The sequence below is a fragment of the Saccostrea cucullata genome, unplaced genomic scaffold, assembly GCF_032062105.1.
Source record: "Saccostrea cucullata isolate Sc308-1 unplaced genomic scaffold, CSIRO_AGI_Scuc_v1 ctg2984, whole genome shotgun sequence".
Taxonomy (NCBI): Eukaryota; Metazoa; Mollusca; class Bivalvia; order Ostreida; family Ostreidae; genus Saccostrea; species Saccostrea cuccullata.
The window spans coordinates 1-131,225 of NW_026941167.1; the positions used below are offsets into that span (position 1 = coordinate 1).

General features: G+C 33.1%; 2 protein-coding genes across 2 annotated transcripts; both read right to left on the reverse strand.

Annotated features, from left to right (window-relative positions):
- Positions 1-1,115: 1,115 nt before the first annotated feature.
- Positions 1,116-105,498, reverse strand: LOC134257337 (uncharacterized; the record flags this gene model as incomplete). Its single annotated transcript, XM_062739964.1, has 7 exons — positions 105,423-105,498; positions 103,913-104,125; positions 102,299-102,460; positions 85,934-86,208; positions 85,748-85,834; positions 1,313-1,738; positions 1,116-1,198 (listed from the first exon to the last, which is right to left on the reverse strand). Coding segments are annotated over exons 1-7 (1,322 nt in total), but the record flags the coding sequence as incomplete, so codon positions are not given.
- A 7,396-nt stretch (positions 105,499-112,894) lies between these two features.
- Positions 112,895-128,496, reverse strand: LOC134257336 (oncoprotein-induced transcript 3 protein-like; the record flags this gene model as incomplete). Its single annotated transcript, XM_062739963.1, has 6 exons — positions 112,895-113,391; positions 113,488-113,586; positions 113,958-114,031; positions 114,128-114,292; positions 127,275-127,460; positions 128,470-128,496. Coding segments are annotated over 5 exons (524 nt in total), but the record flags the coding sequence as incomplete, so codon positions are not given.
- Positions 128,497-131,225: the final 2,729 nt, after the last annotated feature.

Below are 131,225 nucleotides of genomic sequence, written 5' to 3' on the forward strand. Positions count from 1 at the left end.
GACGGACCCCTAAATAAAGGGCCCAGAGGAGCCAAAAGAATTTCATCTATAACTCATTAATGATATCATCTAAATCAAAAGAATTTGATCAAAAGAGAGAAAGCATGATATCATTATGTTTTTACAAAGATCGTAGTCAAAATCATATCTCATCTTATCGAAAATTCGGACGGAAGACCTACTCGTTGTTCGCAACGAGATCGTTTCTAGTAACTTCTATTTTTATGTTTTATCTTTTAACCCTATGAATCTGTTCAGATTGAGAATTATTCAGAGTGCTGTACTGTATATATTCATCTTGAAGGAAAGAATAATAAAAAACAATATGTTATGATATTATATTTCATGTGATGAATGAATGATTACGTTTGTAATTACTTGCTTTGCAGATTTAAATGTATTTAATTTATATTTTAGACTCAATCAATCAAGATGCAATTAACATGTGAACTCTCATATTGTCTTTATTCTTATTTGACATGTAGGAGTAACAATCTGTTTCAAGATCCGATATTTACATGTTTTGGCCACTCGAGCTCATAGTCTCACAATGGAGACGATATTTGGAATTCCACACTCATAATTATTATATCATTTATATTGCGTTGTAAACGCGCTCTTAAAGGTTCCAACTTTTCAACATACAGACAGGTAAAATGTAAATAATAAATTAAAGATTTTTCACCTGTTAGTAATTAATTTAAAATATTTGTGTACTCTGAACATTGTAAATGACGTGAAGGTTTCCAATGCAGCATACGGCGAGTGAAAAATAAAAAGGTAACAATTTTTGGTGTGATAGAACCATTATCAAAGAATTTTGTATCCTGGAAACGGTGATTTTCACTAAATCCACGAAAAGTGATGCTCATCAATATTGATGAAGCCACAGTATATATTCATTACAAATTGTTGAATATAGTATACACCCAGATTGATGACTATGGAATACGTATGGAAGAGATCGAATGTTGTTACTAAAAGACTTAAGCACCTTTACGTCGATAAAAAAATAAATATATATTGCAACAATGGTTTTCTTAAAATTTTATCTAAATGTCATAACTTCTAAAGGTTTGCAGAGAACAATTCAAATAATTTAAGTTTTTACTTACACTTGGTCAAAAGACTTCATATGGGGATCAGTGAGAGAGGTGCAGGAAGGTAGAGTATTTGACTTTTCATCGATGCCTTTTACCTTTTATAATCCAATTACATACAATGATAATACTAATGGTGTAAGGACTGTCAAAAACTGCGCATCTCTTTTGAACATTAAATTCATTGTATATTCTATTTTTTGATATCTTACCGTAACGTCTTGCAGATATACTTCGTTAAAGAACTGGCTTCCATTGCCATTGACATTTCCAGTTTTTAGACGAAGAATGACTTCACTTGGTGGAAAACTGTATTGGATACTTTTCTTAACTACGACTTCAAACTCGACAGTTTTATTCCAGTCATTGTGCTTCCCATCATTATCAAAACGTTGGGTAAAATCTAAGCTTGGAATTCTTTGCTCACATTTATAATAATTTTTAGACTTTCCTTGGCACTCACATGAAGACTCCTCAGTGCAATTAATAGCAGGATCTGACAAATATATACTTAGATATCTGCCTAAATTCACCCCGCCCCTTACATGTACGAGGAAGTTATCAGCAAAGGGAATGTTTGGTTTAAGCTTTATTGTTGTACCATTTTCTGTGGATATACTGACGTCTGGAGTAAGAACCTATCAATGATAAAAAAAAAGAGTTTCAGTGGCTCAAAATCTTATTTGATTATGTTTTCTTGATATTTTTTAAGTTATAATTTTTCAAATAACTGATTTATAATTAATTATACACTACACGATGCCATATACACATAAATTCGAAAATCTTGCCTTATTCTATCTGGCTTTACAATCTTAATAATAATAATAATAATACTTTATTTAGAGAAGGTAACCCGATTAGTGCGAGCACTAGTCTTCCTTGGGGCCTTCTTTAAAACACATATATACAATGCATATATACAATAAATAGAATTACAATTATGAGACAATAAAAGTCAAGTGTATGTTACAAAGTAATAAAACATCAACATTTCAATATAGAGAGAGAGAAGAGCAAAAAATCATATAGAATCATTGCGTTTCATCAGCATTTCTTTTAAATATTGCCAGGGATTGGGACTTCCTCAATATAATTGGTAACTCATTCCAGATAATAACCCCTGAATATTGTAAAGAATTTTTAAATAAGTTAGTTTTATATTTTGGTAATCTAAGTTCTGAATTTGTTTCTGAGCGTAACGTGTATGATCCAGAACTTTGAAATTCAAAAAGATTATGCATATAATCGGGAGACATACCATTAAATATTTTGAACATTAGAATGCTTTTCTGTAAATATAAAAGTTCATAAACAGTTAGCCAACCTAAAGTGTTAAATAAAGACATTGAAGGTGTATCGAATTTTTCATTTAAAATAATCCTGGCTGCTCGTTTTTGTAATCTGTAGATTCTATCCATATGCGTTTGAGGACAATTGCCCCAAATGGATAGTCAATATAAAATTGATGGTTTAATAAAAGCATTATAAAATAGTTTTCTAGTATGCACTGGAAGAAACCTTTTCATTTTTCGTAAAGTAAATAACTTGTATGTAAGAGTTTTGCAAACTGCATCTACATGACAAGTATATGGAAGATTATGATCACCTAATAATTTTTGCATCTCGATGTTTTATAGGGGCTGGCCGGAAAGTTGCAGATGAAAATTAACGTTTTCTAATTATGTTCCCCAAACGAAGTTGGGGAACATATTGTTTGTACTCTGTTTCTTATTATGTCGCCCCGAACGAAGTCGGGGACAAGGACGATCACTTGTTGTAGTTGTGCAGTGAGGTCGTTCAGTTCCAATTTGTCTACCGTTGCCATGGAAACCTGTAAAAAGCGACGAATTTTGTCCGCGAGTGTTCTCTCTGGTCAAAAAAAGGTTAAGATGTACACCTGTGTTCTCCAAGGTCTAGGTCAAAGGGTCAAATTTCTTCGTGTCCAATAAAAGTTCTTTTCACAAGGATTACATATTTGAAATACGAAAGCCCTAGCCCTTCCCGTTCAAACGTAAGGTACCATGTTCAAGACGACCCCCCCCCTTTTTGAAGCGCACTGCCAGGTAGAATACACAGATATAACATATACAACTTACAAGTAACGTTTTAAAAGTTTCATTCCTAAAATTAAGTTCTCCTGATGTGATTTGATAGTTTGCCAACATTCATTCTTCTTCTGTCTTGTCTCTAGATTTTATAATTATTTTATTTTATCTATATAAAAAAATAACGATTGTCAGCTGCATTTATTAGCATTTCGCGTTTTTTTTTTTGTATATCTATTACTTGTATATATTTTTAATTTCATTAGATAGTGCAAGTATAAATTAGAAAATTGGTACGTTATTTCCATAGTTTTTATTCATTCATAAATACTGGGATCCGCTCCTACAGGTGCGCGAAGCCTTGATCACTACTGTAAACAAACCATTCATCTCGCCGAAAATGTTCATGATTCCGCTAAACTGAGAAAGTTTACACATGATTTATCATCTCATAAGAAACATCAGCCCTGTGCAATGCAGAAATGCTCGAATTGAAGGGGAAAATTCAGGAGTTATTAATAGGAAAAAGTAGGAGTTATTATGTCGCCCCGAACGAAGTCGGGACGACATTATTGATATTGTACGCATGTTTTTTTTATCCAGGCTGTTTCTCGGAGATGGCTGGGTCAAGCTTCCTGAATCTTTCCTCAAAGGACGATCGCTGGTTGTAGTTGTGCAGTGAGGTCGTTCAGTTCCAATATGTCTACCGTTGCCATGGAAACCTGTAAAAAGCGACGAATTTTGTCCGCGAGTGTTCTCTCTGGTCCCTTAAACGTTCGTCATGAAACTTTTTTTATTTTAATGAATAGTATCTGTAGTTGTGCGATTTGCATTTAAAATTTTCAAATAATCGATTAGTGCCATGGAAACCAGGGGAATGTTAAAATTCTTTAATTTCGATTTTCTCAATAACTACTCAAGCAATCGTTTTGAAACTTTCAATCTTAATTCCTTGCAATGTGTCAAAGTGATTTCTACTTTTAAAATAATTGTAACGAGTCGCTCACAGTTGTCATAGAAACGAAACAGAAAAAAAGGTTAAATATGTACACTGATCTTTGTGTTCTGCGCGCGCGCGCGCGCGCGCGCGCGCGCGCGCGCGCGCGCGCGCGCGCGCGCGCGCGCGCGCGCGCGCGCGCGCGCGCGCGCGCGCGCGCGCGCGCGCGCGCGCGCGCGCGCGCGCGCGCGCGCGCGCGCGCGCGCGCGCGCGCGCGCGCGCGCGCGCGCGCGCGCGCGCGCGCGCGCGCGCCGCGCGCGCGCGCGCGCGCGCGCGCGCGCGCGCGCGCGCGCGCGCGCGCGCGCGCGCGCGCGCGCGCGCGAAATACGAAAGCCCTAGCCCTTACCGTTCAAACGTAGGTATGCCATGTTCAAAACGACCCCCCCCCCCCTTTTGAAGCGCACTGCCAGGTAGAATACACAGATATAACATATACAACTTACAAGTAACGTTTTAAAAGTTTCATTCATAAAATTAAGTTCTCCTGATGTGATTTGATAGTTTGCCAACATTCATTCTTCTTCTGTCTTGTCTCTAGATTTTATAATTATTTTATTTTATCTATATCACAAAAAAATAACGATTGTCAGCTGCATTTATTAGCATTTCGCGTTTTTTTGTATATCTATTGCTTGTATATTATTAATTTCATTAGATAGTGCAAGTATAAATTAGAAAATTGGTACGTTATTTCCATAGTTTTTATTCATTCATAAATACTGGGATCCGCTCCTACAGGTGCGCAAAGCCTTGATCACTACTGTAAACAAAACATTCATCTCGCCGAAAATGTTCATGATTCCGCTAAACTGAGAAAGTTTACACATGATTTATCATCTCTTAAGAAACATCAGCCCGTGCAATGCAGAAATGCTCGAATTGAAGGTGGCATGTCAGATTCTTTTTCCTGCAGAACCTCTAAAAATGAAAGTGAAAGTAGGGAAATTTCAGAGTTCTCACTAGCGTTATAATACACAAAATAATTCGGCTGATCTTCTTAATAAATTACATTTGCCAAGCCTTTTTGGTAGGAAAGATACTGCCAATTAACAAGTATGAGGCTCAGTTCAGTACATCTGCCCAATTTCTTTTATGCAAGTCTGCAAATTTAGGAACTTGTAATTTTTTCCTATATGACTTTCTTCTCCTACCCATTCTAAAAGTAATTAGTGCGTTACCCAATTAAAGGTCTTCCGTTTCCAACGGAAAGGACTGATACGACTCGATGGTTGTCCAAGCTTAGCTAATGGACCATTCTTTTAGTGATGATAAAAATGAAAGCCTTATCCAGTACGGGGCGACATATGCTATTGCTTGCAATAGCAGACTTTCTAGTTATTAAAGGTCTTCCGTCTTCAGCGGAAGACCTTCTTGTTATTCTAAGGTTTCTTTATAAGGTCTTCCGTCTTCAGCGGAAAGACCTTCTTGTTATTCTTAGGTTTCTTTTTCCACTTTTATTTTAAGGTCTTCCGTCTTCAGCGGAAGACCTTCTTGTTATTCTTAGGTTTCTTTTTCACTTTTATTATTATTATTATTATCTTTTTTTTCTTACCGATTTTGTGCAAGCGATTTCTCGGAAACGGCTCGATGGATTTCCCTGAAACTTTCAGGACTAATGTAACATTACTTGAACCTTATGCATTTTTTTTCGATTTGATGACGTCACTTCCGGTTTGGAGATATTGTCGATTTTGCGATTTTTGAAGGGTCAGGTTGTCCGCGAACGTTCTCAGAAATGGCTATAGATAGAAACGTGAAATTTTCAGGTATGATAGTCTTAAATCTGTAGATATGTGAAAATGATTTCATTTTTTTGGAAGTGCCGCACGTCGGCGCTGGCTATGGCTCAAAAATTGTCCTTTTGCAAATTTCAAAATTTTTGACACCTTTTCTACGATATCTTTTTACCTGGAAATATTTTGTTAAAACATATAGAACAAAAGAAGTGTAGAATCCCAAGATCTTTTAAATGATACCTCGAAAAAAGGGCTGGCCCCTAAAATTAAGGGCCTAGAGGGGTCGAACGTTTTTCCTTTCTATATCAAAAAGCATAGAGAATTTGTAATACATCAAAGAAGCAAAGTTGTTCATAATGTCAAGCTCAATTTACTGAGGGAGTCAAAATACGTCCGGCGTCGTCACTTCCGGCCAAACCGGAAGTAGTCATAAAACACGTTTTTTTGCCGTTCTCGACAAGTTTTTGGGTCACATATGTCTCTGGGAGCATAAAAAGTATTTTTTCCGTCCGTCGTCGTCACTTCCGGTCAAACCGGAAGTAGCAAAAATGGCTTATTTTTAAGGTTTTGATGCAAAATTGAAATTATAGAGTCACTGAAGACTTCTTATCTCATTGCTTTCTTTTGTTCCGTCACTTCCGGCACTTCCGGTCAAAACCGGACGGAAGACCTACTCGTTGCTTTGCAACGAGCTTTGCTCTAGTTATTATTGTTTTTCTTTACCCATTTTTTTGCACTATTTCTCGAAATGGCTCGATGGATTTCCATGAAACTTTCAGGACTTATGTAACATCACTTGAACCTTATGCGTTTTTTTTCTGTTTTGATGACGTCACTTCCGGTCCGGAGGTATAAGCATTTTAATGAATTTTTAAGGGTCAGTTTAACGGATTATTTCTCCGAAACGGCTTTAGATAAACACATGATACTTTCAAGTATGGTAGACCTAAGTCTGTAGATTTGCGGAATGTATTTCATTTTTATCGGAAGTGCCGCACGTTGGCGCTCGGTATGGCCCCAAAATAGTCCTATCGCAAATTTCAAAATTTACAACACCTTTTCTACAATATCTTTTTACCTGGAAATATTTTGTTAAAACATATAGAACAAAAGAAGTGTAGAATTTTAAGATCTTTTAAAGCATATCTTGTAAAAAGGGCTGGCCCCTTAAATTAAGGGACAAGAGGGGCCGAAAGTTTTTTCTTTATATCTCAAAAAGTATTGAGAATTTGTAATACGTCAAAGAAGCAAAGTTGTTTAAAATGTTACGCTCAATCTATTGGGGTCGTCAAAATCCGTTCTGCGTCGTCACTTCCGGCCAAACCGTAAGTAGTCGCATATTTTTGCCGTTCTTGACAAGTTTTGGGGTAATATTTGTCTTTGGCAGCATAAAAACTAATTTTCCGTCCGTCGTCGTCACTTCCGGTCAAACCGGAAGTAGCCAAAAATAGCTTATTTTCGCATTAATTAACATAGCTTCAGAGGATTCAAACCATTTTTAGGCGTTATTTCTCTTTTTTGTTAAAAATGAAAGCTACTTCCGGTCAAACAGGACGGAAGACCTACTCGTTGCTTTGCAACGAGCTTTGCTCTAGTTCTTATTATTAAGGTCTTCCGTCTTCAGCGGAAGACCTTCTTGTTATTCTTCGGTTTCTTTTTCACTTTTTTTCTTCTATATTATTATTCTTTTTTTTTCTTACCGATTTTGTGCACGCGATTTCTCGAAAACAGCTCGATGGATTGTAATGAAACTTTCAGGACTTATGTAACATTACTTGAACCTGATACATAATTTTTTGATTTGATGACGTCGCTTCCGGTTCGGAGATATTGCCGATTTTATAATTTTTGAAGGGTCAGGTTGTCCGCAGACTTTCTAAGAAATGGTTCTAGATAGAATCATGAAACTTTCAGGTATGATAGTCCTAGCTCTGTAGATATGCGTAAGGTATTTCATTTTTATCGGAAGTGCCGCACGTCGGCGCTCGCTATGACCCGAAAAATGACACATTGCGAATTTTATAATTTTTAACACCTTTTCTACGATAGCTTTTTTCCTAGAAATATTTTGTTAAAACATATAGAACAAAAGAAGTGTAGAATTTCAAGATCTTTCAAATGATATCTCGTAAAAAGGGCTGGCTCCTAAAATAAGGGGTCTAGAGGGGCCGAAAGTTTTTTCTTAATATCTCAAAACGTATTGAGAATTTGTAATATGTCAAAGAAGCAAAGTTGTTCAAAATGTCAAGCTTAATCTATTGGGGTCGTCAAAATACCTCCGGCGTCGTCACTTCCGGCCAAACCGGAAGTAGTCGGAAAACGCGTATTTTTGCCGTTCTTGACAAGTTCTTGGGTAAAATATGTCTCTGGGAGCATAAAAATTAATTTTTCGTCCGTTGTCGTCACTTCCGGTCAAACCGGAAGTAACCAAAAATAGCTTTTTTGCATTAATTATCATAGCTTTAAAGGAGTATAACCATTTTTAGGCGTTATTTCTCAATTTTGTTAAAAATGAAAGCTACTTCCGGTAAAACAGGACGGAAGACCTACTTGTTGCTTTGCAACGAGCTTTGCTCTAGTTATTATTTTTTTTTTCTTACCGATTTTGTGCACGCGATTTCTCGAAAACGGCTCGATGGATTTCCATGAAACTTTCAGGACTTTTATAGCATTACTTGAACCTCATGCATTTTTTTTCGATTCGATGACGTCACTTCCGGTTTGGAGATATTGTCGATTTTATGATTTTTGAAGGGTCATGTTGTCTCCAGACTTTCTCAATAATGGCTTAAGATAGAAACATGAAACTTTCAGGTATGATAGACCAAAGTCTATAGATATGTATAACGTATTTCATTTTTATTGGAAGTGACGTACGTCGGCGCTCGCTATGGCCCAAAAATAGTCGTATCGCGAATTTCAAATTTTTGAACACCTTTTCTACGATATCTTTTTACCTGGAAACATTTTGTTAAAACATTTAGAACAAAAGAAGTGTAGAATTCCAAGATCTTTCAAATGATATATAGCAAAAGGGGCTGGCCCCTAAAATGAGGGGCCTAGAGGGGTCGAAAGTTTTTTCCTTATATCTCAAAAAGTATTGAGAATTTGTAATATGTCAAAGAAGCAGAGTTGTTCAAAATTTCAAGCTTTATCTACTGCAGTCGTCAAAATACATCCGGCGTCGTCACTTCCGGCCAAACTGGAAGTAGTCGGAAAACGCGTATTTTTGCCGTTCTTGACAAGTTTTTGGATAAAATATGTCTCTGGGACCATAAAAATTAATTTTTCGTCCGTCAGCGTCATTTCCGGTCAAACCGGAAGTAGCCAAAAATAGCTAATTTTGAAGGTTTTTGATGCAAAATTGAAATTATATAGTCACTGGAGACGACATTGCTCATTGCTTTCTTTTTCGATGTCACTTCCGGCACTTCCGGTCAAAAGCGGACGGAAGACCTACTCGTTGCTTTGCAACGAGCTTTGCTCTAGTTATTTTTCTTCTTCCTGGGTACTTATTTGTCCGCTAATGATCTTGTAAACTGTACATCTGATGTAGATAAAACCTTTTTAGGGTAAGTAGACATGTTATGTAGATTTGCGGAATCAAGGTCATTTTGCGCGCACGTGCTTGCAAGAGCGCGCACGTGCAACATGTAAAATGACCAATATAATTGATATAGCCGTAACTTTTCTATTTTCTGATGAAATGTGTTGAAATTCAGAATATAAAAATAAATTAGTATTATAGACAAGAGGACATGGTCAAATTATCATGAACTCATGCGCATGCACGTGCGCTTTGATTCGCTCTGATTGGCTGAAACAAAAATCTCAATATCTTATTCTTTTTTAGACGAAATACTTTGAAATTTAAAACATAGTCATGCATTAAGATATCCTACGATATGATATAAAATAATTTTCCTGAAATCACGCGCATGCACGTGCGCTGCAATCTGATTGGCTAAAATCTTAAATCGCTGTAACTCCCTTGGTTTTCAGCCAAAGAAGATGGGATTAAGAACATAGATAATCTTAATAGACCTCTACAAGAGAGTATGGTCATCAAGCATATGCACGCACGTGCGTGCACGTGCAATACGTATAATATCAAACGCACTTGATTTAGCGTATTTTCGAATACTTTTTGATTAAATGCCTTGATATTAAGTACATTTAAATCAATTAATAGTGTAGATACAATGATATGGTCATTCCGCATATGCATGCAATTGTACGCACGTGCAATGCAAAAATTTGCTATATACGTACTTGGTATATTTTAGGAAAAACGTTGTTTAAGTTTAAGATGCATAGAGTTTAATTTATTTGATGAAGCTTAGAGGGAATGAGGCACCAAAATGAAGTTGGGGAGCGTTTGGGGAACATCTGTAACGATTCCCGTTACAATTAGCACTAGTTTAGATTTCTTTTGTTGTGTTCCCATTAACATACATTTTGTTTTATCAGTATTTATAATCATCTGATTTTGTTGATACCATTTTTGTATTTGACAGCGTTCATGATTAAGAGTTGTTTCAATACGTGAAATATTATTACCATGAAAATGCATTGTAGTGTCATCAGCAAACATATCAATATTACAATGTTCAACGCACAATGGTAAATCATTAATATACAATAGAAACAACAAAGGACCTAAAATAGAGCCCTGTGGCACACCTGCTGTTACTGGCAGTGATTCAGATGTGTACGCACCAATTTTAACACTTTGAGTTCGATCATATAAGTATGATTGAAACCATTTAATTGATATTGGATCGAAGTGATAGCATATAAGTTTTCTAATGAGTATATCATGATTAACAAGATCAAATGCTTTGGTAAAATCCAGATAAGTAATGCCAATAAAATTCCCTTGATCTATTGCATGCAGCCAATTATCAGTTAGTTTTGTGAGAGCTGTCTGACACGAGTGAAGATCTCGAAATCCAGATTGTGCTTTAATTAATAAATCAAAGTGAGAAGTAAAGATACGTATATTTTCTGCTACATGCTTCTCTAAAACTTTCGATATAGTTGGTAAAATTGAGATTGGGCGATAGTTTCCTGGGTCTGATTTATCTCCCTTTTTAAACAGGGGAGATACTTTTGCGACCTTTAACTGTGAAGGAAAAGATCCCTTGATAATGCTAGAATTTATAAGGTGTGTTAGAGGTTTGGATATTATACTAGCTGAAAGTTTAAGCAATTTAGGTCCCAGAAAGTCTATACCAGCAGATTTGTTTACATCAAGTCTTTTTAACATTTCAAATACTTTTTGTTCATTAATCAAAGGAATTTCAAAAAAGTCTTGATCTCCAAGTTTGGTCTCCGTGTATCTTTTTAATTTGTCTAATTCAAATTTAGTACACGCAAGATTATCCAATAATTTTTTTGGAATTTGAACAAAATGCTCATTAAAGGCATTTATTATTAATATTAATATCCTGTAGATTATCAAGATCTAAACCGTTATATGTTATTTTGGAAGGAGACGAGTTTTTGTCTGACAGGCCAACTGATTTAAATGACCCCACATTTCCTTTGAAGTAGAACTATTTTCAATTACTTCCTTATAATACGTAGATTTTGCATTATTTATTAAAGATGTAACTTTGTTCCTCCAAAATCTAAAATTCTCCATGTCTCCCTGTTTATGAAATTGATCTCGTAAATTCCTAGCATTATTTATTTCTGGAGTTAACCATTTACTGCGAAATTCTGATTTCACACGCTTTGTTTTTACTTTTGCATGCTTATTGATTATAGCATTGAAAATATCATAAAAACAGTTCAAAATGTCATTAGGATCATGCAGTAGAATCAATTCATCAAAATTTGCATTGTTTAAATCATGCAAAAAATCTGTTTCATTAAAATCTTTGAAGTCACGATATTGTATTTCAATATGTTTGCCTTTGCGTTGCATGCTGTTAGATCGTCGTGTGGCACATATAGGATAATGATCAGATATCGCTACAGGGGGTACTGCTATTTCACATATGTTAGCAGTGTGTGTAGTGTAGAAATGGTCAATAAGTGTTTTAGAGCTATTAGTAATTCTTGTTGGGGTGTTAATTAATTGTGTTAATCCAAAATCTACAATTGCAGATGACCAACTCCGCGGGAGTTCTTTGAGGATATCAATATTGAGATCACCTGCAATAATCACTTCCTGGTCGTCACAGCAGGTAGCGCACTGAACTTCTCTAAAAAAAAATTCGTCTACCCAGCAGGAGGGGGCAGATGGTGGACGGTAAACTGAACAATAAAGTATAGGTTTAGAATTTTTAAGATTAATTTCAAGCCACATTGTCTCAATATTGCTAATTTCTAAATCCTTTCGGCGTTTATATCTCAAATCATTTGAAATATAATGTCATAATTACTCAAGAATTTTTCAATTAAAGACATTTCAAGGTCATTAAAGATAAATATCTAGGATCCCCCCAACACCAAAATTAGCCTAAAGCACATCCCAACCGATGCAATAGATGAGTCTTGGGATGCGGTTGTCTTTGGCAGATATGCCTGTTGGATTTATCTAATGCATGTTCAATGGTGGTAAAATCTGGAAATTTTGATGACTAAGGCAGGGCAGGAAGCTTTGGTTTTGCTAGAATGTACTTATCAAACTAGCCATGAATGGCTGTGTTATGTCAAATTAAAATAGGATGCTCCAAATTTAGCCAGCAAAATTCTTTGAATGTGAACCTAGAGGCAGTTTTCTGAAAAATGTTTATTACGAAGCTTATGCACTCTCTAACATCGGTTTCAATAAACCCTCTTGACAAAAAGCTTACTGAAACGGTTCATGGGTGTTGTTGTGTTTATAGTCTATTAGTCTGAAACCTTTAAAATCAATATTTGTGGTGTTGAGAGGATAGAACAATGGCAGGAATAAGTCATCCTTATATAATTCCGACGGATCGTAGTTGATTGCAAACAGTCTTGTTGTCATCTCCCTCGGGAGATGACACATTAAGATTGTATGCCGGAAGTGAAGTCCTAGTGTAAGCCTCCATTAATCTTTCGGGACTCCTCGATGTTTTACAGAGTTCCAAGTAGCCTGTAAACTGGTTTTCTTTTAAAAGAACTACCTTAGGAATGTGTAATCTACTTTCGGTTTAGGCCTATTTGAAAGCCAATGAAAATTTAGAAAAGAAGTACGATGCTTATAAATATCTATATAGTTTCGGTGTGTCGTATATATATTGATCCTCAATACTATGCCTAATTAAATTGGAAAGCCACACAAGGAGAATTGACAATGACGTGATTTCTATATATAGATTTGTTGTCGCAAAGGGAAAACTGGTTCTCCCAGAAAAGAACAAGCTTACAATTAGATTCTGCGAAAAATGAACGAAGAGTGGTCTATGGAAGGGAATTACCGCCAAAAGTCTATGTATCTTGCTTTTATTCTTATTCTGCCTACTTCTTTATGCTTTGTTATTATTGTAACTATATGTCACTTTATTGTTTTCATATTCGTCTTTATTACATTTCACTTTGACTTTTATCCTTCTTCATTTTGCCCTTACTTCTATGTTGCTTTATTCTTGTAAATTCATTTTACTTTCTTTTGATACAGTTTCTTAAATGATTATATCTATTACGAACGTTAACTCAATCATGCAAACAATGAAGCATATTCAATGAAGACGAATACAAGTTGTCCGAATTTAGTGCCACATTATAACGCTAGGTGACAGGAGTGTTCGCTAAGAGTGTTGGTAAAATTAGGTAAGCAAACCCAGGCCGGGGTTATTCCAGTTTTTTCAATTTTCTGCCTTAATACTTTATCAATCAAACTTAAACTTTTGAATGACTGAGGTATGTACCCGATACATGCCATTCTCTCGGAAGTCTCCCTAAATGGTAAAATTTCCCCTGGAAGACTGACTACATAGTGATGCTTCCTTCGGAAGACGTTTCAATATATAGCTAGTCTTCCCTGGGAAATCTCGCTATATATAGCAATTCGCCCCCATTATTAGCAACCCCTTCCCCAAATAGTTTTTTTTAATCGTAAAACAATGTTTATATATACTAACGTTTTCAGTTTTTGAAGAAGTTATCCGTTCTACATGAATAAATATTTAAATAATATCATTTTAATAGTGTTTTATAATTAAATCATTTTAACCATTTAGTTTAACATAGATAATCTTCACGAGTACATACGGATAATGACTCTTCGCCCTCCCCCCCCCCCCCCTCCCCTGGATGCAGTCGCCCGAGTTGTACTGTGGTTACGACGTCTGCTCTATCTAGAGTCACGAAGTACAGTAGTAAGGAGTCGACCAATACGTCGTGGGTTTGAATCCCACTATAGGACGTGGAGTTCGGTCCTTCGGATGAGATCTAGACCATATTATCCGAGGTCACGTGTGGCAGTAGGTGCTGGCACGAAAAATGATCCCTCACTGCTCATTGGCTATAAGTGCCGAGTATATATAGGACAAATTTGCAGCTCTCCATCGGCAAGAGGTGGCTTCTCCATTTGAGTGAAAAATTCTCGAAAAGGAAATTATACAATGTACAATCACACCACCAAAGTCTCAATATATATACTGACTTTCGGGTGGACGACCTCCTATGGGTTAAGTTTCATCGGCAGAGGGGTAGGGTGGCCACGAAACATTGTCCTAAACGTAAATCTTTATTACTGGAAAAGTTCAGCGAAAGGCTTGTTGCCCCCATCCCTTACACTTTTTGTTGCAGTAATAATAGTCAATTCATATATTAAAAGTCATGTACTTAGTGGCATATGAGTAAAATTTATTACTGAAAAATGTTGACGACCCCCCCCCCCTTTCACCACCACCAAATAGAATTTTCGAGTTTTAAGATTTTTTAGCTCTCCTGGTTGATGACAAACACGGTGCGTACTAAAGATATTTCTTTCTTTATTGAAAAGTGTTTTTTCAATATAAAATATTAACGCAGAAAAAAAGACCGGGGTGTTTCTAGTATGCCTGGATGCATGTAGTCTAATTCCGACTTCGCCTTCCATGTGAGGATCTAAAGGGGGTAGGACCCCCTGGAATTAACAAGGAAAAAAAGTTAACACCCCTCCCTACGAAATAGAATGTTGACGTTTGAGCGAGTTTAGGTTTTTTCTTCTTTTTATGCTTGTTAAGAAATTTCTGGGATTGAATTTTTTTTTGACTGGGTTGCCCCCCCCCCCCCTGAAAAAAATTTTGGATCCGCGCCTGCCTACCCATAACGCTCCTCACTCCTTTGCAAAGCCCTGTCCCTAGAATCACGCGCATCAGCAGTTACTATCTGTCGTGAAATAAAGTTCAGTTCAGTGGAAGGTTCTGAAAAACATCCCAATTTATAAGTGTTAACTAGTATCAAAATATTTAACATTTTTATATCAATTAAACTGTAATTCAAATATCCAACAAATAACTTTAGTAGAGTTATATTTTTCAGGCGAGAGAACAGTGACGTAGCATCGTTTTTTAAAGTGGGGAGGGGGGCAACAAGAGAATAAATATTCAAGCTACCCGGCTGAAAACAACTTGACAAGCGCAAAATAAACCCCAGGAAATTGTCCAAATTCCTGCGTAGGTTTAGCCCCCCCCCCCCCCCACTTTCCGTGGACACGATGCAGTAAAGGTTTAAAATGGGGAAAGTGGTCAGGGTGGTGGTATTTGGAAAAAAACTTTGGCACTGGAGTTCGAACCCTCAACCCCCCCCCCTTCAGGAAATAGGTTTTTTGTGTTTGGAAAATGGACATTTTTTTTTTGCTTGTCAGGATTTTTTTTGGAAGGTCTAAAAAAAATTCTTACACTTAGCCCCCCCCCCCCCCCCCAACTTTCAATGAAATCCTATTTCGTGGGCGGGGTGGGTTTTGAGTTAGATTCAACTTCTTCTATAGAATCAAATTTAAATTTTCTTCCTACTATACGTACTACATTAACTTATTTGACCCTTACTCTTACAAAAAGTGGGTCGGCCTTTTAATGAACTTATTCAGTATATATTAAAGTTATGTCTGAAAAAAAGAGGCAGCTATTCCTGTGTGCGCAGAGAAAATAAATATGGAGTCTCCATCATTGGATCGGGTGGTCGGATCCGACCTTCAGAAGTTCGATTGATAAAGTACTATGGCGTATTGAAGAATCTCATATAACCCGACCCGGGTTTGCTTACCTAATTTTACCAACACTCGCAGCGAACACCACACCACCTAGCGTTATAATGCCGCACTAAATTTTGACGGTTTGACAACTTCCATTCGTCTTCATTGAATATGCTTCATTGTTAGCGTGATTGAATTAACATTCGTAGTAGAGATAATGCTAATAATTTATTTAAGAAACTGTTTAAGTTTAAAAGAAAGTAGAATGAACTTAATACCGCGGAACATTAACTGGCAAAATTGGAAATATACAGCTTACGTCATTTCTATCTGTTACAATCAAAACATTCAGTGATAGACAATGAAATGGGCGGGTACAATTCAACGCGGACGTGCGGAAAACATCGGATTGAAATTGCAGATCGAAATTCATTTTCAATCCACCTCAGCTACGCTAGAAGGCACATTATTACTGATTGACCCAGAAGGCAAATAATTTCAATTTTGGTACAGTTTGAATTTTTTTTTTGTCCAGTGTTTTAAATAAATTAATATTTAAGGGGCAAATATTTCATTTCTGTTTGGTAAATATATGTATATCTTTGTGTTGGTGGTGGTGGTGGTGGTGGGGGTTGAACGATTTTTTAATGAAGTTGTCCAACAGTTTCTTCCGTGTGTTTGCATAAATAAAGTTGTCCAACAGTTTTCAGTGAGAATAAGTTTAAAACTCATGCACTCTTATAATCCTAGAAATAAAATATATTGTCATGGTAAGGTATGACCTGACTCGACAATTTTTAACCCCCCCCCCCCCTTCTAGAATCAAATATCTCCTCAAAAATAATCTTTGTCTTGTATGATCTTTCGCGTTCTCAAAATTATAAGCTGAAACTCATATTAATTTGAACTTCAAGCAATATGTATTTGGGAGTTGAAATTAGTTGATTTTTGGATCATACAATCACTCTTTGCTTTGAAAACAGCTCAGGTGGATTGAAAATGAATTTCGATCTGCAATTTCAATCCGATGTTTTCCGCACGTCCGCGTCGAATTGTACCGCCCATTTCATTGTCTATCACTGAACAGATAGAAATGACGTAAGCTGTATATTTCCAATTTTGCCAGTTAATGTTCCGCGGTCTTACAAGAATAAAGCAACATAGAAGTAAGGACAAAATGAAGAATGATAAAAGACAAAGTGAAATGTAATAAAGACGAATATGAAAACATTAAAGTGACATATAATTACAATAATAACAAAGAGTAAAGAGGTAGGCAGAATAAGAATAAAAGCAAGATACATAGACTTTTGGCGGTAATTCCCTTCCATAGTGGTCAACGCTAATTTTATGTTAATTTTTTAGTCTGTAATTGGATTTATTAAATTAATTCCTGTCAAACTTTAATGATTAGCTGCTTTTAAATGAATGATAATTATTACTGATAATTCCGTATTGTGTTAAGAAGATATAGTTCAACTTCAACGGAAGTTTTTGAATTTAAGTAAATTGTAAACACCCAGAAGCACAAAGACCGCTAGAATGAAATTTCACCAGAAATCGCCTTGGGTGCTCTCGCAGACGTCCATGCTTTCCATATACTGCGGCCAAAAGAAACTGCGTACTTTACTGTGGAGTTTGCTGAATAAGTCATTTGGGAACTTCAGGTGTAATAATCCATATTATATTCATTGCATTAAAATATTTCCCATTCTGTTTTATTTCTTTGACATTATTGATACCAAAGAGATGACATTTCAGGCTTTCTGGAAAGCCAAACTTGTTTTATATTCTGTATTTGTTTGTATGTTGTTTAAGGTCACTCTCGAAAATTTTTACTCATATAAAGACGCCACAACTTGCCGGTGGAGAGCTGCAAATTTTGTCCTATACTTGGCACTTACAGCCTTTGAGCAGTGAGGGATTTTTTTTTTTATATCAGCACCTACAGTGACACGGGACCTCGGTTTATGCGGTCTCATCCGAAGGACCGGTCTCCACGTCCCACAGTGGGATTCGAACGCGCGACGTAAGGATCAACCCCTAACTTCGCGACACTAAAGCGGACGCTCTCACCATTGCGCCACGCGGGCGACTGATATTCTGTGCAGTTCAGGGACAGCTAATGATATATTCGAGATCATTGTGGAATGTTTATCAAAATTTTGCAAACCGCTGAAGCGATCCTTTGTTCCTGACGTCACGCATGGTTTTCCACAATAACTGTATCTTGCTGTTTGGTGCTTTGTGTCATATTAAAACCTCTTGCAAAAGTAGTTTTTAGTACACGTACTTCCAGTCATCCCATTTTCTTTTTGCAATATGGATCATTCAGATCATCAAGATCACCGGCATTTGATAGACCTTTGTTACTTGAGGAATGTGGATTTATCAATAGTTTTATAGTAGCAACATATCTATTATTTATGACTTATTTCTTTATTTATTATTTTAAATTCTTAATTCACGAATAGACTGGCAAATCTTTTTAATACTTGGTATCGCAATTACCTCGCAGTTAACAAACTTAAGTCCTGTTCACACGGAGAAATTAAGCAAAATTAAACTAAAGTCACTACAATTAAATTTGAACCGCGTTCACAAGGAGAATTTAATGCAAATTAGTTTAATTTTCTGCACATTAAATAACTTCGTTTTAGCTCCGTATGAACGCTATTTAAATTTTGACACATGCGTACGGTCAAAATTAAGTCACAGGCCACAAGTCGCCAGATATAAGTGCTTAGACTACTTTTGAGTGGAAAACAAAGGGAAATTATATCATTCACTCAAATGTGTACCGACACTATGACATTATGTCCAATGAGTCTGCTCTGCCCAAGATAAGGTGATTTGAAATTGACTTAATAGCCTTACCCCTGCGAGGTGAATTTCATAATTTTAGGAACTTTTATGAATCGTTCATGAAAATTCATGATGTGTTCATGACTGGTTCATAAAGATGGTTCATGAACTTTATCCATGAATATATTCATAAAATGTAGTTCATGAACAAATGATGAATATATATGAATATTGGTAATTTTCATTTTAAAGACAGAAAAAACAGAGTTCAAGGTATTATGAATGTTTATGAATTTTCATGAAGACTAAAATAATTCACAAAAATGATTGACAGAAAACACTCAATACTCTCATAATACAACTTTTTCATGCAGATGCAATTGTTGAACAAGCCCCTGGTATAATTTATAGTTAATAACATTCTTTCACCATCTGAAAAAATAAATCATGAAATCTCTAAACATTTCGTGTTTTTATTTATTTGATTTTAATTAAACAAACAGTGCATCACCATTGACAGCATTCTTTTTTTTCAAATTCATTACTTGTGTTTTTTCATAATTAAAATTAAACAGTTATATTCATCATAATGTGCTTTAATTAATGTCGTTTTTCATCACACAACTTTGTTTGGGGCCGCCATACTTGCTATACGAAACTAAAAGTCAACACATGTATAATTTATGGCGTAAAAAAATTCGAATTCTTCATTGATAAAACTTATTTTGATATTAAAAAAATTGTATTTTCAGTGAAAAATTATTCAGACAGTGTTTGTAATTTTTTTAAACAGAAATCTTGGAAATTCGAAACTAACGTATTTCTTAGCTCTACCGTACATTTTTGAATAGGCGCAAACTTGAAAACGCGCGAGACGTTGGAAGTGGGAATTTGTAGAGTGGATGAATCTGTATTTTTGATCTATTATTTGCATAGTCACTGTGTCTTTTTCGTATTGCATAATTTTATTTCGATCGGGTTCAATATTCTGTTTATACTAATTATGGTAGCCACACGATTTGCCTGGCGTTTTGGCTGTTAAGTTTGGTGATGTTGGCCTCCCTAAGGAGTAAGTTTTATATTGTTTTACTTGAAATTATATCTAACTTGATCATCTGTATCTAACAGTATTATGCAATATATTTTATCATGTTTAAATTCTGCAACAACAATGTTTTGTAAAACCGCGCATTTCCAGCATGCGATAGGCATAGGCCAGTTCAGCTCACGTGTTAAAGTTACGCATTTAATTTTGTATGATTGCTTATGATTTTGATATTTTGTCAAATTCTTCTTATGCTTTTGTAATTTGTAGTTTTTCACCCTCTCACAAGCTGTGTCCAATAAACAGTACAGTCACTGATCTTTGTCAACTTTTTAAGAAAATAACAGAATATGAAGAAAGAAGACTATATATAGGATCGATCTACTACATAACTGGTGAGTGACAAAAAATGGAGGCAATCACTGAGTCAGAAATCTGTCTGTAAATGTTACAGTCTATTTGAAAAATAACAACTAATTAAAGCACATTATGATAAATTAATATATCTCTTTTTTTAATGCAATTTTTGTCTAACTTTGCTTTGAGTTTGGATCCAACCATATAACATACATTAATTATGGACTGAGACTCAAAACATCCGTAGGCCTGATTGATCTACAAAATGGTGGTCCAAGAAAATAGGATTAAATTCCACTCAGAATGTTTTATTTTGGAAGTGTCTCTGATGCAAAATTAAATGAAACATAAATGCAAGAAAATATAAAAAAGTCTTATGTTTTACAATCATGGATATTTTCAGAAAATCTTTCTTCTTGAGGGAAAAAGAGAAGCAGTTCACAAATGTTGATGTTGTTGTTGATGTTGACAAGAAACTCTGGCTGCCAAAAAAAATCTGAGAAAGAAAAAAGAAATGAAAATATGAATGATATTCAATCAAAGGATCCAAATGATGAAATTCTGGAAATTCCACATGAAGAGACAATAAGGATTTTGAATTGACCATCTCTGCTCAAACTGCTTGAAAGCACTGAAAACTGTTACCCTGGTGCTGAACAAACTTTTCTCCTAGACTGGAATTAAAAACTGTTCAATTTCTGACATTAAAAAACAATTTGAAACATGCTGAGGAAGGACCCCCCTCTCCTTTTGACCAAGTAAGGTTAAACATTCTGCAAAGAGTTGCATTGAATTGAATTTTTTTTTATACTTTTACCAGGAATGAACTACATTACTCATTTGCTATGGTTTAATGTGTCAGAATTGTCTATTTTAAGTTTTTTAACAAAGATTTTGTTGCCATGGTTGGAAAACAAACAACATTTCTGTGAAATCTTTCAAGATGCTGTATTATAAATCATCTGCTGTTACTTTTTTAGCATGACTTCATGCATTTTCATGAATAAACATGAATAATAATATTGCATTTTTTGTTTACAAATAAGCAAGAATATTCATGAATGCTAATGGTTCATGAATTTTATTCATTCATGAACATTCCTGAAAAAATTCATCAAATTATTCATGAATAGTTCATGAAGATGCTATGAACTTATTATTGGACATTCTTGAAATGTTGAATCTTCATGAATATGACTCTTCATGAATTATTCATGAAAAAAAATATTCATGAATATTCATCAATTTTCTTTCATAAATAAAAATTCATGATTTGAAAATGTCCAATAATAAGTTCATAGGATCTTCAAGAACATTTCATGAATAAAATTCATGAAAAATTCAAGGAAATTCATGAATTATTCATGATCGTCTCACAGGGGTACTGAATAGCCTTATTGTAAAAATAAAATTCTAATTCGCATTAGTTTACTTCGCATTAGCTGTAGTGTGAATACATTAGTTTAATTCTCATTATTTTACTTCGCATTAATTTCCTATCATCAAAATATACCACATGAGGACTAGCTCCTCACGAAGTTTTATTAGCATGATTCATTTAATGTTCAGAACGATATTTCACAAGTTCTTTCATATCATTCTTTATCATAAAATCGAAAATGATCGATCTTGCAATTTGTATTTTAAAGGAATAAGAGTAACAACTCCTCGTATGTTCACATCATATCCTTGTTATAAAATATTGAGGAGAATACTGAATGGGTAAAACTTTCCTTGTTAAATTTTTGGATGTATGAAGTATAAAAATGATATGCTTACTCATTATTGCTACAGCATGTGTGTATGTATAAGAGAATCTGTTTACAATTTATATTTTAAATCAACAGTCAAAGTATTTGTGTCTCCTCGCTTTGCAAAGCAGTTTTAGCGTTTGCTCTAGAATGCAGAGTATGGAGTTGATCTTTAAGGCATGGATTCGAATCCCAGTACATGACGTGGAGACCGGTCCTTTAAATAAGGTTATGTGTCACATTGGGTGCTTGTACGAAAAAGCCCCCTTTACTGCCCTACTGGTAAGTGCCAAGTAAAGGTGTGGATGTGCAGCCTTTGACAGGCAACTGATGGCATATCAATACGAGGGTTGTCCGGTAAAATTGTGGACAAAGCGTTTTTCTTGGGAAAAAATGGGCGCACTTAACTTAAATTGTCAGTAAAATATTCATTTATCATATTTAAGTGCATCTTTATTGTTTTGAGAAAATCAAGACAAAAATATAGATTTTATTATGCTAGAATGTGCACAGGTTAAGGTCCTACGACGCACTGTCAAAATCCAGGGTTTCATTAGAGAGTACACGATTATTATTTCGAAATAAAAATATAAAATAGATAAGATTTAAGTAAAAATCATCCAGTTTTTATTCCACTAACTATTATGTCGTCGTTTTGAAAATTTCGAGGGATTTGCTTAATTTTGGGCTGTTTCCTGGTCTTTCGAAATCGGAAAGTAGTTGATACAGCACACGAAAAATGACGACGTTTGATCACGTTACGGCGCACCAGAGAACAGTTCATTTTGACTAGGAGCAAATGATGACGACCTAAGAGACTTAATAAATACAGAAGAAAAAAATATCTCCACATCTTTGGTATACAATTAAAAGGAGAGTTTTCATTGTGAAATATTCTTCGATCGAATCCCCGGCTAGAAAAAAAAAACATACGGACAAACAGTTATGGTACTCACAAGAGACGCTGTCACTGCAGACCGTCGATATAAGGATTGCCTATTCAGTTGAATGTCAGCGAGAATGCTGTCCATTATTTGCTATCAAATCTTCGGAAGGTCCAATATGTGTGCGAGATTTGTTCCTCAACTGTTTATGGAGGAATAAAGGGAAACTCAAGTATAAGCATCAATGAAATTCTTAAATCTGAGTTGGTCTTATCCAGCTTTTGTTAGCAAAGGGTAAAAGTGACGCTGTTTTTACACTTTAACGTTATCATCTCTGCGCCGTAAGGCCATACAGCACATAATATAAAATCTAGTAATTTGTTTATTTATGAATATATCTATTTGAAATTTGCTATGTATATTAATGAAAAAAGAACCAAAGAGTATTGAAAATTTTAGAACGCAGTGATGATTATTTTTCAATCTAAACAACTTGTCCACGATTTTACCGAATAACCCTCGTATAAGTAAAAATTTCTGTAACGGACGTTAAACAAACAAACAAAGATAGTATTGGTATACTGTTCATACTAGGATTATCCCTTAGTTAAATATATATTTTTTGTAATTTTTTTTTTACAATAAAGATTTATTCTTGTTTGGCTTTGTTATAAATGATTCTAAGTTTGAAGTTTGATACTCTTTCCGATTCTCAATATTATTTTCTATGAACATAATTGAACAGATCTTTCCAAGTTGAACGAGATGCTCTCTCAGTTGAATAATCTTTACTTGATAATTGAGTTTAAGTCTTTGAAAGGTTTATAAGATTTTTATTTTTTTGTAAGGTTCTTTCCTGAAATTGTTGCCATGTCATATTTCAGACAGTAATGCTATATATAGTAAGTTTTGATTAAAATGTACAACAAATCCCCCTTCAAAATTTCTTTTTTAATTTTAATTTTCGTTTTTTTATATATATTATATTTTATCTATTATCATTATGCGCAATTTTGAACAAAATCGTTAGAGTCGCACTTAGATAAGAAGTTTTAAAAGTTACCATCATTTGTCTGTTCCGGAGGAGAAGAAATTTTCAATCGACCCTCTGGATAGTCTATGGGTCAAATTTAATTGAATGATTATAATTAGTGGTATAGTAGGTCGTTAATCCTGAGAAGGAAGGTCAGGGTCAAGGAGGTGGTAAGTCGGGTTTTTAGATCGGTCCCGCAAAAAACTGAAATTACTTGTTTTAAAATCTTTTTCTCGATCTACAAAAAGATATAATGGTTACGATTATCGTTCACAACATTCTACATCCAGAATATTAACTTTGTAGTGAGTATTTGTGATGATTTTAAGAAAGAAACATTTTCGCTCTGTGTGACGCTGAACAAAGCTCACTCGTATGTGTTGTTAGAGCTCTATGTGTTGTGAGTGTATGTGACAAAAATGTCGATGACAGATACTGCAAACCTCGTTACTGAAAGCCATAGTGTGATCAACGGCACCCAAATGTGTGATGGTAGCGAAATTACTTTGGTAGAAATACATTCATTATTGACCCAAATGAATTCTAAATTAACAAATATAGAATCCAAAAATAACTGTTTGGAAGTTCGATTGTCCGAAATTGAAAAGAAAATTTCAGCTATGGGTGAAATCCAAACAGCAGTAAACACAGTATCCTCCCAGGTCAATGTGATGACAGAAGAAATGAAAACTATCAAAAACGATCAGAAAGAGCTAGAATCTAATGTGTGTTCTCTGGGCAATTTATTTGATTCAGTAAAAGACGCAGTAGGATCCAACACGAAGCAGATAAGTGAAAACCGAAAGGAGCTGGTTGAAATCAGAGAGGGAAAAGTCAGCAAGATCAGAAGACCAGGGAAGATATACAGACATTGAATGAGGCAAGTGTCAACCTACGGGAATCGATGATTGATCTCAAAGCTCGCTCCATGAGGGACAACTTAATATTCAGTGGAATATGGGAAGAGAAAAACGAAGACACCGAAGCAGTGTTACAAGAATTTATTTATCACAAATTCAAGCCTGGTTACGAAATTCCGTTTGAGAGAGGCCATTGGATGGGGAAGTGGAGCGAATTTAACGAATATCCCCGCAATATAGTGGCTAAGTTCTCTTTCTTTAAAGACCGAGAGTTCATACGGACACGTGCACCCCAAAAGTTAAGCGGCACTCGTATCTGGGTCAATGAGCAGTACCCCCCGGAGATCGAAGAAAAAAGGAAGAAGTTATATCTCGTCATCCGACAAGCCAGGAAGGATCACAAAAAAGTCAAACTTGTTCGGGACACTTTATACGTAGACGGCAAAGTTTACACTCCACCGCCTGATCAGGCTAATCGATTCGTGACCAATCAGGGGAAGCAGGACAGGATCAACACTGACCGACAGGCCAACAAAAGACCGCGCCAAACGTCAACTCCAGATCGCGACGGCTAGGGGCACGAGGAAGAGCATTCTCCGCGCCGACTAAAATTACTGACATTAAATGTGTGCGGGCTCAGGCGTAAACTACAGTACCCTGAATTTTTAAACTTTATCTCGGAATATGACATCTTGTGTTTAACCGAAACAAAAACAGATAATACTGACGATATTAATATACCAGGATATTATACTTACATGAAAAATAGATTTGATGTAGCAAAGGTTAAATCTGGCGGGATAGTTTTAGCCGTCAAAGTAGATTTTGTTAAATTTTTCACTGTACATAATACACGTTGCCCATATATTTACTGGTTTTCACTTGCCAAAAGTTAGTTTAATCTACCAAATGACATATTATTTGGAGCTGTATATATACCCCCTGAAAATACAAAATATGCATCAAAAGATTGTTTTCTAGGAATAGAGAGAGAATTGTTTAATCTCTCACATGACACTGATTATACATGTTCATTAGGTGATTTTAATGCCCGTGTGGGTAAATTGCAAGACTATGTAAATATCGATGAATTTTTAGCCGACCATAATAATTGGGATGAAGAAACAAGACAAGCTATAACACATGGTAGCATTTTATGTGACACAAATATTAAACTTCATCGTGTACCTGTAGATACTACTTGCAATAACTATGGATATAAATGCATTGAATTTTGTCAGAATAACAATTTATTTATTGTTAACGGCAGAGCCGGTGAAGATAAACTCACGTGTAGAAGTAGAAGCACAGTAGATTATGTAATATGTAGTGTATATATGTTTAGACTCCTTAAAAATTTTAACGTCCACGATTTTTGTAACTTATATTCCGATGTCCATTGTCCAATAACATTTGAACTAGAAAGCCTACAGGCAGAGACCCGCTCAACCGATCAACCGTGTAACCAAAACAATAAAAAGCAGTATGTATGGAATCCGGAAAAATCTGAACAATTTAAAGAAAATATTGATGTCGAGAAATTGAAAGAATTACATGCTGAAATTTTACAACTAAGAGAAAATCTTGATACTGTTCAAAATAACGATATCAATAACATCTCTAGCAAATTATGTAGTTTATTCCTATCTTCAGCGGAAATTACATTAGATGTTAAAAACAAACCAAAATTAAATAGTAGCCAAAATGTAAATAGACCATGGTAGAATGCATCATGTAGGACTGCAAGAAGAAAATTTCATTTGGCTAAACGCCTTCACAACAAACATAAAACTCCGGAAAACTCAGAAAATCTTAAGATCACAAGTAAAGAGTACAAGAAAACAATGGATAGATGTATAAAAGAACATACTTTATCTATAACCTCAAAATTAGAAAATCTACAGAAAAGTAATATTAAGGAATATTGGAGAATTTTAAATAACTCGAAGACTAAATGTAAAACGGAAGTCGATATCAAATCAATGTACGATTTTTTGAAAAAAATTAATGAATCTAAAGATGATGAAGAGGATGATAATTATAATGTTAATCTCGATAATAACTCTCCTTTAAATTATCAGATCTCTGCAGAAGAAATTTTGCAAGCAGTGAACAAACTAAAAAATGATAAAGCTCCAGGATATGATCAAATCTGTAACGAATTTATAAGAACAACCATATCAAGTTTTTTGCCACTTTATGTTGATATTTTCAATGTGATTTTTGATACTGGTTATGTACCTGAAAAATGGCTCATTGGTATCGTTAAGCCAATATATAAAAACAAGGGTGACCCAACTCTTCCTGAAAACTATAGACCAATAACATTGCTTAGCTGTTTAGGAAAAGTCTTTACCAGCATTTTATGTGGGCGTTTGAATACTTTTGCTGATGAATTCGAACTGATTACTGAAGCTCAAACTGGCTTTAGAAAAGGATATGGTACAATAGATAATATATTGATATTAGATTTTATGTGTAAAATTGTCTTTTTTAGTAAGAAAAAACTTTATTGTGCATTTATTGATTTTAAGCAAGCCTTTGATACGGTATGGCGATCTGGTTTGTGGTCAAAAGTGTTAAAAAGTGGGATAGATGGTAAATGTCTAAGATTTATCAAAAATATGTTTTTCATGTGTAATCTTGGGGTAAGGCAGGGGGAAAATTTATCCCCATTTCTTTTTAATTTGTATATTAATGATTTAGAAAATTATTTACTGCAGAATAATATTGATGGGATTAAGAGCTTAAGTGAGAAAATAGAAAATGAAATGATTATGTATACATTATTTATACTTATCTATGCTGACGACACAGTTTTACTATCTGATAACCCTGAGGACTTACAAAGAGCGTTGACTATTTTTTCTGATTATTGTGACCACTGGAAACTTCAAGTAAATACAGACAAGACTAAAATAGTAATTTTTCCTAGGGGAAGGATCGCCAAAAACATATTTTTGTACAGAGAAGCACCAATTGAAATTGTGAACGAATTTAAATACTTAGGTGTTATCATGTCCCGTAGTGGTTTTTCCAAAAGTTCCAAAACACACTTAACTAAACAAGCTTCAAAAGCAATGTATGGAGTACTTAGAAAGATAAGGTATTTTAACTTGCCAGTAGATTGTCAAATAGATCTTTTTGACAAAGTTATAAGCCCGATTTTGTTGTACGGGTGTGAAGTTTGGGGCTACGAAAACATAGATATTTTAGAAAAGGTACACTTGAAATTTTTGAAATTTGTTTTGCATGTTAAGTCCAGTACCTCAAATTGTATGGTGTATGGGGAAACTGGGCGATATCCTTTAATAATACGTATAAAGGTACGAATGATTACTTACTGGGCTAGACTTTTGATGTCACATGAGAGTAAGCTGACATACATAATGTATTGCTTTCTTTATAAACAATTTTCTGACGGATCATGGTTGAAATGTATAAGGGATATCTTGAATTCCTGAGGCCTGTCTTATGTGTGGATAAATCAAAACTTCATTAGTGTTACATGGTTAAAATCTATTGTGAAAGAAACGTTGTTAAATCAATTTTTACAAGACTGGCATATGAACATAGAAAATTCACCTAAATGTTTAAATTACAGGATTTTCAAAAACAATTTTGGAAGAGAAATTTACTTAAGTAAACTCTTAAAAGACTTAAGAATTGTTTTGACAAAATTTAGAATCTGTAACCACAAACTTCCAGTCGAATCTGATAGATGGACTAATACTGATAGATCTTTAAGATTATGTAATCTATGTAACAAAAATACTTTGGGGGATGAATTTCACTATATAATGGAGTGTCCATATTTTTTGTCTTTACGGGTAAAACTTATTGATAAGAAGTATTGTCTTCATGTAAATACTTATAAATTTGAGAAAATTATGTCCATCACAAATGTTGATTCACTGTTTAAACTGTCTTTATTAGCTAAAAAATATTGGCCTGCTTTTAGTAACTATTTAATTGATACTACTCTTCCTCGCTTGACTTTGTATTTTGTATATAATTATGTAAATATGTTCATGTACCTCATATACCATTGTATGGTCTGAGTGTAAATAAACAAACAAACAATCCTCCTCCAACAATGTGAGCCAATTGTGTTCGAGAACAATGGAGAGAATAATAGAGAAGACAATACAGTGAACCAGACCTTGTCATGGTTATAATGGTGTGTTCCCCGAATGGCTACTCGAAAAAAAACAACAAGTAACTAGTGCTAATTGTAACGGGAACCGTTACAGATGTTCAACAAACGCTCCCCAACTCCCTTTTGGTGCCATATTCCCTGTAAGCCTTATTAAATAAGACAATATCTGTGCATTTTTTTTTTACTTTAACGACGTTTTCCAGGAAGGATACCAATTATATTCAAATTTTAACATTGCACGCGTGCGCATGTGAATGTACGTGCGTAATGATCATATCATCTTGTCTACACTTTCTATATATTTAAATATACTATATATATCAAAGCATTTAGTCCAAAAGTATTAAATTCACTCATTCAAGTATATTTTTAATTTCACTCGTTCCAAATGCATGCACGTGCGTGCACGTGCATGATGACCATACCTTCTTGTAAGAGGCCCGTATATCTATCTATGTTCTGAATCCCATCCTGTTTGGTTGAAAACCAAGGGAGTTATATTTCAACTTTCAACCAATCAGATTGCAGCACACGTGCATCGGCGTGATTTCATGATTTTTTCTCTAAATCATATTGTAGGATATCCTAATGCATGACTATGTTTTAAATTTCAAAGCATTTCGTCAAAAAAACAAAGGAGATGTAGGCATTTAAAGTTTCAGCCAATCAGATTACAGCACACGTGCATGCGCGTGATTTCATAAAACATTTTCTATATCATATTGTAAAATATTATAATTCATGACTATGTTTAAACTTTGAAAGCATTTCGTCAAAAAACAACAGAGATATTGCGATTTTTGTTTCAGTCAATCAGAGCAAAGCTCACGTGCACGCGCGTGAGTTCGCGCTAATTTTGACAGTGTCAGGATATTAACACTATTAATATACCTTTATGTAATGAGTTTCAAAGCATTTCATCAACAAATGTAAAAGTTACGGCCATATTAATCAGATTATTCATTTCACTCACTTCACGCGCCCGCACGTGCATGCGTATGCGCGCAAAATGACCTTCGTTCGGCACATCTACACAACACACCTATTAACCCTAAAAAGGTTTTAACTTAGTTTGGTGAACAGTTTCCGAGAACACTTCCGGACAAAAAAGTACCGGAGAAGAAATAAGAAGAAAAAAGAATAATAACTAGATGCGTTCTTGTTGCTAGTGCAACAAGCAGGTCTTCCGACCGATTTTCGTTCGAATTCTATGCTGCGTCATTCCATAAAATTTCAGAATGTATTTTTTCGTTTTCGTTTATTTACAGCAGCCTCTTAACATATCTCATAATTATTACAGGTATTCCTCAAAATATCTCAAAAATAGCTTTTAAAAATCGGCAAAATCTTCCGTACATGTTAAAAAAGAGAGAAAAGTTATTTGCAACTGAAAAAAGACAGAAACAAAGAAAAAAAAATTTCAACGCCCACAGCGGGATTCGAACCCCCGACAGTGGGACAAAGTTTGGTTTGATCATATCTATTCAATAGATGCACGCATCAAGATACTAAATACATATTTAGAATTCTCATACAACACCCTATAATCCCTGTAAATACAAAAGAAAAATATTGAAAAACAAAAAAGTTGAGAAATGTGACTTTTTGAATTCACTTCCGTGTGCGACCGGAAGTGCCGACGACGAAAAATAAAGGTCGTTGCCCATAATGGAGTTCGACGTTCTATCACCTCAGTGAGTTTCATTTTCATATCTTTAGCCGTTCTCGAGAAAACTGCTGGACAAAATGCCTTTTAAAAAATACAAAAATCCCCCAAAATCGCGAACGGAAGTGAATTTCGAAAAAATGAAAAACACGTCTGGAGATATTATCATAATGCATCTTCCCTGAGAAAATCTTTGAAATCTGTCCACGCATAGCTGAGATATCGGCTGTACTATGAAAATAGAATAATAATAATAACTAGATGCGTTCTTGTTGCTAGAGCAACAAGTGGTCTTCCGACCGACTTTTCGTTAGAGTTCTATGCTGCACCATCCCATGAAATAGATTTCAGAATGTATTTTTTTGTTTTCTTTTATTCACAGCAGTCTCTTAACATACATCATGATAATTACAGGTATTCCTCAAAATATCTCAAAAAATAGCTTTTAAAAATCAGCAAAATATTCCATGCGTGTTATAAAAGAGATAAAAGTCATTTGCAACTCAAAAAAGACATAAGCAAAGAAAAAAAAAATTCAACGCCCACAGCGGGATTCGAACCCCCGACAGTGGAACAAAGTTTGGTTTGGTCATATCTTTTCAATATATGCACGCATCAAAATACTGAACACATATTTAGAATTCTCATAAGACACTCTATCAACCCTGTAAATTCTAAAGAAAAATATTGAAAAACAAAAAAGTTGAGAAATGGGACTTTTTTAATTCACTTCCGTTTGCGACCGGAAGTGCCGACGACGAAAAATAAAGGTCGTTTCCCATAACGGAGTTCGATGTTCTATCACCTCAGTGAGTTTCATTTTCATATCTTTAGCCGTTCTCGAGAAAACTGCTGGACAAAATGCCTTTTTAAAAATACAAAAATCCCCAAAAATCGCGAACGAAAGTGAATTTCAAAAAAATGAAAAACACGTCTGGAGATATTCTCATGATACATCATCTCAGGAAAAATCTTTCAAATCTGTCCACGCACAGCTGAGATATCGCCCTAACTATGAAAAAAGAAAAATAATAATAATAACTAGAGCAAAGCTCGTTGCAAAGCAACGAGTAGGTCTTCCGTCCGGTTTTGACCGGAAGTGCCGAAAGCGACATTAAAAAAGAAAGCAATGAGCTAAGTCGTCTCCAGTGACTTTATAATTTCAATTTTGCATCAAAAACCTTCAAAATAAGCCATTTTTGGTTACTTCCGGTTTGACTGGAAGTGACGCCGACGGACGGAAAATTAATTTTTATGCTCCCAGAGACATATGTTATCCGAAAACCTGTCAAGAACGGCAAAAATACGCGTTTTCCGACTACTTCCGGTTTGGCCGGAAATGACGACACCGGACGTATTTTGACGACTCCATTAGATAAAGCTTGACATTTTGAACAACTTTGCTTATTTGACGTATTACAAATTCTCAATACTTTTTGAGATATAAAGAAAAAACTTAGGGCCCCTCTAGGACCTTAATTTTAGGGGCCAGCCCCTTTTACAATACATCATTTGAAAGATCTTGAAATTCTACACTTCTTTTGTTCTATATGTTTTAACAAAATATTTCCAGGTAAAAAGATATCGTAGAAAAGGTGTTAAAAATTTTGAAATTCGCGATACGACAATTTTCGGACCATAGCGGGCGCCAACGTGCGGCACTTCCAAAAAAATGAAATACTTTTTACATATCTATAGACTTTGGTCTATCATACCTCAAAGTTTCATGATTCTATCTTGAGCCATTATTGAGAAAGTTTGGAGACAATCTGACCCTTCAAAAATCATAAAATCGACAATATCTCCAAACCGGAAGTGACGTCATCAAATCGGAAAAAAACGCATAAGGTTCAAGTTATGTTACATAAGTCCTGAAAGTTTCATGGAAATCCATCGAGCCGTTTTTGAGAAATCGCGTGCACAAAATCGGTAAGAAAAAAAAGAATAACTAGAGCAAAGCTCGTTGCAAAGCAACGAGTAGGTCTTCCGTCCTGTTTGACCGGAAGTAGCTTTCATTTCCAACAAAAATGAGAAATAACGCCTAGAAATGGTTTGAATCCTCTAAAGCTGTGTTAATTAATGCAAAAATAAGCAATTTTTGCTACTTCCGGTTTAACCGGAAGTGACGATGACGGACGGAAAATTAATTTTTATGCTCCAAGAGACATATGTTACCAAAAAACTTGAAAAGAACGGCAAAAATACGCGTTTTTGACTACTTCCGGTTTGGCCGGAAGTGACGACGCCGGGCGTATTTTGATGACTCAGATGGATTAAGCTTGTCATTTTGAACAACTTTGCTTCTTTGAAGTATTACAAATTCTCAATACTTTTCGAGATATCAAGTAAAAATTTTCGGCCCCTCTAGATCCCTAATTTTAGGGGTCAGCCCTTTTTTCGAGATATCATTTCAAAGATCTTAGAATTCTTCACAATTTTTGTTCTATATATTTTAACAAAATATTTACAAGTAAAAAGATATAATAGAAAAAGTGTAAAAAATTTTGAAACGCTCAATATGGCTTTTTTCAGACCATACCGAGCGTTAACGTGCAGTACTTCCGGTGAAAGTTAACAACACAATGCAAATTTACATTTGTTGCTCTATCTTCCAGACAAGGTTTCATCTTCCTGTGATGAGCGATTTTTAAGAAGAGCGACGGACAAAATGACCCTTAAAAATCACAAAATTGCGAAAATTTTCGAACCGGAAGTGACGTCATCAAAATGAAAAAAAATGCATCAAGTTTTTAATATATTCTATCAGACCTGAAAGATTCATAAAAATCTAACGAGACGTTTTCGAGAAATCGCGTGCACAAAATCGTGGAGAAAAAAAATAATAAGAAAAACAGTGGAAAAGAAACAAACGAATAACAAGAAGGTCTTCCGCTGAAGACGGAAGACCTTAATAACTAGAGCAAAGCTCGTTGCAAAGCAACGAGTAGGTCTTCCGTCCTGTTTTGACCGGAAGTAGCTTTCATTTTTTAACAAAAATGAGAAATAATGCATCAAAATGGTTTGAATCCTCTAAAGCTATGTTAATTAATGCAAAAGTAATCAATTATTTGGTACTTCCGGTTTGACCGAAAGTGACGACGACGGACGGAAAATTAATTTTTATGCTCCCAGAGTCATATGTTACCAAAACACTTGTCAAGAACGGCAAAAATACGCATTTTCCGACTACTTCCGGTTTGGCCGGAAGTGACGACGCCGGACGTTTTTTGATGACCCCAATAGATTAAGCTTGACATTTTGAACAACTCTGCTTCTTTGACGTATTACAAATTCTCAATACGTTTTGAGATATAAGAAAAAAACTTTCGGCCCCTCTAGGCCCTCAATTTTAGGGGCCAGCCCCTTATAGTTGATATCCGTTCAAAGATCGTGACATTCTTAACAACTTTTGTTCTATATGTTTTGATAAAATATTTACAGGTAAAAAGATACTGTTGAAAAAGTGTTTAAATTTTTCAAATTCATGATAGACCATTTTTCGGACCATAGCGACCGCCGACGTACGGCGTTTCCGGAAAAAGCCAAATACGAAAGGCACATCTACAGACATAGGTCTATCATGCCTGAAAGTTTCATGTTTCTATCTCAACTCATATTTCAGAAAAACTCTGGACAACACAACCCTTTAAAATTCATAAAATCGGCAATATCTCAGACCGGAAGTGACGTCATCAAAAAACAAAAAAAACGCATAAGGTTCAAGTGATGATACATAAGTCCTGAAAGTTTCATGAAAATCCATCAAGCCGTTTTCGAGAAATCGCGTGCACAAAATCGGTAAGAAAAAAAACAATAATAAAAGTGAAAAAGAAACCTAAGAATAACAGAAAGGTCTTCCGCTGAAGACGGAAGACCTTAATAATAATAAAAGTGAAAAAGAAACCTAAGAATAACAAGAAGGTCTTCCGCTGAAGACGGAAGACCTTAAAAACAGAAGGAAAACAATAAGGTCTTCCGAAGGAAGTCAGAAGACCTTAACTAGATGCGTTCTTGTTGCTGGTGCAACAAGCAGGTCTTCCGACCGATTTTCGTTAGAATTCTATGCTGCGTCATCCCATAAAATTTCAGAATGTATTTTTTTCGTTTACGATCATTTACAGCAGCCTCTTAACATATCTCAGATTAATTACAGGTATTCCTCAAAATATCTCAAAAATAGCTTTTAAAAATCGGCAAAATCTTCCTTACATGTTAAAAAAGAGAGAAAAGTTATTTGCAACTGAAAAAAGACAGAAACAAAGAAAAAAAATTTCAACGCCCACAGCGGGATTCGAACCCCCGACAGTGGGACAAAGTTTGGTTTGGTCATATCTTTTCAATAGATGCACGCATCAAGATACTAAATACATATTTAGAATTCTCATAATACACACTATAATCCCTGTAAATACTAAAGAAAATATTAAAAAACAAAGAAGTTGGGAAATGTAACTTTTTGAATTCACTTCCGTGTGCGACCGGAAGTGCCGACGACGAAAAATAAAGGTCGTTGCCCATAATGGAGTTCGACGTTCTATCACCTCAGTGAGTTTCATTTTCATATCTTTAGCCGTTCTCGAGAAAACTGCTGGACAAAATGCCTTTTAAAAAATACAAAAATCCCCCAAAATCGCGAACGGAAGTGAATTTCGAAAAAATGAAAAACACGTCTGGAGATATTCTCATGATGCATCTTCCCTGAGAAAATCTTTGAAATCTGTCCACGCCTAGCTGAGATATCGGCTGTACTATGAAAATAGAATAATAATAATAACTAGAGCAAAGCTCGTTGCAAAGCAACGAGTAGGTCTTCCGTCATGTTTGACCGGAAGTGGCTTTCATTTTTAACAGAAATGAGAAATAACACCCAAAAATGGTTTGATTCCTCAAACTCCATGTTAATTATTGCAAAAATAAGCCATTTTCTGTTACTTCCGGTTTGACCGGAAGTAACGACGACGGACGGAAAATTAATTTTAATGCTCCCAGAGACATATGTTACCAGAAAACTTGTCAAGAACGACAAATATACGCGTTTTCCGACTACTTCCGGTTTGACCGGAAGTGACGACGCCGGACGTATTTTGACGACTTCAATAGATTAAGCTTGACATTTTGAACAATTTTGCTTCTTAGACGTATCACAAATTCTCAATACTTTTTGAGATATAAAGGAAAAACTTTCGGCCCCTCTAGGCCCCTGATTTAAGGGGCCAGCCCTTTTTTCGAGATGTCATTTGAAAGACCTTGAAATTCTACACCTTTTTTGTTCTACATGCTTTAACAAAATATTTCTAGGTAAAAAGTTATCGTTGAAAAAGTGCTTAAGATTTTGAAATTCTTGAAAGGACTATTTTCGGGCCATAGCGAGCGTCGGCGCTTCGTACTTCCGGTAGTTGTGATATACTTAGTGCACTTCTCCAAAGGTTGCTCTAAGCATCACTGAAAATTTCAAACTTCTGTGTTAAGTGCTTTTTGAGAAAACTGCCGGACAAAGTGACCCTCTAAAAATCACTAAATCGCGGAAAACTCCGAACCGGAAGTGACGTCATCAAAATAAAAAAATATATATCTAGATTTTTTGATGTTCTATCAGACCTGAAAGTTTCATGAAAATCGATCGAGCCGTTCTCGATAAATCGTGCGTACAAAATCGGTAAGAAAAAAAACAATAATAATAAAAATAGTGGAAAAGAAACCTAAGAAAAACAATAAGGTCTTCCGCTGAAGACGGAAGACCTTAATAACTAGATGCGATCTCGTTGCGAGCAACGAGTCGGTCTTCCGTCCGAATTTTCGATAAGATGAGATATGACTTTGACTATGATCTTCGATAAAACATCATGGAATCATGCCTTTTCTCTTTTGATTAAATCATTTTGATTTAGATAATATCATCAATGCGTACTTAATTTGCACATTAATTCTTTTCTTTTTCCTACTTTGAGAAACAACCAAAACCAATTAAAGAAGACTTGTAAGGAGACCTTGGATTATAAATGTAGTTGTGACACAGAATTGCAACGAACCTATGACGTGACTATCCAAGTATCCCTACACATTTCATTGCTCCTTATGTTAGTTTCGTTCAAGCAAACGCTCGGCTGCCTCTGTTAACAGCTATTGCGAAATGTAGGAATTGACAGAGACCGCCGCCATTTCGTTCCCGCTTCAGATTTTTGAATGTTAATATCTCGAGTTTGAATTTATAAATTTACAAATGAATTATTTATTCAGCCTAATAAGAAATGTTTCTATCAACTATACAAGTATAATTTGAAAATATTGAAAAACAAAAAAGTTAAAGAGGAGAGACTTTTGGCCCCTCTATGCCCCTAATTTGAAGGACTAGCCCCGTTTACTTGATATCAAATGAAAGGTCTTACTATATTGCACATTTTTTATTATATATATCTTAACAAAATATTAACAGGTAAAAAGATATAAAAGAAAACGTGTCAATTTTTGCGAGATGAGTATGAGGCAATTTTTCGATCCCAGGCGAGCGTCGATGCCTTTTTACCTGGAAAGCTCTATATGCAAAATGTCACATCTACTATCCTTCCTCTACCTTCACTGAAAATCTCAAGTCGATATCTTAAGTCGTTAAGGAGGAGATCTCAGGACAAGCCGACCCTCTAAAAATCAGAAAATCGTCCATATTTCACGACCGGAAGTGACGACGTACTTACGAAAAATTTCCGACAAGGTTCAGATAAATATCTATCAGATCTGAAAATTTGGTGAGAATCGGCCCAGCCGTTTCTGAGAAATCGCGTGCACAAAATCGGTAAGAAAAAAAATAATAATAACTAGAGCCGAGCTCGTTGCAAAGCAACGAGTAGGTCTTCCGTCCTGTTTGACCGGAAGTAACTTTCATAAAAAAAAGAGAAATGAAGTCCAAAAATGGTTTAATCCTCCAAATTTATGTTAATTATGGCAAAATTTGGCCATTTTTGGCAAATTCCGGTTTGACCGGAAGTACTGTCGATGGACGGAAAATTAAGATTTAAGCTTCCAGTGACATATGATATTCAAAAACTCTGTCAAGAACAGCAAAAATATGCAATTTTTGACTACTTCCGGTTGACCTGAAGTGACGTCGCCGGACGCATTTCGATGATTCCATTAGATAAAGCTAGACATTTTGAACAACTTTGCTTCTTTTACGTTTTACAAATTCTCAATACTTTTTGAGATATAAAGGAAATACTTTCTGCCCCTCTAGGCCCTTAATTTTAGGGGACTGCCCTTTTTTTGAGATATCGTTTGAAAGGTCGTGTAATTCTACAGTTCTTTTGTTCTACATGTCTTAACAAAATATTTCTTGGTAAAAAGTTATCTTTGAAAATGTGTCAACATTTTTAAAATTCTTGATAGGACTATTTTCGCGCCATAGCGAGCGTCGGTGCCTCGTACTTCCGGTAACAATGATATACTCAATTCACTTCTCCAAAGGTTGCTCTATCATCACTGAAAATTTCATACTTCTATCTCCAACGATTTTTGAGAACATTGCCGGACAAAGTGACCCTCTAAAAATGACAAAATCGCGAAAATCTCCGAACCGGAAGTGACGTCATCAAAATAAAAAGATTTATTTCTAGATTCTTTGATGTTCTATCAGACCTGAAAGTTTCATGAAAATCCATCCAGCCGTTTCCGAGAACTCGCGTGCACATAGATAAAGCTTGACATTCTGAACAACTTTGCTTCTTTGATGTATTACAAATTCTCAATACTTTTTGAGATATAAAAGAAAAACTTTCGGCCCCTTTTGTCCTATATTATAGGGGCCAGCCCTTAATTGTTTATATTTTTAGAAAGATCGTGACATTCTCTACAACTTTTGTTCTATATGTCTTTACAAATTGTTTACATGTAAAAAGATATTGCAGAAAAGGTGTCAAATTTCTGAATCCTCGATAGGACTTTCTTCAAGTTATGGCGAGCGCCGACGTGCGGCACTTCCGGAAAAAAAGAGTGGTGTGTGACATATCAGCACACATTTCTCTATCATCGCTGAAAATCTTATGTTTCTGTCTAAAGGCATTTTAGAGAAAAATGATGGACAATGAGACCCCCTGAAAATCACTAAATCGCCGAAATCGCAAAACCGGAAGTGACGTCATCAAAACAAAAAATTACTTTCAGCTTTGTTCGATGTTCTATCAGTCCTGAAAGTTTCATGAAAATCTATCCAGCCGTTTTTGAAAAATCGCGTGCACAAAATCGGTAAGAAAAAAAAAACAATAGCATTTTAAGACTTTTACAAGTTTTCACGGAACTGCCATTATTTGACCTTTTTTCCGCATATTCTCTGTATCTGCAACTTGTTATCTTAAACAACGTTATCAGTTCTACAAATCGGTACATAATTATGTCTATTTATACTTTATACTTTTCAAAGTAGTAAAAGGAAATTCTAAACCCTCTAGAGTCTATAGACACTAGTCTGGGGTCAGCTCTAGTTTTCAGTACAAATTAAAAGAATATTTCAATCTGATATTTTTTTAAACAGCATGTCTTTGCAAAATTTTGATGAGTGAAGGATTATCCCGATACATCTTTTGGCCATAGCAAGCATCAACGTTTCTTGCTTTTAATTGTAATGTGTATAAGTATTCAATTCTACTTATGTAGTTTTATCATCTTGGGAGATTTGACGATTCTTTGTTCAGTGGTTTATGTGAAAACACTAGTACATTATGATTTGATTCTTGTAATTTGCAAAATGGAAATAAGTAAGATTTATTATTTGCTTTATGTAATTATTTAAACACAGTACATGTACAATGCTTTTGATGATATTTGTTTTGAGGATACAAAAAAAATTAAGCTATATCAATGAAAATTTTTCCACTTTTGCTAGTAACTCTTCATACACTTTTAGGTCAATAATTTTCAATTAAAGTTGAGAACTCAAAGCACATTAAGGATTGGCGGCAGCAGCAGAGATCGATTGGTTTACTGATTGCTTGCTGTTTACCACAACTTCAACTTGATTACCATATAAGAGGGTTATCCTAAGAGTTCGTGGTTTTAACTGAATAATTTCATTTTAATATCAATGGTAAACGTTTCTGATAAAATAATTATGTAGACCATGATTTAGTAAATATACAGATATGTACAACAATGATATTTTTTCCATGAGCTTTATAGGTTTAAACACTTTGAATTTTGAATCTTTAAGGTACATATTGAAAGACTAAAGCTATTAATCTTTATTAAGTCGCATTGCCAAGTGTGTGCAATGAGTAAAATTTTAAAATTCAAAGCAATACACAAAACATTACATGTATGAACATAAGAAAATAAAAAACAATTCGTATATACAGGCAAGAAACATGTACAGAAGCAAGATTTTGTTTCCGATTCTATAGTATATGTACTTTGATGTGAGATTCTTTTCAAAAGTACAATAATTTTTAATTAACTATCAAATTTAAATAGCTCTCTAGTAATAAATACAATACTGTATGATAATATATTAGACTGTTTGAGGTACGCTAGCCCTGGTACATTTGTTAGACAGAATTATATGATGTTTATATCGCGGTTAAAACATTGTTTTGTTTATTTCCTTGAGGAGACATGATTTTATTATTTTTTAAAAAGTATTAATAACTATGTAGCAATTCTTCGAAGAACACAACCTTGCATAAAATGTGCTCAGTATTTAACATGTTTATATTTGCTTTGTGAAAATTTTTTATTTTGGAGTTTTTTGAAAAAAAGGGGAAGAAGTTTTTTTATTAAGGTAGCTAACTATTCATATTGGAAAAACAACCTTGTATAAAATGTTACTTTAAAACTAGTTTACCAAAATTGTAATTTTTGGTTTTTGCTTAATATTCAACAATGTTAATGTTTTAACATTCAACGAAAAAACTGTTCAAAAATCTACGAAGAAGCAAGATTTGTGAGGGACTATTTTTTTGGGTGGAATGATATTTCGCGGATAATTCTGCAAATCTGCATATTAATTAAATTTAATATCTTGGAACTTTAGCCTCACACACTTTTACTCGGAGAATATTTCCCATTATTATATTGCTAAGAGTATTTATGATAGGTCTTAATTTATATTTTAGAAAAAGTTTTACACATTCCTTCAACTACCTTTGCCAAAAAAAATGAAGATATGTCAAATTAGTCAATATAAAATTCACACCATTTTTTGCCTGAAAATCATATTTTGACCAATAATTCAAAATTAACATTAGTGACCCCAACTTTTTCTTTCTTTATTTTATGACTCGATACTTGTGTCCGATCAGCGTTTAAGTCGTAAAAAGCTTGATTTAAGAAAATGTTTCATAGCCTATTTAGATTTCAATACCCCAAAATAGGTTGCTTTAAATACTTTTAGTGTAAAAAGGTTACACAATAATTTACGCGCATTAATTTGCAAAAATTGCAATGATAAATATTATTCGAAATATTTTAAGTAAAATAAGATCAGATTTTTTGCCATGGTTACAACTAATATAATATAATTAAGGCTTAAGTAATTAACCAAAGAGTTGAATTTTTAAGTGCAAAAAGGTCAACTTCATTGTACCGTAGATCAGTAAGATGCACACTGACCCCTTTTTTACTTCCGATTTTGAGTCACTCTATATGTGTACTTTTTCAAAATATACTTCTCAATAAATCCTCGATTTAAAAAAATTCACGAGTGACATACCTTTAAACAAACTAGGATTATGATATACTGTAGACAATATTTATTTAATGTTATTTTCGAAATGGAAAGGCAGATACTGATGCAAGCTTTGTTTTGAACTGAACCTCTGCAGAAAATTAAGCTGATAGTTAAAAATATAAGATCATTGCATTTTCTCTATGTTTTGCATTCGCAGATGCCTTCGTTTTAACATCCAAGAACAAATATCGAAAGTAATCATTTTACCAAGAATTGTTTATTTTAGTGGACCCGTTAGAAATTTTAAAATTTGTGAAGAATTTGCCAGATTAAGTGGGATGGGTACTTGTGTCCATTAAGATTTTGTTGATCTCATTTAGAAATAGAGAACCATATAAATATATTTAAAAATTATCAAATTTTAATCTAAACAGTATGGAATTTTTCTATGTCAAATGATGATTGTCAACTTAAGAAATATTTATTGTACATTCATATCTGTATAGTTTGGGTTTTCCCGACTTTATTTTTCGGCATGTGTGTTTTGATTTGTTTTAAATTAGAAAATACTTTTTTGAATGATGAGTTGATGCTAAACAAATCAGACACTGAAAAGAAATTTTGAGGAGATTGCTTGTGAATGAATAATTTTTGTAAGATATACGACAGGGAACCTGTATAGAAGGTATATTTAAACTGAACGTTTACAGCAAGATCAGCATTAAGTGGCCTAATACTTACAAATTATTCACTCTAGATTAGATAATTTGAGACCTATATAGCCATCAGTAAATGATTGTACATTTATATTGCTTTACACCAATTCCGCTGTATTTCAGGGACATTTTGGTATTATTTCTTACTACTGTATAGGGAATTAATTTCACGGGTTGTAATTTTCACGTTTTTCTCTTCTTTGACACAATCTTAATTTCTTGAATTCTCAGAATTAAAAGTTTTCTCCCTTATTCATACTTATTGAATTCACTGATCCATTAACACCGTGAATATAGTGAATATTTACACCGCGAGTTATTTTCCCCCTAAACAGTATTATTGAAAACCTATTAAACGTTTATGTGTTTCCGTAAGCCTACTCTTTTTTGAAAATATTGAACGAATTTTTGCTTGTAAGTTGGATTGAAACTGTTTAGGGACCCAATTTTTTTTGCATGAAAGGTCCGTAATACTTTCCCTGGGTCGGCAGTGTTTCAGTCATATTCTGGGTAGGTTAAATTATATCTATATTTTGTTTTTCGTACTTTGTATAATCTATATTCTGTTACATAATCCTAATCTAATAGCTGTTAGCTAAATAATCTCATTTTCAATTTTATTTTTGTTCAGAAAGTCCATTTTTTGAAAAAATATCAGTACTGAGACCTTCTCAATTTACGATAAAGATATATCAAGATGCTCACTAGTTTGGTGCGATGAAATTAAATTTCATACATTTTTTTTACCTGTTTTGACTTCATGCATATTTTCAAGTAGAAAGACTACATACAGTATTTTATTTACTTTTGGCTGTAGTTGATTTTCAAACACAAATATAAAATAAGTAAAAAATAACAAACCTCTACTTAGATATTGGTAATGTCTCCCAAAGCATTACCGTATACATAATTGGTGGTAATAATACTAGTATATCAAAACGCAAAATCGACCGAAATGGCAGAATATGTGCGCTTTTAACATGCTCAATCTATCCCTCCCATGTATGCAGGATTATTTCATTCATTTTCAATTTGATGTTATTGTATTCAATGGTGACGGCAATGAATCATGGGTACTCTGGTACATCAGTGTGTGAAAACGTAAGTGGAGACCAAGAACACTATGCCTCCCTTTTTTTTAATTTTTAAAGCACCAAACATGTTTCAATTTTATGTTCTGCTTTCTTAACATATAACGTACGTGTGATAGCCATTCACTTTCATCTTAACATTAATATAATTTCTTCATCATAAATAAGCTTCTTATTTTACATGGAAACATGTTTCGTTGCGGCAAAGTTCTGTCTTCTTTCTTCAAGAAAACAAATGTTTGTCTGTTGCAATTGTCATGATTATGGCATCGTGGTAGCTGTAATATGTCGGCAGCCTCTCCACTTCCACATGTATAGATCCTGATACGTAAACATGGTCCAGAATGGTTCCACTTTCTGTTGTATAAAATGTGACAATCTGTTTGAAACCTTCTTTAGTCAATAATGTCTGAATTGGGCCTACAGATTTTGCATCTTCGTTGAAATCCCCAACAAAAATTACATTACTGCCAGCCGATTTGTAGAATTCCACTAGACGTTCGAGTCGTTGAAGAAAGTAAGGCATACTTAGGGCGCTTGGGCGATACAAAGTGACAACAATAATATCCTGTTCAACTAAGCTAACTGCCATACCTTCTACATTCCTTTCTGGTAACTGTGTGACTATTTTCTTATTTTGACTTTCTTTGGTGTACAAAGCCACACCCCCACCCTTTGATACTCGTAATTTCCGTACTTGGTCATTACTATCATCATATACATCACCTCTGGAGGTTTGATAAAAACTAAACCCTTCCACATCGAATTCCTTTGTGCACTGATCAGATCTTAACCATGTTTCAGTCAGACAAATAATATCTGCTACTCTGAATCGGGCATCGAGTTGAAAATCTGAAAAATGACCATGTAGACTTTGGACATTGTGAAGAATAATTGTGGTGGAATCTGATGGTTTTGCTGCAATTTTTGAAAGTTCTAATCGAGGCATTTCAGCTAGTGCTAACTTTACTTCTGAATCAGCATACACTTTCTTTTGAAGTGCTTGGTTGTTATTGGTTTCAATGAACAACCCATTTTTCGACGTAACTCTTGTCAAAGCAACATACGCTTGCCCTGGTGAAAACATCCTGTCTAAATTAACCACAACTTTTTCAACCGTCATTCCTTGTACTTTATGAGCTGTGCATGCCCAGGATAATCGCAACGGGAATTGATGTCTAACTACTGTCCTCGATTTCTTTTCAATTATCTCTTCCTGAACTCTCTGAACAAGCACAACATTTCCTTTTTCTGTTTTTTTACCCGATTTCTTGCCAACATTTTTGTTGTCAAAGATTACTCCTATAGCTGTAATATTAGACGTGTTCTTTTCATATTGGAAATGAGAAATGTATCCCATAACTCCATTAACAAGCCCGTCCTCTACATTACAATTTCTTGTTAGCATAACTTTTGCATTAACAGCCATAAGCAAAGAACTGCACAGATTATCTTTTTTAGAGCTTTTGAGTGGTTTCTCTCTTAAAGTCAATTTTCCAGTTGTTGCATTTTTCTGGAAATCTTTTGCATCAATTTCGACCAAATCTTCACATGTTTTTCTGAGCATAGAGAGGTTATAATTGTTAACTTCTTCATTTGTTGGGTAAACATGTAGAACATCCTCTGGTCCATCTCTTATACAATCCTGTATCATTTCTTGCGCCTCGTTTGCTAAAGGCTGATCAGCTTCCCGAATTCGAAGAGAATTTAAAGCTGTCGCAAAGGGTACATCTTGCCGCTGTCTCATGATTTCATTTAGTTCAACAACTTTGAATAAGTCCCGCCAGTAGTCAAGTGGATATGTAGAATTTTCTTTAAATAACCTTTCATCTTTTCGCTGTTTTACTGGAGGGAGTTGATAAAAGTCACCTACTGCAATGACGCTTATGCCACCAAATGGTTCCTTGCACTTCTTTATTTGAACAAGTCTTTCGTGAATGTAATAAAGAAGTCTTTTGTACACCATTGACACTTCATCTATCACAAGAATCTGCAAGTCTCGGAGATGTACCCTTATTTCACTTAGACTCTGCTCCTTCAATGGTTGGTACGGCAAAGGTAGATACTTGGTCAGGGAAAACACATGATGAATAGTATTTCCACCTATGTTAAATGCAGCTGTTCCTGTGAAAGCTGTAAGGAGAATCGCTATACTATCAGGTGAGGACAAATTTCGAGAAAATATGCGTGTTGTCTCATACTCTATGGCCTTAATGACATGACTCTTTCCAGTACCTGCTCCTCCTGTTATAAAAACATGCAATGGTTCAGGCTTTTCTCCAGCGATTTTCTTTAAACACCAGTCACGAACATGGTAAAATACCTCCTTCTGTGTTTCATTCAGGCTTTGCAAGACAGGTAGTATATCATTCTTCGAACAATTATTCTGCTGTATTTGAAACAGCACATCAGCATTTGACTCACTCTGCATATCAGGAATAGCTCCTGAAAGCTGTTCATCTAAGTTGTGCAGTTTAGTTTTCTCCTCAGAGCATTCCTGTCTCATTGCTTCCGACTCGGGACACAAGCTAGCCCATGCATCTTCAGGTTCTCCAATGATTTCAAACATTTCTTGGGCTTCTGTGATCACATCCTCATTTTCTGCATATTTTGCATGGTTTATGTCAACTATTGATTTCACAGACTGGATATGACGTTTCCCTTTTAATTTAATGTGACCAGTTTCGTAAAATGTCTGGTACAAGTCAAACCCAGGTGGTTTTAGCTGCGCTTCATTCCAATGTGGAAGAAATAGTTGTAAAAGTGATCGGTAATACTTCTCAGGCATTTTTTCAGAACTGAACCTTGCATATCTTATTACAGCTGGATTTGTTCGTGTCCTTTTTTGAATAAATCCCTTTGAATTTTGCAATTCAAATACGTTTTCATTTTCAGTTTTTGGAATCTGGGATTTCGCTAACACTCTGTATACAGAGCAAAATTCTGCTAAGCACATTTGATGAAACAATGTTTTGTTTGGACGATTTTCATATCTTTCTATTATATTTGTCATCCAGATCTCGTCTTCATCATCTTCTTCGTTTTCATTAATTTCTGTTTTTTGTCTTTTTAACTGGGAAAGTGGTTTGCTCAAACGAGTTGGGTTTTCGCCCACTGGCACAAATACAACCTTTCTAGAGCACTCTTTCATCTTTAAGTTGCAAACTCTGTACACAGCCTCTTGTGCGCTTACTTCTCTATGGTGTAGATAGGCTGAACCTATTTTCTTCATAGTGTCTCGGGCATCAAGATTTCCTTCTTCAGCTTCTATTTTTGTTTGCTTTAATAGCATTCCCATTTCCCTCTCAGACTTTGAAATGTACGAAATTATGTAAACAATACAACTGAATGGATCCAATACAAATTGTATATCCATGTTCGCATCCCAACATTTTAAAAGGCAAGGATTGTATTGATTTATCCACAGTTCACTGGGATTTCTTTGAAGAACAATGGTTTTTGTCTTTGTTAACATGTTATGCGCTTCCTCGTACTGATCTTGGGACAAGGACAAGTCAGAAAATATTTCTTCAATACTTCTACATGCATTTGAATTGCTTTGAACTTCTTCCCAGACACGCAATAAAATGTCTTTTGCGCTAGATTTCACCAATTTACTATTTGTAGTCTCTTCATCATCCTTTGTATCGTCATCATCACAAGGTGAACTGATAAATGTGCGTGAAGAGGGTGGTCTCGGAAAGTTAAACCTGCATTCTGTCCCTTTCTTTCTACAAGATTTTGAATGCTTTCTACTGTGTTGTTGTACTGCCAGGACAATATTTCTCAACTCTGGATCCTCAGTCTCAGACGGTACTTCACAAGACACATACCTATCAATGAAATCACACACAGCTTCTTTTCCATGTTCTTCAAGTTTAGGGGCATTTTCAACCCAGTATAAGCAGTGCATATGAGGTGATCCTCTCTGCTGAAATTCAACTCTCTGGAAGAAATCTACGACTTTTCCAATTGGCTCAGATGGAGAAAATATAACATCTCTTTGAAAGACATGAAACCTGTGCTCAAACATCCTAGCAACGGTAACTGGATTCTTCCTTAATGTCTCATTCTTTTCAGACCAATCGAGCGTTTCTGGATCTCGGTCATCATTTTGTTGCTTCAATATCGTTCTAACTGCATCATTCCATCTGTGTTCAGCAGCAGAGAAAGAGCAAAACCAGGTTGGAATTCCTAACTGGCGGAGCATTGCAAAGAGATCCTTTTGAGCAGCAGACCAATATGCTGGTGTTCCACGAATCGGCTGCATAAATCTTAATGCTTCATCATTTCGTAACAACCTTGAGAGAATTTCTGGATCCTGCACCATGCTTGAAGTAACTAACTTCTCATTTCCTAGTTTTGATACTGATTTGCGAACTGATATTTGAGTTTTCTCTATAACTTGATTCAACTCTGACATGAACTGACTAAAAAATATGTAAGTGCTATCTTTTGCAAATCTATCATCTGCATTCATAAGCCTGTTATTGTAATATCTAGACAGTGTTATTTTTGTTGCTCTGTCCTCATTCCAAGTAAACTTTCCACTAGGGAAATGACAGGGAAATGCCTTAGCTTCATTTCCTGGTTCTTGCAACATTCTCACTGGATTTTTTCCCTCTCCAGGTGCAATATTGTAAATGTCATCGAAATAATGGTCAAGAACCTCCTGAGCAATATCCACTGGTTGTAAACAAGTGTCAATTGCTATTTGTTGGTGTTCATCATCGTCATCATCATTTGTTGCTATATCGTGATCTGCATTTGATTTTTCTTCATCCTCATTTGTGTTATCAATCCAGTTTTCATTTATTTTGACATTTTCATACCACTTATTGTTTTGCTTTAAATAACACAAAGCTGCAAATATGTGGCCTGGATTTACAAACTGATACTCAAAGTGGCCCTTGTAACTTAGTTTCCTTTTCAGTTTAACTCGCAATAGTGAATCTTCACCAGGCTTCAGCGGTAGACTTGTAGTTTTTTTCAAGTCTGAAGGTACACACACAACAGGCCCATGTATATTTCTTTGACCACCCTTGGGAAGCGCCATAACCTTCATAAATGGTATGTGCAAAGCAATTAAGTGTTGTTCTAAAGTATTCATATTCGCCAGTTCTTCTGGTATAGCTTCAACGTGCATTTCATTAACTGCTGCCTCTGCAGGAATATTTCCACTCAAAATCTTTCTATGGCATGTATAACATATCCACATCGTTGACCTGGTACAGCCCCTTGGACAAGAGTCTGTGCAATCATGGAAATATTTTTCTTGCAAACACAATTTTGAAACATGTTCTGAGCGTTCACTCTTACTATATACCTGTCGATCACATTTTTGAACCTGATTTACAAATAACAATCGATGGCAACAGCAACATACATAGTCGATGCCTTGTAGAGCATTTTCTTTAAATAATTCTAACACTCTTTGGTCATTTTTCAATGTTTCTTGTTTTACTCCTCTTCGATCATTTACACTTTTTTTCTTCAACATTTTAACATCAGAGCTAGAACTGTATTGCTTCTTGCTACATGCTTTAACATTTGATCTAAAACCTTCATCTGTCCTGTACTTTTCTGATTTTGTATTAAGGACTTTTTCTCTGAAGTTTTCATTAGTTTTGTATCTCACCATATAATCGACTTGCTTTTTGTAATTCTCATTACATCTGTACTTGTCCTTAGTTCTCTGTTTTAATTTTTCTCGATATATTTCATCGTCTTTGTATTTTTCAATTCCACTCTTTTTGACTTTTCCTCTGAAAACCACATCAGTTTTGTATTTTTTAATGCTTCTTTTCTTAACATCTTCTTTATGTGCAGCATTGCTTCTATATTTCTCGGTACTTTTTTGTTTCACAATTTCCTTGTGAACAGGGTTAGTCAAGTACTTCTTTACACCCCTTGCTATAACTTTCTATGTGTAGGGTCAGTCCTGTATTTCACAATGCTTCTTTTTTTTCACATTCTCTTGATGTGGTTTATTTATTGCATACTTTCTTTTGCTTGCTTCCTTTGACTTTTTCCTGTTTTCGTCATTTTCAGCATATTCTTTCCGACGTCTGGCTTTACTCTGAGACTTTGTTTTGCTTTGGTACATAGCATCCTTTTCATACCTTTCTTGATTCTTCGCTTTAATGATGGATTGAAATTCTTCATCCTCCTTGTATTTAATGTATGCCGTTTTCAATTTCTTGTTACGGTATTCAGCATCTTCCCGATATCTTATTTTCATCGATTGTCGTCGCTTTTCTACAGCACTTTGTCTTTCCATCCTCTGTGAAGAAGCATTTCTTTTAGCTTGCATTCGTAGACGATTTTTAATTTTCTTTTCATAGTATTTTGAACCAAATGCTCTATTCTCACACTCAAAATCATCTTTCATCTCAACATTCTTTCCACAAACATCAAGAACTACATTGTAATGATTCTCTGTTTGATGATTTAAGTATATCGCACCAGTTCTCTTCATGGTTGGACTCCCTTTGTCAAATGAGAACTTCAACCAATGATTTCTAGTATATGTGTAAATAGCAATATCCAAAAGATGACACACTGCTACAATTTCCATCTCAGTTGCCCACTTTCCATTTTGAGACATTGAAGTCATTGTCAGATGTTCTTTTACACTGTGCTCACCACTTCTTAAAAATGCTTTGAATACAGATTCATTCTCAAGCAAATGTTTACAAACTGCACTGCGAATAATATAATGGTAGTCCTCTGAATTTGTTAAACTAAAGGATATAGATCTGAAAAAGCAATTGCCATCTCCAGAAATTTCATGCTGAGTAGTAGGTTCCGTAAGTTCTTTTCCAGAACAATGTTTTGCAACTCCATTCCCACTACATATGAAAGGAATGTTTAAGTTTTGACACAATTCCCTTTTTGTGACAGAGTCAAGAGGAAAATAAAAGTACTGTTCATGCTCAACTGATGTAAGAACTAATTCCTCACTTTCACTTTCTGATTCAATCCTTGTCACTTGAGATGTGGATGAATTTTCTAAAGAATTGCTTAAACCATTTCTGACAAGTTCTTGTGTCGCATCAAACATAGCATTCAAATCATTCACTTTACAATGTACCCCAGTAACATTGCATTCAACATCTTTTACGAACCCCATAGAAAAAGCTAGAGAATGAATATGTTGATGCACCTGTGCTACATTTTGAAAAAGAACTCTTGTGCTCTTTCCCCTCACACTTAACAATCCTTCTGTAGATCTAGAATGGGAATCAAATGTGAAAAACCCTTCTCCTGCTTTGCCAATTAAGAACGTATTTCCTCCAAAGCATACAAAACATCCATCAGTTTCCGAATCAGCAAGAGCTATTTGTAATGCTTCATCTAGTGACCTTGCATCAAACTCGGCAAAGTTAACCCCATCACTTGATAAAATCACACTAGATATTGTTTCATTTGCTTTAAAATGGAAAGATTTATCAAAACATTCAAATAGCTCAGGTAGTTCCTCTACAAGCAAGTACCTATTACTTATTGATGAGCTTCTTTGCAAGAAAGTGTACAATTCATCACCAGTCACTAAAACTTTGTCCATATCCACTGTATTCCAGTACTTGCTGTTTTTCACTTTGTGATAAGATAATGCTGCTAAACAATTAGCAACACACTGAGTTCCTGCATTGTCTTGAAATATTGGATCTCCCTGATGGAATGAACCCTGAACACACACCATACTCTCATTCTCTTCTCTTTCATTTATAATCTCAAGATCCTTTTTCTCTTGTCTCTCATATGTATAATCAAAATCCCTTTTAACTTGCCTTTCATAATCAAGTATATTCTCACAGTTCTTGCTTTCTTGATTCTCAAAAATATCAATTACATTCTTGCTCTCTTGTATCTCTGACATAGTTTCATAATTCTCATTGTTACTGTTCAGATTACTGTTTAAGACACGTGAGAACACTGTTTGAATACTGTCTTTATAGCCCACATCTTTTTTAATCCTGCTGGTACCTCCTTCACTGGAGGTAACCAGCTGCGACTGACCTGCTGGGCTAGGCTTTAAGCCATCATCGTGTCCAGGTACTCTCGCTGGAGTACAAACCCACGCTGGGGAGTCAGGGGACGGTGCCAATGCCCCGTTTTGGGCATTCAGACGACTTCCCCGAGGAGATGACAACCTCGGGGCATTTGAGTGCATTTTCACACAAGGTGAGGCCTGCACCCTGGCCAGGGGTTTTTCCTCAAAAGGCGGCAACCCCATGGAGCCTTGCCCCGGAAGATTACCGGGAGGAGCTGAGACAGCTCCGTCCACTGTCCCGCAAGGAACAGCAGACTCTGTCATCAAATCATCTGGTGGCTGGGAAGACTGACACTGCTGAAGTCTCTTTAGTCTCTTTCTTTGCTTGTCTTTCTCTCGCTGTTGTCTGTTTACAACTTTCTTTCTTTTAGCCATCTATTAAATAAAAAATACATCCTTTTAATTTCTTCTAGCAGCATGAATGCTTTTTAATATAAGAGGCCCATGGCCCACATCGCTCACATGAGTAACTATGGTGATGCCATTCTTTATCAGATTTCCTCCCTTGTAATACATATTGTGGCCTTGCCGTACCCCCTCCCCTCTCCCATGTTACAAATTTAACAATTTAGATTCTAAACTACACAAGGATGCTTCCACATAAGTTTCAGCTTTTCTGGCCCATTGGTTCTTGAAAAGAAATCTTTGAAGTTTTTTCCTATATATTTCTAAGTAAATCTATGATTCCCTATTGAGGCCCCGCCCTATCCCCAGGAGTCATGATTTAACAGTTTAAGATATACACTACCAAACAATGCTTCCACAAAAGTTTCAGCTTTCTTGGTCAAGTGGTTCTTGAGAAGAATATTTTTAAAGATTTTTCATATATACAGTGGCTGCAACGGTATTGTTGACAAACCAATCGTTTAGAATCGTTTGTGTATCGTGGTTGATCGTTCGTGTAAAGTGCCAGATCGTGCGTGTATCAGACTCAATTGTTTGCGGTTTTAATCGTGCGAGATTGTGCATTTAGAATCGTGTAAATTTCATTTTGTAAATTTTTATCGGAATTTATTTGTAAAAAAGCATTTCTCTTGTCTTTTTTATGTATTTATTTAAATGCTTATGAAAATGAATGAAGCACAATTTACATAATTGAATGCAGAATGAACTAGTATTTGCATGTAAACAAGCAATATAGTAAGTCGTACAATATTAAGTTCTCATCAAATAGCGCAATCAATATTGTGATAAAGCGTACTTAGATCTGTAACATTTTTTTTTTAAATCTGATTTTCATTCTTGTTTACTGCTAATTGTGGTAAAGATATTTTAAAAATCACTACTTTAAAAAGAAATATTTTTTACAAATACATTAACATTTCTCAATGCTTACATAAATATTTAGTCAATGAATATACATGTACAAAATTTACAAGCACACATGATTTTTGAAAGTTTTGATTACATGTGTTTATCTCTGGAGCTTACTTTTAACTAATTTTGAATTTGTGCAAATAAAAAAAGTTAAATAATTGCCAAATTCATTTTTATAGATTCACAAACCATGGACCAATGTTCCTGCACAAACATTGAATCTATGGAAACGCTACAGATATAATTTGTAATTAAAGTCATTCCATGATGTCCCCTATTTTTTTAAATCGAATTTTCCTTTCTGCATATCATGAAATCCAATTCAATCAAATATACGGCCCACATACACGTGCATCTTCTGATAGAACGGAAGAAATCAGTTTTCATTGGTCGGAGAATTACTTAAATAATTATTTTTAATATAAAATATTAAGTCTCACATGTATTCAGTTACAGAAATATCCATTTCCGTTTTTTTTTCTCCAAAGTCTATGAAATAATATTGATAATTCTTTGAAATCTTAAATTAGTATTAAGCCGTATTTCGTTTTGAAAATATCGATTCCTAAATATTTTGAACTATTTTGAGTGAAGAATCGTGCGTCTGCGTTAGCAATCGTGTAAGACCGTGTAACGTGCAGAATTGTGTGCGTGAAGGAACGTTCGTGTAACAGTTTTGATTCCCTATTGTGGCCTCGCCCTATTTGAGGGGGTCATGATTTGAACAATTTAGAATCTACACTACCCCAGGATGCTTCCACGTAAGTTTCAGCTTTCCTGGCCCAGTCATTCTTGAAAAGAAGTTATTTAAATTTTTTTCCTAAATATTTCTATGTAAAACTTTTGATTCCCTATTGTGGCCCCGCCCAACCCCCAGGGGTCATGATTTTAACAATTTAGAATTTCACTATCCCAGGATGTTTCCACATAAGTTTAAGCTTTTCTGGTCCAGTGGTTCTTGAGTAAATTTTTTAATAACCCAACCCTATTTTGGTCTTTTTTATTCCCTTTATGAATATTGGTCTCCCTTAACTAACGATGCTTTGTTCCCAAGTTTGTTAAAATTGGCCCAACCCCCAGGAGAAGTCAAAAATGTGAAAAGTTAACAGACAAATGCACAGACAGACTACGGAAAAATGTGATCAGAAAAGCTCACCTGAGCCGAAGCAAAAATATGATTATATTATTTATGCAATTATATATGGAGTGATATAATGAGAGTTTTTCAATGAACATCCCACCTGCTACAGTATAGAGCTTAATGTCAAGCTTTTAATGTCTGGGTTTACCTTATATGCATTAAGTATTATAGTTCCTGCTAAAAAAAACTCTATGGTTATGCATTTCTGGTCAAATCAGTTAATTGCTGTAAAATACTGTAAATGTATTATATATATTTGTATATTCTTTTTAGCGCTTTTGGCAGAGAAAAACTTTAGTTTATTCAAGTACAACACTAAATGTCTTCTACATATACACATTTCATATATAAAAAACATTGAGGTATGCATTAAATCTAATATACGCTAACTTGTTGAAAATTAATTCCCGCCAAATATCGTACAAGCTAAATATAATACATTTACAGTATTTAATCATAAACTTAAGCACCTAGCTACATTTTGAAAATAAGGGCTAAGATCAAGTTCCAGTACATCTTAGTCAGAAATTCTGTTATAAATTTTAAAACAGGACTTGCATGAATCTAAACTTTTAATATGTGATTATGGCCCCTATTTTTTATCAGCAGATTTTTGTCCCTAAATTCTTCACATAAACATAAAATTGCCTATTGGGGGCCCGCTCTTCAAAGGTTGTTAGGTAAGACAAAGTTAGGTTAAACAACCTGTTGTGGCTCCCACCTACAATGCAAGGTGGTGTGTGTTTCTTTTGCCCAACTTGCAATAAATAAAAGATAACAGCTGCTTGATCACAGATGCAAGTTATCTCTTGACAATAAACTCATTAATTTCTCTGTAATTTGGCATGCAAATTTCTGCTATCAAAATTCTTCTTGACCAGTACTTGATAATAATGCTCATGGGAGAAATTGAATTTCTCTTAAACATTACCAAATGTTAAAGATTGCTGAAAATTACATGATGAAAAAATAAATTTTCACTTGACTTAACATTTTATTTTAATAAGGATACAAACTACATTTTTACATTTTTTTTGGATTATAAAATTTAACATTTAGATTTAAAAAAAAATCACTTAAATAATATGTCACAAGTGACCTTGAAAAAGGTTGCAAAACATCTCTTATCTAAGATGTATATCTTTGCTAAGTTTGATATTTCTAACTATGTCTAATAATTTTCTAGCCATTAACTGGACAGGATTTTTCCATATTTGGCCATGGCTTCTTAATTAAAGTTACAGTGACCTACTTTTTATGTGCGACACACCATCTACCCAAGAAGTATTAGTTATCAAAGTTTATATCCTTGGCCAAATAGTATTGTAGTAATGAGCCGGACATGATTGGACAGACGGACCTGAAGCCTTTAACATAATATGTCCTGTTCAAAGACAAGCGTATAAAAAGTTTGTGCTACATATTTCAATTCCAATAATGAATATTATTGAAACTTCGATCGGCCACTATGCTCCTATTGAACAATGACTTGAAAAAATTTGAATCTACTTTACCAGACTGAGTGGATTCTAGAATTAAGTAGTAGCATATAAATAGGTTTATAACCTTGGCTTTGAATAATGCAATGAGAAGAAAGCAGTTGAAACTTCTTCCTTTATATTCCTTGTACAAAAGTCTAATTCGAACAGTACACAACCCCGGGGGTTTTGATTTAAATGAAAGGAAAGGTACGTATAATGTTTGAAAATGTTACGGGAGAACATTTTGAAGTAAATATTCCTCAGTCCCCCTCCCCCAAACCATCCTTGTCATGATTTGAACAAATTTTCATTACATGTACTACAGAATGCTTTGCTGTTTTTGAGATGAAAAATTTACATTTTTCTTACATATTCCTATGTTAAAGTTTAAATTCCCTTTGTATTCCCATATTCCCAACCTAATCCTAGAAAGTTATGATTTGATGATTATAACAAGAGGCATGGGCCACATCACTCAATTGAGCACTGTGACTAGGAAAAAGGAGAAATTGGTTTATTATTGGAAAGTTTAAATCCAAAGGTAGTCCCATGACAAATCATGGCTTTACTATTCTTAAGACTGAAGATGATTTTTAAAGAATTTTCCTTTATATGCCTATTTAAAACTTTGATTGGCCATTGTGGCTCCGCCCTACCCCCGGGGGTCATGCTTTGAACAAACTTGAATCTACATTACCTGAAAATACTTCCATATAGATATGATCAATTATGGCTTTGCTATTCTTGAGTAGATTTTTACAGAATTGTCCTATATATCTCTATATAAAACACTGATCACCCATTTTTGCCCAGCCCTATCCCCGGGGGTCATGATTTGAATAAACATGAATCTACACAACCTAATGATGCTTCCATTTAAATATTACAAATTTTGGCTTTGCAATTATTGAGAAAAAGATTTTTAAAGAATTTGCTATATATTTCTATATAAACTTTGGTCGGCCATTTTGGCCCGGCCCTACCCCCGGTGGGTATTGATTTGAACACACTTGAATCTACACTACCCGAGGATGCTTCCATATAAATATGATCAATTATGGCTTTGTTATTCTTGAGAAGATTGATTGATTGTATACTGTTTAACGTCCCTCTCCAGAAAATTTCACTGATATGGTGACATCACCATTGCTGATGAAGGGCTGCAAATTTAGGGCACTTCTGCAAGATACCAGGGGTAGTGTTCCTTAAATAATCCTTTTGGGAAGAAAACTTATTTTCCAATTTCAAATGTTTAAGTGTTTGGATTTTGTAAAAATGTTCAGAAACAACTGGCTTAGAAATCAGAATGTAATATGACAATTTTGAATATTTTTCAAACATTACAAAGATACAAAACAGATATTGAGGAACGTCTCGTCTAACCTTAAGATGAAGTTTTTGTCTCCTATTTAAAATTATGGCCAATGCTCAAAAAACCTATTTCTAACATATAGGTAACAGTCAAGGTGACTAAGTCATTGACTTTGGTGTCATTTGAAAGAACTTTATTTGTAGAGTATACAATCTAAATATGAAGTCTCTGTCTCTTATGGTTCAAAAGTTATGGCCAAAGTTGGGAAAGTGTACTTTAGCATATACCTCATAGTAAATGTCATAAGGTCATTGACCTTGAACTGGAAGAACTTGATAAGTGGAGTAGGAAAATTTAATATGAAGTCTTTATCTTCTATAGTTCAGCAGTTAAGACCAAAGTTCAAACAAGAGATGTTTGTAAAACACTTATGCCCCCCTCCCCCTCCCAATTGGAATTTTTTCAAGTCCATAAGGGCCAAAATGGTGCACTGCAGCAATTGTACCAAAAACAGGTCTTGACCTAGATATTCATCTTATAAAGAATCTGGGGGGAGGGGGAGTAGGCAAGCCATATGCCTATGCAAGGGCAGGTAAAATATCAAATAAAAAATGCTTACAAATTCCATTTTTTGTTAAATTTAGGGGTTATTTATAACCATGTGCATACCATACAGATAAAACCTGAATCAAATGACTTGGAAATTGATTGTAAATAACCCATCAAAATGGTAACACACTTTAGTAACCGTAAAAATGATAGAAATGGAATGTTAAAACTGTGTTTTTTTTTATATAGAGTGGATCTTCGTACCAGTTTTTTGTAAACAAATACATGTATTGAAAACGTATGGAAGAATGTCTCTCTTACCATTTTCAAAAAAATGGTACGAAGACCCACTCTATATAAAGTAGTTAGTTTTCCTACTTAAATTTTGGAACAAATTCTCCAAACTCCAAGTCCAATTGTGTGTTTGATATACATATAGAACTCTTTGTTATTTAAAGGTCAATGTTTGCGAGACATTGTGGCTCAGTGGTCATAGCGGCAGTATTGAAGTACCCAGTTTTATGTCGCAAGTATTCGAATCACGGTTTTTTTTCCCGAAGTTCAGGTTGACATTTATAGATAAATATATTTTTTCACGAAAAACAAAATGGATAAATAAGATAATGAATTTATTTATGTTCATTGAATATATTTCCTTTACTAAATAAATTTATACAAGTATAACATATTGAATGCATTCAGTTCAAGAATACATTATACAATTGAAATGTAAACAATCATGGGTAAACCAGCACAATATGGCTGTTCTGTATGCAACAACAGTTAAAGGAACTTAAGGTAAAACCATCTCCCAACTCCTGAAAACATATTCGAAAGAACGATTAACACGCAGTATGAAAAGCAATGCATGTACTGCAAGGTTTAATTGTTATGTGGACAGTGCTGTACAAAGTTTAAATGTTTAGCTAAATCGTACGACAATGAAATTTCTGAAATGCTTAGAATACAAAGTGAAAAAATCTGTGTGGGCATTTGACTAACCTTATTCCCCCAGATTCTTTGTGCACAAAATCTTATTTTAGTATATGGAACGGTTGCCAAGAAAATGAACGGAAACTGAAAATAATTGGAAATTTTCTAAGTCTAAGGGCATAACTCTGTCAAAAATGGCACAATAGTACCCAAAACAGAATCCGACCTAGATATTCTTCTGATAAATCTGTACACTAAATTTCATTTTAGTATGTGCAACAATTGCAAATATGAACGGAAACGGCAAATAATTGGAATTTTTCTAAGTCCAAGGGGCATAATTCTGTCAATAATGGTGCTATAGTACCCAAAACAGAATATGGCCTACATATTTATCTGATATATCTGTATACCAAATTTCATTTCAGTATGTGCAACAGTTCTTAAGAAAATGAATGGAAGTTAAGTGGACTGACAGCAGCAAAGCAATATGCCCTCCCTTCTTCAAAGGAGAATTGTAATAGACCTGCTTATTGTTCCAGATATATTGTTTTACTCCTACTGTTGTCGCCCACGTGGCGCAGTGGTTAGAGCATCTGCTCTAGAGTCGCGAAGTAAGGAGTCAATTCTTACGGCGCAGGTTCGAATCCCACTGTGGGACGCCTCGGATGAGACCATATAAACTGAGGTCCTGTGTCGCAGTAGGTGTTGGCACGAAAAAGATCCCTCCCTGCACAAAGGCCCTGAGTGCCGGGCATAGGACAGAATTTGTAGCCCACCATCTGCAAGTGATGGTGTCTCCATATGAGTGAAAAATTCTTGAGAGGGACGTTAAAACAACATATATTCAATCAATACTCCTACTGTTTTTTTTTCTACATGAAAAGCAATCATTTGCATATTTCAGTTTAAAGCTTTGGACTTCATGGGGGGCCCACCCTACCCTGGGTGTCAAACTTACATGAACATAACTCGAGGATGCTGCCATATTCAACTTCTACAATTTGTAATTTTAATTATGCATGCACCTTAAAAGGGACAAAAACAATAGCATCCTCTTTGTCATAGTTAAAATATTGCATTTGGTTTATTTGGACATGTTTACGAACATAAAATTACATTACTTACATGTAATGTACTTCATCGACTTTCTCAATTCAAGATAAAAAGTCAAATAAAAGTTGTAAGTGTTACTTTACATTTTCAAAATGATCACAACGTAAAACATATTTTAGTACATAAATTTTGAAATCATTCTTTGTAGTCATGATTTTGAACCTACAGCACTTACTGTGTTGCAAATTAAATCATTAAAGTTGTCATTCTTATAAGATTCCTCTAAAGTAACTTTCATACATGCATGTAATTCTAGTCTGTAATATGCTATCCTAAGGCCAACAATACACAAAAGATATTTATAAATCAATCAATTCAAAGGGTATTATTTTGTGAAAAAATGGCTCAAAAGAATATATCCAAACAGAACTTGACCTAAATATTTAAAGTTTACTAATTTTCATTTCAATATGTGCAACCACTGGGGAGAAAATGAAAGAACAATGACGGTGAACTCACAGACCGATTGGCCAACAGACTGACAGTTGAATATTAATAACCTTAAATGCTTGAGTGACTCCCTACCTAACTCCTAAATGGCAGAGGGGTAAGGGTGGAATGGGTACAATTTAAACAAACTTGAATCTTCATTATCCGAGGATGCTTCCACATAAAAATTACAAACCATGGCTTTGCTGTTCTTGAATAATGTTTTCTTATATACTCAAATGTTAAACTTTAATCGTCCATTGTGGCTTCTTCCTACCCAGGGGGTAATGATTTTGAACAAACATGAATCTAGTTCAATCTACACTACCTATGGATGCTAACACATAAACATGAACAATCAAAGCTTCGCTGTTCTTAAGAAGATATTTTAAAAGTTTTTCCCAATTCCCATTATATTCCTATGTTAAATTCTGATCATTTATTGTGGTCCCATCCTATTCCCAGGGGTCATGTTTTAAATAAACTTGAATCTAAACCACCTGCAGATGCTTCCATCTAACAAGAGGCCAATGGGCCACATTGCTCACCTGAGTAACTTTTGTGATGCCGATCTCTACCATAATTTCCTCCCATGTAATACCTAATGTGGCCTCACCGTAAGCCCCCTCCCATGTCACAAACTATACAATTTAGAATTTACATTCTCCAGGAGGCTTTTACATAAGTTTCAGCTTTTCTGGCCAGGCGGTTCTTGAGAAGAAGATTTTTAAAGTTTATTTCTATATTTTACTATGTAAAACTTTGATTCCCCATTGTGGCCCCGCCCACCCCCAGGTGTCATGATTTTAACAATTCAGAATTTACAATGCCCAATGATGCTTCATCATACCTGTAAGTTTCAGCTTTTCTGGCCCAGTGGTTCTTGAGCAGAAGATTTGTAAAGTTTTTATGTACCCAAATTTATTCGGGGCATATATTGTTTTTGTCCTGTATTTCTGTTTGTCTGAATATCTATTTGTCCGTCTGTTGTCAACTTTAACCTTTGCCATAACTTTTGTCAACTTTAACCTTTGCCATAACTCTTGAACCGTTCGAGATAGAGAATTCATATTTGGAATGCATACTCTACTAATTAAACACATTTAACTTACACCGAGGACAATGACTTTGTGACCTATATGTTAAGAAAAGATTTTTCAAACTTTCGCTCTAACTTTTATACCATGGGAGATAGAGATTTTATATTTGGCATGCATACTTCACTAATTAAGTGACAGGGATTTTTTACCCTTTGATTTCAGGGACTGTCAAAATTAGCAAAAATAGCGATGCCGAGAGCTAATACAACAAACTTGGGTACACACATGTTAATTGATGATCTTATATGTTAAATAATTTTTATGAATCATACATATACACACAAATGCATGAGCACACATATATACACATGATACATGTAAGTACAAGTATGCGTACCCAGTATTTTTTCCCCCTTTATTTCAAAGTATGGGATTAGAGATCAGTTGTAAATAAATTCTCACGACACCTTAATTTCAGCCCACATGGCTTGTGCAAATTTCAGTTAAGTTCAAACACTGCAGGGTACTTGCAAGTTATGGGCAGTGATTTACGCAATACTGTAGATCACTAAATTTTCGAGACACCTTAATTTCGCAAGGTAATCATTGATCCTTGATTAGCGAGACAAAATTTTCAAGAACTGTGGTTATAGCTCAATATAATCTTAAGGAATGCTATTATACGCTAGAATTAAATTTTCGTGAGCACACTGTCTCCCGTAATTACCCAAAATAAAGTTCTCCTGAATGAAAAGTGATTTACAGTACTTGATTATCATAATTATCTAAAACATGAGTAACTTAGTTAGTATAATTCCATCTCATAGATATTTTTAATCATCATTATAAATTTTTGGTAGCCTACTTGTAAAATTATGATTGAAATACATGCATTTTCTCCATTAAATCAAAATCACAGGGGTTTCAAAAATTAGGAGTGTCAAATCGGTAAATCTTGGTTATTGGTTACTCAGATGTTTTTCCGATCGAGTAACCAGGTACTCGGTAAAATGTAAACTTGTACTTCTGGTTTTAAGATGTAATAACGGGTAAATAAAGATAGATCTGCAATCATTCACTTGAACATGTGTTTAAAGTGTTCAAATCCAGCAATGTATAAACTATCTCTGCTCTGTTCTTTCTTTTAAACATCCCTAGTATGAAAATTAATGGTTATCTATTTCCGATTTTTGCCTTCCATTGATTGAAAGGCAATAATGTGAAAATTTGGATTGAAATAATTAAATTAAGCTAAGGTATGTAAATAAACCTACAATAGGTAATTTGTACCTATAGCAATACAGAAAAGTGTACTTAAAGTATTGGGTCTACTGTTAATTAATTGCAATATTACAACTGTTTAAAGTTAAAATCTAATGTTATTTCAGATTTCCTCAAATGACTGTACATAAATGATGCAATGTAAGTGAAATTTATGATGATATTGATAGTTATATTATTAATATTCTAGTAAAATATCTAGCTCTAATCTAACCAAATGGAGAAACAAGGCAAAGATTTTGACGGGCGGGTTTCCTACAAAATCGATCATTCAATGCTTCTAGTTCTACAGTGTAACGATATATATCCAATCGTATTTACAAAAAATATATTCTCAAATAACCAGACACAAAGCATCGGACGCATGTCATAAAATTGTCAATGTTATTAAGAGAAAACACAAAGCTGTATCGGATAAAATGATAAAAGCAATTTACTGTAAACAAACAAATCCAAAATGGCGCGAACGCATTATTACACAACTACAGACTCGTTAACCTTTGGTTTGTATTAGAACTTACACTGCTTTCAAGGCTTGTATCGAAGCACCCTTTTCCTCTTATATATCAGCAATTTCTTCTGATTTTCTTATAACCGCAACAGAACACTTCAAACCACCTCTTATCGCTGTGTTTACTTTTGTCTTCTACCACCATTTACAATCGTTTCCGAAAATAGCTTGTGATGTCATTTATCTTGGTTATATAGACGCTTGAAAACAATACATACCAGTGGGTTCGTTCTAGAAACATTTTCGACCCGTACTCTTATTCTATTCGAGTTCCGATATGTAGAGAACACTTCATTTATAGCAAAAGAATATTCTTTTCTGACGTTTATTTATCTAGATTGCGCACATTTCAATTTTTAATGTTTGTTTACGCCATGAATCTGTACAGCACTATTTGCAATAAAAAAAAAAAGTGTGTGTTTATGAAAGTATACATGCATTTATAAATATTTAAAACAGATTTAAAAAATCGAAATATTAAATTTCTTTATATGTATGACGGTAGATTTTTCCGGGGTTGTTTATAATTTCATCTCCCATTCAAAAAAGTTTTTTTTAAAGCATCTATGTAAAATTATATTTTTCTACTAGAAAGATTGTATATATCTAGCTACTGTTTGAAAGACGAGAGAAAAAAAAAAACAAACAAAAAACAACAAAAAAAAAACAACAAAAAAAAAAAAAAAAAAAAAAACAAAAACACACACACACACACACACACACAATGCATAATCATTTAATTTCCTAAGTCAGCATACTTTTCAGTGATAAAAATATACTGTAAAAACTCAAATATGTATACTCATGAACATCTTTGTTAGTGAGATATCCTCGGTTTTTGGTCAGATGTTGGGGAGGGGGGCATTAAAAGAAAAAACCCTACCTGACACACATTTTTATATAGGGCTAGCAAGCCGTTTCCGAGATATCGCGTGCATTAAAAAAATTGGTAAGAAAAAACCCCCCAATTAATTATCGCTACTTCCTGTTTGACCGGAAGTGACGTCGACATATGACATATGATACCCCAATAACTATCAATAACGTCAAAAATATTAATTTTCTTACACTTCCGGTTTGACCGGAAATGACGTCGACGGACGGAAAATTGAGATTTAAGCTTCCAGTGACATGTGATATCCAAAAGCCTTTCAAGAACAGCAAAAATATGTAATTTTTGACTACTTCCGGTTTGACCGGAAATGACGTCATCGGACATATTTTGACGACGCCATTAGATAAAGCTTGATATTTTGAACAACTTTGCTTCTTTGACGTATTACAAATTATCAATACTTTTTGAGATATAAAGGAAAAACTTTCGACCCCTTTTGGCCCTTTATTATAGGGGACAGCCCCTTATGGTTGATATCTTTCGAAAGATCCTGACATTCTTCACAACTTTTGTTCGATATGTCTTTACAAAATATTAACGTGTAAAAAGATATTGCCAAAGATGTGTGAAAAATTTCTAAATTCCCGATAGGACTTCTTTCGAGCCATAGTGAGCGCCGACGTGCTACACTTCCAAAGAATAAGAAAGGTGTATGTCACATCAGCACATGTTGCTCTATCATCGATGAAAATATTACGTTTCTATCTAAAAGCACTTTTGAGAAAAATGCTGGACAATGTGACCCTCTGAAAATCACTAAATCGCGAAAATCTCGAAACCGGAAGTGACGTCATAAAAATGAAAAATTATATATCAGGTTTAATTGATGTTCCATTAGTCCTGAAAGTTTCATGAAAATCGATCGAGCCGTTTCCGAGAAATCGCGTGCACAAAATCGGTAAGAAAAAAAACAATAATAAAAATAATAAAAATAGTGGAAAAGAAACCTAAGAATAACAAGAAGGTCTTCCGCTGAAGACGGAAGACCTTAATAATAATAGGGAAAAAGAAACCGAACGAAAACAATAAGGTCTTCCGTTGGAGACGGAAGACCTTAATAAAAAACAGAAGGAAAACAATAAGGTCTTCCGAAGGAAGTCGGAAGACCTTAATAATAAAAAACAGACGAATAACAATAAGGTCTTCCGAAGGAAGTCGGAAGACCTTAATAATAAAAAACAGAAGGAAAACAATAAGGTCTTCCGAAGGAAGTCAGAAGACCTTAATAATAAGAAACAGAGTAAAAACAATATGTTCCCCAACTTCGTTTGGGGAACATAATTATCACACTCAGTTAAGGGGCCCTCTAAGGGGTACAGGTAGACTCACCTGTGTTTACCTGGATAAGCAATATTCAAACAATCAGACATATTCATTCAATTTTATTGATTTTTTTTATTTCATTCAAGTTTTTTTTTCAGAAATATACTGAATAAATAAATAAATAGATAAAATAAATAGATAAAATTAAGATTTCAGAAAAATAATTTTTTATTGTACCTTAAATTTTATTTTTTTCCCCCAAACTATTCAATAGTATTGATTGAGAATTTACAAACTATTATCCCCTCGTTGTGCTAAATTTTCAAACTCTTTTAAATATCAAATTAACACATAAAAAAAACATATTTATGTATGATAAATAAATTGTTTCTATAAAATTTTGTTGAATTTAATGCATGTGTTTATCGTTTTTAATTATCAAAACATTCTTTTAAATCATCATAAAATACAAAAGTTTGTTTCATTTTTTATAATAAATATAGATGATTCGAGATAAAAACAGATCACTTTGATTTTTAAGGAATTCCTAAGTTAATACGCTAATTGATGAAGCACCTGATAATTGATATCAGTTTACTTTGAAATATTAACAAGCATCTTAATACATGTAAGTGTCAAAGAAAATGGCACCATTGATCTTATGACCTACACAGACTCTGCTTCTGAACTTCTTCACCTTGCATAGGCGTCGGAACCGGTGGGGGGGGGGGGGGGGGCTTAGCCCCCTACTTTTTTTCCAAATATATACTTAGCATAGACATTGAACATTGTTTCGTAGATTTAGCCCCCACCCCCACTTTCCACAGACACGTCGCAGTATAGGTTAAAAATGGGGAAAGTGGTGGTGTTTGGAAAAAAAAATTGTTACTGAAGTTCGAAGCTACCCCCCCCCCCCCCCAACACACACACACACACACAGACGAAATGGGATTTTTGTGTTTTGGAAATGGATATTTCCCTTTTTTAAAAATAATTTTTGCTTGTCAGGTTTTTTTTAGAAGGTACAGAACTTTTTTTTACACTAAGCCCCCCTCCCCATTTTCAATTTGCTTCCGACGCCAATGCCTTGGATAGTGATCCCTTAGTTGTGATGAAACATGGAGACTAATTGACTTGTAAACATTGTAAATATGTGTGATATGATATTTAATTCTTAATGTGAAAATCAGTGCTGCTAAACAATAGAACTTCAAGATAATTTATAGTTTTTAATATGTTTTGTGCCCGTAAAATTTTTATTTAAAAATATGTATACAAAATATTTATTTACAGTTTGTGTTATGTTTATTTAACCCTCGTTAATATATTTCTACAGAAGTAAAACATAAAAACATATCAAAACGTTGTAGTCTTGGTTCGTCTGTCGACATAAACACACAAAAACATACCCGAGGCGTCACTTCCGCTTTCGTGACGTTACGTGAAGCAGGTAGGCGGATCAAGACTATATTTTCCTGACCTATTGATAATAAATATTTTTCTTGCTTTTGTTTTTTGTTAGATATTATAATTCTCCATAGCAAAAAAGTGTTTGAGTTATAGGGACTTTATGTATTTAGAAAAAAAGTATGTGATATTTTTCTAGCAGATAGAAAATAAACAAAATGATTTTTTTTTTATATGAATAATTAATATTTAGAAAAAAAAGAAGAAAAAAACTCGATACATAGCTTAATTTCTCACAGGCCGAATAAATTTCGGGAGTGTTCCAAAGTTGTGGTTTAGTGCGATAAGATGAACAGCGAACATATCCAGGGACGGGTAAGAAGCGCATATTTGGTTTTAAAGCCTTTTTTCAGAAATTAATACATAATAGGGGAATATTTAGTTTCTAACCCTCTCCCATTGTCAGTTGAAATATGGAAATCGGCTTAAATTTGAATTAAGCGCATGTTTGTGGAAGAAGCAAACTAACACATCCCATTTTTCTATGATCCTCTGAGACGATTTAAATATTGATCTCAGAAAGTATTTTTTTATTATTTTTTTTATATAAATGGTAAACAACGAACATTGCACAACTTGACCAATAATCATTGTTACATTGGAAACCCAAGTCAATCTGGCGTAATTGAGTGGCCTAACGATCATAAGAAACTGATTAATCTCTTAAACAAGTTTCACTGCGAAATGAATTTGTTACATTTTAAAAAACCATGCGATGGATAATTTTTTATTTCAAAAACTTTCCATCCGTGCATTTCATTGTGATTTATACATATGTATCTCAGAATGGTCACAAGCCAAGTTCATTCTTAAATATATAAATAAAATAAACGCGAGCAATCAAGGATTTACAATGTAGGCACAAGGCATTGCTCATGTCAGGCACGTAGCAACTTGGGGGGGGGGGGGGGTTCAGACATAACTTTTACTATTGAATATGTTCATTGAAAGACCATTCCCACCAACTTTTAGCAGCAGTAAAGTAAAATAAGGGTAATGTAGTATTGTTTTATGAAAAATTGGTACTGGAAAAAATTACCCTAAAAAAAAAGAAGCCCTCCCTTCAAAATATGAATTTCGATTTTAGGCTATTTCCTTTCTTTTTTGCTTGTCAAGTTTTTTTTCGGTAAGTTAAATTTCTTTTCTGTGGCTGCCCCCCTCCTTTCAAAAACGATGCTACATGTACGTTACTACATGTTGTTGTTATAAACTCGAAGAACCATATAAGAAAATGTTATCATCCATGAAGGTGATTTACTTACTATCTTGAAGGAATATAAATATTTGTAAATATAAATTTAATGATATTTCATTTTATATTTTATAATTTACATTTAGGCTAATAAATACATGTAGTAAAATATAGCTACACTACAGGATAAAAAAAATACACGTGGCCTGTTAATCCCTTTCTTTTTTAAGGTCAGACGATACCTTCACTAAGTATCTGTTTTGTATATCTTCGTAATCTATGAAAGATATATAAAAATGCACAAGGCTGCAACTGATTTATAGGAAAATACGGACACCATTTATCAAACAGATGATGAGGACGATACAGTTAGCTTTGATCATGTTGATATGATGACGAACGCTGTCTGGAACAAACATGACCCTCTATTCCAAGACCAAATTACCTACTTAGTTCAGAAAGGGGTTCCAACATAAGAAAGACACAACCATGAAAAGGATGCCTGAAAAAGAAAGATTTACTACTGAGAATTTATAATGAACAATTAAGCAGCCCGCCTGTCTCATGAAAAGTGCGTTGCTCTCGAAAATATTTCCCTCAGATGGAGATGCCAACACTTGCCCGTGGAAGGCAACAAATTTTTATCTAAACTCGGCACTCATGGCCATCGAGCAGTGAGGGATCTTTTCGTGGTATCATGTGATGAAAATAGAGGGTATTTAGATTCTTAATTATTTTATAAAGATAAGAACTAGGGGGTGATCCCTCCCCCGGGATTGTTTGCCTCCTTTGGTTGCTTCCAAAAACAAATTGGAAAGAACTATATGGTTTCTATTATATTTTGGCCCCCGTTTTTGTTACAATGTAAACGCCAATAAACCTCAATTAAATTGATATTTTTTCAAAGATTAGAATTTATACTTTTTTATGGTTAAATTGATATATTGATTTAGGTAATTTGCAGAGAATTAAAGGTTTAAAGTGACTAAGTTTGCAAGAAAACGCCAAAAAGTGGCATTTTTAGCATCGTTATCGGCGATTTTAGGTATGTGCGACGCCTTGAACAAGAAAGATATTTACACATGTAAAAGATATTTTCATAAAAGAAATTAATCTTGTTCATAAAGTCGCACACACTTAAAAAATTAAAAAACCTTGATAAAAATAGCATTTTCTGACTCGCGTGACGTCACAAGCATGTACGGAGAATGAGAGAGACGACGACGTTGCGCGTTGTTGACACGTCATGATGTGTTAAATTTTTTTCCGAAGTATCGTCGTCTATCGATTGCTTCATGTATGTTTTCCAACATAAAGCTCTAGACATATCTGTTTTTGAAACATATATTTGTGATTAAAGAAATATTTTATCGGGATGTTCATCGTACCATTTCTACTGTAAATTAAATTAGTTCACAGAAGAAATATATACAGTATACCTTATAAAATTATTTGATCATGTAAAAGTACGTTCGTTGTGTGTGCATATTTACATGTAGGTTGTCACTTCTTCCCATATCGTTCATTGTTTACAAGGCAACAAATGTACGGCCAACCAGACGTGTAATAATGTTCTTTTTTTTTTCGGAAAATTCAACGTTATTCTAGGAAGTTATTAGCATTGATAACCAACTAAAATATTTTTTCTATAAATATTGAGTAGAAATAGGCAACGAAAATAATATAAATATTTCTATAATTTAATTTCATTGCATAATTAACATATTTATATGTAAAGAAAAAAAAAAATAAATAGGCCTAAATAAAAATAAATGAATGTACACTAAATAGTAAAAAAAAACTTTGATATAGTCACGGTGCTACAAAACAATGAAAATGCATCACATTTTTAATTCTAATAATTCATTGATTTCATTTTTGAATTTTTAGGTTTAATTTGTTATCATAAGAACCATATATCATAGTGTGAATTATTAAATCGAATAGGCCTACTTAATTGTACTACGAAGGACCCATTATACATGTACATGTAGTCATATACACTTTCTCTAAACACGTTTTTTTTTTACTGATTACTGCAATAGCACTCAACATAACATAGATGTTTTTTACCTCAACCATTTTAATTTTTTAAAATTATAATTATTATTATTTCCTTTTTATTTTAATTATTAGTTAAAACTAGTGTTGGCAACGAGTGCGCGGTTAACCGTCCAACGATGCAAGTATCGGTTAGTAAAACTGCTATTCGGTTACTCGGATAAAAATGCATCTGATATAGTAAATAACAAAAAAAATGTTATTTTCTTTATAAGCGTATACTTAAAAATGTAAATGTTTCATGCGCGGGATAAGAAGGTGGTGGATTTTGTGCTCTCTAAGTTTTTTGGATTTTTTTGCTTAGGAATATAAAATATTCTGTTTGTGATTGTGGATATGTGTACATTTGTGTAAAATGATCCCTAATTATGGCAAGTGAAACTCAAAAGAGAAATCCAAAGAGAAAAAATGACAATCCAAATATCAGTGGTGAAAGTTACAGTAAGATACCAGTAAAGAATACTCAGAGTGAAGACTTCTCAGCTCCACGCATGAGCTCGACGCCTGTATCGACCACGAAAGACAGAGAAAACGGGTTGAATGGGGCGACAATGACTTCGGAAGGTCCACAAGGCCCTCAGGCAACATTTGTGGGAATGGAAATTCTTTCACCAATCAACAAATTAAATGAGTCCCTTTGTGGTAGAATTGACTTACTTACCCAGACAGTTAATGAAATGAATGGGAAATTACAAAAACTGGACATTATTGAAATGAAACTAAGCCAGTTTGAAACAGAATTAAGAACAGTTAAAAATACAGTCTGCTTAGCGGATAAAAGAATAACAGAAGTTGAAAAGGCAATGGAATTTATGAATCAGACTTTTGAAACTAGTAAAAAAAATGTCGCAGAAATGACAGTTGCGATGTCCTCTGTAAAACAAATTACCCAACAAACAAAGCTCGATACAGAAACCGTCCAAGGCCAGGTACGAACAGCCCAAAGCAAGATCAAGAGTGCTGACACTGAGCTTTCAAGACATTCAAAGATGATAGAAGGCACGGCAAAAAATATGGATCAGTTAAGACGAGATAAAATTCAAATGCAAGAAACAATAACAGATTTGCAGTTTAGGTCAATGAAAATGAACTTGGTCTTTAGTGGTTTGGGAGGAGAGAGAAAGAATGAAAATACACAGGAAAAGCTGCGTCAATTTCTTAACAACGAACTGGAGATTACGCATCACGTAGAATTCAGTAACGTCCACCGCTTCGGACGCTTCACTAAAGGGAAACCCCGACCAATCGTTGCTCGCTTCCTGTATCAAGAGGATCTGGATATGGTATTGGAACGATCAAGTTGGCTACGGGGAACATCCTTTGGAGTACATAGACAATATCCAGTGACCATGGAAAAACGTCGACGGGAGCTCATACCAATCATGCGCCAACTACGTAGCGAGGGGGCGCATGTCAAACTTGTGCGCGATAAATTAATTGTGAACGGTCGGCAGTATGACCCGGACAATCATAGCTACATGTACGCAGAGGAAGAAGATTGGGACACGAACGATCCTATGGACTATGATATGAACGCAAATAATAACCGGAGCCACGCTCCATCGCAGAACACTGCAATTGGTTTCAGATAGGAGTGCGTGGCCGCCACATCCAAGCAGCGTGACGTTCTTCATCGTGAGTGCGGCCGCAGCAATCATGTGACTGATCAACTTTGTAAAGGTAGAGAGGTCAGTGACTTCACTTCTAACCTTTCGTTCATAGTTTGGAATGTAAATAAGGGTATTAGACAAAAGCTGAAAGATAAGGAGTTTGTAAATATTTTAAATAAGTATGATATTATAGTTCTTTTAGAATGCTGGATCTGTGCAGGTGATGAATTAGGTATTTATTTAGATGAGTACAATTGTTACACTTTCCCTAGAAATTGTGGAAGAGGGGGAGGTATTGTCATTTTTTATAAAAACGTGCCCAGTATCAGTGTTAATATCATAGAATGTTTTTGCAATACTGTTATCTGGCTAGAAATTAGAAAAGAGTCAAATGTAAATGAAAAGCCTATTTATTTAGCTTCTTGCTACATACCACCTGAAAAAAGTACTTTTTATAAAAAAGAAGATGTAGATATTTTTCAGTATTTAGAAGAATCAATTTGCAGATTTGCTAGCAAGGGAAAGGTTTATTTAACAGGAGACTTAAATGCTAGATGTGGTAATTTAGATGATTTTATAAGGAACGATATGATAAATAAATCGGTAACAGATAATATGCAAGCTTTTACTGATTACAATTTAGATACAAACGAGTCTACAAGGAACAACAGTGATAGTTTTGTGAATAATTTTGGTAGAAAATTGATAGACTTGTGTAAAACCACTGGTATGCGAATTATCAATGGAAGACATAAAAATGATCAACATGGGGGTATAACTTTTTATGGTGCAAATGGTATGAGTACTATTGATTATCTAATAACAAAGAGTGAAAACGCTAGTAATATTGAAGATTTTACTTTAGGAGATTTTTCTGTTTTTTCAGACCACGCACCAATTATTTTTTCTATAGGTGGTGCATATAAAGAAAGTGAGGTTGTTTGTGGTCAAGAGCAATCAGGTAGAACGGTTTTTAAATCAGTAAAATGGGTAGAAGAAAATGTAACGCAAATAAATACTACTCTCAATAATAACTTTGACTTGCTTTCTGATTGTCTGATTCATTCGTTTGATAGCACAGAAGTAGTAAATCAGTGTGTTAATAATTTTAGTAAAACATTATGTGATTTAATTCTGCCATACTGTAAAATTACACAGAGTAATAGATCTATTAACATGAATAGAAATATTAATTCAAAAGATAAACCATGGTTTAATGAAGAGTGTAAGACAAAGTACATAGAATATGAGACAGCTCTAAACCATTTTAATAAACAGAAATCTACTGATAATAGATTAATATTAGTTAATAAAAAAGCGGCTTACAAGAAAGTTATGAAAAAATGTAGGCACAATTATGAGAGACATCAAGGTAATAAAATCGAGTATATTCGGAAGTATAACCCCAAAAAATTTTACAAATTGTTTGAACGTAAGAAAGGGCAAGTAAGTTCAGATTTATCGGCTAACGATTTCTTAGAACATTTCAAAACCTTGCTTGAATGTAATACAGAAAACAATTGGAATAATGAATTTAATTACGTAGAGACACAATCATCAGTATACTGTGAATTAGATCAGGAAATTACGGTACAAGAAATTGAATATGCTATTGATAAATTAAATCATAATAAAAGTAATGCAGAAGATTGCATGATTAACGAATTCTTCATCCATTGTAAACAAATACTCATGCCTATTTTATGCATGTTGTTCAATAAAATCTTTACGTCAGGCCATTATCCAGAGAGTTGGGCTACTGGGTGTATAGTGCCAGTTTTTAAGAAAGGGGATAGTAATAATCCTAATAATTATAGGGGAATTACACTTGTTAGTTGCATGGCTAAATTATTTACAAGCATATTAAGTAAGACTGTTAATGTTGAAAAAACAAAAATATTAATTTTTCGCAATAGTCGTAAAATACTGGAAAATGAACGTTGGATATACAACGGTTGCAATGTTGAAGTTGTTAATCAGTTTAATTATCTAGGTATGTTATTTAATTATAATGGAAAATTTACTGAAACACAGAAACATTTTTCATGTCAAGGTAAAAAAGCTATGTATGGTGTAAATAGTAAAATCAGGGATTTGCATTTTAACGTAGAAACACAATTAGCTGTATTCGATACTTATGTTAACAGTGTTATGAGTTATGGAGCTGAAGTATGGGGATTTCACAAGGGTCAAGACATAGAAAATGTTCACTTGAATTATTGTAAACGAGTCTTAAAGGTCAGACAAAGCACTAGTAATGATGCAATTTACTGTGAATCAGGTAGATTTCCACTTATACTTGAAAGGAAAAAGAAAATTTTGAAATACTGGGTGAAATTAAAAAACAGTGATAATTGTATATTACAAGCATGTTATCAAGATATGGTTGAAAATAATGATGAATGGATTGTAAACATTAAGAAGGAATTCCAAAGGCTTGGTTTAGCTGACATGTATAATAGTGATTGTATTGATAATAATACTCTGAACATTATATTTCAAAGAATGTATGACTGTTATAAACAAGAAATGATGGCAAGAATTTGTAATTCTCCTAAATATTTTCTATTTCAACATTAAGTGGATAATGTTGCATTACAGACTTATTTAAGAAAACCATTGCATTCTAAGTATAGAATACCTATCAGTCGTTTAAGGCTATCAGCTCATGATTTAAGAATAGAAAGGGGAAGGTACAGTAATATAGAAAGAAAAGATAGAAAATGTGAAATATGTATGTCAGGTGAGATAGAGGACGAATTTCATTTTGTATTAAAATGTCCTAGATATGAAGAACTTAGAATTAGATATATTAAGTGTTATTATTTTAAAAAACCATCAGTATTTAAATTAGTACAGCTATTGAGTTCTACAAATACTAAAGAACTATGTAACCTGGGCAAATTTTTGTATTTTTCTCATCAATTAAGAAATGATGTTTTAAATAATAATTAAATGATATTGTTATGCAATTATTACATGTATATTGTATAGCCTGTACAAATCTTATGTATGAATATTGTTTACCTATGAGATGTAATGTCTCCGGTTCAAATAAAATACTGAATACTAGTGTTTCACTTATACGATTGTTTTGTTTTGTTAGATTTCACAGTTAATTGATAGCTTGGATTGCCAGTAGGTTATACAGGTTTTGTTCAAGTTCAAGTTCATTTAGTTCACTCACACCAACATCAGTGGTACATGAGGTACAGTATATAAATTAGTCGTCATAATTGTAAGAAAAATAATAAATATAATTATGATACAATAGCGTAAATGAGAGGCATAACATATGTGCAAAGTATAGCAATAAACATACAATGAAAAAAGAATAAAAATAAAAGAAAAGAGGATATGGTAACATTTAACTTATGGAGGACAGACGGTGTCGTTTATTTTAGATATAAATATACAAAGGTTTTTTAAACATTTTAAATTTGTCGTTGACATAATTTCACAAAACTTAAGTGTATTTGGCGTTTTACAATATCTGGATTGTAAAAAATTCTTTCTGACACTATTCAATGTTTTGCATTCTAAAATGAAATGAAATTCGTCTGCTATTTGCCCTGTATTACACAGTTTACAAACTCTTTCATCTAATGGAATATTTGACCATCTACCAGTTTCAATTGGGAGGTGGTGGTTTGAGGTTCTAAATTTTATTAATATTTTTTGGAGTTTACTAGGTAAAATACTTAGATATTTTTCAAATCCAAAATCAATTTTAAAAATTTTGTAAATTTGACCTTTTGATGAGTTATTGATATCACTATGCCATTTTTGAATAAAACTGGTCTCTTAATCTTTGCTTCACTGCTGCAAGTATCCAATTTCTGTCAATGGAACTTTGTTCATACCAAATGTTAGAGAACCCACAAGAGGTTAAAATTTTATAAATGAAATCTACCCATGGGTTTTTTGGACCTCCTTGAGAATATTGAGAATATAGATATTTATACAAAACACAAACTATTTTGTTTTCTGAAGAATTCGGGGTAAGCAATTTTAACCAGTACGAGATCATTCTTGTAAAAATAGTAATATACAATGGGAATCGCCCAGTCTCCCCATACACCATATACGAGGGCGTGCTACTCTTTAAATGGAAAATATGTTTTAAAAATTTTAAATGTACACGTTCAATGATGTCAACGTTTTCATAACCCCAAATTTCACAGCCATAAGTCAAAATTGGAACAACAACTTTATCAAAAAGATCTAACTGACATTCAGTTGGTAAGTTAAATTGTCTTATCTTCCTTATTACACCGTACATTGCTTTCTGTGCTTGTTCACATAAATGTTTTTTGGCCTTACAAAATGAGCCTGTGCGTGAAAATATTATCCCAAGATACTTAAATTCTTTTACATTTTCAACTGCATTATTATTGTAATAAAATACCTTTTTTGACATTGGTCCTTTAGAAAACACTAGAATTTTTGTCTTACTAACATTAACATTGAGTTTCCATTGTGAACAATACAAATAAAAATCATCTAGAGCCTTTTGCAAATCTACATCTGTTTCAGCCATGATAACAGTATCGTCTGCATATAACAAAATGAAAAGCTTGAGATACACATATAATTCTTCTTCAATAGCATCAGTTATACTTTGTAAACCAATAATACCTCTGTCAGAGAGAAACTCTTCCAGGTCATTGATATATAATGAAAATAAAAAAGGCGATAGATTTTCACCCTGGCGAACTCCAACGTTACAATTAAAATAATCTGTGGTTGTACCATTCAAATTTATCATAGATTTAATTCCAATATACATATTTTTGATGAAGTTAAAACATTTGCCACTGACTCCGCTCTTAAATAGCTTATGCCACAATCCAAATCTCCAAACCGTATCAAAAGCTTGTTTAAAGTCAATAAATGCGCAGAAAAGTTTCTTTTTTCTTTGAAAAAAAATCTGACATAGAAACTGTAAGGTAACTATATGATCTAAAGTTGAGTACCCTTTTCTAAACCCTGTTTGACTCTCATTAATTAGATTTACTTCTTCAGCAAATGTTTCTAATCGTGTGCATAAAATACTTGTAAATAATTTTCCTAAACAGCTCAATAATGTTATGGGTCGATAATTTTCTGGTTGTGTTGGGTCACCTTTATTTTTATATATAGGTTTAACAATGCCAATCAACCATTCATCCGGAACGGTACCTGAGTCAAATATTAAATTGAACAATTTTCTGTAAACGGGTAGAAATATAGTAATTGTTGAAGTTATATGTTCATTAAACACTTTGTCAAAACCACATGCTTTCTTATTTTCAAGCTTTTTGACACTTTTCAGTATTTCTTCATCACTGATAGCACAATTCAAGGTATCAACTGAGAAATCATTTGAAAAATTTGTTACATCTTCCTGTTCATCTAAGTTATTAGGTGCAACATTGCAATTATTATCTTCATTCATATCTTTCAAAAAATTATACATGTCATTTATATCGACAGCACATTTCTTATTTTTATCAGATCTATTCAAAATTTTCCAGTAATCTTTGGGATTTGTAGAATGCAAGTCTTTGAGTTTTTTTGCAATGTTCTTTCTATCATTTTTGATGCTCTCATCCATTGTTTTCTTATACATTTTACTCATACTTTGAAAGTTTGTTCCCGTTTTGCACACATTTGAATTACAGGTAATTAAAAAGGTTTGTTCCCGTTTTGCACACATTTGAATTACAGGTAATTAAAAAATGTGTGAAAAACGGGAATTTGACCAGGTGAGACACACCGTTTTGAAGACCCGAGTTATAATTACCTCATTGAATAATTTAACAAGATGCCGCCAAAGACATATATATAGCTTGAACGTATTTTAAAAGAATAGTTGATTCGATACCTGTAAAATTTTATTGATGTGAATTGTAGTTATCGTGTACGGATGTGACTTCAAATTTCTAAATAATTATTTTCCTTGATCGTGACATATATCGGGGGTCGAAAAGTAAAACTGATAAACGCCATTGTAAAATAGCATGAAACATTGAATATTTATTTTTCTTCTTCTGTTTTAATTAATTTTTTGATTATAATGTTAAAATTCTTTCAAGATATTGCGTGCGTTTGTATCTCTAAGTTTAAAAATAAATTTCATTTACAATATATTTGCGTTTTATTACTACCGATGAGTATCGTCCGAGTAACCGGGTACACAATCGGAAGAATGAACGAGTAATCGGTTACTAAAAATCGTCCGATTTGTCAACACTAGTTAAAGCCATATATGGCGTAACTGATCGAAAAATATATTTTTGAAAAAAAAAAAAAAATCAAGAAAGAAATATAGTTAATACATTTGAATTAAAACTTTTCATACAATTCTGAACACGGAGAACACCTCGTTTCAACTAATAATACGATTTTATCTTCTCTGTAAATTGTTTTTTAAATCTTTTGCATTTTCTTCCGAGTCGGAGAAAATTCCAATAATCCAAATTAAATTGTGGTATCTTTATAACGCAATTGACTTAGATTTTGTAATTTACGGAAAAGTTCTATCTTTATATAAAGTAATAAAACAAATGATACGTTCTTATAATTTTAGTCTTATAATTTTCATTGTAAATACGCCATATATGGCTTTAAAACATTGTGATTTATTTTCCTGACTCTACAGATTAGGAAGTCTTAAGGTAGGATTCTTCTCTGGTTTCTCACAACATGAAACATTCAAAGTATATCTGCTTATATGTCTTATATATTGAGGTGTAAGGAATTTAAAAGAACGTATTTTTCTTTCCTCATTACAATTTTACAACTTTACATAGAAATGGTAAACTGCGTTTGAAAACTAGCAGGGACTATATTTTTGGCGGAATGGTGGCGTATGAAAATATCTTCTTTTCTGCCTCTCAAAATTATAATAGAACAATGAATTTAGTTATAATTTTTACACAATCGAAGACTTGGAGAAATCTTCAAATGTAAGTTAAATTAATAATGAGGGACTAAACTTTCAAAATATATCAAATAAATATGATTTTTCAAACAAACTAGAACTTTATTACCTTTTTTAGAAACGCTTCCTATCAAAGTGCAGATTTTTAGCCAAAAATCCATAAAAAGTATTTTTTCTTTCTTAACAAACGATCAAAACTTTTTGTTTTTGTATCATTTTGTACATTTATAAGACTTCTTTATTATATGTGAAAATAAGAAAAAGTTAAATATAGGAAGCATATGAAAATAACTAATATATCCTAAAAAATTAAGAAAACCAGAGAAAATTCGGATTAGCCAATATCAAGTTAAGTTAAATTATTTATGTAAATTTGGTAATATCATGCTATAGACCCGATGTAGTAATATGTTTTTATGCAAAAAGAACAATCATTTAACTTTTGACATAGAAGTAGGTATCACATGATTGGCATCAGTTATTTTTTATTCTTAATGTCAAGGAAAAAGATAATGACCTTGACCTGACCTTGCCTCTAATATAAAACGGTCAAATTTAATTTCGCTGATACTATCACTTACTGATATTGTCTTCTTAATTCTGTGAAAATTTCATTAATATTTGATTATTAGAAATATGAGAAGAATCCTACCTTAAAAATTTTGAGTGTTGAGAAAGTGGCTAGTGTCATTGATACCTTCGTCTAGTTCGTAACACAGTCAAGGTTGTTACTTGTACATGTACTTCTTGTCGGGGAAATCTTACAAAAGTACACTATACTAGCTAGTTGAGATTGATTTTTTATCGAAGAGCCATAAGATTAGAAATTTATTGATTACTCAGTTTATTTTACTAATTGGACCGTTCCCTTTTATGATATCAAAACATGATTCCAATATTTCACCAGGTCTATTTATTGGGGCACATTTGTGGCGCAGTGGTTAGATCATTTGCCTATGAATCGCAGAGTATAGCGATTCTTAAGTACCGGGTTTGTTCATTGAATTTGTGTATCGCCTGGATGGCCAGTTACATGAATTCGTATTGTTTTCTTTAACATATTTATATTTTAAGGTATACCTTTACTCAGATGACTAAATATTCCCCTGATAAGAACGAAAAACAACTATTTCACATTGTACTCCTATGATTCTTGTGTTAAATTTCAATTTCAAATAACTATGTCAATGGCCTCGTTTGCATGCTAGGGGCCCCTGAGTATTTCTCGGGAAATACCTCAATTTTTCACACTATGACCATTTTTTTCTTCACTCACAAAATATTACAAGCAACAAAACTCTTTAAATAATGAAATATTATAGCAATGGAACAGAGTTGCTCTGTATAAAGAAATGAATAGAGTGTGGGCCATAAACGTGATAATTATTACAGTCCGAATTTCCTCTGTCATATTTATATTTTCGCACTATTTTTAATGAAATATTGCAAAAATCTGACTGATAAGAACTCTAAATTATTTATAGCCTCAGGTTACTTTTGTTACCCTCATTCTCATGGTATCAATATTTTATGGGGTCAATGATCAAATTATTGAGATATGCTGACTACAGTGGTTTTTGTACATGTTTTTGAGTTTATTTATTTCATAGCATTCATTTATTTGAAATAATTTATGAGCTTAAACACATAAAAAATTTGCAACATGATGTCTTAATATACATGTAACCTTTACTTTGTGATTCATATTTCAAGAAATAAAAATTTTAACAAAATTGAAAAATTAAAAATTTAGTCCGAATTTCCTCTGCATAGCCATGCATTGAGTTTTGTTCCTGTATATTTTCTTCAAGTACTTACATATTAAATTTCTAAATTGATATTGAGATAAAACGTAGTTATTTTATCCATTTAGAACAATTTTTGATTTAATATTTTATACTTTAAAAAATTTCCTTTCTGATTTCTGAAACCTGAGTAAACGTCATCCTTAATTTAAAAAACCTTATATCATTATGCCTTTTGAATTTTTTAACAACGTATTGTAGGCAATATTTACACGATCGTCAAATTCTGAAACTAAGTACATGTTTTTGAGAAAAGGCCATCGATAGAGAGAAAATTAAAAATGATTGATTGATTGTTGTTTAATGTTCATGTTGAGAATTTTTCTTTATATTGAGATACCACCACTTGCAGGATTTTCGAGTTTGGGTAATTTACAATTCTTTTTTTTTTTTTTTTTTTGCTAGTCAACGTTTTTTAGGTAAGTAAAAAATTTTTCTCAGGTTGCCCCCCCCCCCCACTTTCAAAAACGATGCTACGTGCCTGTGTATACATGTACTAGAATATAAACTTCTAATTGTTCTTAGTTACAAAGTTAATATCGGAAAGGACCGCATTAACGGATAGACTTATTGTAAGAGAGACACGTTGATTCCTGTCAACAACCACTTCCCTCAAAACCAAGGTTTTGTTAAAATGTTGAATATTTTTTCTTTTTCTTGTCCTAAAACTATATACATGTAGTTTAACCCCTTCCCAAATCGGAAAAATTGTATAAAAAATTGACGATTGCTTTTGTTTGGTAAATAACAACAAAAACTGGACTAAAGGAATAAGTTTGTACAAAATGGCTGCCATGGCAACGGAATAGCATATCAATTTAATATATATTTCCTTAGTATAAAAGAATCACCTTTGGGTATTCGAAATATAAATATAAACATTTATAGTAGATCTTATAGATGCTACCAAAATTACAGGTTTCTTAATTGTCCATATTGAAGCCATAATTTCAGATATGAATGAATAAGTTTGAATACAGTTTCCATAGTAACGGAATACCTATTAAATTTAAAATATATTTTCTAAGTAAAACAGTCACTTTGAGATATCCCAAAGTATAATTACTATCATTAACTTAAGACAATATAGTTGGTATAAAAATTACAGTTTGGTTAAATGACAATAGATGTCATTAGATGCAAGATTTAGAGGTCTGAAGGTGTATGTTTTGACGACGGTTTCCATGGCAACAGAATGCTTGATCAAATCAAATTATATATTTTTAGTAACATCCTTGCCTCTAACATACCTCTCCACAGTATAGATAAACATTTTCTGAATGGGGGCCTTAAATGGCCCTTACTCTATATACTTCTTTGTAATAGTTTTTTGAACTTCAGTGTATTAAGCTGTAATTTCGGCATCTATTTATGACTAAGGCATGCCTGAATTACATTCATTTTATTTCGGGGAATGCAAATTCAAAAGGAGGATTAACTTAACTTAAGGGAAGGGAAAACATAAACCTTCCATAAATGTTCCCTTTTGATCAGCGAACTTCTGAAAACTGTCTCGATATACATGTATTATCTTGCAAAACATGATATTTTTTAATAAAAGGAAAAAAAAAATATTGTAAAATAGACAGGTAATCTGAATTTTATGTAGACAATTGTGAAAGAAGAGTAAGATATATAGAAAAGATCATATAAAATGCCGTTGTATAATCACCGATGCATTTAATATACATGATATATGCTATTGAAAAAAAATGAAAGGCAAATCTTTCTATTCCTCTTTTTTATTTGAGGTGGGAGTTAACGCAAATGCGCAAATAATTATGGATACAATTTTGTATTAAAAAAGAAACCACAATCATAGCCCCTTATCTAAGTGTGCTTTTAAATACATCGGGGTCAAATCGTTTGTGACACTTAGAAATTAACGTCAATTTTGTCGTCGAGTTAAACATTATATTGAAATAAGAAGAGTTTTCTTACACTCTGTTTTGTACGTCTTTAATAGGGGATTCTCTATGTTTGTTGAATAGATGAATTATTCGAAGTATATTTGCTTATATGTCTTACATATTGAGATGAAAAGGATTTAAAGATAATATTTTCTCACCACTTCATTATTGTAATGAAATGGTAACTGAGTTTAAAACCTAGCAAGGTCTAAATTTTAAGGGAATTGCGGCGTAAGAAATGATCTCGTTTTTCTGCTTCAAAAATTTCTAAAGAAAGATCAATTTTGAAATATCTAAAATTTTTAATCAGTCTTAAGACTCAAGACTTAAAGAAAATGTCTAATGTATCTCAAATTATAACATATGGGCCCAAGTTTTATATATATATAAAAAAAAAGAAAAACCATGATTTTCAAAACAAGTTACAGTTTTTTTAAAGGTTTTAAAGAATTTTTCCACCGTAGCTCAAACTATCAATAATATGTTCAAATTTTTAAGGTAGGATTCTTCTCATATATCTTGTATTTAAAAATTAATGAAATTTCCACAGAATCAAGAAGACAATATCACTAAGTGAAGGTACCAGTAAATTTAAATTTAACCGTTTTATATAAAAGGCAAGGTCAGGTCAAGGTCATTATCTTTTTCCTTGACATTAAGAATAAAAAATTGTGTTGCCAATCATGAGATGCCTACTTCTATTTCAAAAGATTAAAGATTATCCTTTTTGCATAAAGAGATATTACTATCGGGTCTATAGCATGATATTACTAAATTTACATACATGTTTTTCTTATTTTTTTGGAATATATTAGTTATTTTTATATGCTTCCTATATTTAACTTTTTATTATTTTCACATATAATAAAGTAGTCTTACAAATATGCAAAATGAAACAAAAATGTTTTGATCGTTTACTAAGAGAGAAAAAATACCTTTTATGGATTTGTAGTTCAAATTTTTACTTTGATTGGAAGCGTTTAAAAGCTAACACAGTTCTAGTTTGTTTGAAAAATCAAATATAATTGATATACATGTATTTTGAATGTTTTGTCTCTTCTTATTAATTTAACTTACATTTAAAATTTCCTCAAGTCTTTGATTCTGTAAAAAATTATAACTAAATTCATTGTTCTATTATAATTTTGAGAGGCAGAACAGAGTATATTTTTCTACGCCACCATTCCGCCAAAAATAAAGTACCTGATAGTGTTCAATCGTAGTTTACCATTTCTATTTAAAGTCGTACAATTGTGATTAGGAAAGAAAAATATGGTGTTTTTAATCCCTTACACTTAATATATAAAACATATAAGTAAATATACTTTGAATGTTTCATCTAGTCAGAAACCAGAGAGGAATCCTACCTTAAATGAATGGTAAATGTGATTTTCCAAACTGCTGTCTTCTAATTTTTTTAAGACATCCCATCTAAGAAAAGATGTGTTATACATGCATGTGTTACTATAACAGCAGTATTACTTTTTTTAAATTCATTGACAATTTCGGGAAAGTTGAAAGGTATGCAAACTCTTAAGGATGTACAACATACCAACCCCAAAAAATCCCTGTCGTTTAATTTTCGTTATTTTCAAATATTTAGTACATGACTATACCTACTGCATGTATGCACATTTTAGACAAAATCGTTCGAGTGGTTTTTGGACAGGAAATTCAAAAAGTTACCCCCCTTTAGTTGTTTACAAGGAGAGAAAATTTTTAATCAATGAACTACTTAAACCTTGATTTTCGAAAAAGCCAAGTTAGATATCTATGTGAAATTTCATTGACTTATTCCTTAAACCATTTAACACAAAAAATAGTCATCTTTTTGATAAAAATATCATCAAAACAATTTTTAAAGACCTTAAACTGAAAAACTATGAATAATCTAAGCCTTGAAAATTGTGTATTTTTCAAATTCAAATTTTTTTTGTGAAAAAACCTGTCGTTTAATTTTGGTAAAAAACTTTCTTTAGGTAGCTGTTAGTAAAAATAATCTTCATAATTTTTTGTATATTTTTTGTACGACCAGTTTTGGTTTAATAGTCGAAAATTACCCCCTCCCCCTTTCTCAATAAATCACGTTATCGCGCGTCTTTCAGACGGGGGTCGATCACTTTGCTGTGAATCTACAAATACACATTTAAAAAAAATCCAATTGGAATATTGCTTTTGCTTCAAAAATATATTAACTTACAAATTTAAAAGTTCTCATATGTAAAGCGTATTAAATGTAGATTTTTAGGCAATTTTTGAATAACCCTACCACCCCATCCTTTTTTGCGTCGCAGACCTTGAATGTTTGACGAAACGTCATATACAGTGCAAATATACTAGTACATGTATTTCGTCATTTGAATCCCGGAGGTATGCTTTAGTTTTTAAATTTATGAATGCAGAAAAAATACTGACTACTGTTTTTATATGTATCAGGAAAAAATTACTGAAGAATATTAGTGTTTAGTCCATATATGGATGCGTTATGCATTCCATATCACATGGAACCTGGATACAAATTCAAGTTATGTTGAACTTGAATATGTTGATTTTTAATTTCATTTCTGTAATTTTAATTATTTAAAAAATGTTGTATTTTCAACTCTCCTGTGAGATAAATGGAATAATTGTAGTTTCTTTCATGTCATTAATTCAAACGAGACAGTATGTTGACGTGGGGATACATCGACATTTGCATAGATGTACAACCCTCATGATATTGACTATTGTACGCGTTCTTTCAAAGTTGTTGCTTCTAAAAGTTTAAATGAAAATTCCGTATTTGTCTACATTAACTATAAAATATCAAACATTAGACTTTTCATCTATTTCAATTTATATCAAATCACACATTGATATTTTTTAAAAATCTTATACATGTTATAGGCTACGTTTTGTTTTGATTCGAGGAAATGCGAACCGACATTGTTGACAGTCGATTTGCTGCAATAGGATATTCATAAATGCAGATAATTTCAGTACTAGTGAAAAATTCTTTTTTATTCTATATTTACATTGTGTATATGAGGTCCATAGTATTTTATTTTCGGATTAATCAGGTCTTGCTGTAAATGTATCTGATTCTGTGGAAAACCGTGAATAATGGGAGGAAAATAAACATCTCCTACATTTTCGGAGTTGTTCCTCTTTGATCAGTAAGTGTCTGAGGAAATTGTTTTATTTAATTAAAGAAGAAAAAAAAACAACCAATATTTATATCGTAAATGCACAAATTGTAATGAAGACCATTAATCGGAATGTTACAGAGCCAATTGTACATAATGAGAATTTCGGCAAAGTAAAATAAAATTTTCAGAATAAAAAAATGCTGCGCGTTGATCAAGAATACAATTCATTGTATATAAAATGAAATGAAATAAACATTAAGGGATGGTATTTTATGTCTCACTTTTTACGGAGTTTAATCGGGTTAAAAAAATACTTATTGATTGAGTATAGTACGCATAATCACAGCCAAGCTCCATATCCCATTTTTCTTTTTTGATTGATATACATCGGGATCGTTTTACTCGTCATTTTGACGCTTTTTTTTACGTTAAATTTGACGTCACGCCAAACGTTCAATTGAAATCGCAAGAGTTATCTCCCCCAGTGTGCTGTACGTCTTTAATTAATTAATAGCTTACTTTGAGATAAACTTTTTTCAATTCTTTAATTCCTTTGAATTGACAAATCATCGGGATATCACGAAATATTATAAACATATTAAATTAACTAAAATCATGCACGTACAGTGTGGATTTGGGTGTGTGTGTGTGTGTTCAACTAAGCAGGTTTGTGCGAAAAGGAAAGCAATGTATGTAACACTGTAAAATCACATATGTTCGCGGTTTGAGGAAAATATATTGGTTCATAGTGATTTGATTTCGTGGTTGAAGAATTGTTTAGTTGTAATATATATAATATAATTCCATTTCGTGGTTGACATAAATTCTCTACATACCTTGATAACATAGAAAATTATACCCCCACGAAAATTAGTGATTTCACAGTACACTTTTTTGGAACAATAGCACGTTTAGGGTTTGTAAAATGAGAGAAGACATGGCGTTTATATTTAACTCTCTGCGTTTACTTTTGGAAGAAGTCAATAAAATATTTTAATGGATGTATTTCACCTTATTTCCTATGTAGCTTGTTACACAAGCTTTGATTGGTCACAAAGTCGGGTGTAAATTTCTGTACACCCGACTTGAGCCGGGGATTAAAGAAGACGTGACGTCACAATGCATAATTTCTCTATGATAAAAAGCAAATAACATAACGGCATGATGCATTTTACGACGTAGTCTTATCGATTGTGAAACACAGTTGATTGTGACTTGTTTATACAGAATTTGTTTGAACACAGGAAATAAATTCGTTATTCAGGTCCAATAATATTATGCGAATTGCTGAAAAGAAGATAAAAGAAACAATGAAAACAAGGAAAACCTTAATTCCTGCAAAAAATCCAGTACTGGCTCTTGTAATGCATCCTTTCTCATCCGGTTGAAGCACAGCCCATACTCTGCATTGTATCTACAATTGTTTAAATCATAAGTAATATTTAAGCTCTAGCTTTATTATCTCAAGCGTTTTCTCTTGCGAAAACACATAAATATAAAGAAATACATGTACCACTGTTCCTAGCTTTTTTCCATATCTTAAAATTTCGTATGCTGTTATAGTTGCATTCAGTTTTGTAGATTCGTTAACTACTTGGTTTAGGTCAACTTCGATGTCGTCCAGATACCACGTAATGCGGTAGTAGAGTTTTTGATCTCGTAAAGGTGGAAAACTGCAAAGGAAACGGATCGCAGAGTCGTGTTGTATGAAGTTTTCATCTATTCTTTCTTCCGTCCAAAGGAAGCCATCAAACTTCACATCTACTGACTTAACAGTTTCGTTCACACCTTGAAAGAAAACAGAATCTGTCCACTTGAGACTTTTTTAGTGGCGATGATTCAAGTAAAGTGATGATTGATTCGTATACCTAATGATAGTCTATGTTATGTAGAAATGCAATTCTGAATCAACGGATTGTAACATTAACTGCACTTAAATCGATTTTAAAAAGGAAAAAAAAATGTAAATTTTAACTTTTATACGAAACGAACTTAAATAATAATTTACTTGTTCAATAGTTAATTAAATGTACAGGGTCTAATAGAATTGGTGTAAATCAGATACGGATCCTCAAAAACTCTAAAAAACATTTTCAAACTTTAAGATCCTTAACTTTTTTAAGAGTCCATATCAAAACTTACCACGTTTCTACACTTTTTACAATAATTTCTCACAAAAAATAAAAATCTAGACTTTTTGAAGTCATAGACAACTGCTTATTCAATTAAAACATAACTAAGAAATTTTCACATCTTGTATTTGGTCAACATCAAAGTATTTCGTGGAAACCACTCTTTGCACACACAAGAAATGTGAAGTTAATATTAAAAGGAGTTCCTCATTGACAACATTTATGTAGTCTTCGGAGACCAAGTTTTCAAAAAAGGTACCCCTCACTTTTTGTTTTCATTTCAGTTTCACATGTATTCATAATATCTCATGCATATATATATATCTTAAGACAAATCCTTTACTAGGGTGTCATTGATTTTGACTTTTTGACCTTGATCTCGGAGTTTGACACACGTTTTTACAATCTATTACATTAGCCACAACTTTTGAAGGGTTGGCTATTGTGCTTTACAATTTCACATGAATACTTATTGAATCAAGTCCTTTATTGAAGGATCTATACCTCAAATACAAATGTATGGGGAAAATTTATATATTTTACACCTGATAATGAATCAATTATTTCAAATTAAAGAGACATAAAAATGATGATAATTGGATAAGAAATAGATTTGAAGCATGTGATGTTACGGCAATACCGTCAAACATCCTGGAAAAGATGATAAAACACGACACGCTATTTTCCTTTCTTTACAAAAGCTAGATTCGGTGTACATAGTTTATTGAACTCATGAATTCAATATTTTATATAACATTGAAAGATATTACAAGTATAAAAAATAATAAATGTAGAATAAGCTACAATGTCATTTCCTTGTTTATATTACCATGTGTTTCATTAGTCAATTAGATTAAATTACGGTGTAGTTAGTAAATTAAACTCTATTCAATTTCGTAAATCCAAGATTATTTTTCCTTTAACATCATACTAATAACTACAAAGGAAAGAATAAAATGAAAAAAAGCTAATAAAGATAGGAAGATAGGATGAACTAAGGTAGATAGTGTAAGCCGCTTCGATTTCCAATTTGAAATGCATTTCAAAACTTATCTGTCTTAAAGGAGTTTACATATAAGTTCATCTTTTTTTTGCAACCTGTAAGCTACGTCTTAGCTCCAAATAAGGAGATATGCCTTCATAAACGTTTTTGAGAAACTTTCTTTTTTTTTTTTTTACATTTTTACAGACGACGGCTTGCTTTGTCATTTAAATCTTTGCTATGTAAGGAGGTAAGGAACTGATAATGGAAAAAAATGAACATAACATTACGTGGATTTATCTATTTCCTAAGTAGGTTATTTAGTATGCGAGAATCCAGTTTAATCAAGCTTTTCTTAAATTCACTGTGCAATATGGGCTTCAGACCAGCACTAAGCTAAACATTCAGTAGAATAATTATTCTGTTTTCCAAATAAAGTAAATGCTGCAAATTGCACAATTAAAATCGATATTTATAAAGTTGAAAAATCTAGCATAGTGATCCTTCTCTTTAATTCTTTCATATACTGAAAGGACAAAGAAACGCAGGGTATGCTTTTGAGGTGAATTTAATTTATTTTCTTTTAATTTTTTGATATTCCTATCTAACTTTTAAAAACATCTTTCAGAAAGATATAACCGAAATCCCATTTGATTTTGTCAAATAATTTATGAGGTATTGAAGCTCATATAACGATACCCCCAAAAAAGGGAAAAATCGAAAACTATCATTATCTTCAATGTCCCTACAGCGCATCTGTCATGAACCTTATTTCGCCTTTGTATGGAATTCATCAGAGTGTTTATCTTTCAAACCCTGGCTTTATTGGGCATGGTTAACCATGCCAAAAAATTAAGCATACGACGCGCACATGCGCCAGTGAAAGGAACACAACACTAAGTTGATCGGCACAAAAAACCAAATTGCGTAATTGCTTTCTTTCATTTTTCGAGTGAATGTAATGTTTTAAATAGTCTACAGTTTGAAAGGCGGTTTTTGTGGTAGTAAGCTGGCGATTTAAGAGACGGCAGGACAAATAACCCGCTCGTAACATGACCCTGTTTCGCGTTAACGTCATCATCTCGGTTGATTGAAAACCATTCCAGACCATCTCAACGGGTAATAAGTTTTATGGGGGAAAACTTACAAGAAACTGCTTTCTTGCCAGTTGTTTCCTTTTTCATTGATAAGGCAATTCGAAAACCAGACCCAATGGCACTTTAGTAATTGCAAGAAATTCATATCGTCTCTGAATATTGAAAAACAATGTGTATACCTCAGATGCATCAATTGGTGCAATAAAATATTTTGACAATTCGTCGCATCAAAGTGCACATGTTTTGGGATTTTTGGCGTTATCCTTACGTGACGTCATACATTTAACGGTTGAGTAATGTTGAACACTGCTGTTTGTGCAAAGTAAGTAAATTTCTCATCTGACCAATTTTAGTTATTTTCGATCATGCGGTCATTTTTTTTCAAAATTATGCTACCCTGCGTTTCTTTTTCCTTTCAGTATATATTAAGTGACACTGTCACTTCATTTAGATTCGTTATCAAGATGGTGACAAAAAAGAAGGTTGTACCGTGGACATATTAGGGGTTTAATCTTTGCAATTTTTAGACCTAAGGTTTATTTCTTAAATATATACATTTACGTTATCTTTCCACTATACAAACATACAGAAAGAATATATCTTCATTTCTGTATGAAATTTGGGGGAGGTCAAAAGGTCAATACATGACCGAATCACACGGCGGAATATTTGCATACCCACTGCTCTCACCCTCTATGAACATGTAGTCATTAACTGCGTTCATAGCACTATAGACACAACTGCTTCTACTGTGAGTGCAATTGCTCTATCACACTCGTGTAGAACAATCTCTACTATACTTATAATCTGTGTTGAGAAGTATATATATGAAATGTTTCAAAAGAGGAATAAGAATAAGTTTTTAAGAAATTCAGAGTATATAAAATTGCTGATTTATACTTTAAAAATTCAATTTTGGTCAATGTATACTGAAAGGAAAAAGAAACGCATATTTTACTTTTAAATTAAATTAAAACTATTATTTCGAAAATGTTTTCCAGTATTGTTATCAAACATTTTAATTCATCTTTAATCTACAAGTTACCAAAATCTTGTGTGACTTTGACTGATAATTCCTGAGTTATTGAAATTGATATGTCGATACCCCCCAAAATTAAAATAAAAATTCTCATAATCTCCCTTGCACATTGGTAACAGTCTTGAATTTCCTGTGCATTGAGTTCACCAGAGCATTTATCTTTCTCATTTGATTATTATTCAACTCTTCCGACAATAGTCTTAATGGTTGATAGAAGCTGTATTATTCCAAAGCCAACAAATCCCCCGCCAAATGAGTGACACGAATTTTCATTTTAGGATAGAATTTTCAGAATCCAGCTGGTTTGTACACGTGAATGTTTGTGAGAAAGTCTCGACAAACACTGGCTACATTTTCCCAGTTTCCCAGTGTAAACATGCTAAAAACATTACGCACATGACGTGTACGTGCGCGCGTGAGAGTAAAATCGACGTAAAAGTTGCCAAGCTCGCGGACCAAATTAGAGCAGAGAATTTCTGTCAATTTTAGGGTGAAAATATTGGTATGATAGTTTGCTGTATAAATATCGGTTTCAGTGATAATACCTTGACAACAACCGAGGTGACATGATGAAAAGCCCTGTCTTGATGTGACGTTGTTTCGCGTCAACGTCACCGCCATGGTTGTTTGGAAACCTTTTAGTTTACTCTCCGACAACTGAAAAACCCTTTCTTGTTGAAAAGTTTAAAACAAACTGCACAGCAACATTTTGTTGCCTTTTTATTCACTTACGCAATTCAATTACTCGAACCATTGTAACTTCCGTCAACCATACCATGATTGCACGAAATTTATACTGATTTCAATGCGGAAAACGATGTCTATAACTTCAATGCATCGATTAGCACCACAAAATGTGATCATAAAATTGTCATCATCAACATGCACGTGTTTTTGGCTTTTTATCATTTCCCCTACGTGATGCCATACATTTCATGGTTGAGTAATTTTGACCAGCAATTTTAGTGCACAGTAATCAAAATACACATTTGACCAATTTTCATAATTTTCGGCCTTATAGTTAAATATATTTCGCTATTATGCTATTATGCGTTTCTTTTTCCTTTCAGTATATTTATTTGTATAATAAAACTTTTTAAAATTACAGAGAACTGCCATATTTTTATTTTTTCGTATCATGCATATTTGTACAAATAACGATAACTCTTCACACTTGGGTAATAACATTCAGAAAGAGAGAATTTCTTTAACTACTTTATCTACTTCAAGAATGATTTCCGCTATTAAAAATAAATAGAAAAACTAAAAAAAAAAATTATAGAAAGGCATTCTGGAGTAATAATCATTATAAAAGCATTCTCATTTTTCATCATAGGTTAAATTATTGATTTTTGTCAGAGGGTTTTAATAACGTTGATCGATGACGTCACAACTGCATCAAAATAAAAATGTGATGACAGGGCTGCTTGTATCCAGATAACTGTGTTTGAGAGGGAAATACTTTATAAATTGTTTGTGATTTATTAGAGAAAAGGAGTATGTATCAGGTTAACTGATTTTAAAGCCGTATGTTTTTCTTTACTGAAGACAAGAAACTGCGTCCTTATGTAAGTCAGGATTTCCTCTGATACTCTTGGAAAAAAAAATCAAAGAATGCAAATATAAGTAATAAACAACGATTATTCAGTGAACATGGCATTATGAATAGCAACAGCTCTGCTGGCATCATGGAATATGCCGGCAGAGCAATTGCTATTCATAACGCCATGTTCACTGAATAACGTTGTTTATTTCTTAAACATCTACCGTTACTTATAAATATAAAATAAAATGACTTGCTTTTCATGTATAAAGATGAACAAAATAAGCAAGCGAAATAATTGTTACATTTACAACGTGAAAAAATAATTTCTAATGCTTTTGAATAGCCAAGATCATGGGGCTGCTCTTAAATTAGCTGCAGAACTCTACACTACTAAGTCAGAAACGTACTGACATTCCCATTTTTTACTGACAAACTTAGAAAATTACTGACAATGTGCTGTCGCTACTGTAAAACTTAGACAATTACTGACCTTTTTACTGCCGGTACTGATAAACTTAGAAAAGTGCTGACAATCTTAGTCGGTGCTGAAAAACTTAGACAATTACTGACCCGTTTACTGTCCTTGCTGAAAAACTTAGACAAGTGCTGACATTTACTGATAATTACTGTCCCTATTGTTCTCGCTCTCGGGGAGGCTGCAGTGGTGTGAAAATGACCGTGTCTTATACATTGCATTTAAAAACAGTCTAATTTTATTTTTTGATGAAAAAAAATTCCAGTAATTTATTATTTTTTTTAATCTAAATATTATTGATATCTGTAAAATAATTCAGAATATGATTTGAAATTAACTGTGTAAATCAAGTTTAAATTTATGTGTTGAATATATCTATTCCTGTTCAATTAAAGAATTAAAATTAATTAATCATCAAATTAGTTTTCATCTATTTATTTCTTTGCAGACAGAATGATATCTGACTTTAATGTAGAGTCCCCCCCCCCCCTGTTTACACGATCGTAAAGTTGTATTAATTTTCTTCTCACAAACAGGACAGATGTCTCTCGTTAAAAAAGGAAATCTTCTAAATATTGAATAATTACTGATAGGTAATTCAGTTTCCTAATGTTCTCGGACATCTGTACAAGTCATAAATTTATATACCCCTGTTTAGGATTTCCGGTTTCATTTGCTCATATGGGAGTTCCCCTATTGAGCAGTACAGTGTTTCATATATAAACTTGTACTGTGCCTTGTTAATTTTGTCACTTAAAACATTATATCTAAATGAATGGTTGGTTGGTTGCTTACGCAGGGTTCATAAGTACCCAATGTCTGTAAGTCCGAGACTAATAAATATTTATCAGACTAGTAATAAAAATTCATGTACTAGCACGATTTCCCCCAATATTTTTCTTCTCTCTCTCTCTCTCTCTCTCTCTCTCTCAAAGATACAAACAGTTTACTTGACAAGTGCTCCGTTTATTCACATTGCCGGGGGGGGGGGGGTTAGATCGGTGTGTTCCCATTTCGCCTGAACTGTGAAATTCAGGTAAGAAAAAGTTTAAAAGTACTAAGGCAAAATGGGAATTTTAGTATTTGTAAAAATTATCACTGGGTTGATATAAAACTTTAAATGATATTTTTTTTAGATTGAATTTAACAGTTAACAGATTAATGGGAATTGATGAATACAGTGAATGAAATAATACATGGAATTCCAAAAAACTTTATGCTAAATATATTAAATCTCCATCACTTTAATTCACCTGTTCACCTGAGAGCTTACTAAGGCGAAATGGGAATGCTGAGTTTTACAGTTAAGGCGAGATGGGAACAAACCACTAGATCACGATTTAGTTTTTAAACTTAATCTTTAAGTATTTTTTAATCATGATTCAATTTAAACAAAAAATATTACATGTTTCATACCTTCCATTTTCCCCCTGTAGCTTTCGGTGAATTGGAATTGATTTAATTTTATGTGCCGAAATTAAATTTCATCTCATTGAAGTAGGTAGGCGTAGGGGGTGTTATGATGTTAACATAATAATAAGGCAGAAGGCGGACTTGTCTAGTAAAATATTTTACGAAGTAGTGAAAATTGGAAGTCATTAGTCCGTCGAACCAGTGCCCACAAATATTTATTTCGAACCCTCTAGCATACATGTATACCCCCCCACCCCCCCCTACACACACGTTACATGGAAAAAAATATCTAGTATACTTGAAAAGGATTTATAAAAATGTGTAAGTATTTTGAATGATGCAAATTTATTTGTCAGTTTGATCAATTTATACCCGTAATCATTATTTATTTGATTCAGGTTTCATTAAGATCTTTTTCATAAGATTAAGATTATTCGCTAACTGTAGGTGCCCACTATCTTCCCTGTCGAGTTGCCGTTCATCTCTCTCTCCCCCCCCTCTCTCTCTCCAAAAAATCAATATCGACCCAGGCAAAGTTTAAAATATAGTTAAACTCCGGCTGATTTTTTTTACTGTCATGATCTTGCTGCATATAAATTGTTTTTGATTTTTTAATTATTCTTAATTACTGATAAAAAGTTAAGAAAATATACTATGAACTATTTTTTATTTGATCTGATAATCAAACAAATTCCTCACTTCACTGTCCCACACCCACACTAGCACGATTTAACAAAAAATATTAGGAACCAGTAATTTTTACAAAACTTTGGATGTAATGTACCCCTTCTCATATATTTATTTTTGCTTAAATCTTTAAAAAGTTTGTGCCTTTTCCCGGTTGGTTTTCACATCATTCTTCTTTTTCATTAATCTTTGATTTTATCTTACGTCGGTACATTTAAAAAAATAATTTAAGTCTACCTGTCGTCGTAATGTTGCGTAACTTACTTCCAGTGAAATCCGGCGAGTGCTCTTCTGTATATAGTGCTGCAGTGACACCTATTGTCTTCTTTACCCGCTACCGTACACACTCGGATCGCCTCAGGCGATTTCTTCTACACACAGGTGCATCACAGGGTTTCCGATTGTATGACGAAAGATTATGTAATTCGGCTAGATATTAGCTAAACGACTTGAATAATTCTGGACGAATAAAAAGCACAGTGTTACTGTAGAATCATGATACTAGTTTCGAAACCGAACAAAGCTATGAAACATCGATTTATTAAGTTAATTAAATTTATTAATTTTTTTTTACCTAAACAGATAAAAAAAGAGTACAAACTTAAACACGACAGTATTGTGTGTTCTACTTTAGTAAAATAAATAATTACATGTTCATTGTTCTAAATTTAGTTCGCACTTGCCCCCCTCCCCCATTTAAATTTGAAAAGAAACTAGATCCATGTGAACTGTATTTGAAAAGAACATTGATATTAATTTCTAACAAAGTTTTGTTTCAGGAGTGTGCATAGACAAATGATGATAATATAAAATCTCATAGTTTTACATGTATTTGAATTAAAATGAAACTTTCAGGTAGGGATCCAGAAAATCCAGATTCGAAAATCTGCTAAAAGATGTTCATTGTTTCAAAGGAATAATGCGGACAGTAACGAAACCAATGAATGTCAAAAGATCAATGATCAATGCAGGCCCGTAAATCCCCCCCCCCCTCCCCCCGCCCGATAAATAAAATAAAAAGTCTTTTTTTTTTTTTATTTAAATCTCCCAGATGTCTTTTAATTTTTGTTTCTTCTTGCAAATGCTTGGATTCGGGTATGTTTGACTGCACAAGAACAAATTTGGGCGGCCTCCACAAAATTTAAAAAAATTACATAATTTGACAACTTTAACAAACGCCTTTCCTCAAAAGGGGGCACCCACGGCCTCACCGCGCGATTTGAGTTTATTCAAATTATTCATACTAATTTGAATAAATTAAATTAAAATTGAATAAAACACATGTAACCTAACAGTTTAATTCTTTAAATTAATATTAAACAAAGTCATGGAGTTAATGTTAATTAAGAAAATATTATAAAATGCACGTCATATAATAACAATGTTTTATTATAAAAAGGATAAGACCTCTGTAAAATTTTACATTTCGCTACTAAACAAAGATTTTTATTTTAATTGCTTTTCTTTTTGAAAGTTTTGAAATTTTATCCCTTCTCTTGAAAATATTTTTTTACTAATAAATTTAATATCTATAAATCGATCAAAGACGCTTTTTTTTTTCAAAGATATCAACTTGACATAGTTAAAAATTATATGAAAAAACAAATGAATGAAATAATAATCTATGTTAAAAAAATCAATTTCACACCCCTGAAGCCTCCCCGAGAGCGAGAACAATAGGGACAGTAATTATCAGTAAATGTCAGCACTTGTCTAAGTTTTTCAGCAGGGGCAGTAAACGGGTCAGTAATTGTCTAAGTTTTTCAGCACCGACTAAGATTGTCAGCACTTTTCTAAGTTTATCAGTACCGGCAGTAAAAAGGTCAGTAATTGTCTAAGTTTTACAGTAGCGACAGCACATTGTCAGTAATTTTCTAAGTTTGTCAGTAAAAAATGGGAATGTCAGTACGTTTTTGACTTAGTAGTGCTAGCTGTCCGAAAAAAAGATTTTGACAGACCGGAGAGCTACAGTGCCATCCATTGAAATAACTGTATATCTATTGCGCACGAACAGTTAAGTTTAATTCTGGATTTATTCTTTCTAATTCTTACCTCAACAATTTGACCAAACCAAACAAACAACCCCCACCACCACCAAAAAAAAAAAAAAAAAATTTCGAAACTCGAAAATACTTATTTTGTGGGTAGGTTTCAAACTTCTTTCAGTACCATTTCTTACTCAAACTCAAACACTACCCTTACAGTTCTGAAGCATTTGAATCAAAACGCCCCCAACTCTCTTTAGAATGTGTACAAGATATTTGGTCCCAAGAAACAAATAAACAAACACTCTTTATATTCGATGTTACCATAACCAGACACTAGATTGCCATTTTTCTTCCTCTGATTATAACAAGTATTTGCCAGGCACGGATCCAGGAATTGAAGATAGAGAGGGCGCCAAAAGTTGGCAAGGGATTTGGTGAATCCCCCGGAAGCTCCTGGATTCTAGAGATTTTGTAGGGTAAAAATGAGGTCTACCAAGTATACAAATTTACATCTTCTAGACGAAACTGTGTATTCACGTTAATTTTGACAATTTTAGGGGGCGCGCACCGGGTGCACCCCCCTTAAATCCGCCACTGTTTTCTATTCTCTTTTGGGTATGAATGTTTCTTTTCAGACATAATAATTATTTTTTATAGAACTCCGTGCTTATCTATTTTATCAAATGTATCTATCTTTATAACTTAATCATCAATTGTGTTATTCCATAATTTTAAATTTCATTACAAGTAATTTCTATATAGAAGTAAGTATCTGAATACTTTACATTTTGTTTGTTTTGCGTTCGTATCGATAATTTTTCCTATACACGGCACTCAAAACCATTGAGTAGTGAGGATCGTTTTGTGCAAGCACATACTGCGACATGGGATTTCGGTTTATATGGTCTCATCAAAAGAGTTTATCTCCAAATGCATCCCACAGGATTCGAACCTGCGACGTAAGAAACAATTAACACCTTATTTTGAATCTCTAGAGCAAACTCTTAACAACTGCGCCGCGCGAGTGACACTTAAAAATTGTGATTTTGATTTGATTCAAATGAATCATAAATCAGACATAGTTTAACGAGCTACTACAAAAAAAAAACTGTTGTAATCACGAGGAACGATCTTTCTCACAGATCGATCATTGGGATTATTATACCATTGTGTCCGTTCATACGCATGTATTAATTAATTTCAACTGTTTGAATTACTATAATAAAATCAAATGATACATTTTATAAGGTAATGCTGCAATGCAAGTACATACACATTTTTCACGTTCATATTTGGTGTTGTACACATGACCAACTGAATGCTGATAAACTCATGAAATTAAGGATGTAAAATTAATGTCATTTGAAATTGTGAGATCGAATATCAACAAACTTAAATGTTATTATTTTTTCCCTTTACCAACGTAAAAAAAAATGAGTTGCATGTATCTGGTCTAACAAAAATTTTTCAGTCTAACGCATCATTTTACTTGTCAGAGCAAATAAATGTCTGACAGTGATATTTTCCATGGCATTTTTTTTAAAGCAACGTTGTTCTCTCTCTTTATTGCTGAAACAAATTGTAAGAAGCTGGGTTAAACCTTAGCGTTCCTTTGACCTTCCATCTTTGTATACATCTCTTTATTTAGACAATCGCGTCATTGTCAAACCAGTTAGACCAGTTGTTGCTCCTTTGATGACCTCGCACTTTTTGTAATGGAGCGTAGTGGAGTCAGCCGAGGATTGTCGAATGATAAATGTCGGAAAACTGGGACTTTTTTCATACGGAAATCAAAATTTACGTGTCATTTCTCAAGAGAGATGACAAAAATATGCTAATTTGAAGTTAAATAAATTTCTATTATTTTCATTTACTTTCAAATCATTTATGAAAATTAGATTAATTCAGAAAAATGAGATGGACTATTTTTATTGCGGGAGTTTCTCCGAGTTTATATAGACTGGTGCGAGTTTGTATTGAATATCACAGGGGAGTAAATTGGGCGACACAGAAGCACAACGACAGCCGCTATATAATTCATTGTAAAATTACTGCGCTAGAAACCGCGTGGCAACCTAGGGAGTCTGAACATAGTTCAACACCCAATAAAATATACCTTTAGTTACTGAAATCGTACATTAAATGTTTTTGATCAAAATTAATACTTCAGTGCACATTAACTGGCTCGGAAAAAGTGTCTCAATCCATGGATCCATCCACCCCTTTCAGACGATCTAAATTCCTCTAACTTTTATCATCATTTCTCGGACGTGTTTTCTGTGTCCTTTCGATATTAATGATCATTTTTCACAAATAAAAATATTCCCAGACAAAAATCTTTTCACTGTTACTGATCACAAGAAGCCTTTAACAAAATATTCCCTTCGAAATAGAATTCTTAGCCTGACGAATTCGAAACGTAACCGCCTTTCAAGCTGATTTACACCTTGCGTACTTTTGACGGAAATCTACGACGACCGGAAAGTGCAATATTAATATCCGAATATAGTTAATTTAATATTTAATTTTCCATCTGAAATGTATATATAAGTAATAAATAACAAGTTTATAAACTTCAATGGGAATTCAAGAGGGTAAGTACGTGATCAAATCTTCTGAGAAGGCCTTCGGCCATCCATTTTTCGCGATTTTGGGGGAAAATGTATTTTTAATGGAATTTTGTCCAGAACTTTTCTTGAGAACGGCTGAAGATATGGAAATTAAATTCACTGAGAAATTGCTGTAAATGTACGTAAAGAAAAAATATATTCTGAAATATATTTCATAGGATGACACAGCATAGAACTCATAAGAAAAGTCGGTCGGAAGACCTACTTGTTGCCCTAGCAACAAGAACACATCTAGTTAAGGTCTTCCGACTTCCTTCGGAAGACCTTATTGTTTTCCGTCGGTTTCCCATTTTATCATTAAGGTCTTCCGTCTTCAGCGGAAGACCTTGTTATTCTTCAGTTTCTTTTTCACTTTTCTTCTTATATTTTATTATTCTTTTTTTCTTACCGATTTTGTGCACGCTATTTCTCGTTATTTTTATTCTTTTTTCCATAGTTAGGGAGATATCTCAGCTGTGAATGTACAGATTTCAAAGACTTTTACTGAAAAGATACATCATGAGACTATCTTCAGACGTATTTTCATTTTTTAAGAATTCGTTTCCGTTCGTGATTTTTAGGGAAATTCGTATTTTTTAAATGGAATTTTGACACCTTATTTTCTCGAGAACGGCAAAAGATATGAAACTAAAACTCATGGACATGATAGAGCATTAAATGTAGATATGCCGATCGACCTTCAATTTTCGTCGTTATTACATCTGGTCGCAAACTGAAGTGAATTCACAAAGTCCAATTTTTCAAATTTTCGTTTGTCCACAGTTTTCTTTAGGATTTGCAGGATTTATAGAAAGTCTAATAAGAATTCTAATTATGTTTTCAATATCTTGATGCGTGCATTTATTGCAAAGATATGACCGATCAAAACTTTGCCACGCTGTCGTGGGTTCGAATCCTGCTCGAGACAGTTAAATTTTTTCTTTGTTTTTCTCTTTTTTGTTTTAGTTGCAAATGACTTTTCTCTCTTTTAAAACATGTATGGAATTTTTTTCCTGATTTTTAAAAAGTTTTTTTTATAAGATTTTCTGCAGAAAAAGCTTTAATAATCATAATCTTTGTTGAAGACTGTGGTACATGAACGCAAATGAAAAAAAATACGTTCTTTAATGTATTCAATGGAATTGTAGCATATCGTTCTGAACATAAGTCGGTCGGAAGACTACTTGTTGCCCTAGCAACAAGAACACATCTAGTTTTTATTATTATTCTTTTTTTCATAGCTAGGGCGATATCACTGCTATGAATGTACGAATTTCAAAGAATTTTTCAGGTTAGATGCATCATGTAAATATCTCCAGACGTAGTTTTCATTTTTTCAGAATTCGCTTTCGTTCTTGAATTTTGGGGAAATTTGAATTTCTTAAATAGACATTTGTCACCTTATTTTCTCGAGAACGACTAAAGCTATGAAACTGAAACTCAATGACAAGATAGAGCATTACATGTAGATATGCGGATCGAACTTCATTTCTCGTATTTTTACTTCCAGTCGCAAATGGAAGTGAATTCAAAAAGTCCAATTTTTCAACTTTTTGTTTTTAATATTTTTCTTTAGAATTTACAGCGTTTAAAGAGTGTCTTTCGAGAATTCTATATGTGTTTTCAATATCTTTATGCGTGCACATTTTTGAAAAGATCAATAAAAACATTGTCAAGCTGGTAGGGGTTCAAATCTCACTGTGGGCAGTTAAATTCTTTTTCCCTTGTTTTTCTCTTTTTTCAGTTGCAAATGTATTTTCTCTCTTTTAAAACATGTATAGATATTTTTGCGATTTATAAAGCTTTTTTAAAATCAGATATTCTCTAGAAATAGTTTAATAACCATGATCTTTCTTGAAAGACTGTGGAACATGAACGCAAACGAGAAAAAATACATTCTGTAATCTATTTAATGGCATGATGTAGCATATCGATCTGGAAAAAAAGTCGGTCGGAAGACCACTTATTGCCATAGCAACAAGAAAGCATCTAGTTGTCAATATTTTTGCAAGCAATGGTATGGCCTTACGTTGCTACATGAAAATAGGCGGAGAAGTATTTCTTGTTCAATTCTTAATATAATTAAGTCGTGCAAACTCATTAATTGTTCCCATTGTTTTACATTTTTTGTTGCCCGCTTTCCCGAAAACAAAGAGACTTCTCTTACAAAAAAATACTATAGTTAACCATAGTTAACTATAGTTTACTAAAGTTATCTATAGTTTACTATAGTTAACTATAGTTATAACTTTGACACTTTGAAAACTTTGATTTACTCTAGTGATAACTTTGACACTTTAAAAAACTTTGACGAAAACTTTGACACTTTGAAAAACTTTGATGAAAACTTTGACACTTTGAAAAAGTTTGGCGAAAACTTTGACACTTTGAAAAACTTTGGTGAAAACTTTCACACTTTGAAAAACTTTGGCGAAAACTTTGACACTTTGAAAAACTTTATCGAAAACTTTGACACTTTGAATGAAAAACTTTTAAATTATCAAAAACTTTGATACTTTGAAAAACTTTATCAAAAACTTAGATAATTTTACACTTCAAAAAAATTTATTGAAAACATAGTGTGAAGACATGCTGCTTGGTTTGGTAAACCCTTTTGTGAACCAAAAATATAAGAAACCCTTTTGTGTACAGAACAATGCCAACTGAAACAGCTCATATGTCATTCCTATAAACGATAGCTCAAAAATCAGCACTTTGTTGGTCATGTTTTACACTTGAGGTGCATGTCCTTAAAACATCATACAAATCTAATATTAATATTTTTTTTAATTTAGTTAAAGAAATGTATTGTTTATAATCTTTTTTGAGAATTTCACGTTCCTACAAATCTGGCTATAAATTTTTTATTCACCATATGTGCAACTTGAAAAATTAGTTGAAAGGCCTACAAATATATTATGATTTTTGGCCTTGTGACCTTGAAAGTGACATACTTTTCGCAAATGTTATTTTTCCTCATAATTTTGATTGAGAATAGATAGGGCTGCACTATTTGAAATGTGCATCACCTGTGACAAGATGTTTCCGAGCATGCTTCAATTTTTGAACTTTGTCTTCATGTTTGTCCTAATTAAAAACGAATTTCTTCAGTGATTACTTTTGAATGGCATAGATGAAGAATATGGAGATAACGAACAGTATTCAATATCAAAGTCCGTAAAACAATAAAAAAATAGGCGCAGAGCAAATACGGACCTCCAAAACATAAGAGGTGGGATCAGGTGCCATGGAGGAGTGAATATCCTCTGCAAAGTTATGGCGTTCTTATCAAATTATTTTACACAACATTCAATAAATTATTGCATCCAACTCACTAAGACCCCAATTGTGGGGGACCATGTTTGAAAGCCTTATCAAAGATCTCTTCTCAATCAAAATTTATGATCAGGATCAAAGTTTTTTTTTACAGACGGAGAGACGAATGAGATTTATTGTCCACTCACAAAAGCGGAGAACAATACCATTTTTGGTAGGGGACTCCAAAGATTCATTTTTCTAGAAGAAACTTTTAAAAATTATGCAACAAAGGATATCTTTACGATGTTGCAATATGTTAATTATTCATGTACTTAATCTGATAGTTTTCCTTAAAAACTAGAATGCCCTTTGTTTACGGGTTGTATCAAGTATATGTCTTTTATTCGTTCATGCCAAAATCCAAAAAGTTCCACGATTTCACAAAAGTTTTGAAAAGAACATGTTAAACTTCGAAGCATTAAAATAAAAACAGCAGAAGCAGAAAATGATATAAGAAATATATATACAATTTTGGTTCCACTCTGCAATAAGAAAAACCTGATTATTGATATATAATTTGAAACGCTACACGTAGTTTTAACAATTTTCACGCATCTTCATATTCCTATAATGAAAATAATACATAACATACCAAAACAATATGCTGCATTACACATGCTAGGTGGTTTGAAGTAATACACCATGAATCTACTGCAATTTTTAATCTGTATGCTATACCGTTCATAGCAAGGATCACTATATCGTCTCATGCATATCATTACATTTGATATGTTACCCTCTCCTGGAAATGTATCTAAAAATCATTAGATTTTCCATTAATTTAATCTAGAAATAAAAACAGAATTTATCGAACTTTTGCTTTTTTAACTTTCGATATTTTTATAACAAAAATATAATTTCGTCAAATCATGTGGTAAAATAAATACGTAAGGAAGAAAACTTTTTCGTTACTATCTAAACAAGCACTGAGTTACATGTAACATGGCTGTCTGTCTGTGGTTCATTTGTTTTCAAAATGTCAGCCTGTCTAAAAATTACATTTGAAACATAACTCTTGAACGTTTTACATGAAAGGAAATAAAAAAAATGAAAAAAAAAAAATATTGTGACACAAGTTCTTATCTCATCGATCAAAATTATATAATTACTGCCATTGAATTGAATCTCGGTAAAGACGTCAGCCACTCAATTTTGAGAATTTATCTTTTATGTTTATGTTGATGACAGAAGATTGAGGGATGATGTAACGTATGTTTATATTTCAAATATATGTGTCTTGTTGTTGCACATGCTCCACTAAACCACTTACTCCTTACAAAATATTTATTGCCTTCAAAGGTAACTTCAGACGTGCTCTGCTATAGCATACTCTAAAAGTTTTGTAAATCAAAAATTGAGTCTTAAAACCCGAAAGAATAAAAAAGCATCATAGGCAGTTGCTTCTTCTACGATTATGGAACTTGAAAATGTTCATTTCTAATACTGGTCATCAAAATAATTACTTTGGTTAAAATCACTTAAATGCTACACATAGGTACATTGTACACTGAAGTTGATGTTAAAAGGATAATTGATTTCTCATTGAGAACACTTATGTAGTCTTCAGAGATAAGGTCTTCCAACAAACTGCTGGAATTCCGATGAAAACTAAATGTGTTCTTTTTTTAACTAACCTTTTTTATATTCCTGTGAAACAGAAAAAAATTAAAAACCTTATCATTAGAAGAAAGAAAAATTGCTGTGGCCTTCAACAAGACATTTAGATATATGAACAATACATTTTAATGAATTATAGTTACTTTTATTTATATGCCGATTCGATTTATCCAAGTGAACTTGAAACAAAAGACACAACAAAGTCTGACATCTTTTTCACATTTGGATGATTTACTGTTTATAATCGACAAGAGCCAACGAACAACTTAATTGTATGCGAACGAGATTATTTCAAATTTTCCATTGTCAACTTTCCTTATGCATAAAGAAGTGTCAAGATATTGCCTGCATATGATGTTCACATCTACCAAACTATTAAAATGCAAGAGCATACTCCTCTAAAGTCACTATTTCTTCAATTTTATGATTAGTTAACCTTGTTAACAAATATAACATGAGATGTCATTTTGTTGTATTTTCGCTGATTTGTTTTTATACCATTTGCTAGGCCTTTATACTGAATTTGACTACGAAAATGGTTTTCTTTTATAGCAATTTTATTAAATTAAAAATAAAAAAAAGAAATTACCGTTCATCCACATTGGAAATTCAGTTCCACATCCAAATGCCTCTGGTGTACTTGTTGACAAAACATATCCATCTATTCGATACCATTGTTTTGCTATATATCTGTCACAAATTCCCAATTCTCCTGGTCCTAGAATATTATACGGAGCTCGCAGACGTAAGCTTGTTAATGATGTCGTGTAAACATTTTCATTGCAAGGATCTGATGTTCTTCCTATATCAAATATGTCTGAAAATTATGTTTTGACAACGATCTATGTGCACATATAAAGGTCTAAAATTAACGAGCATTTAAATCATTAGATAATTATTTTGTAACAATGTATGGTATGACTCATTTCATACTTGGCAAAGCACAGCTTACTGCTCACTATAAAGCTATGTTACCAATATACCCAACGAAGACATAGTACATGTATAAAGGTGACGATGGTTTGTAATATTAGTTATACAGGTACGATCAAGGGTGTTATTTTCTATGTAACCATTGAATTCTTTGTAAACCAAATTCTATCAATGTTATTTCAAACTATCAATACGATTTATTACGTGCTACAGTGCGTTGTGACGTCATGCTACTTGCTTTTCGTGATATAATTTTTTCCCTAGTTTATCTGTTTGTCCTCCTTCTTTGTTAAATTCTTAACATATTTAAAAAATAGTTTTAAGATATAAAAAATATATAACTTTAATATTTGATTAAAAATATATCAGCAACAAGCAAATTAAAACATATAAATAACGACAAATTAAAATGAGCAAATTTGCTCATATTGGAGTAATACAGCATAAAGGTAAAAAGGGTAATCGATTTTACCTGATATTATGATATAATAGATACTTTTAATTGTTATGTGTTTGATGATTTACAGAATTTGACCGTTAGAACTTTTTAATATTCAAGATGTAAGAATTGCGACATACTCTAATTTGCTTATCATGAAGTTTCCCGAAAGTGACGGGGCTAAGTTAATATTGACAGAGTAAGAAGATAGATATAATTTGAAAATTTATATACAATTTCAATCTATTTCAGTAATAAGTCGAGTTACATGTATCTACACTTTTGTAACAACACCACAGTATCGATTCGACTTAACAAGTTATCCTTCATTATTTTTATTTTGGTTTTAGAAAAAGTCTTTTTAATCGTTTTATGAAAATTCGTTTTTTTCCTGTTTTGTAAAGAAAACTATTTACATGTGTAATTGGTTAAATGTTAAAAGCATGCAATATTTGCCATTAGCTAATCTTGACTTTCAATTGCAATTCTTCTGTTACTGTTTTTTTTCTTTGTGAAGCGAGGTAGTCATCGCTAAAATTCTAATAACTTGTATTGAGTTTAATTGTAGACACGATATAACATTTTTTTTAACTTTTAAAATATGTTTATTCGAACCAGTGGAAATAAAAGGCCCTAGGCAGATTTATAAATTATGATGAAAAGGCGTTTTAAGCGCCATAAAATAACAAAAAAATATATCAATCAAATATATCTAAATGTCTCTCACCTGGTACTGAAAGATACGCCAAAAAATAGAGTACTGGAATTGCAGTGTGACAACAAAGGTTAATTTTAAAAAACATTTTTCTACTAAAATTGACATACTACGGGAACATACTTTTATGATGTGATCATCAGGAAGTTATTTTATGTGATTCTAAATAGCTCCTCCTTCTTCTAACTGATAGTTTAACTTATAAGAAGACATATGTGTGCACACTGTTATCTAAAATAGATTCAAGTGTTAGTGACACATTTGTCAGGAGTTTGCATTTAAAAGAATATCTTTTTAAAGTATATTTTAACGTTTAAATGTCCTGGTCACACGAGGTAATATAAAACATATTACATAATTCTATATAAATTAATGTAAAGCAAATAAAGCATATATAAAATTACGTATCATTTTACAAAAACCTAAAGCACATTTTTTATTTCTACATTTCATGTTTAGATATTAAATTGTGGTAATAACTCTTAATTTTTAAGAGAAGGATATGAAGAAGACGAACAGTATTCAATATCAAAGTTATATAAAACAACACAAAAAAGGAGCATAGCAAACACAGACACAAAGCTTCAGAGGAGGGATCAGGTGTCATGATGGAGTGAGCATCACTGCTGACCAGTCAAACCCGCCGGTGCTCCCTGTCATGATCGGGAAATAACGGAAAAAATCCGTCGTCAATTCAGTGTATAAATAATTGACTAACTATTGGTTTGAAAAACTACAGTCAGCATTCGACTCAATGATAAATTGTATTTGCTGACAAGGTCATTGTATCGACCATAGAACTTAGGAAATGATGAATTAAACGAGTCTGCTGATATTCTTGTTTCATCAACTTGTTTGGCGATAATTTACCGCGTTTTAGAAATTGTTCGTACGTAGAGCATGCTCTTGCGTATCGAATCAACTGAGATATACACATTCTGTAAACATGTAAGAAAGGTATGTTGCTGCAAAAAAGGGAATTAGACGATAGAAAAGATAAAGTCATCAGGTGTATCATATAGCTTGGTGATTAGATTACCATTAACGTCTTTTTTAAGTAAAATATCCAAGTATGAAACAGATGTGTCAGATTTTGTGGTGTGTTTTAACAGCTTCTTCAATACATGTATATATGATAATTACCCAGTGTTATTTGCTTACGCCACAGGGGCCCACTAAATACGTTTTTTGACATAAATAGCAACTTCCAAGCCAAGGCATGAAAGTGTATACAAAATATCCCTGTAGGAAATACTGAACCCTTATATAGATCATGCAAAGGAGATGTGATAACACCAAAATTATTTATTATATAGAAGTTTATTAGATCATCAACGTCCTCGTATGATTTTTATTTAAAATAATGTTCTAACTACCCCAATATTTCAACTTCAGGTTCCAGTATGTATAGGAATAATGATTATTATAATAAGTGTTATTAAAGGATCATCTGGCTTTTTAAACTAACGTATTCACGACAGCAAAGGAAGATCGACATATTCTTTCCAGAAAATGAAACATACACTTATAGACCAAGGTTTCAAACATAACTACACAAAGTGCATCTTATATCCTTACTTTCATCTTGGCTTTTCATAGTTTAGATATGAAAATTCCAACTATAACTTTGGCTTTTCATACTTTGAAGTTTCTGATTCAAAGTTAAAGCTTTTTTTACTTTAATGATGGCTTTCCCAAAACACTAGATTTCGTAATTTAATTTTATTCCTCCTCCCTTTGAGATTATTCATAGCTTTTCCAACTCTTTTTATTAATTTTTCAAGCTTCAAAATAAAATTTTGTAGCTGCATTTTTAGTCCTTGCTTGTTAACATTTTTTGTGTTTTTCTAAACTTTATTGGTAGAGTGGGATATACTAACGTAGGTTTACTTTTGGTAATTCCTAGCTACTTCAAATTATCTATCCTAACTTTAAACTTGGAAATTTCATCAATTAAAGTGGCAAATTTGATTTAATTTATATTTTTTTTAACTTTATATTTAATGTTGGAGCACGTGTTGTTTTTTATGAATACAATGGAAAGAAAAGATTGCAATACTCATCATGTCGATAAAAAAATCATTGTTTTCATGTAAAATATTAAAACATTTAGCATTAATATTAATGAATTGACTTTGTAGCATTACATATAGCTAGAACAATCTTACACAATGACCTTATGTCATCTCATTTTTTTGAAATTCAGTCTCAATTAATGTATCTTTGTTTCATTTTTGTTATTTAGTGTCTAAAATGTTTTCATTTTCTGGGGTCGGACGATGTTATTTTTTATCAAGTAATAAAAGATGGATAGGACAAATATTAGGGTTTTTAAAGTTGGGAGTTAAATTAAAGTCATTGAAAAAAACGTAAATGTCAATTGTGTTTCATAAAATTTTGTTTCTACACTGTACTACTATAGCATCAACAAAGTGTACAATAAGGTTATAAAAGGAGACAAAAACTTGAAAAGATTAAAAATGTTCAACTTAAAGGTAAAAAAAATCAAGATCAAGAAGACGAGTTTAATGAAGGAACTATGATCTTCAACGTTGAAAAGACAAGTTGAAAGTAAAATAAAAGCTGAATTTATCTCACTTTGTTAGATAAGCCAAGATGAAAAATTGACTTTTAATTAAAAAGCCAAGTTTAAAGTTTGATTTACAATCTTTAAAGGGGCCTGGACATAGTTTCAACTGATTTTTCAAAACCAATTTTAATTATTAGAATTCCTACTTAAGGCATCATCTATTGATTAGCAAAAAAATAATCATCATTTGTTGATTGACAGACAAGATACAGAACATAAAGTTCTTCATAATGAAAACATGGCTCGTGCCTTGTTTTTGTTTACATATAGAAAATATCATATTTATAACAAAATGAAGTTCAGCTAATTAATAGTAACTATCGAATCGTATTTAAAAATAACCTTTATTGAAATTATGTACTTTTAACGAACATATATTCTTATATTAACCTGTGTAAACAAAAAACATATCAAAGGTTTGGAGCTTTATATCTGTCTTGCATCTGGACCACTGGCGTTCAAATTTTTGATATTTGTAAAATGGAAAAATAAATTTGAAAATTAAGCTGAAACTGTGTCCATGCCCCTTAAAAAGTGGTAAAGCCAACTAAAAAAACGAAGCATAAAAAAAGCTTCCAAAAATTATTCGCAAGCGACTGGGAATATTTTAGATGCTATTTTTTTGGAAAAAGAGAAGATACAAGTAGAGCGAGTCAAATTAATATTTTAGAAGATAGCAATATTTTTAATTTTTTATAAAGGACGATAACAAATAAATGTTAAACTCTTCATCCATATATGTCGATAACATAATCTTATTTTATGGTGAATAGTTGAAATTATCATCTTTGCTTAGGCTCCACATTGAAATACTGCAACGAAATCTGGTGATCAGAAAAATATCCACCTAGCCAAAGTTAGGTCCCATCACTCTTTCTGTGAATTTTTTTGGAACACTTCAATATCTTAAACAAATCTAATAACTCATTTAATATTTGGTTTAAAATTTAAGTAGATCTATACTTTCCGTAGACAATGCATGTTTTGAAATCACCTGTTTTATGGAAATGATAATATACCAATGAAAAGAATACAAGTCAAAAATGTAGAAGTTTCACTTTAATTTGTTGGTGACAAATGTTGATAACAATAAGCATTTTAGACTTTATTGACAATAAAAGAGTCACCAATTTTCATCATTTTATAAGCATATATAATTAATAATGTGTATCGCCACGACGTTTGTGCAGATTTTTTTCACGAGGATCATTTGATCACGGGCCAGGGCATAGTTTCAATGGTTTCTCGGCCAAGATAATCTTATCTATTCGGGTCTAGCGTTGTCACCTATACGTACAGGTCGACTTCCTTATGAAGAATCATCGAAATGACGCACAACTGCAGTTAATTTGCCATCAAGAATGTGTAGGTCTTTGTTCCAAATACATGTTGTTGTTTGAATGCAGAATTCGAGTTGTGTCCATACCCAAACCATGGCGTCTACCAGGTAATGCAAGAATCAACTTTCATCTGACCAAACCGTTCACGGTGGCTCAATCGGTAGAGCGCTCGCTCCGTGATCGGGAGGTCTTGACTGACCTAAGTCGATAAAAAATGGGTAGCAACTGTTCCTTAACCATGCGCTTGAGATTTTGAAGTGAAAGTTGCGGGTCCTTCAGATGAGACCTTAAAATCGAGGCCCTGTGTCAGCGGCAGGCGTTGGCACGGTAAAGATTCCTCACCGCAGCACAGTTAAGGTTACAGTAAGGAGGCGGGGCCTAATTTGTACGGGAAATGTTTACTATGACGTCACGCATTATATAAGGTCTTCAAAAAACCTCAAAATGAAATTATTTGCTATTTCAAACAGCTGGATAGCTGTATACTACATACAAACTTACTATTACATGCAGTTTTGTCGTTTGTTAAATCCCACACAACAGTATATAAACGATGCATCGATCGCAATGCTCTTGTCAATGTGACGTCATCTCGCAAAAATGACGCAGTTTTTACACAGTCAGAGGCTGATCAAGTCACATTTTGTACAATGAAAAATGTCTTTTGTTCTGAAATAAAATATTATTTGCGGTAAAATAAAAAGCCATTAACTTGGATGCGATGTTTATTTTAGTATTTTGTTCATAAACTGTACGTGCATTTATCAGACAAGCGATACTGTCGTGTGTTTGTATGCAGATTCATTGAAAAGGTGATGGAAGGGCCCTAATAAATCGATTTATTGCAAGGGCATACCCTCAATGTATCTTGTCAAAATTTTACACATAAACTCAAGAAGCATTAAGATATTTGAAAAGTGCTGCGAACCTCTTGAATCTTGAAATCTTGCAAATAAATTAATAATAGGTATATTTAATGTAGTTGACCAGCAAAATATTCAACCTGCCGTCCAACAAATTAAATTTTACCAATTAAAAAAGGGAATCTATATAGGTTCGCAGAACTTTTCAAAAACTACATATAGTGTTGAAAAGGATTATAAAATAAACTAAGATTTTCTGCTAGGTTATGCCCTTGCAATATTGAAATTTATAGATGACCTCTAAACTGCAAGTATAATTGCCAAAGTCATGTGACGTAGAAATCAGGTGAAAATTCTAAATAAAAAAATCTAAATGTCCCCAACATGTAGATATAAACTACAATACATTTTTTTGATGTCAGTGAATTCCTAAAAAGATTCGCCCATCCTAATAAAGTATGTATTTTTTATCTTAACAAGTCGCCGATATTTCTATTTGTAACCTTAACTGTGCTGCGACAGCTTAATGGCCCAGAGTGCCGTGTAAAGGTCAAAAATTAAAGTCCTTCACCGGATACGGTGACTTCTCCATATGAGTGGAAAATTCTCGAGAGGGACGTTCAAACAATATACAATCAATCAACCAATCATCTGAACAATGTATTCTCTCCCGCGACCGAATGTTTCACCTCCTATGCTGTCATGCTTATTGTAATCTTGCTTCTTTGTGTCACTGGGATAAGAGCGGACTTTTTTTTTTTGGCCGACATGATCTCATCAGTTCCTAGTTGACTCCTGTTAATTGTGCTTCTGCTGATTCGAGCTTGGGTGTTCCGTTTGCTTCTGCCTGTTTGCAGTATCAAAAGTCGATCTTTCCATTCTGTGGTATTTAGGGGTCTTCCAGATCTTGAAGCTTCTTCCATACTACCAGTTCTTCTCCAGCGCTGTGCCTGAAGCAAATTTACAGTCTTTCTGACATGAAAGTATTCGCCAACCCTTCTATACTCTATTCCAGTGTTTACCATTCCAATGGCCTGCAAGCATTCAGCATCCGATAATTTTAGACGAGGCGTGATTCAAGAATTTATAACATTTTTTCCTATCAGTATAGCTCATGCGAACAAAGTTATGAATACAAATGAAAACTCCGTTCTTAAAACAAGCATTAATGGCCTTGAAAAAACCGGTTTTACAAGTATTTGAATGGAGATATCGATGCAGCATTAAAAATAATAAAAAAAACTTTTGATTGACAAGCAATTCTGAATTTATCCAATCAAAAACATTTTTTTTTTATTTTTCAATTTTCATATCAAATTTAGTGGTCCTTAATTTTTGAGTTTGTGTATAATTCAAAGTAAGGCATGCGTAAATCGCAAAAAAAAATTCTCTGCGTGAACGCGCTTCAAATTTGTTTCATATATGTTCCATTAAACTTGCGAATAAAACTCTTCTTTTGAACAATACATAATGTTACACAGTTTTGAAACGAAAAATAAAGTCTGCAAAATCAATCAAATTTTCCTTTATGACACATTTTTGTTGTTATAGATAATTAATTTTATACAATGCTGTTAGAACAACACATTATTTCTGAAAGTAATTCAAATCCGAATAATTGGCAGATTTTAACTAACATTTTGTTCCGCGTGTTACATGCAATTCGATCTTCTTTTTGAAGGACTTTTTTTAAATAACAATTTAATATCTAAACGATTTAGTTAAAAACTTCCCTTTTGTTAACAGGGTATTATCCACAATTTTTTTTGTCGGACCGAGAAATGAAATTTGGTTTCCCCGAATGAAAACAGGGTCAAATGAGGAAAGAATTAAGGACATTATGGACACAAATGAATATATTACATTGAGAATTTGATATCAATAAAAACATTGTGCTTCAAAGACATACCTTCTGAAAAAAAGGGAGAAAATATTGATTAAAAAATAAATCTCAGTAGGAAAAAACCCATTAAGCTTCCACTTCACATACACACACCCTGCCTCACACACCTTCACAAGCCCTTACATACACACTCGCACACACACCCCCTCTCGCAGCCTAGATGACAATGAGGTCTTTTCCCTTCCAAGGAATATCCAACTCTATTAACGAACGATTCAAGGAATTTAAGAAAAAATGTCCAAAAATTTAAATGTATTCATTTTCTCTGTGTAGGTGGTAGGTAGGGTTGGAAGGGTACCCGACTGAAAAAAACCCCAACTCCCTGTACATTGGTCATGCTTCTAGCTCAAATAAAACATAAGAATCAAACAAAATATAATTTCTATGAAATCAATAAGAACAAATTTGTTTACGGCAGCCATTTCGAAATATTTACAGTTTTTGAGTTATAAAGCAAAAACTTTAAATGGCTACAGATCCCTGCTTTTAGGGGCCAGCCCCTTTGTCACTGGTGCCAAATGAATCAGTCTCAGCATTCTCGATGTTGTTCATTTGATTTGAAATCTCCTTTATGTACACACCCCAAAAAGCACCTACTCAAAGATCTCTTTGTATTTACAATGTGTTTTAAAGGGTATAAACAATGAGGTCAATTAGTACTTTAATTTTATACTGTGAATTGTTAAAGCATACCAATTTGAAAGCGAATTAGAGTATTAAGTAGAATTTTAAATCAGTTGGGAATAATGTTTTAACTCAACATTTTGATTGTCATAAAAAAGTCTAAATCATTCAAGGCAAGTTTATGTATATATAACATAAAAATCATTTAAATTATTCATACTTATACCGTATAAGTGGAAATTTTAGCGAGACGCAAATTTAGCGATTTCTCCTAAAAACTGGTATTTTATTTTAGCGAGAATTAATTTAAGCGATTTTTAATTGTTCACTAAAGAAGCTAGTACAAATAACACGCGGTTTATTTTTAGCGAAATTCAATTTTAGTGATCTCAGCAGCCTCACTAATAATGCCAAAATTAAATCCTCACCCTAATTTCTACCTATACGGTATATAATAAGGATATATATTTTTACTTATGTTAATACTTAAAGTGTCAAACAAAATAAAGTAATAACAAAAATGGTCAATTTGCTTTCCAACAAAATATTTTTGAAACAACATTCAGTCTTGATCTTTCTTTCCATAGTCTTTTGAGTTAGTAGAAGTTATACGGAAAATTACCATAGGCAATTTTTTTCCACATCATGGACTTATACATTTCTGAAATATAATAAAAATAACTTAATATGTAATTTAAAAAAAACATTGCAGGGACACACAATGTCAGATAATACGAGCCTATTAAATAAAACTTACCTTTGTTTTTTCTCACATGTACAGTTATCAGTATGAAACCTGAAGACAGAATGCCACCAATGCATAAACTCCATATCCAATTTTTCTTATTGTTTTCATCTAGAGATTAAATGTATAGTCTTTAAAACGTTTAAAAGAATGAAAAGTTATTTTTCCTTGTATAATTTTAGAACCCTTAATCATGTTTATATAGCCTCAAACGTTTCCTGAACGCTTTAATCTATTCTTTATCCCTAAGAAAATGATGAGACCCTCTTTGAACATCTAAAGATGCTCTAAGGCATGTTTTATTATGATTGGCAGAAGTGGTTCATACGAAGGAGACGATGATATGAAAAGTTTACAAAGGGACGGACATAAACCGCAGATATTTGATCAGAAAAAAAAAAACTAACTCAAACATTCAAAACAGATGACCCACAAAGAAAAAGCTGAAAATGTTTAAAAGAAGAAAGATTTCCTAAACTTGCCTTTGCCGATCCAGCAGTTGTGCTTTCTATATTAGTAATTAACTGAGGAGGCAATTCACAAGTTCCGTTTTCTCCTTTAAAAATAAAGGAAAACATTCTACATGTGTCTGCAATTACATTTTCATGACAATTTTGAAATTCAAATTTCAATTTTTCTCATAAAAGCTTACCAAAGCAATATCTCTCAGAGCATGTTTCAGCAGGTACAAGGCAGTACGCCACAAAAGATGTACAGTTCTTAATTCTTATACTGTAGGTTTTTACACAACAATCTCCAGCTCCTTGTTTACAAACTTTGCGAATAACTACGCCATCACTGACAGTGGGAATGGATTCTAAATAAAATTATGCATTGAACATTATAAAGGCAATCATCAGTACAAAAATAATAATTATAAAATAAGCATTAACATTATACGAGGGGTTATCAAAAAGTTCGTGGACTGAGGCTATAAAATCAGTACTATGTAGCCTGTGCTTTCAAAATTTATATGGAACATAAAACTACATAAAATAAAGAAATGCTAAAAATTTTAGCCTGATATGTTTATTATTTGCCAAATTATTATAAAATAAAAACGACATTATATGATCATCCGGCGCTGTCTTCGTTTATTTTCGTGACGTCCAATAACGTCATTATTTTTTTAAATATCTGCTACTTCTACCTCATACACTTTTTTGATGAGATTCCCTGGAACTGAGTAAGGACTTAAACCTGCCTTGTTTATATGACTTTACAATGCCATGAACAATGGTCTTTAATGAATATAATATTCCAAATGGATTATATTTGGAGAAATCCTCGCTTGATTGTGCCGGTGTAAAGACGAATAATGACCCCCATCGAATAATGACCGGGGGTCATTTTTCGACAGCGAAAAATGACCCCCGGTCATTATTCGACGTAGAAAAATGACCCTTTTGCCCGTAGAAAAAGTGTCACTTCCCTAGAAATTTGCTGAACCCACGTGAAGAAAAATGACCCCCGTAGAAAAATGACCCTCTGTAGATTAAAGCTAAAATTTTTAGGGGGCAAAAAAAAAAATTAGATAAAGACACATATTGGCCAAAAATGCTCACCTGAGCTTATTGGGAATAAACTGATGATATGTTGATCTCATAACATTAAACAATTATAGCCATATTTTAAGGTAAATGCAATGATTCAGAATCTCAAGGAGTAAAAGATTTATCAAGCCTTAAGGGTTAGGTAAACATTGTTTTTTGATGGTGGAAATCATCGAACTGACAGAAACAATCAGCAATATTATATATTGTTATATCCTCCGCTTGAAAAGCGGGTGGGTATATAGTGATCGGGATGTCCGTCCGTCCGTCAGTCCGTCTGTTACGCTTTGAGGTATCCATCTCTTATCCGCAAATCCTCATATTTAAAAAGATGTGTTTGTGAAACAGCTATGCATCTGTATGGCAACATAGCGAAGATTAAAGTTTTCTTAAATGCAATTTAAATATATTTTTTCCAAAAGTAGGGTCTTTTCACAAGAAATACAATTGTAAAATAGGAAAGCCCTAGCACCACTTGTTCAAAAGTAATGGCTAAGGATAAGTTTTGAAAGGTAGGTCAAACTCAAAGGTCAAAGTTGATGATTTCTTAAGAAAATGTTTAATGTAACAAGGATTACATATGTGAAGTATGAATATCATAGCCCTTTATCTCAAAAGTTATGGTTAAGTTTAAAAAAATCATAATTACGGAAAAATCCAAGGTCAAGGTCAAAAGGTCAAGGTTTGTAGTATCCAATGAAAGGTAATGCCAAAAAACTACATATTTGAAGTATGAGAGTACTAGTATCCATCGTTTAAAAGTTATGGCCAAAGTAAAAATTTGGCATTTTTGTGTAAAATAGGACAAACTCCAAGGTAAAGGTCAAAAGGTCAAATTTAGTGGTACCCAAAGTAAGGTCTTGTCACAAGGATTATACATATTAAATATGAAAGTCATAGCTCCAATAAATGAAAAGTTATGATAAAGGTTAATGTTTTTGCGGACAAACAAACCGCCAGATAGACAGACGGACATACAGACGAACACAATAAAACAATATACCCCCGAATCTTCATTACGGGGACATTAAAAGAAATGGTCTTCAATTGACTTTTCATAATAATATACATTATAAAGAAGACGTTACAACAATGAAAATGTTTGTTCTGATTTTCATATTAAATTCTCTGAAAAATATACTCAGAACGGAGTAAAAGGGTGGAGTAAAACAAGAATTAAGGTAGTACCTATGTCGGAAAAGTCTTTGTCACAAGATTTTCAAACGTTTCAAAATGATAAATTAGTACTTGCTTATCAATCAGTTAAGACATCATGATATGTTTCCTTGTTTTTTAATCTAGAACAGGCTGTGAAACTTGGTATCATAATGGTATTTACATACTGCGACTTCACATTTTCAAATTTTTTTAGGAATACTTGTCAAAAAGGGAATATGAAAAATCACAAAAATACTTCTTCAAACATCGTCGTTTATAAAATTTTTAAATGAATAATATTAAACAAAATTTTATAAGGAATAATTTATTTTCATTTAATTAACATAAAGGATAAGTCCACCATTAAAAAAAAATAGTCAAATGAACTCTATTAGTTTTAGTCAATTATGCACCCTATATTTGTAAATATTTTTAAGAAGTCTTTGTCACAATGTTTTCAATCTTCAATATGATGAAGAACATAGTCAAATGATTACAAAAGAAAAAATGATTAAAATATATACCTTTCCCCTCTAACTAATGAAAGATAGGCTATTTACCGATACTCATATTCTTGACCTTTTTGCACTTACACGGGATTTAATTATTAAATGACTGTTTGGGGTTACTTTCAGATTAAATATTTATCAGAAATTGTACTTTTACTTTAAAAAGATCATATTTAATAGAAAAATTGTAATCAAACACCAAGAATATGAATAGGTAACAAATAATTGTTAAAAGGAATGCAAATCATTTCATTATAGATATCACAAAAATGTACACACTATCAAACGATCTACAACACGTACATCTTTGACCTAGACATATTTCATCAAAATATTACACTATATAGCTCGCAACTGAAGATTTCTTACGATTTATGCATTCCTTCAAAATGGTTACACACCATTCAAATTATTACGAAAGTTGTATGTACATTGTAATTTCATTACACTAGATAGTCTTGGGTTTGTCAACTTCAGGTCTAGATCTAGTAAATAAAAGGTGCCTACATATTTTCTCTTATTCCAGAAATATATTGCCATTAAGCATTATATAAACCAAAAAATATATGAATTGAATTAAGATTATGTTGGCATGATTGAATTCTGTGAATTTCAAAATGCAATATTTTCTACCATTTTTATTGAAGCTGTCAAGTACGGGAAAAAGTGGCATTGAATTAATTATGACGTCTTAATGGGTTAGCACAGGTTACACACATTTACCAGTTATGATGTCATAAGAAGTAGGTTCTACGTTAAAAGAAATGTAATGAATACTGTGTGCTAAATCAAAAGTTTATGTCTACATGTATAGTTTTTGCATTAGAATGGCTGTGTATTTTACACTAGCCCATAGCTTTACAGAGCATATTTTTAGGTCTTATACTTACCCCACCCCTTTCTTATTTAGGAGGAAGTCGATATTGAACAAAAGCAAAAAATACATCCTACCTTTATTTTTCTATAAGAAGGAATTAAAAATAAGCTAAAAATAATCTACTGTTCTACTAATTTTTAACTGTTACTTTGCCACAATACTTTCAAGTATACCTCCACCAACATTTAAAGTATGCTTTAATCATGGCGAAGTTAATTATGAAATGATAGTACTTGTGTGAAGGCTTAACTTCATTTCAATATTTTATCTAGAGGCTCTTTCAGAATTATTAAAAGGTATAGAGTTTTATTTATATTTTTGCTTTTCATTTATTATTATTTTGTTTTGTTTTGATTTAGCGTAATGTTCTTTTTTTGGGGGGCGGGGGGATAAAAATTTCCTCCTCTTTCATTGTGAAATAGGATTTGCAAAACTTAAACAAACTAAAAGTTGAAATTACGGAAAATTTAATTTTTCCTATTAAAGAGTTTTTAAACCTGTTTTTGCATGGTTTAATTTCTAAAACAAGTGGAATATCATTCTTTAAGCAAACTCTATAAGGAGGAATATTAAAAAGATATTTAATTTAGTTGACAATTAAAGAATCTCTTTTCAAACACAATTTTAGCATTGAAAGACTGCGTAAACTCTTAATTATTTTATACGACTTTTTGTATTTTTCTGGTTACAGAAATGTAAAAATTAGTTTCGCTGTAAAAAAGATATCAAAGAGTGTATATTTTGTATCACTTTAAAGGGGGTCATTTTTCAATTGGGGTCATTATTTTATAGGACTAACATATAAAATAATGACCCCCTAGGACCCTTTTCCTACAAAAAATGAATTTTTTCTACGGGTGGGGGTCATTTTTTGTCGTTGAAAAATGACCCCCCGGTCATTATTCGATGGGGGTCATTATTCGTCTTTACACCGGCATATTTTGCATTTGGGAGTTCAATATCTAAAAAACGTGATCATCATCATTTTTTTGACGTGATTGGTTTTTCACATCTTGACTGCAAATCGACATTAACCGTGTATCCATTTTCTCCCTGAATCTATTTTGACATTAAAAGACAAGGACTCTGGATGCATATTACTTTTTCTGTAGCCAGTTTCAAAATATTTTAAGTCTATACCATTTTTAACAGAGGCAAAACATTATAGAATGCTTGAAACGGAAACCCCTCCCCCTTTGATTTTCAAGGCCTCATTTGTTTGGACATTTCATGTAAAATTTATAATAAAATAAAAAAGAGCTTCCAGAATTAAGTAAAAATTTCATATTTTATGGCACAACTGTGTCCCGATATATACCTGAATTAACGGGATTTTTGGATGTCAGATGATCCTATCAAAAGAGATTTTCTCATTTACACAAAGGTCGCAATAACGTCGTTTTCGAGGTTGCGCCGCCCGGACATACCATTGCGTATAAATAAATAACTAATTTTTTATAAAATAAAAACTATGATTGATGGTTTTATACTTAAGAGAGAAAAGATGATGCTAACTTGATATTTTAAAAATTGATTAATTTACCTAAAGCAGTTTTGATTTAATGGCGCTAGTCCACGAACTTTTTGATAACCCCTCGTACATGTATCTTGAATGCCATACGTAAGTAATCAACTAAAACTAAGGTCATATTTCATAAAGCAGCGCTGAAAATAAAGTCGAAATAATTAATGGTTGGACCTTCTGACAAACATCACTTTATGAAAACAAACTGGCAAAAGAGTAGGAACTAGAAACGATCTCTTTGCGAGCAACGAAAGGTCTTCCGTCCGATTCTGAAATGGAAAACGAAAAAAAAAACCCAGAAAATAAAGTGATAAAAAAAATTCAGACACACGGAGGATCGAACCCGGGTCTCCCGCTTTAGAATCCAACGTGCTTACCATTATGCCATTGGGAACTACCTCTTCAAATTTTTAAATGCAATAATGCAATTATATCGAGACTGGCTGTTTCGATTAAAAAAAAAATATGCATTGAGTATTCTTGAAAGAGTCTTTAATTATCATACAATATCATAGAAAAATATTGGAAAAAAAAAATCAAAAAATTGCACTTTTTAAATTGGCTTCCGGTACTAACCGGAAGTACTGACGACGAACGAAAGTTCACGTCCCGGATAGTATAGATCACCATCTATAATCTCTGAAAGTTTCACATTGATATATTTTAGCGTTCTTGAGATTATCCGTGGACAAAATTTCGCTTTAAAATCAGGAAAATGGTCCGAAACTTGGCACCAGAAAGGAATTTTCAAAAATTCTCTTGGAACTTTAAAAACTATCTTATAACACATCTTTTGTGAAAATGTCAAATAATTCTATTCAGTAGTTGTCGAGAAATCGTGTCAGAAAAATAATAATAACACATTACGTTTGAAACCTTGATCTGAAGTTCCAGTGTAAACTGCCGTTGATAAGCTTGTGGTTTGGTATATCACACGATTTCTAAAGATAGAGATGTAAACAAAACTGTTTAAAGCAATATGAGCTGCTTGATATTTTTTGAGAATTTTATTTTGCTGGTAAAATGTCTTATTAGGATTAATCTGTATGTAATCTAAATCATTATGATCAATAAGACGAAAATACAGTTTAAAAATGTTTAATAAGAAATATTTCTGTACACCCGAATATACAGCCATAATATGAGAAATCATTATTGTACAGTACGGCAATTATTCAATTTTGCTTCAATCAAAGCTTATAAAAAGTTCTTCCATAGCAAATATGAACAAAAGAAGTTTATAAACGTTCTGTTTTCCTGTCATTGAAGTAGTAAATAACAAATTTGAAATATTTTATTTTTTCGATGTCAAACATGCAGCTCATATTGCTTTAAGAATGGGCTATCTCAGTATCTGTTTTATTTATCAAACAAAACTAGCCATTAAAAAAAATAAAACTTTAGAATTTAACAGAAAAAAATTGTTAAAAACCCTGCCTTTTGGAATTGGGGGCTTTAATTATTTTGACCCCCTATAGACCTTTCAAAACCCTGTCATTTTTCTTTATTTAAGATACCAGGGCATAATAATAAATAATCAATTTATAATATATGATATGAAAATTGATAATTAAATCTAATTTAAATGCATTAATTTTTATGTTTTAGGAATTAACTGAAATATCAAGAAAGGCAGATACTCCCACAAAGTGGCCTTTAGTCTGGACTGAAATTAATCATATTTTGATGAAAAAAATATTTTATGTGAACCATCATGACAGTTTTCTACAAAGATACATGGACAGATTACCTTGAAAAAAAAGCATTGATCTTGATTATGACAGATAGGACTTGAAAAGAATAATATGGCTTTGAAATAAGGTACAATATTTTAAGTGTATGAGGGTCATTCAAAAAATACGTTGACATTGTTCCTCATCGTCATATTTTATTATAAGATTATAAATCAACAGAATTTCGTAAACAAAAACATTCATTTCGTCGAAGGTTGATGTTTCGTTCTATTTGATTGAATAGAATTCATGTTAGCCAAATTTTTAAAGCAAGATGTTTTGTTACCACGGAGCACGGTTAACCAACATTGTAACGTCAAAAACAACGCGGCGTCGAGAAAGTTTCTATAAATTACTCTGCCTTTTTAAATCATACACAGTTTGTAGATCTCTCTCTTTCTCTCTCTGTCTCTCTCTCTCTCTCTCTCTCAACAAGTTCGTTTACCAAAACTTTTTTTGTTTCTATGCAACTAGACGAAATCCCGCGCAAGCGCGGAAAACGAATTTATGCCCCTATCGACAGAAATATTCCAATATAATTTACGTGTTTAGTTCATTTAATTGACAGTCTTCTAGGAGAAAGAAATACTCTGTTCAAAATCCATCACTTAGTTTTTGAGAAGTACATGTACGACACCCTTTCATTATTTTTTTTTTATTGATTTGAAACTTGTTATACTGTGTTATGGATATTGTACTTCAAGACTCATTCTATATTCGGCAGGGATAAAAGTACCCAATATGCACATTTTACTGATCAATTAAATCATTAAAAAAATGTTTTGTAAAAATTAGTTTTTAATGCTCAATGAATTGGCCGAAAATTTCATACAAAAGACTTAATGAAGAAAAAAATCCCATCGAAATGTATTGAATAAAGAACAAAAATTTACTGCAGCTTTAATCGTATATAAACAATACCTTATTCATTAATTTCCTTTTTCATATAAGTACGTTTATAAAGAAACACCAAATGTACCTTAGGTTCGATGCCATGAAAATGTAAAATGTTTTAGAAGTTTTTTTTTCAATAGTTAGATCGGTAAATGATGAAAATAATTTGCACGTGTCCCTTTTTAATCATTTATCAGAACTTATTTCTTTTATATCATTTAAATCAAATTTTGATTAAATAATTCTGTGATGACGTTTTATATAATAAACAATTGCTTGCTGTCAGTTTATTTAAAATTGCAAGTTATTTAGATCCGTCAACCGGAAAAGCAACTGTACTCATGTTTCTGCTATTTCATGGCTGTTCATAGAAAATGAAAGTAAACTTTCAATTTAAATTATGATACCTACTATGCGAGTTAAATCTAAATATAGTTTTGGACATCATCTTGTACCTAGTGTTATCTTAAAGGAATAAGTATCAACTCTGGAACACCCGTTTCGGAGTTTATTTTAATTGTATTGATTAATAAGTAACTAGAACCGTCCAAACGGGACAAAATACACCCCGCTGGGTTTTTCAGAAGTGCTAAATCGTGAATATGTTCTGGATCTAAGAAAAGAGAGAAATGCTATAGCCTTTTAAGTGCAAATGTAATTGCTCATTATATTTTTCTATAAATGAAACGAAGGCGCAGCCTAATAAAAAAAATAGACTAAATATACGGACCAGATACGAATTATGAACTTTTTCTGTCAGTGACCTTGAACCTGCATAAATGACCTTGATTCAAAGTCATGACACAACCTCATGTCAGAAGCTTTGTTTGGTGTGAAGTAGTAGATTCAAATTTTTCCATAATTTTTCCATAAAGAAAGATATGGAGCGGACACAAAGTTCAAAAGTTTTCTTCCAATGACCTTGAACTTCCCCTCATGACCGTGACCAAAGGTCAAGACACATCCTTGGGTCATGAACAGTCTTTCTGTGAAATGAGAACTTACCAAAACTATCCAAAAGAAAGATATGGACCAGACACGAATTATCAAATTTTTCTTGAATTGACCTTGAACTTCCCCAAATGACCTTGGTTCAAGGTCATGAAACACCCTTAGGTCAGGAGAAATATTTGTGTGAAATAAGAACCTACCAAGTTTATCCATAAGAAAGATATTAACCGGACCCATATTATGAAATTTTTCTTCCATGGACCTTGAACTTCCCCAAATGACCTTGGCTCAAGGTCATGCCACAGCCAGGGGAATCTTTGTGTGAAATAAGAACCTACCAAGTTTATCCATAAGAAAGATATGGTCTGGACAAAAATTATGATATTTTTCTTCAATTGACCTTGAACTTCCCCAAATAACCTTGGGTCAAGGCCATGGCACACCCTAAGGTTATGAGCAATCTTGTGTGAAATTAGAATCTACCAAGTTTATCCATAAGAAAGACATGGTCCGGACACTATTTATGAGATTTTTCTTCCAGTGACCTTTAACTTCCCTGAATGACCTTGGTTCAAGATCATGACACACCTATAGGTTACGAGCAATCTTTGTGTGAAACTTGAACCTACCAAGTTTATCCATAAGAAAGATATGGACCGGACACTTATTATGAAATTTTTTGACCTTGAGATTCCCCAAAGGACCTTGATTTAAGGCCATGACATACTCGTAGGTTATGAGCAATCTTTGTTTGAAATTACAACCTACCAAGTTTATCAATTAGAAAGATATGGACCAGACACAAATTTATGAAATTTTTCTTCCCGTGACCTTGAACTTCCCTAAATGACCTTGCTTTAAAGTCAATACATACCCTTAGGTTATATGCAATCTTTGTGTGAAATTAGAACCTATCAAGTTTTTCCGTAAGAAAGATATGGATCGGACACGAATTATGAATTTTTTCTTCCAGTGACCTTGAACTTCCTCAAATGACCTTTTCTTCAAGGTCATGACACACCCTTAGTTCATGTACAATCTTTTCGTGGGATAGTTGATTCTATATTCCTTCATAAAAAAGATATGGACCGGACACGTTTGCACAGACAGACGGAAAGAAACCAAATAAAATATTTTCCTGTTTTTCTTTAATTTCAAATACTAAGTTCTTAGGTACTAAGGACATATACACTGACTGATTGCTACATATGCTTCGCTGTTTTAACGGTCATAATCCCTACACAAGTCGTAGATTGTGCAAACTATGCATGTTTTATCCACTCGATCAACGTAAATATGAAATCTGTCGAATAGTTTCGAAGTGTTTGAGAAAACTAGACGTACATGCTAGCCAGACAAATGACCAACAGAAAGCTTAACTATTGCTACCTTGCGTGGGCTAGTAGTTTTTTGTAAATAAATCTTACATATACCGAAAAAAGACGTGACCCACATCTCTTCTGACTCCGAAGCGGTGAAAATCGACTCCCCCACATGTTGAAAACGACTCCCCCTTACTTTTTAGCGACTCCCCCGCGTTACCCGTTGTATACGGTGGTTTTGTTCTGTGAATGTCCATATGTGTGAAAAGCATATGTTTACTTGCTATGTTGCTTTCCTTGTTGTTCATTTTTTTTCTTTTCTGTCAATGCTAGAGAATGTTTTGCACTGTAATGTGTTTTATTACTGTCCTTAATTGTAATAGTCATATATGTCAATTATTATTGAATTACTTTTATCATTTTTTGTTGCATCAGCATGATTAGTGCTTATTAAAGTACATGTACAATGTTTAATTTGTACTGTGCTTTATATTTCCTTCTCTTGTAATAATCATACTAGTTTATGTGCAAACATGATATTCATGCTGCTTCTTTAGTTAAGTTGTTTTGTAATTGCTTGTATCTGAGCTTATTTCTTACACTTAAATCTGTGTACCAATGGCTCATTTTCTCCTCAGTCCCCCTACCCAAATAAAATTACAAAAAGTCTTTAGAAATCATTCAGGGCCAGACTAATTTAAGATGGCGCTTTAAAACTTCTCGGCTGCTGTCAAAGTATAATTACAAGCTGCTGTGACGGTTTAGAAAAACGTAATTTTTTTTTACAAATACTGCTTAATATAAACATTTTTAAAACACAATTTACGAAAAATATTTCAAATGTATATTTTCACATGGGTTAAACATACAGGCACGCGTACGTTAATCAGTATTGCCAGTCCCTACCAATTTATGTAAATATAATTGGAAGCCTGCACGCTCCATCCCATTCCCCGAAATAGGAATTTCGGTTCTGGACACAGATTGTACAGGTACGTTATTTTTTTTTATGAACCCCATTTCTTTAAAACGATTTTTCTGCCTGAGTTATAGCTGAGAAAAAATGTTATATTCGACTGTTTATTCTGTGTCAAATGAAGTACAGTACGTTTGATATCCATCTTCATAACAGTTAATATTTTTTTATGGAGAAAAGATAAAACATGGTTTAACTTTAACTTGACCCTTGAATGAAGGATATATCTTTGTTTTGCTTTGCTTTGAATACAGTATATATACAGAGTTTAAAACGATTTCCATTGACTGCAATGAAAAACGTATTTAAAAATGAACCGTGATTTTAATGATTTTCAAATAGTTCAACTGGCAATAATTATTTAGAACCCTTAAAACTTTATGGCAGAGGGCAAACATGTAGTTTTGAACAAAGAAATATGCAAATAGAAATTGAATGTTTAAACCTTACAAATAGAATATTTTTTGCATCTATATAACACGGGCAATTTAAGTAAGTGACAAAGGGCAAAACAATAAGGGTCAAAAAGACAGAAAAAATTGATAAGCACAATGCACTAGTTATTTATGAATATATTGTTGTTTGTATAGAGCAATATCTATACAATAAGAAGCCCAGAAGACTAGAATCGCTCTACTGATAAATTGTACAACTTATCTCTCCCATTTGAAGCCTCTAAGTGTCCTAAATATTTAAATAAATAAAGCTTTGGAATTCTTCAGGTAGGTCATGGTAACTTATATTTTAGATGAAACATTCTGAGAAGCAAAGATGATTATAAGCCAATCAGTACCTGACAGTGGGACATAAAGACCTACTTATTACTTGTCTTTTTATGAGGACCGAAGATCCATCAACTAAGTTTGACGAGCCTAATAAGAATACCTAATTTTTTTTAAATTATAACCACAAAATTTCAAAAGAGGTCACAGAGACCTACTTTTCAGATGACATACTTTGAAGACGAAGATGCGTAAACTGACAAAGTTTGATGATTCTAAACCAATTAGTACAGGTTCCTTATGTATGTAATTAAGGCCATACAATATAAGCTATAAGTTTTTAAAAGTGGGGCGCGATGACATATTTTTCATTTGTACACGTAAGTGCATCAACTTACAAAGTTTGATGATTCTAAGCCAATATTTACTTGAAATTTTTAATTAAAGCATTGGTTTGTAAAAAGTACTTTTCAGTCGACTTACTCTGAAGACCCAAAATGCATCATGGCCTCAAGATGCATCATCTTGCAAGATTTAATAATGTTAAACACCGTTCACGGTAGCTGTGTCAGTCGGTAGAGCGCTCGCTCCGTGATCGGGACGTCGTGAGTTCGTATCTCGGCCGCGACTGACCTAGTCGTAAAAATGGGTAGCAACTGTTCCTTCGCCATGCGCTCGGCACTTTGAAGTGAAAGTTGCGGGTACTTCGGATGAGACCTTAAAAACCGAGGCCCCGTGTCAGCGGCAGGCGTTGGCACGATAAAGATCCCTCACTGCTCAATGGCCCTGAGTGCCGAGTAAAGGTCAAAATTTGAAGCCCTTCACCGGCATACGGTGACGTCTCCATATGAGTGAAAGATTCTCGAGAGGGACTTTAAACAATATACAATCAATCAATCAATCAATAATGTTAAACATATCAGAATTCGAATAAACGGCCTTAATTGTCTTGCAAAAAAAGATTACAGGTAGCCATAAAATTCAAAAAGTAGGTCAAGGTGACCTACTTTTTTATGTGACGAAGTTCGATGATCATGGACCTAAATTGTTCAAAAGATGCCTCTAAATCATTTTGAAAAAGAATGGCCGAGTAATTGAAAAGTTAGCTGAGTATACATGATATGAGGTCCTTAGATCTATCACCTGACAAGATTTGATGATCCTAGTCTTTATAGTAAGCAAAATATCAAAATTATTGGTCAACTTTGAAGTGACCTTAAGACAACGCCCTTTATCGTGCAATGTTAATCTACAACATGTTCTCATACTTTTGGGTATGTTTGGTGATAATCTGCCAAGAAGTTTACCAGAAGATTTTTAGCAACCACTTTTTTTCTGTTTTCCTTATTATTTCCACTTGTTTAAGGGTCACAACCCCGTTTTCGTATAAACGGGATCCCTTTGACCAAGGATACCCTGTGAAAAATTTGATAATGATTGGCCAAGGTATCTTGAGTTATGGTCCATATTCTAAAAAGTTTACACACAACGCACAAATAGCCATAGCATTAGCTCTTTAAGTAAAGCCTTTAGCTCAGAAGAGCTAAAAATTAGAGAAATAAAGCTAAATGATACAAACCATTCAACCACAGTGGATACTCAGCTCCACATGAATGTAGTGATGGGCAATAATTAAGCATATTTCCCTCTGTTTTGTACCATTGGGTATCTAAGTATCTATCACACAAACCAAGAGTTTTATTAAAGGGACAATTTTTAGAGCGCAAATATCCCTCATACATCGACGATGAATTCTGACATGGATCTAAGAAATAAAAAAAAAACTTATAATTATTATAATAACAAAAGTAAACGATGTTTAATGTGAATGTGTACTAGAAGAATGATACTCTTATTAAAAAAAACAGAGTAGATAAATAACATGTTTTGAAAACCAACAGCAAAAAAAAAAACCAAACAAACAAACTAACAAACCAGAAGTCTCTGTCGAAACTGTAGCTCTACTGGTTTATATCACAGTCAATTCTATTTTTAGTAACAAAGTCAACACTCTTCATCGAAATCAAAAACTGATGCACTATTCCATGTATCTAAGTGTAGTCTAATTGTGTACCAAGTTAAATTGAAATCAGACCAAAACTGTAGGAGGAGTAGTGTTTAAAGAAATTTCACAGAAAATTCTAATTTTAGTAACCATGGCAACACCATTAATCGAAATCAGAAACCGATGCACTTTTTTATGTATCTTAATGTAGTCTACTTGTGTGCCAAGTAATACTGAAATCAGATCAAATCTGTAGGAAGAGTAGTGTTTTAAAGGAATTTCAAAGAAATTTCTATTTTTGGTAACCATGGCAACACCGTTCATCAAAATAAATCACACAAATGCACTATATTATGTATCTAAGTGTAGTCTACTTGTGCGCCAAGCTTTATTGAAATTAGACCAAAACTGTAGGAGTGGCATTTTAAAGGAATTTCACAGAAATTTCTACTTTTAGTTACCATGGCAACACCGTTCATGGAAATCAAAAACCGATGCTATTCTTTATGGATCGTAGTGTACTCTACTAGTGTGCCAAGTAATATTGAAATCAGATCAAAACTGTAGGAGTAGCGTTTTGAAAAATTGTTTACAGACACACGGACGGACGACAGGACACCTTACTATCGCATAAGCGCTTCTGGTCTCTGACCAGTAGAGCTAAAAAACTAAGAAACTAGAAAAAAAAGAAAAAAAAAAACAAACAAGCAAACAAAAAACAACCAAAAAAAAAAAAAACCAAACAAAACAAAACAAAAAAACAACGTACCCTTCGTTAGATCGCACAAGTTAGCACCTAGAATAAAGGGAATAAAAAACATAGATTTCAATAGGAATAAGAGGTGTAAGGATGCTTCAATATCTTTATAGACTTAAAATATACATGTAATTGGAATAATTATCAACGCATTCAATTCGATATCAACAACAAAGATGAATAGAGAATTAATTTAACCTTGACAAAATATTCATTACGTCAATTTCTGATTGACGTTTATTATATTAATCGTCAAGTCATTTTCTAAAATATTGAATTTTCTACAATTTTTCCAGTTATTTCCTAATCATGACAAGTAGCACAGGACGGATGTGGCTGTTCGGCAGGGGATTTTTATTTCTGCGTGGCACCAGCTGATCCGCTTCTAATATGGTAGAGGCCTGGGTTTGCTCTGCTCCAAATGTGTATTGATTAAAATTAATGGGCTTTGAGCTTGAATACTGTTCGTTATCTTCATAAACACGTGCAAGTATTTCATATACAAAATCTAGTATTTTGATACACTTTTGATAAAGAGCTCGATTCACTTTATGCATAAAATTGCCCCGTAGATATACCAATTGATGGAGTAGCACTTGATTTTCCAATGGAAGCAAAAAAAAAAAAAATAAAATAGCGTTCATTTCCAATTAAAATTTTTCTCCTAAAAGTCCAGGTCTTGGAGAACTGGCTTTTTGAAATTGCAATGTTCTTGAATTTTAAGGTAAAAAAGGTATAATTGAAATGATAGAACTCTGTCTGTGGATTAAAGGACATGTTTTATTTTTTAGATCAAAGAGTGAGCTGACATTATTTTTCTTCACTGAAAGTTGTTTATTACATTTGCGAGAAATTTAAATTTTTGGAAAAATTTAAATCGTTGAAATCTCCCTCTATTTGACCTTTGAGATATTTCAAAACACATTCTATGATGTTCTCCATATGTCAAAATACAGATATGGTACTCGATTCTACATTTGGAAGCCATTTTAATTTTTTGAAAAATTTAAATTGTTTAAATTTTCCTCTATTTGACCCTTGAAAGTTTTCAAAACACATTGTATGATATTCTCCACCTCCATTTACATTTGGCAGAAATTAAAATTTCTATTTGATATTTGAGATATTTCAAAACACATTGTATGATGTTCTCCATATGTCAAAATACAGATATGACACTTGATTTTATCTTTGGAAGCAATTTAAATTTTTTGAAAAAATTAAATCGTTTAAATCTTGCTTTATATGACATTTAAATAACTTCAAAACACAGCATTTGATGTCCGCGAGCATTCCAAATAGCAGATCGGTCATTCTTTTGAAATATGGAAGCAATTTAAATTTTTTGAAAAATCAGAATCGATTAAATTTTACTCTATTTGACCTTTGAGAGATTTCAAAACACATATATATATATATGCTCTTCTCGATCTTTTAAAATACAGATGAAGTCTATATTTAACAATAAGGAATCATTTAATTTAAAAAAAATTAAATCAATTAAATTTCACACTACTTGACCTTTGTAAGATTTCAAAACAAATGATCTAATGTTTTCAAACTTTCAAAATACATAAATAGTCCTTGTTTTACGTTTGGAAGCAATTAAATGGTTTTTTTTTTTTTTTTTTTTGAAAAATTGAAAATGTCTAAATATCACTTTATTTGACCTTTGAGAATTTCCAATTACACTGTGTAATATTTTTTTCAGATCGAAGAGTACAGCCACCGGTAGTAACCGCAAGCGTCGTTGATAATGAGTTTGACATGTTCCGTCAAAACAAAATGCGAATATACCTGAGTTAATAGTTTCTTTATTAGTGCATTTACATTCCAAAGAAATATACCGTTGGAAAGCTCTCAAAAAGATCTATTTGATGATTTAAAAAGTTTTAAAATCGGTAAAGAAATAAAAGAGTTAAGACGTTTTACAGATATCAAAGGATATCCACCAAAGATCAAAGAGATCTAAAGGGTACCGCCAACCGCAAGGGTCCTTGATAATGAATTTGACATATCCTGTCAAAACGAAAGGCTAACTTACCTGAGCTCGTATTTCTTTATTATTACACGCAGAATAAAATGTAATATACCGTTGGAAAGGTTTTGAAAAAATCTATTTGATGGTGAAAAAAAATTGATATCGGTCAATAAATAAAAGATATGATTTTTTTTTAAAAAATTCTAACAGTACATTTGCACGCAAGTGTCCTAACACACCTGAGCTTATATATTGCTTATTATTGTACTCACAAACAAAAGAAATACATTTTTGGAAAGTGCTTGCCAAGATCTATCTGATGACATAAAGAAAGAAAAACAAAATTGCATGATTTTTTTTTGGGAAAAATTTAATTTTAAAATTTGAAAAATTTAAACGAATTCTTATTATTTCAAAAGTCAGCTACAAATGAATGGTTCACATTCAATCATTCTTGTAAATTTCAAATCTCTATTTTGTGTAGTGCTTTCTGAGTAGGCCGGACAAAAATTTTAGCAATAACGTGATATTTCAAGACCGGAAGGAAAATTTAAAAAAACTAGAAAAGATCTCGTTGCAAGCAACGAGAGGTCTTCCGTCCGATTCTGAAAAAAGAACCATCTAAAATCGAGCTGAAAAACTAGTTTGAAAAATTCGTACAGATGGGTGATTGAACCAGGGTTACCAGTAAGTATTTCCAACGCGCTTACCTTTACTATATTGGGACCACTCTTCTAAATTTATTTGTAAATATTTTTACAACAATATATTTCTTTAAATTGTGAAA